General features: G+C 46.6%; 3 protein-coding genes, 2 long non-coding RNA genes, 1 other non-coding gene and 1 pseudogene across 9 annotated transcripts; 3 read left to right on the forward strand and 4 right to left on the reverse strand.

Moving 5' to 3' along the window:
- Positions 1–15,857: 15,857 nt before the first annotated feature.
- On the forward strand, positions 15,858–17,289 carry C4H16orf90 (chromosome 4 C16orf90 homolog). Its single transcript, XM_066278316.1, has 3 exons — positions 15,858–15,903; positions 16,343–16,688; positions 17,044–17,289. The coding sequence occupies exons 1-3, from the start codon at positions 15,858–15,860 to the stop codon at positions 17,207–17,209; spliced, it is 558 nt and encodes a 185-aa protein (XP_066134413.1). The 3' UTR covers positions 17,210–17,289.
- Positions 17,290–22,255: 4,966 nt separating this feature from the next.
- On the reverse strand, positions 22,256–51,118 carry NAA60 (N-alpha-acetyltransferase 60, NatF catalytic subunit). Its single transcript, XM_066275096.1, has 6 exons — positions 50,960–51,118; positions 29,138–29,253; positions 27,629–27,758; positions 24,523–24,619; positions 23,522–23,756; positions 22,256–22,550 (listed from the first exon to the last, which is right to left on the reverse strand). Exons 2-6 carry the CDS (start codon positions 29,245–29,247, stop codon positions 22,394–22,396), a joined length of 729 nt encoding a protein of 242 aa, XP_066131193.1. The 5' UTR covers positions 29,248–29,253; positions 50,960–51,118; the 3' UTR covers positions 22,256–22,393.
- Positions 51,119–51,712: 594 nt separating this feature from the next.
- On the reverse strand, positions 51,713–78,536 carry LOC136336538 (uncharacterized). 2 transcript variants are annotated; one of them, XR_010731471.1, is made up of 4 exons: positions 78,396–78,536; positions 77,855–78,002; positions 57,456–57,509; positions 51,713–52,786 (listed from the first exon to the last, which is right to left on the reverse strand). It is a non-coding gene; the product is annotated as an uncharacterized lncRNA (long non-coding RNA). The 2 variants fall into 2 exon arrangements; XR_010731470.1 differs by lacking the exon at positions 77,855–78,002.
- A 140-nt stretch (positions 78,537–78,676) lies between these two features.
- On the forward strand, positions 78,677–85,807 carry LOC136336539 (uncharacterized). Of its 2 annotated transcripts, none has more exons than XR_010731473.1 (3): positions 78,677–78,847; positions 79,024–79,153; positions 84,052–85,807. It is a non-coding gene; the product is annotated as an uncharacterized lncRNA (long non-coding RNA). The 2 variants fall into 2 exon arrangements; XR_010731472.1 differs by having other exon boundaries at positions 78,678–78,847; positions 79,024–79,076.
- A 40-nt stretch (positions 85,808–85,847) lies between these two features.
- On the reverse strand, positions 85,848–99,301 carry LOC136334635 (zinc finger protein 174-like). Of its 2 annotated transcripts, XR_010731198.1 has the most exons (5): positions 99,178–99,301; positions 98,025–98,694; positions 96,125–96,347; positions 90,982–92,676; positions 85,848–88,070 (listed from the first exon to the last, which is right to left on the reverse strand). XR_010731198.1 is itself a non-coding variant. In XM_066275116.1 (4 exons), the coding sequence occupies exons 1-3, from the start codon at positions 98,430–98,432 to the stop codon at positions 92,060–92,062; spliced, it is 1,248 nt and encodes a 415-aa protein (XP_066131213.1). In that variant the 5' UTR covers positions 98,433–99,171; the 3' UTR covers positions 90,965–91,048; positions 92,026–92,059. The 2 variants fall into 2 exon arrangements, 1 of the variants encoding a protein (XP_066131213.1); XM_066275116.1 differs by lacking the exons at positions 85,848–88,070; positions 99,178–99,301 and having other exon boundaries at positions 90,965–91,048; positions 92,026–92,676; positions 98,025–99,171.
- Positions 88,064–90,980, forward strand: LOC136334643 (tubulin alpha-1C chain-like; annotated as a pseudogene).
- A 1,273-nt stretch (positions 99,302–100,574) lies between the features above and the next one.
- TRNAV-CAC (transfer RNA valine (anticodon CAC)) lies at positions 100,575–100,650 on the reverse strand. The gene has a single exon. It is a non-coding gene; the product is annotated as a tRNA-Val (tRNA).
- Positions 100,651–108,192: the final 7,542 nt, after the last annotated feature.

Here is a 108,192-nt window from a genome sequence, read left to right on the forward strand (position 1 = left end):
CTCTCTCTCTAAAATCAATAAATAAAATCTTGAAAGGAAGAAAGAAAGAAAGAAAACTTAGAGGAAAAGCTTTATGACTGGGTTAAGCAAGATTTCTTAGATACACCAAAAGTGGCAATCTTTTTTTTTATTTCTTATTTTTCTTAAGTGAGAAGTAGGGAGGCAGACAGACAGACTACCACATGTGCCCTAACAGGATCTACCTGGCATGCTTACTAGGGGGCGATGCTCTGCCCATCTGGGGCCTTGCTTCATTGCAACCGGAGCCATTCTAGTGCCTGAGGTAGAGCCCATGGAGCCATCCTCAGCACCCAGGCCAACTTTGCTCCAGTGGTGCCTTGGCTATAGAAGGGGAAGAGAGAGATAGAGAGAAAAGAGAGGGGAAGAGTGGAGAAGCAGATGGGTGCTTCGGTATGCCCTGGCCAGAAATCGAACCTGGGACGTCCATGCACCAGGCCAACACTCTACCACTGAACCAACTGGTCAGGGCCTAAATTTTTTTTTTTAAAGATTTTATTTATTGATTTTACCTGGGTAGGGGGAAGAGCGAGAAGTATCAACTTAATAGTTTCTTCACTTTAATTGTGCATTGGATGCTTGTCCTCTGTACCTTGACCAGGCAAGCCCGGGGTTTGGAATTGGTGACCTCAGCATTCGAGATCAACAATCTATCCACTGTGCCACCACAGGCCAGGTCTAAAAGTATAAATCTTAAAAAATGTTTTTTAATAAACTGGACTTCATCAAAAATTTAAACTTCTCTTCAAGATGCTTTTAAGGAAAGAAAAGATAATCCACAATCTAGAAGAAAATATTCACAAAACACATCTGATGAAAAGACATCTCCAGGACTCTCAAACCGTAATTCAATTAGTGGACAAAAATTTAAAGATACTGTCCAGTTTTCCCAGCACCATTTGTTGAAGCTGGGAAATAGTAAGCAAAAAGTTGCTCAAGGTTATTGGTCATTAGGAAAATACATATTAAACCACAATGAGGTATCACTCGGCAGCTATTAAGATGGCTAAAACAACAAACAACAAAAAACCTGACAGTGCAAAGAGCTCAAAAGGATGTGTATAAGCTTGAACTTTCATACATTGGCTCCACCGTTTTACATTCCAACCAGCATTGTAGGAGGGTTCCAGTTACTCCACCTCATTAACATTTGTCAATTTTTAAAAATTTTAATTATATCCATTCTCATGGCTGTGAAGTAGTATCACATTGTGGTTTAAAATTACATTCCCCTAATGACTAATGATGTTGAGCACCTTTTCTTGTGCTTGGTGACAGTTTGTATATCTTCTCTGGAGAAATGTCTATTCAACTTCTTTGCCATTGTAAAATTGGGTTGTCTTTTTGTTGTTGAGTTGTAAAAATTCTTTATAGTATATTCTGGATACTAATCAAATATAAGATTTGCAAATATTTACACATCAAAATGTGTAGACTGTCTTTAACTTTTTTTTTTCTTGTGTGAGAGACAGAGTCAGAGAGAGGGACAGATAGGGACAGACAGGAAGGGAGAGAGATGGGAGACATCAATTCTTCGTTGCGGTTCCTTAGTTGTTCATTGATTGATTTCTCATGTGCCTTGACTGTCGGGAGCTGATCCACTAATGCTGGCTAACTAGGTCACAGCAGGAGAAGATCCACAACTGCTGGTTGACAAAGTCACAGCAAAAGAAGATCGATGGCTACTGGTTGATAGAGTCACCGCAGTGAAGACCAACAGCTGCGGGTTGACAAAGTCACTGCAAAGGAAAGGCACAACGATACTTCCCCCTTTAATCTTTTGAATTAATCTGGCCTTATATTCCCCCCTTTTCTGGGTGTGTGCTATTATTTATGGCACAGGGATAACAGTACCGTGCTTTCCCTGTAGATTTGTAGTAATTTCTTTGGAAATGAGACAGAAGGTGTAAGTTCCACAGAAAAGCCTGTAAGCCCCTTGAACTGGGCTCATAAACATAAGAGGCTGGCCATGATATCCCTCATAAAGGGTTAAGTTTGTAGGAGAATTTCTTCTTATTAATCATGTTAGAAAGAATAAAGTTAGAACTTAACTAGTGTATGAATATAGTAAATAAATAAAGTTTAACTAGACATTAGAATCTTAGGTAAGGTGTAGTAGAGTGGCCTGTTGCGTGGCCTTGGATAGGAGTGCAGCTGGCTAGTAAAGAATGTTTTGTTAAAAGACTTGTTTTGGCCTGACCTGTGGTGGCGCAGTGGATAAAGCGTCGACCTGGAAATGCTGAGGTTGCCGGTTCGAAACCCTGGGTTTGCCTGGTCAAGGCACATATGGGAGTTGATGCTTCCAGCTCCTCCCCCTCTTCTCTCTCTCTTTGTCTCTCCTCTTTCTCTCTCTATCTCTCCCTCTCCTCTCTAAAAAAATGAATAAATAAATAAATAATTAAAAAAAAAGACTTGTTTTGTCACTGAAGGCAGTTGCTGGGCTTTTCTCAGTAAAACATTCTCATGAGATTTTTGTACTTTCCAAGAATAAGGAGAGGAATGTGGTGGGATTCATAGCAGCAATAGCAATTAATGCCTTCTGATATTATGTTGCTACTAGTTATCTTGTAGGTGCACTCTGTGTATTTTTAAGTAAAAGTTACTCTTAATGCTATGTTAGTTTCTTAAATAGCAAGCCTTTTGTAGTCTTGTAAAAAAAGAATTAGGATGCTACATGAACTCAAGGCTATTTGCCTGAGCAAGCGTGGTCCTTTGCTAGTCCTTGATGATTTTGTCTGCTATCTCTTTCTGCGCCCTTGACTCACAACAAAGTAAAATAGAGTTATTAATTAGTACTAATCTTTTAGAAGTTTGTACCGATATTGTTATTACTATTTAAGTTATTGTATAACTGTACTTTGAATAACTTACCACCTGACTTGTAGCTTATAGATATGAATTAACTGTTATCTGGAAATATGTAACCATAGTGAAACTAAAACAATGATGTATTCAAAATACCATGTGATTGTAACTTAGTGTGTGTGCATAAAAAGTAATGTTAGACCAGCCAGTGGCAGAGATGCCTGGCAGTAAATGCTAACCAGAGAATAAAGAAAAAGAAAAGAATTCGGCTCTCTCACTTGATTTCGCCGACGCCATCTCCTCCTGTGGGACCCCTGGATTCTCCCCCCCGGGGCTGGACCCCGGCACTTGACAGGGGGGCTACAGTAGACCGAGTGACCCCCTGCTCAAGCCAGCGACCTTGGGTTCAAGCTGGTGAGCTTTGCTCAAACCGAATGAGCTCGCGCTCAAGCTGGCGACCTCGGGGTCTCGAACCTGGGTCCTTCACATCCCAGTCCGATGCTCTATCCACTGCGCCACCACCTGGTCAGGCTTTCTTTTACTTTTTTTGTGTGTGTGTGACAGAGACAGAGAGACAGAGAGAGGGACAGATAAGGATAGACAGAGAGGAAGAGAAAGAGATGAGAAGCATCAGTTATTCGTTGTGGCACCTTAGTTGTTCATTGATTGCTTTCTCATATGTACCTTGACCAGGGGGCTCCAGCCGAGCAAGTGACCCCTTGCTCAAGCCAGTAATCTTGGGTTCAAGCCAGCAACCTTGGACTTCAAGCCAGCGACCTTTGTGCTTAAGCCAGCAACCATGGGGTCATGTCTATGATATCATGCTCAAGCCAGTGACCCCATGCTCAAGCTGGTGAGCCCGTGCTCAAGCCGGATGAACCCACACTCAAGCTGGTAACCTCAGGGTTTTGAGCCTGGGTCAGGTCCTCTGCATTCTAGTCTGATGCTCTATCCACTGTGCCACCACCTGGTCAGGCCTTTTACTTCTTTTTTTTTATGATTTTATTTATTGATTTCAAGGTGAGGAGAGAGAGACAAAGTTGAGGGGGGGTAAACAATTCATAGTAATTGTTTCTTTTATGTACCTTGACAGGACAAGCCTGGGGCTTCGAACTGGCAACATCTACATTTCAGGTCCATTCTTTACCCATTGTGCCACCACAGGTTAGGCTGTCTTGTACTTTTTGATAGAGTCTTTTACAGCAGAAAAGTTTTTTTTATTTTTTTATTTTTCTGAAGCTGGAAACGGGGAGAGACAGTCAGACAGACTCTCGCGTACGCCCGACCGGGATCCACCTGGCACGCCCACCAGGGGGCGATGCTCTGCCCCTCCGGGGAGTCGCTCTGCTGAGACCAGAGCCACTCTAGCGCCTGGGGCAGAGGCCAAGGAGCCATCCCCAGCGCCCGGGTCATCTTTGCTTCAATGGAGCCTTGGCTGTGGGAGGGGAAGAAAGAGACAGAGAGGAAGGAAGGGGAGGTGGAGAAGCAAATGGGCTCTTCTCCTATGTGCCCTGGCCGGGAATCGAACCCGGGTCTCCCGCACGCCAGGCCGACACTCTACCGCTGAGCCAACCGGCCAGGGCCTACAGCAGAAAAGTTTTAAATTTTGATGAAGTTCTATTTATTTTTTCTTTTGTTACTTGTGGTATTGTTGTCATATCTAATAATTTATTGTCAAATCTAAGATCATAAAGATTTACTTTATTTATTTATTGGCAGATTGATTGATTTTAGAGAGGGGAAGGGAGAGAAACATTGATTTGTTTGTTCCACTTATTTATGCATCCATTGGTTGTTCTTGTATATGCCCTGACCAGAGAAATTGCAACTGTGGCATATTGGGACAATGCTCTAACCAACTGAGCTACCTGGCCAGGGCATAAAGATTTACTCTTATGCTTTCTTCTAAGAGTTTTATAATTTTAGCTCTTACATTTAGGTCTTTGATGAATTTTGAGTTAATGGTGTGAGGTAGGGGTCAAACTTCATTCTTTTGCATGTGGCTATTCAGTTGCCCCAGGATCATTTGTTGAAGAAATTCTTTCCTCAATTGAATTATCTTGGCACTCTTGTTGAAAATCAATTGACCATAGATATATAGGTTTATTTATGGTCTATTTTATTGGTTGAGGTGTCTATCATTATGCTAGTTTCACACTGTTTTGTGTAAATTAAAATTTTTCTTTTTTTGCCTGACTTATGGTGGCTTGGTGGATAGAGCATTGACCTAGAATGCTGAGGTCACCAGTTTGAAAGCCTGGGCTTGCTCAGTCAAGGCACATATGAGAAGTAATGACAAGTTGATGCATCCTGCTCCTTCAACCCACCCTGCTCCTGACTTTCTCTCTCTCTCTCTCTAAAAATCAATAAATAAAATCTTTTTTTTTTTTTTGACAGAGACAGGGAGAGGAACAGATAGTGACAGACAGGAAGGGAGAGAGATTAGAAGCAGCAATTCTTCATTGCAGCACCTTAGATGTTCACTGATTTTTTTCTCATATGTGCCTTGATGGGGGGGGGCAGACCAAATGATCCCCTTGCTCAAGCCAGTAACCTTGGGTTCAAGCTGGTGAGCTGTGCTCAAACAAGATGAACCCACACTCAAGCTGGTGACCTCAGGGTTTTGAACCTGGGTCCTCTGCATCCCAGTCCAACGCTCTATCCACTGTGCCACCACCCTAGTCAGGCAATAAATAAAATCTTACAAAATAAAATCACATTTTCCAGGGGAAAAAATTTTTTTTAAGTGTTTTTTTTTTTGTTGTTATTTGGACTCCCTTGAAATATCACATGAAGTTTAGCATCAGATTTTCTATTTCTGCATAAAAGGCCATTGGAATTTTCAAAGTATTTGTAGATCATCTACAGGGAGTACTAAGACAGCAGGGAGTACTGCTGTCTTAACAATATTAAGCCTTCAACCCATGAAAAGGAGTATTTTTCCATTTAGTTGTCTTTTTTATTGCTGTCTTTTACAGCAATGTTTTTTTTTGTTTGTTTGTTTTTTTGTATTTTTCCGAAGCTGGAAACGGGGAGAGACAGCCAGACAGACTCCCGCATGTGCCCGACCGGGATCCACCCGGCACGCCCACCAGGGGCGACGCTCTGCCCACCAGGGGGCGATGCTCTGCCCCTCCGGGGCGTCGCTCTGCTGTGACCAGAGCCACTCTAGTGCCTGGGGCAGAGGCCAAGGAGCCATCCCCAGCGCCCAGGCCATCTCCGCTCCAATGGAGCCCTGGCTGCGGGAGGGGAAGAGAGAGACAGAGAGGAAGGAGGGGGTGGGGGTGGAGAAGCAAATGGGCGCTTCTCCTATGTGCCCTGGCCGGGAATCGAACCCGGGTCCCCCGCACGCCAGGCCGACGCTCTACCGCTGAGCCAACCGGCCAGGGCCTACAGCAATGTTTTAAAGTTAGGGTTTTTTGGTTGTTTTTTTTTTACAGAGACAGAGAGCGAGTCAGAGAAAGGGATAGATAGGGACAGACAGACAGGAACGGAGAGAGATGAGAAACATCAATCATTAGTTTTTCGTTGCGACACCTTAGTTGTTCATTGATTGCTTTCTCATATGTGCCTTGACCACGGGCCTTCAGCAGACCGAGTAAAACCTTGCTCAAGCCAGCAACTTTGGGTCCAAGCTGTAAGCTTTTGCTCAAACTAGATAAGCCCGTCCTCAAGCTGGAGACCTCGGGGTCTCAAACCTGGGTCCTTCTGCATCCCAGTCCGATGCTCTATCCACTGTGCCACTGCCTGGTCAGGCTGTTTTGTAGTTTTCAGTGTTGTCTTATAGCTCCTTGGTGAAATTTATTCCTGTTTTATTATTTTTGTTCTTTTGCCAGTATATAAAAATACAATTAATTTTTTTTAGAAATACAATTAATTTTTATGCCGATCTTATATCTAGCAACTTTACTGAACTTTATTAGCTCTGATAGTTTTATTAACTCAAACAATTGAGTGTGAACTAATTTTTTCTCCATATATGATCATGTCATCTGTGAATAGAGAGAATTGCAAATTTAACTTAAAAATTTTTTTCAATTACAGTTGACATTCAATATTATGTTTCAGGTGTACAGAATAGTAATTAGAGATTTATTTAACTTATAAATAATGTCTCCTATCTGCCTGACATTATCACAGATGTTACAATATCACTGACTATGCTGCACATTACATTCCAATGACTATTTTGTATCTGCCAATTTATACTTAGCCCTTAACCTTTTTACTTAGTCTTCCAACTCCCTATCTGGCAACTACCAGTTTGTTTTCTGTATAAGTTTTGTTCATTCATTTATTTTGTGTTTTAGATCCCATATATAAATAAAATCATATGGTTTTTGTCTTTCCTTGTCTGACTTAATTTACTTAGCACAATATCCTCTAGGTCCATCCATGTTTTTGCAATTGGTAAGAATTTACTCCTTCTTATGGCCAAGTAATATTCCATTATATATATGTACCACATCTTTATCCAATAGTCTATCACTAGACAGTTAGGTTGCTCCCATATCTTGGCTATTGTAAATAATGCTGCAGTAAATGTAGACATACATGTATCTTTTAAAATTAGTGTTTTGGGTGTCTTTGGATAAATATGCAGAAGTGGAATTGCTGGGCCTTATGATAGTTCTGTTTTTAATTTTTTGAGGACTTCATACTGTTTCCATAGTGGCTGCATTAATTTGTAATCCCAACAGTGCACAAAGGTTCCCTTTTCTGAACATCTTTGCCAATACCGGTTGATTTGATAATAGCCATTTTGACAGTTGTGAGGTGATATCCCATTATAGTTTAATTTGCATTTTCCTGATGATTAGTGACGTTGAACATCTTTTCTTACAACTATCGGCCAGATGGAGAAATGTCTATTCAGGTCCTCTGGCCATTTTTAAAAACAGATTGTTTGGCCTGACCTGTGGTGGCACAGTGGATAAAGTGTCAACCTGGAACACTGAGGTTTGAAACCCCAGGCTTGCCTGGTCAAGGCACATATGGGAGTTGATGCTTCCTGCTCCTCCCCCACTTCTATCTCTCATTCTTTCTCTGTCCTCTCTCAAAATGAATAAATTAAAAAAATTTAAACATTGTCATTTTGGTGCTAAGTTGTATGGGTTTCTTATTTATATATATATGGATATTAAACCTTTATCAACATAACATTGGTGAATAGCTTCTTCCACTCGGTAAGCTGTCTTCTTTTTGATGGTTTACTTTGCTGTGCAAAAAGATTTTAGTTTGATGTAGACCCATTTGTTTCTCTTGCCCAAGGAGACATATTCTATTACCTCTAATAGTTTTATTATCTCAAACAATTGAGTGTGAACTAATTGCTAAGAGCAATGTCAGAGTTTACTGACTATATTTTCTTCTAGAAGTTTTATGGTTTCAAGTCTTACACTTAAGCCTTTAATCCGTTTTGAATTCATTCTTGTATATAGTGTAAGAAAATGGTCTAGCTTTTTTTTGTATGTTTCTGTCTAGTTTCCCCAACACAATTTATTGAAGTGACTCTCTCTACTCCATTGTATATTCTTGCCTCCTTTGTCATTAATTGACCATATAGGTATGGGTTTATTTCTAGGTTTTCTATTCTGTTCCATTGATCTATGTGTCTGTTTTTTTTATGCCAGTACCATGTTGTTTTGATTACTATAGCCTTGTAGTATAGTTTGACATCAGGTAGCATGATACCTCCAACTTTATTTATTTATTTTAACAAACAAAAGGTTATTTAGAGTTACAGAGGTAGAAAAACTGACCCAGTTGGGCTGCACGGACTCAGGAAACAAGTTACAGAGTCAAAAGAAGGACCCTTGGAGCTCAGGAGAAAGACAAAAGTATTAGGCCTGGGAGAAGGGGGAAAGACACAGCATAGTCCAGAGAAAGGAGAGAGAGGAGAGAGAGGAGAGAGAGGGAGAGAGGGAGAGAGGAAGAGAGAGGGAGAGAGAGAGAGAGAGAGAGAGAGAGACATTGTCTTTTTCTTAAGATTGCTTTGTCTATTTGGAGTCTTTTGTGGTTCCACATAAATTTTAGGATTATTTGTGTAGTTCTGTGAAAAATGCCATTGGTATTTTGATAGAGATTGCATTGAAACTCTAGATTGATTTCGGCAGTATGGACATTTTAACTACATTAAATTCTTCCTATCCATGAGCACAGTATATGCTCCCATTTATTTGTATCTTCTTTAATTTCTTTATTAAAATTTCTTATAATTTTCCTAGTACAGTTCTTTTACCTCCTTGGTTAAATTTATTCCTAAATATTTTATATTTTTTGATGTAATTGTAAACGGTATTGTTTCCTTAATTTTTTTTTTTTTCGTATTTTTCTGAAGCTGAAAATGGGGAGGCAGACAGACTCCCTCATGTGCCCGACCGGGATCCACCCGGCACGCCCACCAGGGGGTGATGCTCTGCCCATCTGGGTCGTTGCTCTGTTGCAACCAGAGGCATTCTAGCACCTGAGGCAGAGGCCACAGAGCCATCCTCAGCACCTGGGCCAACTTTGCTCCAATGGAGCCTTGGCTGCGGGAGGGGAAGAGAGAGACAGAGAGGAAGGAGAGGGGGAGGGGTGGAGAAGCAGGTGGGCGCTTCTCCTGTGTGCCCTGGCCGGGAATCGAACCCGGGATTCCTGCACGCCAGGCCGACGCTCTACCACTGAGCCAACCGGCCAGGGCCCCTTAATTTCTATTTCTGACATTTAATTATTGGTATATAAAAGTGCAACTGATTTCTGAATATTAATTTTTTATCCTACTTTATTGAAGTCATTTATCAGTTCTAATATCTTTTCCTTGGACTCCTTTTTTTAGAGAGAGAGAGAGAGAGAGAGAGAGAGAGAGAGAGAAAGACGAGAAGCATCAACTCATATTTGCAGCATCTTAGTTGTTCATTGATTACTTCTCATATGTGCCTTGACTGGGGGGCTCCAACTGAGCCAGTGACCCCTTGCTCAAGTCAGCAACCTTGGGATCAAGCCAGCAACCATGGGATCATGTCTATGATCCCAAGCTCAAGCAGCCAAGCCTGTGCTAAAGCTGGATGAGTCATGCTTAAGCGGCAACCTTGGAGTTTTGAACCTGGGCCTTCAGCATCTCAGGTTGACACTCTATCCACTGCACCACCACCAGTCAAACTAGAGTTCTCTCTATATAGTTAGTATGTCATATGAAAATAATGAAAGTTTTACTTCTTTTCCAATCTGGATGCCTTTTATTTGAAAGTTTTAACTTTCTTTTAAAATTAATTTTAATGGAGTGACATTGATAAATAGGGTACATATGTTCAGAGAAAACATCTCTAGGTTATTTTGACATTTGATTATGCTGCATTCCCATCACCCAAAGTCCAATTGTCTTCCGTCACCTTCTAACTGGTTTTCTTTGTGCCCCTCCCTTCCCCCAACCCCTTCCCTCTCCTACCCCCCACCCCGTCACCCCCACACTCTTGTCCATGTCTCTAAGTCTCATTTTTATGTCCCACCTATGTATGGAATCATATAGTTCTCAGTTTTTTCTGATTTATTTTGCTCAGTATAATGTTATCAAGGTCCATCTATGTTGTTGTAAATGATCCAATGTCATCATTTCTTATGGCCGAGTAGTATTCCATTATATATATAAGCTTTTTAATCCACTCGTCCACTGACGGACACTTGGGCTGTTTCCAGATCTTCGCTATTGTGAACAATGCTGCCATAAACATGGGGGTGCATTTCTTCTTTTCAAACAGTGCTATGGGGTTCTTGGGGTATATTCCTAAAAGTGGTATAGCTGAGTCAAAAGGCAGTTCGATTTTTAATTTCTTGAGGAATCTCCATACTGTTTTCCACAGTGGCTGCACCAGTCTGCGTTCCCACCAGCAGTGCAGGAGGGTTCCCTTTTCTCCACATCCTCGCCAGCACTTATTCTGTGTTGTTTTGTGGATGAGCGCCATTCTGACTGGTGTGAGGTGATATCTTATTGTGGTTTTAATTTGCATTTCTCTAATGATTAGTGATGTTGAGCATTTTTTCATTTGCCTATTGGCCATCTGTATGTCCTCATTGGAGAAGTGTCTATTCATTTCTTTCGCCCATTTTTTGATTGGGTTGTTTGTCTTCCTGGTATTGAGTTTTACAAGTCCTTTATAAATTTTGGTTATTAACCCCTTATCAGAAGTATTGTCAACTATATTCTCCCATTGTGTAGTTTGTCTTTTTATTCTGTTATGTCTTTAGCTGTGCAAAAGCTTTTTAGTTTGATATAGTCCCATATGTTTATCCTGTCTTTTATTTCACTTGCCCGTGGAGATAAATCGGCAAATATATTGCTGCGAGAGATGTCAGAGAGCTTACTGCCTATGTTTTCTTCTAAGATGCATATGGTTTCACAGCTTACATTTAAGTCTTTTATCTATTTTGAGTTTATTTTTGTGAATGGTGTAAGTTGGTGGTCTAGTTTCTTTTTTTGCAGGTAGCTGTCCAATTTTCCCAACACCATTTATTAAAGAGGCTGTCTTTACTCCATTGTATGCTCTTACCGCCTTTGTCAAGTATCAGTTGTCCATAGAGCTGTGGGTTTGTTTCTGGGTTCTCTGTTCTGTTCCATTGATCTATATGCCTGTTCTTATGCCAGTACCAGGCTGTTTTGAGTACAATGGCCTTGTAGTATAACTTGATAACTGGAAGTGTGATACTTCCTACTTTATTCTTCCTTTTCAAGATTGCTAAGGCTATTCGTGTTCTCTTTTGGTTCCATATAAAGTTTTGGAATATGTGTTCTATATCTTTGAAGTAAGTCATTGGTATTTTAATTGGTATTGCATTGAATTTATAAATTGCTTTGGGTAATATAGACATTTTAATGATGTTTATTCTTCCTAACCATGAGCACGGTATATGCTTCCATTTGTTTGTATCTTCCCTGATTTCTTTTATCAATGTTTTATAATTTTCTGAGTACAATCTCCCGGGTTAAATTTATTCCTAGGTACTTTATTTTTTTGGCTGCAATGGTGAAGAGGATTGCTTCCTTAATTTCTCTTTCTGACAGTTCATTGCTAGTGTATAAAAATGCCTCTGATTTCTGAGTATTAATTTTATATCCTACCACCTTGCTGAATTCATTTATCAGGTCCAGTAGCTTTTTGACTGAGACTTTAGGGTTTTCTATATACAATATCATGTCATCTGCAAATAATGATAGTTTTACTTCTTCTTTTCCAATTTGGATGCCTTTTATTTCTTTTTCTTGTCTGATTGCTGTGGCTAGGACTTCCAGAACTATGTTGAATAAGAGTGGTGAAAGGGGGCACCCCTGCCTTGTTCCTAATCTTAAGGAGATTGCTTTTAATTTTTGCCCATTGAGTATGATGTTGGCTGTGGGTTTGTCATAGATGGCCTTTATCATGTTGAGGTATATTCCCTGTATTCCCACTTTACTGAGAGTTTTGATCATGAATGGGTGCTGAATTTTATCAAATGCTTTTTCTGCATCTATTGAAATTATCATGTGGTTTTTCTCCTTCCTTTTGTTTGTGATGAATCACATTGATTGTTTTTGTGAATATTGTACCAGCCTTGCCTCCCAAGAATAAATCCCACTTGATCATGGTATATGATTTTTTTCATATATTGCTGGATCTGGTTTGCTAATATTTTGTTGAGGATTTTAGCATCTAAATTCATCAGGGATATTGGCCTATAATTTTCTTTCTTTGTGTTGTCTTTGCCTGGTTTTGGAATCAGAATTATACTCGCCTCATAAAAGGAGCTTGGAAGTCTTCCTTCCTCTTGAATTTTTTGAAATAGCTTGAGAAGGATAGGAGTTAGTTCTTCTTTGAATATTTGGTAGAATTCACTTGTGAGGCCATCAGACCCAAGACTTTTCTTTTTCTTTCTTTCTTTATTTCTTTTTTTTTTTTTTTTTTTGTATTTTTCTGAAGTTGAAAACGGGAGGCAGTCAAACAGACTCCCATATGCGCCCGACCGGGATCCACCCGGCATGCCCACCAGGGGGCGATGCTCTGCCCATCTGGGCGTTGCTCTGTTGCATCCAGAGCCATTCTAGCACCTGAGGCAGAGGCCATAGAGCCATCCCCAGCACCCGGTCCAACTTTGCTCCAATGGAGCCTCGGCTGCAGGAAGGGAAGAGAGAGGCAGAGAGGAAGGAGAGGGGGAGGGGTGGAGAAGTAGATGAGCACTTCTCCTGTGTGTCCTGGCTGGGAATCAAACCCGGGACTCCTGCACGCCAGGCCAACACTCTACCACTGAGCCAACCAGCCAGGGCTTTTGGGAGTTTTTTGATAACTGTTTCAATCTCATTTGTTGTAATTGGTCTGTTTAGGTTTTCTGATTCTTCTAGATTAATTTTTGGAAGATTATATGTTTCAAGGAATTTGTCCATTTCATCTAGGTTGTCTAGTTTTTTGGCGTACAATTTTTATTTTTATTTATTTTTTATTCATTTTAGAGAGAGAGAGTCAGAGAGAGAGAGGAGAGAGAGACAGGGGGGAGGAGCTGGAAGCATCAACTCCCATATGTGCCTTGACCAGGTAAGCCCAGGGTTTTGAACCGGCAACCTCACCATTTCCAGGTCGACGCTTTATCCACTGCGCCACCACAGGTCAGGCGGGCGTACAATTCTTCATAGTATTTTCTTACAATATTTTGTATTTCTGTTGTGTCAGTTGTTATTTCTCCACTCTCATTTCTAATTTTATTTATTTGAGTCCTCTCTCTTTTTTTCTTGGTGAGTCTGGTTAAAGGTTCATCATCTTGTTTACCTTTTCAAAGAACCAGCTCATGGTTTCATTGATCCTCTGTATTGTTTCTTTAGCTTCTATGTCATTTATTTCTGCGCTGATCTTTATTATTTCCTTCCTTCTACTAGCTCTGGGCTTTACTTGCTGTTCTTTTTCTAGTTCTTTTAGATGCAGGCTCAAGTTACTTATTTGAGCTTTTTCTAGCTTCTTGAGGTATGCCTGTAATGCTATGAACTTCCCTCTCAGGACTGCTTTTGCTGTGTCCCATAAATTTTGAGTTAATGTATACTCGTTATCATTCATTTCTAGGAATTTTTAAATTTCTTCTTTGATCTCATTGTTAACCCATTCATTATTTAATAACATGCTATTTAGTTTCCAAGTGTTTGAGTATTTTTCAGTTTTTCTGTTGTGGTTGATTTCTAGTTTCATGCCATTCTGATCAGAGAAAGTGCTCGATATGATTTCAATCTTCTTAAATTTGTTGAGACCGCTTTTGTGCCCTAACATGTGGTCTATCCTAGAGAATGTACCATGAGCACTTGAAAAGAATGTATATTCTGCTGCTTTAGGGTGAAAGGTTCTGAAGATACCTATGAAATCAAGTTGATCTAGTATGTCCTTTAAGTCTGCTGTTTCTTTGTTAATTTTCTTTCTTGAGGATCTATCTAGTGATGTTAGTGGGGTATTGAAATCCCCTAGGTATTATAGTATTGCTGTGGATCTCACCCTTTAAATCCATCAAAGTCTGCTTTATATATTTAGGTGCTCCTATATTAGGTGTGTAGATATTTATAACAGTTATATCTTCCTGTTGGATTGCTCCTTTTATCATTATGTAGTGACCTTCTTTATCTCTTACTATAGTCTTTGTTTTAAAGTCCATTTTGTCTGATATAAGTATTGCTACCCCAGCTTTTTTCATTTCCATTTACATGAAATATTTTTTCCATCCTTTTATCTCCAGTCTATGTGCATCTTTTGTTTAAGTTATGTCTCTTGTAGACAGCATATCTAAGGGTCCTGTTTTCTTATCCACGCAGCTACCCTATGTCTTTTGATTAGATCATTTAATCCATTTACATTTAAGGTTATTATTGATATGTAATTGTTTATTGCCATTTTATTCTTTAAAACTGTATCCCTCTTTTGCTATATTCTTTTTCTCCTTTGATCTGTTTACAACAGGCCCCTTAGCATTTCTTGCAGCCTTGGTTTATTTGTAGTGAATTCCTTGAGGTTTTTTTTTTTTGTCTGGAAAGCTTTTTATTTCTCCTTCAATTTTAAACGATAGCCTTGCTGGATAAAGTAGTCTTGGTTGTAGGCTCTTGTTCTGAATTACTTTGAATATTTCTTGCCATTCCCTTCTGGCCTCAAGTGTTTCTGTTGAAAGTCGGAAGTCATCCTTATGGGAGCACCTTTATAGGTGATAGTCTTTTTTTCTCTAGCAGTTTTTAATATTTTCTCTTTATCATTTAGCTTTAGTATTTTAATTATGATGTGTCTTGGTATAGATTTCTTTGGGTTTCTCAATAATGGAGTTCTCTGTGCTTCTGGAACTTGTGAGATGTTTTCCTGCCTTAATTGAGGGAAGTTTTCAGCTATTATATGTTTGAACAAAGTCTCTATCCCTTGTTCTTTCTCTTCTTCTTCAGGAACTCCTATGATGCAGATGTTATTTCTCTTCATGTTGTCACAGAGCTCTCTTAGAGTTTCCTCAGACTTTTTGAAAAATTGTTTTCCAAGGTAGTAGCACCATTTAACATTCCCACCAGCAGTATATGAGAGCTCTAGTTCCTTCACATCTTTGGTACAAGACACACAATACTCTGCCATTTATTTATGGGAAATTAAACAGTTAAAAACACTGTGATTTACCCAGTCACCTCGATGCTCAAAGCACTGACCCAGGTTTCACTAAGTCTGTACTCCTAAACTTCATTTTCTACTCACAGATGAGGAAGCTGTGATCCCAAAAGGTCACTTCTGGAAGCGACTCCTCAGCCTGCAAGAGCTGTCTGTTTTGTGTGGCCTGTTCTAATCCAGAGGGACCAGGGATCTGCCTCCCCTAAGGTTCTACCCCTTTTGCTGTTCTCTTCTACCCTGTCCCTGTCCTGGGATTCATCCTCCATCAAACACAGAGGGTCCAGGAAGGCTGGAAGTCTTCACTGTGACATCACATAGCTGGTTGCCAAGGGAGACCTGCAGACTACCCTCAGGCAGAGGAGAGGAGAGCCCTGCTGCACAGAAGGCTGGGCCACTCCTCCCCCACTGCACTGGCCCTCCATGGAAGCCTTGGTCTATGCGTTTTCTGAGCTGCGTCTAAGAGAAGGTGTGGGACTGTAAGGGGAGTGACAGGAAGAGAAATGTCCTCCTGCCCTGACCTGGGCCCAAAGTCCCCAGGGTGGCCTCAGAGACATGCATGCTTGGGAGAGAGGAATGGTCACTGATCCACAGTGTGTGACCTGGACTGTGATTCCGGACCCACTGTGCATTTCTACACTAGCACCAAGATGCTTTTTCTAGAGCAGGGGGCCACAAGGTGGTGAGGCTCAGGCTTCTCAGACCTCCCTGTTAGCTAGGAGAGGAAACAAGGAGTAACATGTTGGGTCAGGGGAGGCTGACGGCAGGGGATTTAGTCAATTTGACAGACAGGTAAGCTGAAAATCAGCAGGTCAGCATGGAGTCCATCATATGAGCGTGTGACTGCATTCTCCCTGCATGGTTGCTGGGGCCCACTGGCCACATATTTTCTACTTTCCCCTCCACAGATGCAGTGAGCTGGGCCCAAAGACTCCCCAGTCACCCTGACACACCATCCAACATCTACGAGGGAGGGCTGGGGGCCCAGCAGCAGCAGTGCCCCAGTGCCCAGGGAAGCAAGCCCAAGAACTTCCGGCTGCGCCACCTCCAAGGCCTGGCACTCTATTTGCCAGGCCACATGTGGCCCACTGGCCAGTGTGAGAGCCACTGGCTGGGCCGGCTCATGACTGGGGGCTGCCTCCCATGGCCAGAGGGCATGGCCTGGCCCCTGGACCTGCCACAGGGGGCTTTGAACCCAGGTAACAGCTACTGTTCCGCCCTTCTGGAAGCTCAACTGCCCAGGGACAGCCTGGGAAGTGAGCACCTGTCTAGATGAAGCAGGAGGTAAAGACCCAGGACAAGGTTGGGTTGGAGACCCAGATGGTCCTTTTCCTACTCCCAAACCTAAAAGGTTTCTGTCCCATGTCTGCAGTTGACAAGCTCCCCACTGCTAGGCCGGGCCTCAGTTTCCCCATGTGTAAAATGAAGGGTTTGGGATAGATGAGGGTCCTTCCAAACTTGAACAATGTTTCCCTCTTCCTCCTTCCTGGATTATCTAGAGACACACCCCTCCACTCCAGGCTAGGACCCCAGGTTGTGTGTGGAGGGCACAGGATAAGATAGGCTGCTAGCCTCCCTTGGGTCCCTCTGAGTGACTCCTCTCCCCTCTTTCCTCAGCTTCCAGTTCCACCATGGGTCCAGCCAAGGGTGCCCCCTCCCAGCCTGGTACCTCTGCAGGCTTGGGGTTCAGGCCCAAGAGGTCCTGGGAAGCCTCAGAGGAGTCCATCTGTCCTTTGTGCAAGAGAACCCGCTCTGGAGCTCTGGAGAGGTTGTAGGGATCTAAGTGGGAGGGCTGGTTCTCACAGTTCAGGACAAGAGGGCAAAGATGACCCAGGAGGTGGTACAGTCAAGAGCAGAAGGGCTCAGCCCCACCAGCAGCGCTTCCAGACTGAGACACCCACAGCTGCCGAGCACCAGAGCCTGGGCCAACCTCAGGAAAACTCGAGGGGAGGGAGGAGGTCCTGAGGGAGGCATAGAAAAAAAAAGTCTGAGTATGTATGCCCTTGCAGCCTGGTCCAACTCAAGTCAACTGCTGGTACCTGGGAGGCCAGGCTAAGCAGAGTGGGGCTGACTACAGGCTGGGGAGCCTACAGGTCTAATCTCAATAAAAGCCAAAGCCTGCATGCACCTTTGTCCTCAGTCTGTCATCAGGCCAGTTCAGTTAGAGAAACAGCCCCTTGGCATCTGTTTCTGAGAGCAAGTTCCTATGTCCTTGGCCCTGTTGATATTTGGGACCAGATCATTTTTTGTGGTGGGGGCCATCATGTCTGCCGCCTCTACCCACTAGATTCAGCTAGCTCCCTTCTCCTACTTGTGACAATCAAAAGTGTCTCTAGTGTCCAATGTCACCTAGGCACAGAACCATTCCTGGTCTGTCACCGGGCCTCACTCACTGTCTGATTTCACTCCTGGCAGCCCAGGTGGGGCTAGCGCTGAGCTGCCTCTTTTGGGTGCTCCTGCGAGACCCACGTGATAATGTCAGTAACACTCTGGACACTAGGACAGCTCGGTTCCTCCAGACTCAGGGGAATACTCCCTTAGGCTCCTCCCCTGCACCTGTACATAGGTCCCTGGGACAGCAGATTCTGGAGACTTCCATCCCTGGGCCATTTGCACGTTGTTAGTATTGATGTGGCCCTGTGCAGTGGGGGAGTGAGGTTGCAGTAGGTAGACAGCAGCCTCAGAAGGACTATTGAGAGAGCAGGTGGGGAACACTGCCGGCCAACTGGTCCACAAGGTGAGTCCCATGGGGTGTCAGAAAGGGCAGGTGCCTTCTCCACTCACTCCCCCCAGAAGGTTAGGGGGACCTGAGGGACCACTGCTCAAGACAGACATTAGGGAGCTACCCCACATACCAGGCAGGCACCAGGCAGAAGTGAGACCATGACAGAAGCTGTAATACTCGGTCCTTGAAGATGGCCATACTCCCCTTCCCATTTTTTTTTTTTTTTTTTTTTGATGGAGACAAGAGAGAGGGACAGATAGGGACAGACAGGCAGGAAGGGAGAGAGGTGAGAAGCACCAATTCTTCATTGCGATACCTTAGTTGTTCACTGATTGCTTTCTCATATGTGCCTTGACTGGAGGGCTACAGCAGACCGAGTGACCCCTTGCGCGAGCCAGTGACTTTGGGCTTCAAGCCAGTGACCTTTGGGCTCAAGCTAGCGACCATGGGGTCATGTCTATGATCCCATGCTCAAGCTGGATGAGTCTGCGCTCAAGCTGGCAACCTCGGGGTCTTGAACCTGGGTCGTCCCAGTCCGACACTCAATCCACTGTGCCATCACTGGGTCAGGCCCCTTCCCACTCTTTGATGAAAAATGGAGGTTTAGAGAAGACCAGACTGCCCAGGGTTAAGATCTCAGAACACCCAGGTTGTGATGGCCTCTGCTGGGCCATATCCTGGCAGTATGGCCTGGTGTAGAGCCCTGGCCTTGACATGGGACTGGCGCTGGGCCTCCCTTTACCAATAGAATGTGATGGAAATGACATGGCATCACTTCTGCCATGAAGGAGGCCTGGAAGCTTCTAGGGTGTGTGTGTGTGTGTGTGTGTGTGTGTGTGGTGCTGGGGGGGGGGTCAGTGTCCACATGAGGAGCCCCCACATGGTAGGAAACCAACCCACCCCAGGGAAGGCCACCTCTTAGCTCCAGGCCACCTCGGGAGTGGATCCTTCAGGCAACTGAGCCCCCCTCCACGAAGCATGGAGGGCAAAGGAACCACAGCCCTGATCTTTCCTTGACGAAGGCTATCTGCTAGAGCAGCGGTTCTCAACCTGTGGGTCACGACCCCGGCGGAGTCGCCTAAAGCCATCGGAAAATACATAATGCATATCAGGTATTTACATTCCGAATCATAACTGTAGCAAAATTACAGTTATGAAGTAGCCACCAAAATTATTTTTTGGTTTGGGGTCACCTCAACATGAGGAACTGTATTGCGGGGTCATGGCATTAGAAAGGTTGAGAACCACTGTGCTAGAGCAACACGTCAGCCCCAAAGGCTACTGGCTGAGTTAGCCCCTAAACCTCCCAAAGCTTCCTTGAAAAGCACTCCATAAAGGATGAGAAGCAGAAAAGCATGGCCATGGCTTGCCGGGACAGGGAGCTAGCTGTGCAGCTCCTGGCCCCTGAACCAGCTTTCTTCACCTGTCCAATAGGGTGGCATGCACGACCCTATGTCCCCAGGGTGACCAGAAGCTCAAGAGGTTAGTGGAGCATGCAGTCCTGGGCTTGGCCAAGCCTCAGGCTCCCATGATAGGGTACCCTGGCCCAGGGTCCCTGCCTGACCACTGCATTGTCACCTACCGAGTCTTCTCTAAGCCAGAGCAGTGTCCCCAGAGGACCAGACCCAAGGCCTAGAGCTGGCCAAGGAGACTCCTGAACAAATGGGGCAGCTGCTGAGGACCTGCTGAGTTTAGAAGAACCCTGTTGTGCTTCTCAGCTCTAGAACCTCTTCCCCAGAACCGCACTACTTGGAAGGATAAATTACACAAAACGATCAGTCCTTTTAGCAGAAGCCATCTTCCAGACTTGTCAGTGACGAGCAACAAGCAGTTCTTAGACCATCCAAAGCCACTGCCCCAAGAAGGGGACAAATCCCCATAGAAATGGCCCCAGTGCAAGACAGGATGTGACCAATTACAGTGTATTTATTTGTAATGAGACACTACAATCTGTTCAACACTGGGCTGGACACTACCGTGATGAGGGGCAAGAAGGATGGGGCACGGCAAGGTCTTAGCTCAATTATAAATGTCCAAGGCAGAACCTTTTGGAAGACTCTTCCCTTATCCCAAGGGGCGGAAATAAAAATCACAGGATAACCGTTGATTCAGATTAGAGAGGACACTGAGCTGGGCCTCAGCTCAAAGCCAGCGTCAGCACAGAGTGGGGACCCGTCAGCAAGTGTGAAGTGGCCGAGGAAGGAGTGCCTTCATCTCAGGAAACCCCTCTCCCGCCACAAGGCCAGAGGGGCGGGAGATTCTGAGGGAGGGAAGGACAGCAGTCCCCGCGGCCCCCTTGCCTGGTATCCCCTCTGCCCCTCCCACTCAGGCTGGTGCACCGTGGTGATGGCCCCATGACACAGCAGCAGTGCTGGGTGCAACTCCGCCACCCTCCTTCCCTCTGGAGAGCAGTGCAGGGAGCAAGCAGCTTTGGGACACAGGGTGGAGGGGACGTCAGCAGCAAGTGATGTCCACATGCACGCTTCCTGGCACTGACACAGCCTCTCCTGCCTCTGCCCCCAGAGGCTGAGGGACCACAAGGCACATGACTGCCCCCAGCCCCAAGGCCAGGCCCTACTTGATCAACTCCATGCTCTGTCTTGGAACTGCATCTCACGGGACTGGGGGGCTGGAGGGGAGACCCCCTGGGACCCTCCCGAGTACCTGTCCTGAGCCCGGCTCCCTGTGGCAGTTCAACTAAATGGTGCATTCAGCATGTGAGGAGTAGTTCCTTGGTCTCTGGGACAGCAGGACTGCCAGCAGAGGAGTGGGGACCTTCCCATGATCTGACCACCATGTCAGAGCTCTGTGCCTGGGTGGGAGAGCTCTGTGCCTCCCCCACTCTGCCCACCACTCGCCAGCCCCTCGCAGGGACGCAGGGGCTGCGCCCCGCCTGAGGCTCTGTGGGCTGGTTCTGGACAAGGGTCTGGCATCCCCTTTATCTCACCACCCCCACTGTTCTGAGGCTCCCGTCTTTAAGGTCAAATCTATGTAGAACACTTGGGTTCCTCCCTCCCAGAAGTTCATTCTGGCTTTCGAGGAAGGAGCTAGAAGGAATGGGTAGTACAGGGGAAAGAGGCTGGTGAAGAGGTGTAGGGAAGGAGGTCCCCTCCAGTCCCCTTACTCCCAAGCAGCAGAAGAAACAGACTCCAGCGAACACTGCAGCCGGCTGGCGGCGCATGGGGCCAGGCCAGGGCAAGGGGCAGAGGTGTCCAGAGCAGGAAGGAGGGCTGGAAGAACCTGCAGGAGAGAGAAGAGGGGAGCAGGGGTGAAGGCCTTGCAGAAACATTAAGTCCTACCCTATGTCTGGCCTAGGAACCCACAGCTGGCCCAGGTCCCCCTAAGTGTGAGCCCTTTTCCAGGCCTACAGTCCCAGTCCCTTCCAGGGACCCCTGGGCTCCTCAGTCCTAGCACAAGTGAAGGCACTGAGCGTGCCAGGCCAGGTAGCCTTGGAGCATTGTGTGAGCTTGGCTCAAGCCACCAGTCTGCTCTAGGCCATGACCATGCACAAGCGGGAAAACCTGGAGTCCCCAGAACCCTTGCCCGCTCTGATGTTCTCTGAGCTCTGCGAGACCGGCCCCGGCAGCGCTCAGGATGTTCGGAAGTGGCCATGCTGGAGCAGAGCCCTCCTCGACCAGGTGCCAGCTCAGGAAGCTTGGCCATGAGCTGACACCGCCATTGGTGTTAAAGCCAACACCTGAGCAGGACCCGCGGAAGCACGCCTGAGACAGCAGAGGGGATGAGTGGCTACGGTCGGGCAGAAAGGCCTTGGTCTTTGGTACCTATCCCATTTTCGAAAGATGTGAATGCACTATTTTTAAAAAAGTCATTCAGGAAGTGAAAAGATCAAGTTCTGCCCAAGGGCTCAAGGACTCTCTGCTTTCCTCCCTCAAGTTTCTGAGAGTTGGTTAGGAACTACCTTAGCACTTAGCAAGTGCCCATCCAGAGCCCGCTGCTTTTCTTGTTGAAAGCGCCAGGCCCCCCATTTCTCAGGACCATCCTCCCACTCAGTTCTGCTCCCCTTTCCCCTCCCGCCTGCTCTGGCATACCTGGTGGAGACCGAGCACACCCGCCCCACGACGCTCCGCTTCCGAGCCCACATAGCACCGGGCCTGCAGCTGGGGCAGGCGGGCGGGCAGCTCCTCTGCAGAGCACAGCTGAGGTCAGATGGCCAGGAAGGTGGGCTCCGCAGGGCGCCGAGGGGTGGGACCTGTTGAAGGGTGCCCGGCTGGCATCACATGGTCCGGCTGTACTCAATGCCGCCCTTGGTGGAGATGCTCGACCATGGCAGAAAGCTGCAGAGCAGGCTGTGGGCCTGGCGGTAAATCCTGTGCGGGATGGAGCAGGGGCTCAGGTTTGCTAGTGCAGAGCCCAGGTGCTGGATGTAGTCCGTGGGGCTCTGTTAAGGAAGACTCCAACTCGCCTCGCCAGCCTGCACCCCTGGGGAGGCACTGTCAGCAAAGAACCGAACAGCAACCTGCAGGACTGCGTCCAGACAGCATGCCATTCTCAAGGGAGGCCAAGAGTACGCTCAGACTAAGGCTGCGGACAGGAACTAGGTGCTGTGGGGGGACCACAGCAGAAGAGCATGTGTTCTTGATCCTCCCCTAGTCTCTAGCTTCAGAGCGGCAGGGCCTCATCCCTGTGACCCAGGGGGTGGGGTGGGGGTGTCAACAATGCTAAACACAGCAGAGACCCAACTTCACACAAGCTTGGAGGCCTGTGGGCTCCTGTACCACCTTTCTCTTTCCCATTTATCTCCCTATGAAATGGATAAATCCTAGACTAATTTATTTCATCTCTCTCACACACACCCTGTAACTACTAAGAACTCTTCCAGACTCCCTCCTATCCATGACCAGAAAGAGTTGAAGAGGAGGGAGCAGAAAAGGGACACACCTCTGGGTCATGTACCCCACACTTGTTTTCTCCTCTGCCAGCTCACAGGCCCCGTGAAGGCAGGGGCTTCTGTCTGGTTTGTTCACTGTTGTAGCCCCTGCATACCAGGAACAGGAGGCTCTCAACCAATACTTACTGTATGAATGGATGGACGAATGGACAGGCAGATCTCGGGCCAGGAGGGTTAGAAATCTTCAATTACATTTTCTACTCTTAATCCTCAAACCAGACTGAAGTCTGGGGAACACTGAGTGTCAGAGCACATCTGCTTTCCCAATATCTGCAACCGGCCATCATTTTCTAATACATGCAAACCAGATCTACCCACACCATCATCTCACTGGGGAAAAATGCATCCTGTGAGCATGGCCTCGTGAATGTCATCTGAAGGCGACCATAGCTCCAACTGGTACACAGGCCCTGCTAGAAAGCCAACAGTCTCTCACCCTTCAGAAAAGGATATAGAATGGTCCAGGGAGGGTGGCCGCCATTGATATAGAGGACATAAGTGAAGCCATCTTTAAGAACCCCACGGATGGAGTAATAATAAGGGAGATAGTGGTGTTGCTTAAAGTCTCTGTTTTCATAGAAGTTTATTGCTGTGTTGTTGGTGGTGAGGACGTGCAGGTAGATGGCTTTGCAGTGGTCCTGGGCGGTGGTGGATATGTGATCCTTTAAACTCTCAAGTAAAAGAGAACCTGCAGACAAAGAGGCGACAGTCAAGCATGGCAGGCCAGGGGAGGAGGAAGCATGAGACAGATGAGGAGGTGACCTTCGCAGAGACATCTGCAGATCTCTCTGCCATTGTATCAAAGACTGGCTTCCCGTAAGCACCTGCTGACAAAGTCCTTAAATGCCACAGCCGGATGAGACCTGCTCGCTGCAGACCACTGGGTGTGCAGGACCACGGGTCCGGGCTGTGCAGTTCCCTCCCAGGGGCTGTACCCACAAGCAGAGACACACTAACCATTCAGACAACAAAAAGTGTAAACCTAAGCCCAGGGAACTGTGGAACGGGCAGATGTGGGTTACAGGGAAGACTGTTGTTCACTGGCTGTGTGGCTGGGTGGGATGAGAATCTGGAGAGATGTGGGTGGCGCAGCACCTCGGATGTGGTAAGCATCGAACGCATGGCAGCTAGGACTGTTTCTTCAATTACAGTTTCTACTCTTAATCAAAATACCTTGTGTTTTGATTGCAGCAGATGTATAAGAAGGGCCCACTGTGTACTGAGGACCTCTGGGAACTGTTAGTAAGCTGACCTTGTCAGATTTGGGAGCGAGGCCATAGCAGAAAAGACCTGGTAATGTGTGGAAAGAGCATGAGCTCAACTGAAGGTCAGTGGAGGGGGTGGGGACGAGACAGAGGGAGACTGGTGAGCAAGAGTCATCAGGCTGCAGGAAGTGATTGGACATGGGTGGGTGGGGTATGTGTGCCAAAATGCATGAGCTCAGCCGCCCTTACCTATGCCGTGCTTTCTGAATTCCTTCACTACTCCCAGGCTTAGGATGTATGCAACCTGTGTGTCAACAGAGAAGTTGGAGGCTAGAATATCTCCATCCTAAAGAAAAAGTCAGAAATAAAGTCAGGTTCACAGCTGAAGCACTGGTCCCCTGTAGACACATCTCACGTGCTGACTCTTTAGGCCACAGCACCTGAGGGCACTCCGGGGCAGGGACAGAACAGAGATAATGGAGAGTCACCCCTGCCCCTGGAAACAAGAGGGTGTGGGCCTTTCTGCTAAAAACTGCGAAAATAAGAACACTCACAAAAAGTCACTTCTCTTTGGAATGGATGGTAGACCACACAAGGAAGGACACTGAGGCCAGACCAGTGAAGCTGTGACGGCAGAAAGGAACGACTATGCTGTGTGGGCACTAAGTGGTACCCACTTACTGACACACCAAGAGATCAAACAGCCAGACAAACACAAAATCTGAACATTTTAACTAAAGGATCCAGCACTGCCCCCAGTGGTCTTGGGAGTAAAGAGGATGGGGAGTTTGGGTGGCCCTTCTGCTGTCCACACCAGGCAGAGGGACACGCCACGGCCCGCACCCCTTGTGTCTCTTGGTTCCAGAGATGGAATTCTGAACTGAGAGAGTCGTGAATTTGACCACCATGAGGTTCTGATAGTCTTCCAACTGAAAAGAAGGATATTTGATGGATTCTTTCCCAGGGGAAGGACGCCTGGTGACTTGCCCTCTCTGGTCCCCATCCACTTTCACTGAGTAGTAGCTCCTGTGTGCCTGGCATAGGTTGGCACGTCCCTGTCCCTGCGCCCACTCTCCTGGCCCGGCCCCAGCACTCCACACCAGTCTCAGGAGGTAAGGCAGGCACTTTGTTCGCCAGCTAATGTCTTCTACGGGCCCTGCTTTCTTTCCCCACTGTTGCATTCATTCAGCTTAAGAGCAGGATCTGAGACAGTGCCAGAGTGCAAAGGCTCCCCCCTCCTGATCCCCAGAAAGTAGAAGGAAACAGTCCCAATCTCTGCCCTCAAGGGAAAACCCACACATTCAAATGAGCACAGAGATCCTGGCCAGTGGTTCAGTGGACAGAGTGTTGGCTGGGCATATGGACATCCTGGGTTCAATTCCTGGTTAGGGCACACAAGAGAAGCGACCATCTGCTTCTCTTCCCGTCCCTCTCCCCCTTCTCTCTCTCTTCCCCTCCTGTAGCCAGGGGCTCAAGGGTCGGTCCCAGCACTGAGGATGGCTCTGTTGGTCCGAGCATCAGCTTTTGGTGCTAAAAAATAGCTCGACTGATTTGAGCATCAGCCCCAGACGGGGTTGCCGGATGGATCCTGGTCAGGGTGCATGTGGGAGTCTGTCTCACTATCTCCCCTCCTCTTAAAAACAAACAAAAAAACAAAGGAGCACAGAGATCTAATAATTGTGTGTGGGGCTGGACAGTTGCCAGGAGTACACAGGAAGAGCTTCACAGAGTGGGCTTTAGGGAACAAGTCAGGGGAGAGGAGGGTGGGCAGTTTGTCCCAAGAAAGAGGAAAAAAATATATTGATGCTTGCTGAAAACACTGCTGTTTCTTTGTTGTTTTGCTGTATTTTGGCACTGAAAAATGGAAGAAAAAAACTCAGAAGAAATCTAGGATAGAAAAGTTACTCTTAAAAGAAACCAACTTTGCCAGAATCTAACTACAGATAAAATAGGGTGGACTTGAGTGGGTTGGATCTTTAAAAAAGAGAAAGATCCTTCTCACACTTTTAAAGGAAGAGCCTCAAACCAAACAGCTAGAAGCAGCTGCCAGTAATTGGTAGGTTTTCCCCCTCACTGGAGTCAATACCCACATGGTAAACGCTCCTTAGTTGCTAAGATGACCAAAAATCATTAGGCAGAATCTTGACCCACCTCAACCACATTTTGTGGTTGTGACCATGACCTCACATTTTATGTTTAGAGCAGGACTTGCTAACCTGGGGTCCACAGGCTCTTCAGGATTCTTAGATAGATCTTGGAGGGGGTCTATGAAGCTGAACAAAAAAAAAAGTTATATTTTTGCCTGACCAGGCAGTGGTGCAGTGAATAGAGAATCGGCCTGAGACGCTGAAAACCCAGGTTCAAAACCCCAAGGTCATGGCTTGAGTATGGGCTCACCAGCTTGAGTATCGGGTTGCCAGCTTGAGCACGGGGTCACTGGCTTGAGTGTGGGATCATACACATGACCCCATGGTTGCTGGCTTGAAGCCCAAGGTCACTGGCTTGAGCCCAAGATCACTGGCTTGAGCAAGAGGTCACTGGTTTGTCTGGAGTCCCCTAGTCAAGGCACATATCAGAAAGCAATTAATGAACAACTAAGGTGCCGCAATGAAGAATTGATGCTTCTCATCTCTCTCCCTTCCTATCTGTCCTGTCTGTTGATCTCTAAAAAAAAAAGAGAAAAGCCTGACCAGGTGGTGGCGCAGTGGATAGAGCATTGAACTGGGATGCGGAAGGACCCAGGTTCGAGACCCCGGGGTGCCAGCTTGAGCAAAAAGCTCACCAGCTTGGACCCAAGGTCACTGGCTCGAGCGGGGGGTTACTAGGTCTGCTGAAGGCCCATGGTCAAGGCACATATGAGAAAGCAATCAATGAACAACTAAGGTGTCGCAACGAAAAACTGATGATTGATGTTTCTCATCTCTCTCCATTCCTGTCTGTCTGTCCCTATCTATCCCTCTATCTGACTCTCTCTCTGTCCCTGTTAAAAAAAAAAAAGTATCTATCTCTTTATTTTCACTAATCTCTAACTGAAACAGCATTTCCCTCAAGAGAGCATAGCAGTATCAGCAGTTTCTGTGACACTGCCTCCAAGACAAATCAGTCTCTAATAACTCTGCAGATTATCGGTGGACCATTTATGCCCCTCCCAAATTCAAAACGACAGTCATTAGAAAGAAGCCTGTGGTTAGAACTTGTTCCTTAATGCACATATGACTGTATCCATACACACAGAAAGAAACCAGCTGGGTACTAGTCTCCATGTGGTCGGGGCTCCTAAGAGCAAGGGCCAGACAGCAGGCAGCATGACTCTGTCCCCAGGCCCCGCAGCCCCGCCATCACCGCACATACTTACCTCCTTGTGTATCTTGGTCCTACTTTTTATTTCGGCTACTATCATTCCTACAATGGTACCCCTGTAGGTTGCGGCAAGGGAAAAGAACTTCTTGTTGGAGGTGATCTCACGATACCATGAGTCTGGGTACCTGAGGAGAACAAACTCAGGTGAAACTGCAAAAGGCCAAGTTCAAGCAACACTGTGCTCCAGACAGTGGACCCACAGGGGACTCAAGGCTACTCTGTCTACTGCTCCAGGTTGACAGGGAGCCTGCCCAGCACTCAGTCTCCATCAAAGTGTATCACTCTCAGGGAATCATCTTCTTAAAGCAGCGATCTGTCCAGACAGGATGGGGTATTTCTGATGGGAAAATTTCACAAGATGTAGAAGTAAGAGGGGGAAAACTTCCCATGACATGATCTCCATGAGAGCAGTGCCTGCAGGGGCAGTTAGAACAGTTCAGATTCAAAGCCCTTGGGGGCCCCACGGGAACAAGGAAGAGAACATTTTATGCTAAACCCTATGATGCAGGTGACTCAGCCCCAGATGAGACTCACATGAGGGGGACAGGGCACTCGGGACTTTTAGGTCACCTGGGGAATAACCAGGGAGCTTAGACGCCTTTCTTGAGACTAAGAGCTGGAAGAGGCTGTCAGACCCTGCACTGTGTGCAGACAGTGATGAGGGGCTCTGCTCGGGTTGGCCTGCAGAGGTCACTAATCACCACCAGAGGGCTCTATGGGGCCTGGATGGCCGGAGCTCCCCTCCTGGTCACAGTGAAACCTGAGGTTAAGACTCCTAGAAATATGACTGTTTAGCAGGATCTTGTTTATTTTTATTTTTTTAAAGTTTGCACCTCTTTTTCCCACAACAAGTAATATATACTATGTGCATATTACAAAAAAAATGTAGGGAATATAGACAAGCAAATTGAGAAAAGCTACTAATAGTCAACCCCCCAAACTACCAAAAACACTGCTAAATAAATGGTATATATCTTACAGGCTTCTCCCCTGTGCATGCTTTAAATAAAAGTGGAACTGTGCTACATACCATTTCCTAATCTGTTTTTTCATTTAATATCTCACTAAAACAAACAAACAAACTCTCCTCGTCAAGTAGAGTTCTAGGAGTTTTCCCTGACTGAATAATACTGCATTTTTGCATGCACATACCCTAATATGTGTCACTAATTCCTTAGTGTTAAAATACTTAAGTTGCTTCTCAATTTCCTGATTTATAAGTAGCAATGAATCAAACATGTCTGTACTTCAGGGTTCTCAGCAAAGCCCTTTTGGGGAGCTCTTCACATCAGGCACACAGTGAGGCAGAAAAGGGTCCGATGGTCACCAGAGAGCAGGGCATCTGACAAGCAGAGTAACTCGTGGTCACTAGCACCATGGCCCCTGCAGGTCATCCTCATGTCTGCATACGCTGCCAGCTTCAGCCGCTCCGTGGGCATCTCCCCACCTGCTCCCCTACCCTTTCACTCTGCAGCAGGGGGGCAGAGGACGCCAGTGCACTTACTCGATGGGGAACCAGTCTCCGCACAGATGCTTCACGGTGTCTATGTCATCGTGGCAGAGGAGGCGCAGGCTGACCTCGCTGAGGGCACTGGATGGCACCACCTCTGTCATTCACACCTGCAGAGAGGGAGGTGGCATCAGGAAGGCAGCCGACCGCCCCTGCCCAAACCTCTCCACCAGCTCCGACACCGCCAGGGCACATTTACTTCCCACTGGCCTGGGAGGCAGGGAAGATTGGGTGGCAGTCCCCTCGGAAACCGCAGGGAGGGTTTCTATCCCTACAATAACCCCCTGCAACAGGCGTCACCGTCACCCCCCACACTGCAGACGAAGAAACAAGGCTTCAGAAGGGCTGGCAGGATGGGGACCTCGGGTCCCCTCACTGTTCACGTGGGACATTCCTGAGCCCCAGAGAGCAGCCTGCCTTTGGTCGGTTTCTCTCTCTTCTCTGCGCCTCTGGGCATCACTCCTGCTCGGCCGGTCTCCTGTCTGCCTCACATCGCCGTTTCCCCATCACACAGAGCACACGGCTGCCTCAGCCCTTCTCCGGACATGGGCCCTGGCTGCCAGCCCCTTTAGAGCAACCTGGGCAGGGCCGACGACTCGCTGGATTTCCAGGTGGCGCTTGCTGGGTGAGTCATTTCTCCTCCCTTATCCAGCAGAGAAAGACTCGTGAGCAAAAACGGAGACTGTGAGACACCAGATGTTCAAATCAGGGGTCAGGAGCTGCTGAAGACTATGTTAAATCAGGAAGATACACTTAGTCCAGGCTGCTGATGGAGCAGCTGCCCTTGGTCGAGTTACGGTACCTCAAGAAGGCAGGAAGGAAGGCCAAGTATTGGACTGTGACAAAGGGAACACAAGAGTCTGTTTTCTTTATGTTGAAAGCTGGTAAGAAAAGGCAAAGGATTGTGTATTTACGACATCTTTTTAGGAGGAACTGCGCAGTTAGTTCATCCTTGATGGCTGAAGAAAAAGTCTTTCTACAAAAGAATGACTGCCAATAAAAGCAGAAATAATGATAGAATTGGAATGTCATCACTTTGCAACTGTGAATGAAAATAACTGAGACAAAGTGAGATTCATAAAAGGCCTTTTTTAACCACTCAGTCGAGGGTGTTGGGAGCAGGTCTGAGACAGGGAGGCAAAGCACCTGTACTCCCAGACTTACTGATCAGGGAAAAGCCTTTCAACCTCGAGATCCCCAGTCACAATTCCCACAGCGACGCGGTCATCTTCTCTGACCAGCGCCAAGTGCGCGAAATCCACAAAGCCCTCAGGCCGCCACCTAAACTGCTGGGCCGGAAGCCAATCATGCCTCCAGACCTAACTTCACAACTATAGATAATACCTGGCACACAGCTGGAAATTCAACAGCACCATGACATCCCACAAACACAGAATGGTAAAATTCTATAAGATGACTGGCCTGGCCTCTTCAAAAAGTCAATGTGAATAAAATAACAAAAGCAGATTAAAAGAGACAAGGAGGCTTTTACAACCAAATGTAATGTGTAAAACCCCTACTAGAAAATATAAAAGTAGAAACATTTTGTGGAAATTTAATTTCGAGCTAGACAGCAGATAAAATTGTTAACTGTCTCAGATGAGAAAGGGTATAATGGTTATGGAGGAAGTCTCAGGAGAGGCACGAAACATTTGGAATGAAGCATTTCGAGGTCTAGAACTAACTTTAAATGGTCCCCCCTCCTCCAAGCCCAGCTACTTAGGAAGCAAATACGACAGTTAACTATTGAATCTAGGTGGCAGATAAGATATGATATAGGAAGTTATTGTCCATACATTCACAATTTTATTTCAATGTATTTGAAACTTTTTAAACACTGGGGTTAGGGACGCCCTGAAAGAGACTCTATAACTTGCCTAAACTTACTCTAGAAACCACAGTTCTGCAAGTGGGTACCAGGATAGTCCAGTTGATGCCCAAAGGTCAAAGGGACCAGATTTTCTGCTCTTATAGCTCTGGAAGCACAAGTAACATGCCCGTGGAGATCCTTCAAGGTCACCTGCTCCCGACCCTGGCTTGTACCTGGTTCTCACAGGATTTCAGGCATTCTGGTGATGTGCAGGAAGTCTGTGTCTTAAACTGCCACAAGCCAGGGGTTGAAATCCACCTTGAGGCTTGACCACAGGGCCAGTAATCAGCTTCTGAGCCCTGGGACAGCCCCAGCTTACTGTGCCCAGCAAAAATGGCTCCTTTGGCCCTGGCAGGTTGGCTCAGTGGTAGAGCGTCAGCCTGGTGTGCAGGAGTCCTGGGTTCGATTCCCAGCCAGGGCACACAGGAGAAGCGCCCATCTGCTTCTCCATCCCTCCCCCTCTCCGTCTCTCTCTTCCCCTCCCACAGCCAAGGCTCCATTGGAGCAAAGTTGGCCTGGGCACTGAGGATGGCTCTATGGCCTCTGCCTCAGGCGCTAGAACGGCTCTGGCTGCAACAGAGCAACGCCCCAGATGGGCAGAGCATCGCCCCCTGGTGGGCATGCCGGGTGGATCCCAGTCGGGTGCATGCGGGAGTCTGACTGCCTCCCCATTTCCAATCTCAGAAAAATACAAAAAAAAAAAAGAATGGCTCCTTTGAGGGCTGGCCACGGGCTGGCAGCCCCCAAGGAACAGGTGCTGCTGGGCAGTTAGGCCGAGGGCAGGAGTCCCTCAGCCTTGGTAATGACAGGTCCTCTGTTGTGCCCCTGCCCCTTCCTGGTGCCAGCCTACCTGAGGGGGACCATCTGCAGCCAGGGCTTTAGAAGCTACGACTGCAGGGCTAGAAACTTTGGTAACTTTGAAGTATACCTACGGGGTGGGAAGGAGGGAGAAAGAGAAGGAGGTACTCCAGGATCTCCAGGGCTCTGGGCCACCTTAGATTTGGTCTTTCTAGAATACACGGGACTCCAAGGGGTAAGCGCTGTACCATCCTGACATGTACCCCTACAGAGAATGACTCAAAGGGTTGAAATGAGAAGCAATCTGCTTTCTTCTCCTTTCTCTGTTTTCAGATAGTGCCTGTACACTGCCTACGTCATGTCTGCAAGGCAGGGTGAGGCAGATTAGTAAGAAGCTAGGAAAATCCCTTGGCAAGTGGAATGGGGAAACTGAGACAGACACCTGAACACACTGGTCAAGCAATTCACAGCCAGATACAGAAGGTCACCAGGATGGAAAGCCCCAGGGGCTTAGCAACAGGCAAACTGCGACCTTGCCCCCAGAACGGCCTGCCCTCCACCCACTCACATATTGCTGGTCATGTGGTTTAGACGCTGGCACTGACTAATCAGTGGAGACGATGATCATGAAAGGGAATACCTGAAAAAGCTGGTGAATATTCTATTGATATCCTTCCCTAAGACTTCCCCTAAACTCCTAGCTATTAAAACCATCAAGACCAAGGGCCCAAGGCAGCTGTCTCCCCCAGGAGCATGCCCACACCTTTCCCTTCCTCCCTTCTCCCCCCACACGCATCCATCTCCTAAACTCTTCGGGACCACAAAAGACTTGCAACCCTTAACTTGTCCCCAAGGCCCCTTTTCTCTGACTCTCCACCGAGCTGACAGCAGCCCACCTTGGCTCACTTCTTTCCTATAGCACTTTTAGGGAGCCAAAGTCGCCCTGCCTGTCTCTCCCGGTTGCTTTTTTTTTTGACAGTCAGAGAGAGGGATAGACAGACAGGAAGGGAAATGAGAAGCATCAGTCCTTTCGTTGCTGCTCCTTAGTTGTTCATTGATTGCTTTCTCATATGTGCCTTGACCAGGGGGCTACAACAGAGCAAGTGACCCCTTGCTCAAGCCAGCGACCTTGGGCTTCAAGCCAGTGACCTTTGGGCTCAAGCCAGCGACCCAGCACTCGAGCGGGATGAGCCTGTACTCGAGCCAGTGACCTCAGGGTTTCAAACCTGGGTCCTCCGCATCCCAGTTCGATGCTCTATCCACTGTGCCACCGCCTGGTCAGGCCATTGCTTATTTTATCCTAAGCTCTTCCTTGTTTTACTGTCCCCAGCTTTAGTAAATGTACTCTCAAAATCATCTGGACTTGTGTGTGAAATCTTTGCTGCACAAAATCAAGGCCCCATGCACTACCAGCAGGCCTTAGGCAGAATACACTGGACTCCAAGGGGACCTGCTCTGGCCTGGTCCCCTTTCCAGGAATAGATGGACTGCTCCCGTGACTCGGTTGGCAGCTCTGGGTGCCCTCACCTGGCCTGCATGCTGAGGGGCTCTGAGTGGTATGGAATAGAAGCTCAGCAGGACAATAAATGGGGGTGTTCCTGCCTGAGGCCTGGTGGATTCCCACAGGTGTTAGGTCAGGAAGAAGCTGAGGGACCACCTGCACCTTAGAAAGGAGCAGCGTCACCAGTAGATGCCCTAGTCACTCAGAAGGGGACACAGCTGGTCTCTGGATACATGATCTTTTTTTTTTTTTTTTTTTTTTTTTAACAGGGACAGAGAGAGAGTCAGAGAGAGGGATAGATAGGGACAGACAGACAGGAACAGAGAGAGATGAGAAGCATCAATCATCAGTTTTTCATTGCAACACCTCAGTTGTTCATTGATTGCTTTCTCATATGTGCCTTGACCGGGGGGCTAGAGCAGACCGAGTAACCCCTTGCTCGAGCCAGTGACCTTGGGTCCAAGCTGGCGAGCTTTTTGCTCAAGCCAGATGAGCCCGCACTCATGCTGGCAACCTCAGGGACTTGAACCTGGGTCTTCCGCATCCCAGTCCGACGCTCTATCCACTGCGCCAAGCTGACCCAGACAAGTCTCTCCTCGCAGAGATGACAAAACGAGGGACAGGGCCATCACAAAAGTAATGGCAAGGCCTGTTGAAAAAGGACAGGCTCGATTCCGGCCAGGGCACACAGGAGAAGCGCCCATTTGCTTCTCCACCCCTCCGCCGCGCTTTCCTCTCTGTCTCTCTCTTCCCCTTCCGCAGCCAAGGCTCCATTGGAGCAAAGATGGCCCGGGCGCTGGGGATGGCTCTGTGGCCTCTGCCCCAGGCGCTAGAGTGGCTCTGGTCGCAACATGGCGACACCAAGGATGGGCAGAGCATCGCCCCCTGGTGGGCAGAGCGTCGCCCATCCCGGTCGGGCGCATGCGGGAGTCTGTCTGACTGTCTCTCCCTGTTTCCAGCTTCAGAAAAATGAAAAAAAAAAAAAAAGAAAAAGGACAGGCCACAGCTGCTGGGCAGTGCTTATTTGAGTTCATAGTTCCAAACAATACAAATCCAAAACACAACCAAACAGAAACACACACACACCCCCGACTTGGCAAATCTGAACTTTCCATGTCGCCCGCTTTTTCTTTTTACTGGACACACCTTCAGAAACCAAGACACTGTCTGCACCAATGCCTTGTAAATAGCTTGCTGTCTGGTTCCTACCTAGTAGGACCATTCTGGTGCTCAGCACCCCTTCCCATGCCCACTGCTCCAGCCCCCCATCCCTGATAGCACCCAGGAGGTTCTGGTGAGTGTGGCCTCAGGGACCTCACACTGCCTAAGTGGTTAGCTACCTCTTCAAAAATGAACTAGTTGACCAAAAATGGCAAATCCTGAATTTTTGAGTCATCACTGTCCAAAATACATCCCAGCAGTCCCTGGCTAGGAGGTGACTCCCTTGTCATCCTGGGTAAATGGCTATTTTGCTCCACAGAACACAATTGTATGGGTTCACTGGGTCCACACACCAAAAGCAGGACAGAGCCCACACATCCCATTCCCCAGGGGCACCACTTCTCTGGAGGCTTCTGCACAGCCCTCCCTGGACAGGCCACTTCCCTTCCCCCACAGAAGGAGCAGGCTAGACACACACACACACACACACACACACACACAAATCCTCTAATGCTGAAATGTTGTTAATCTTGTTAGGTATGAGACTAGCATGTGGTTATGTAGAAAATGTTTATAATCCTTAAGAGATACCTACTGGTTATGGACGGGTGAAATGACAGAATGTTCTGGAAGTTAATTCAGTTGGAGCAAAAGTGGCAAAATGTTAGTAACTATTGAATTTGATGATGGGTATGCCAAGTGGTTGTTTGAAAATGTTCCTAATTAACATTAACCGATGACCCACCAAACTTCCCCACAAAGACCACATTTCAGATATGGACAGCAGGCTTCCCAGGGGACTGATTTCAACACCTCCTCGAGAGCTCGGGAAGCAGCGCCACAGCCTCTGCACGCCTCCTCATTGGGAACAGTGAATTCCCAGCAAATCATGGTTGGTTCACTGTGGAGCACTCTGGATCCCAGATGGACAGATGCCCGGTTCAGTGTTATGGGGGCAGGGAACACTGCTTGGGGCCCATGCTAACCAACCCTGAAACCCCACTGGGGTTTTTTTTGTTTGTTTGTTTTGTTTTTCCTTTTTGTATTTTTCTGAAGCTGGAAACGGGGAGAGACAGCCAGACAGACTCCCGCATGCACCCGACCGGGATCCACCCGGCACGCCCACCAGGGGCGACGCTCTGCCCACCAGGGGGCGATGCTCTGCCCCTCCAGGGCGCCGCTCTGCCGCGACCAGAGCCACTCTAGCGCCTGGGGCAGAGGCCAAGGAGCCATCCCCAGCGCCCGGGCCATCCTTGCTCCAATGGAGCCTCGGCTGCGGGAGGGGAAGAGAGAGACAGAGAGGAAGGAGGGGAGGGGGGTGGAGAAGCAAATGGGTGCCTCTCCTATGTGCCCTGGCTGGGAATTGAACCCGGGTACCCCGCACATCAGGCCGATGCTCCACTGCTGAGCCAACCGGCCAGGGCCCCCAACTGGGGTTTTAAAGTGATGGTGTAGATACTCATGGGTAGTCCAAAGACACAGGGCATTGTTTTAGGAACCATGCTTGAAGCAGCCCAAGATGCTAGGTTATCAACCACAAGGCCACTTTAGGGCAATGCCCTTCCCTTTCCGTTAGAGCCAAGATAACTGGGGGGAGGCAGAAAGTCCTGTCAAAACTTTGACCCTTTGAGGAGTAAAGAGGGATAAATATACTGTGATGGAAAGTGATTTGATTTTGGGTGATGGGAACACAACACAATCAACAGTTCAAATGTTATAGAAATGCTTACCTGAAACCTATGTACCCTTATTGACCAGTGTCACCCCATTAAATTTAATTTTCTAAACAAATTTATTTAAAAAACAAACAAAAAAACCTTCGACCCTTCAGAACAAAGTCAACACCCCTACATCAGTCCAGATCAAGGCCTATCAATGCAGTCTTTCCAGCTCCTGATACAAGGGTCTTCCTTTCCCTGCTCAACAACCTCTAGGGAAAACCCTGGCAGACAAAGCCCAAATACCTCACCACCTGCCTACTCCAAGTGGCCAAACAGGATGATCTATAAAATTCTGCTCAACACCCTAGTGAGAACACAATCATTACTCTAAATTGAGCAATAAAGTGTGAAGTCAGCCCTCAGGTGGAAGCAACCTAACTGCCTGTCAGCTGACTGCACCCATAAAATGCGGTCTATCCATACAGTGGCTATTTAGTACTGACACCTGCATAATGCTGAGAAAAGCCAGCCACAAAAGGTCACATGGCTTATGATTCCATTTACATGAAATGTCTAGAATAGCCAACTCCATAGGGATAGATGGTAGACTAAGGGTAGACTGATTAATGGTAGATCAGTGGAGGATGATGGCTGAGGGACGCACAGCTCTGTGAATACACTAAAAATGTTGAATGATATACTTTGAATGGGAGAACTGTATGGCATGTGGATTATATCCTCAGCTGTTAATAAAGAAACAAAAAACAGCCCTAATCCTGAGAGTGAATGATTCTTTTGTGAGCAAATGGATTAAAAAAGATTCTTTTGAAGGAAGTCATAATGAATTCCAGAAAGAATCACAAGCTTCCCACCCTGCAAGTCAAACTGCAGGGACTCATACTGTTGCCCCGTGGTGGGGCTCCTTCAATGGGGGCTGGCCCAGACCCCACCTCCCGGATGCCCACCACTGTGTCAGATCTGCTACGGTGGACGTGGGGGTGCTCTGGGGAAGATGACGCTGATGATCAGGGACCTGGCAGAAAGCACAGACTTGCAGAGATGAGGAAAGAGTTGCCAACCCATGAACACCAACCTGGGAGCCACCTCCAGATCGGGGCCAATTTTAATACTTCATATTCAAAGAAAAAAAGTCTGTCACTGACTTGATTGTCATAAGAAGTGACCAAAGTTATCAAGTCTCAACTAAGCACATGTGTTGTCCACGAATTTTCATGGGGCAGCTGTTTAGATGACTGAAAAGGAAAAGATCACTCTCAGATCTCCCCTGGCTAGGCAATCAACACAACCACACACCACTGGATGAATCTCCAATCAGCTTTCAGCCCCAACCTGTGACCTGTGCCGGGAAACCCTGTATCACCCTCTTCCCTGGAAAACCGATTCCAGTGGTGTGTCTGGGGCCTGCCAGGCTTGAGCTGGCCCCAGAAATGAGATGACCGGATTGCCCTCACTCATGGGCAGCATGCCAGGCGTCCCAATGGCGATGCCCCCCCCCCCCCCAGTTTTCTCCATCAGCAAATATGCTGAGGTTCCCTTACAAAAAGGAGCTGCAGGACAGGACGCTGTCAGCTTGCTCGCAGCAGCCACTCCCCCAGAGCTGGCAGGACGAGTGCAGGCAACTGGTAAAACCAGCCGGCAGAGTCGGGTCTGGATGGCCACAGGTAGACCTGGGGTGCCCGAGGAACCGGAGTCGCTGCCCGGTCCGTCAGTGCTAACCAGCAAGGCCGGACTTCTCTGGCTGCCTGGGGCGGAGGACTGACATCCGAGAGGCTGGGTGGGGGAAACTTCCTGAGGTGCTCGCGCTGTTCATCTTGGTGGTGGTTACACACACAAACATAGACGCACCATGTTCAAACTCACTGGGTACATTTTCTTGTAGGTATATTAAACTTCAACAAAGTTGATTTTAAAAGATTTAAAAACCCCTCTCCACTGAGGTTTGAAAGATCCATAATAAACAAGCATCTCTCACCTCTAATGCCCTGGGATTTATCCCCTTTCCCCCTAGTATCCTTGGGATAAAGCTCTTGACCAAAGGGGCAGGATTTGTTCCCTGTTCAACTTTCAAAAAAACCCACTGGGCTCCAATACACCCAGCTATTTGTGGATTTTCACATCCCTATTAAAAATACTTTTCATGTATTCAAAGGCCAGTTCTTTAGATGCCTTGACTTAAAAATAGAAACAGGTTACATTTAACTAAAGGAGAAAGCAGATATTACAGTGCCTAATCTGTCCCAGCCCAACTGACAGCAGGTGGAGGAGGCGGGAAGGCAAGGGAGACGTAGAAACTGGCACCTTTGTGCCAGTGAAAGGAGGGCATGCAGTCAGAAAGGGCGAATTTAGAGGCCCTGGCCGGTTGGCTCAGTGGTAGAGCGTCAGCCTGGTGTGCAGGAATCCTGGGTTTGATTCCTGGTCAGGGCACACAGGAGAAGCGCCCATCTGCTTCTCCACCCCTCCCTCTCCTTCCTCTCTGTCTCTCTCTTCCCCTCCCGCAGCCAAGGCTCCATTGGAGCAAAGTTGGCCAGGGCACTGAGGATAGCTCCGTGGCCTCTGCCTCAGGCGCTAGAATGGCTCTGGTTGCAACAGAGCAACGCCCCAGATGGTCAGAGCATCGCCCCCTGGTGGGCATGCTGGGTGGATCCTGGTTGGGCGCATGCGGAGTCTGTCTGATTGCCTCCCCATTTCCAACTTCAGAAGGATACAAAAAGAAAAAAAAATGGGGTGAATTTAGAGATGGAGGCAGTGCAGGTGGGAGGCTGGTGTGGCAAGTGGCTAGTTACTGCTGGCGGAACAAGTCAGGGAACCCGCATGTGGCACCTGTGGCGACCCCATTTGTCCATCCAGAACCTTCCACAGAGTACTCATCTCTTATTCTATGGGCTCCCTTCAGGGCTCAAGAGCCAAGGATTTGGAGACCTGCTAGAAACAGCTGACAGTGGGCAAAGCCAGAGCAGAGGCCCTGTGTTAGGCCCCCTGTTCCATGCTGAGCCCTGGGTGCTTTCGGGACGGGCACTGAAGCTGTAGATGTACATGCCATCTCTTGGTATACATTTCCCTAAAAAGACACTGACGTGTCCACATCCCAACAGGGACAATACTGTACAGGAGAACTCAAAGTTCACTTGAATTTTTTAAGTGAAACGTGAAGTTGCAAAGGTCAGGCTTGCGGTGACAATTCTTCCTGGGGTTTCCTGGGTCTGCATCATGTCCTCAGCCTTTAGACGTTGGGTGAGTGGAGTAATTCAGGAGGGGCAGAAACTGGATTCTCCAAGACCCAAAGGAAGGGCCTGCGGCTCACCACTCCGTCCACCTTCTCTCCTTCCCCAAACCTCATCCCTGAGGCTGTCTGTGAGCCTTGTTTTCCTTCTGTGCTGGAATGACCTTTCTGGTCCCTGTACCCTCGGCCGCTTTTCCCTGAGGACTTAGTGGCGGATGTAAGGGGGTAGTGTCTGCATATCTGAACATTCCTTCCCCCACAATGCTTCCCGAGTACCTGTGTGCTCAGTCAGAGGCTCAGAGTGAAAATGGAGGAATGGCTGCCAAGATGTCCCCAGTGTCCACAGAAGAATTTTCCATTTCCCTGTCAAGTTCTGGGATTCAGAATCTGGGGGGCTCAAAATGGAATTGTTCCAGATTCTGGAAGGGTTTCCTGGTGTTGTCATGATGCCCACAAGGTCCTCTGCTCCCATCGTAAATAATAAAGCCAGAAACAATCCTATTTGCCGGAGACCCTTCTCCTTTGGAGACTATGTCCTGATGTCCCAGGCCCATAGGGCCTTTGCCCTGCTCAAAGGCAATGCTTCAGGGTCCCAGACAAGCCACACTTAACTGCTAAAAACCGCCCTTTTCTCTTAATGCCTTAAGAAGCGCTCTGGCCCTGGCCGGTTGGCTCAGCGGTAGAGCATCGGCCTGGCGTGCAGGGGATCCGGGTTCGATTCCCGGCCAGGGCACATAGGAGAAGCGCCCATTTGCTTCTCCACCCCCCACCCCCTCCTTCCTCTCTGTCTCTCTCTTCCCCTCCCGCAGCCAAGGCTCCATTGGAGCAAAGATGGCCCGGGTGCTGGGGATGGCTCCTTGGCCTCTGCCCCAGGCGCTAGAGTGGCTCTAGTCGCAAAAGAGCGACCCCCCGGAGGGGCAGAGCATGGCCCCTGGTGGGCGTGCCGGGTGGATCCCGGTCGGGTGCATGCGGGAGTCTGTCTGGCTGTCTCTCCCCGTTTCCAGCTTCAGAAAAATACAAAAAAAAAAAAAAAAAAGGAAGAAAAAAGGGGGGGAAAAAAAAAAAGAAGTGCTCTGGACTCTACCCTTGATGTCAGCAGACTTCCGTTATTCAGGCCAGGCATGACCACACCGCACCCTCCATCACTCATAAAACCTTCCCTTCCTTCTCTTCTTTTACTTCCATTGGTTCCAAAGTGCCCTTCCTCCTTGTCAAGTCTAGGTCAACCTCCACTTATGCTCCGGATGCTGTACCTGCCATGTGCTCCCAGACCCTGCAGGTATGCTGGAGTCACAATGACTCAGGGTGACCCAGGTCAAATCCCAGCTCTGATGTCCACTGAGACCTCTGTCCTGCTTCATGCTTCAGCTTTCTTATCCACCTCTGGGAAGACAAATGAGATGGCCACTTCCAAAGGGCTGCCCCAATCCCTGGCTCAAGCATCCCCTTCTCCAACACCTTCAACCTTCTCTTTTCATAAATTCCCCTCCAACGAGTTGTAAACACACCACATACACCCTTTTAGACAAGCCTCCTGCCTTCTTTCTCTTCAATGTAACCACCTACAATACTACCTCTGCTGCCACATTCTTGCTTTATTCCTGCCCCACCTTCTGCTCCAGCACACCAGTGAGGACAACCAGCCGCTTCCTCTCTCTGAAATCCAGCAGCTCTTCCTGGGGAACTGACTCTCTACAGCTCCCACCTCGGCTGACCCCTTCTTGAGCCCTACTCCCTTCACCCTATGACAAAGCACCACCCTGGCGCACTACAGAATTCTTCCCCAGCGAAGTACAAAGGAAGATGAGCACTCTTCTGCGGCACAAGTATTCAAACCATCAAACCACCAGGCCCTCGGAAATGTGCAATTCTGCGGACGCAGGCTTATTGGCTTAGAAAATCCAACACTAAACTCGAAGTTCTTGCGTTTAGGATAGAGTGGGGAGACTAGGACAGTGCCTTGCTCATCGGTAAAATGGGTCATAGGCTAAAAGGAGAGAGTGAAGGAGCAGCGTTCATGGCTAGTCTGCTCAGAGGAGCAGCTGCTGGTGAGGGCGGCGAGCCATTGCCAGGGAAGCCTGGGCTCCTTCCAAAACTGCAGTGTGGGAGGAACGTGATTAATTTACAGGGTGACAAGAAACAAACACCACTGCTCCACTGCCAGACAGCCGCCCTCCTGAGCCCAACCTATCATGCTCTGAGGGGAGCCTGGATATCTGTGACATACAATTCAGGACATGTCTCTTCAAGCAAGAATTGATGATATTAGAGAATTTCACTTGCATGAAATTCTGAGACTGGCTAAGGGAACGGATGGTGACAGACATCAGAAAGTGGTTGGGAGGGGACACTGAGAGGGATACAAGGCAACTTGCTGGCGCAAGGATGACGCTCTGTTTCTCCCTTCGTGGTTGTCAAACGGAGGTATCTACTCACTTAACATCTGAACACTTGGCTGAACGTTAACTATGCCTCAACTTTAAAATAAGACCACAGGAGGTTCTAGTGTGGCAGCAGGTCCAGATTACTCTTTCCTTTGGGTCAAAGACTCTTATCATCCCCTAAATTTCATGCTGAGAATCCATTTAGCTTTTATTTACCACAGCGTGTGGAAACCCCCCGGCGCTGCTCTCGGGCCTGTGGCTGCAGCAATGGCAGTCGGAAATCTCTGAGGAGATGCTGGAGTGGGTATATGAGGGCCAGGGTGCGCACTCTCCTGCACCGCGCCAAGACCCTCCCAGAAACCACTTCTTCTGCTCAAGGAATTCCACGGCAAACAGCACACTAGTGAACATGAAAAGTGTTGTCAACCAGGCTGCGCAAGGAGGGGTCAATACAACCGTGTGGGAGGGATGCTCTTCTCTGAGCCACCAGGGAAGAGGCAGGGGGTCAATCCCTTGCATCTTCCCCAAACTGCACCTAAGACCCAAGGGGTCCTACTGAGAAAAAGAAAAATGTCTTCATGTTGCAACATTCTTTCTTTTATCTTTTTTTAAAAGTGTGGTAAAGCATACATAAGTTTTTATCATTTTAGCCATTTTTTAAGTGTACAGGTCAGTGGCATTAAATACATTCACACTGCTGTGCAACTACCACCAGTGATGGTCACCAATGACGAACTTCTGCACGTTCCCAAACTAACACTGTTCTCATCAAACACTAACTCCCTACCCCTCCTATTCTAGTAGTCTCCAGCAACCACACTTCACTTTCTGTCTCTACAAGTGATGCAACTTTTTTCTGTGTGTAACAGACAGAGAGAGACAGACAGAGACAGGAACAGACAGGGTCAGACAGACAGGAGGGGAGAAAGATAAGAAGCATCAATTCTTCATTGCGGCACCTTAGTTGTTCATTGATTGCTTTCTCATATGTGCCTTGATGGGTAGGGGGGGCGCTACAGCAGAGTGAATGACCCCTTGCTCAAGCCAGCAACCTTGGGCTCAAGCCAGCGACCTTGGGCTTCAAGTCAGCAATCTTTGGGCTCAACCCAGTGACCATGGGGTCATATCTATAATCCCATGCTCAAGCTGGCAACCTCGGGGTTTCAAACCAGAGTCCTCTGTGTCCCAGGTCGATGCTCTATCCACTGCGCCACTGCTTGATCTGGCAACTTTTTATGCTTAGTGGTACCTCTTTACTCAAAATGTCACCTTGGAAGGGAGCCTTCAACTTCACTTAAGCAGAGACTTCTACCAGTCTCCCACAGATGTGTCTATACCCAGTATGGTTCCTTTGATTTCTCAGGAAGGTGCCAGACCTGAGCACCATTTCAGCATGACAGAGGCCTTCATGCAGCTCAGAGCTGTGCTTTCCATTGTGTCCAAGATGAGACAGATCTTATTTTGTTTGAAATTTTATTTGACCATTGTGGTTTTTTACTTCATGTCCACGGTAAAATGACCCAATGTGAAGGGCAGGTTCTCAGTTTACTGTGCATGTGTGCCACTTGCAAACTCTGATGCTCCTTCAGAAGCATTTGGGGCCCTAGCTGGGATGGCTTGGTGGACAGAGCCTGTCCCAGGGCACTGAGGTCGCAGGTTTGATCCTTGGTCTGGGTACATAAGAGAAGCAACCAATGAGTGCACAACTAAATGGAACAACTAAGTGGAATAAGTTAATGCTTCTCTTTCTCTCTTCCCTTTCCTTTCTCTCTCTCAAATCAATGGAAAAATAAAAATAAAAAAGGCATTCGGGCTAACCTCGGTCATGGGAGCCTGGGAGACTCCCTTCCTTGATCTAAGGACCTATACCAGAGCAGCTGATGAGTTTCCAAAGGAAGGACTGGAGGGTAGTACACTGCCCACGGACTGTTTGCCGTTTGTGGTCCCATTAGGTCAAGGGTCGGGAACCTTTCTGGCTGAGAGAGCCATGAACACCACATATTTTAAAATGTAATTCCCTGAGAGCCATACAACAACCCGTGTATGTTAGGCATTATCCAATAAAAATTTGGTGTTGTCCCGGAGGAAAGCTGTGATTGGCTCCAGCCACCCGCAACCATGAACATGAGCGTTAGGAAATGAATAGATTGTGATACATGAGAATGTTTATATTTTTAACGTTATTATATTTTTATTAAAGATTTGTCTGCGAGCCAGATGCAGCCATCAAAAGAGCCACATCTGGCTCATGAGCCATAGGTTACCGACCCCTGTATTAGGTCAATGTCAGAATTGGAAAAGGACAGCCCAGTCTGAGAAAGAGACAAGGACAAAGAGGAAGAACAGAGGTAAGAACAAACCCCGGAAGGATCTGAACCAGGGGCCAGAGAGACCCCACTGTTCCCTCACCTGAAAGCTCAGAAGAGTCCTCTTCCTGGAATAGAAAATGAGAGTGCAGACAAGCCCGTGCTGCTGGCTCGCACAGTCACATGGAAAGATGCAGCCAGAGCTCAAAGCAGAAGACAGGTGGGGCGCGGGCTGGATGAACCGTAAGGATGGCCTGGTCAAGAAGTACCTTTGCCTGGTGGCTTTTTGAGCTGGGATCTTGGTAGGAGGCCATTTGACATGGCATGCCCAGAACACAATTCCCAGTTCAGATGGAGTGAGCCAGCTGGTCTAGTTTAAAAACAAAACAAATCAAACAATAAAACCACCCATAATGACTATATTTTTGCAGGGTGGGAATCAAAAGGGTAGGAAAATACCCAAGACTAGGCTCGGGCCTGACCGGGCGGTGGTGGAGTGGATAGAGTGTCAGACTGGGATGCTGAGGACCCAGGTTCGAGGCCCAGAGGTCGCCAGCTTGAGCGAGGGCTCATCTGGTTTGAGCAAAAGCTCACCAGCTTGAGCCCAAGGTCACTGGCTCGAGCAAGGGGTTACTCGGTCTGCTGAAGGCCCGTGGTCAAGGCATGTATGAGAAGGCAATCAATGAACAACTAAGATGCTGTGATGCGCAACGAAAAACTAATGATTGATGCTTCTCATCTCTCTGTTCCTGTCTGTCTGGCCCTGTCTATCCCTCTCTCTGACTCTCTCTCTGTCTCTAAAAAAAAAAAAAAAAAAGACTAGACTCGGCCTGGGGCTCAAAACCGAGAGCAAATTGGTTCTTCCAGAGACCTTCAATGGCTATAAGCAACTCTAACACTGCTTCGGGGGAAGAGTGGGTGAAACGGATAAGCAGCTACCCAGTTTGAAAGGGGAAAGTACAGCAACAGGGGAATCGGGTTTCAGAAACCTGCCCACTCCCTGGCTACTGCCCCTCCGCCACCCATCTCACTCTTCCGGGTTTTGTTATGATTTTTAATCTCAGCTTCTCTGGGTTTGCATTTAGGATCCTTCAGAGTTAAACAGAAGTTAAATATAGAAAAATGGGTCAAATTTGGTATAAATTAACACTTGATCATGAGGTAAACTTTTATACCAAAATGATTTTCAAAAGTAATTCAACCTCCTGTCGCATCTGCCTCTGGATGTTCTATGCCACTTAATTTTTGAATCATTTGAGATTTTTATTTATTTTATATGGACATGTTTTTATATTAAAATAATCTCATTGGCTGTGTTTGATTAGTAGTAATTTGGAAAATTCACAATGTCTCTTCAAATTATAAGTAGAATGATTACTCATTTTATCCCAAAATAGACTCTCTTAGTGCCAACTTTTAAACCTCATACCACTGGAACAACATAACATCTGTCCACTGATGCCGGAAAGAAAGAGATTCAAAGTTGTAACGAAGCCAAGAGGAGATGGCTGAATAAGGACCCAAAAAGACTAGTAAACTATTTTAAAGGGTTCCTGTATAAACATTAAGAAGCAATTTTAGCATACTCTCCCTCCTGGGAGCATGTCCCGCCTTTCTTCCCCCACAAGACTGCATCCCTTAAACTAAGGAACCCCATTAGAAGTACAGCCAGGGGAAGCAATGGCCAGCGGCAGCTCATCCTGGGCTAGCCCCCTGTACCTATCTCTAAGACCCCCTTTTCTCTGACTTGCCAGAGAGCCAAAACAGCCCACCTAGGCTCTCCTGTTGCTTCTTCTGTCCTAAGTCCTTCCTTATTTCACAGTACCCAGCTTTCATAAACGCACACTCAAAATTAAAAAAAAAAAAAAAATTGGCCCTGGCTGGTTGGCTCAGCAGTAGAGTGTATGCCCAGCGTGTGAAAGTCCCAGGTTCAATTCCTGGCCAGGGCACACAGGAGAAACGTCCATCTGCTTCTCCACCCTTCCCCCTCTCCTACCTCTCTATCTCTCTCTTCCCCTCCCACAGCCAAGGCTCCATTGGAGCAAAGTTGACCCAGGCACTAAGGATGGCTCCATGGCCTTCGCCTCAGGTGTAAGAATGGCTCCTGTTACCATGAAGCAATGGCCCAGATGGGCAGAGCATTGCCCCCTGGTGGGCATGCCAGGTGCATCCGGTCAGGCACATGTGGGAGTCTGTCTCTCTGCTTCCCGGCTTCTCACTTCAGAAAAAATACACACAAAAAAAGCAATTTTAGTGGCTATATAAAATCCAATTAAAAAAAATATTTCTAAGTTTTAAGATAACCACTTACAAAAAAGGTTTAAAAAGAATGTAAGAATTCACATGCAATATAAAGCAAAAATTATGAATCCCCTAACCACCCCATTTCCCCTAAAATGACTGTTACTGGTTTCTGCTGTTCTCTACAAGAAAATCAGTATTTTAAATGGAGAGGGCTTGTCTGGTAAGGAGCCCAAGGGATCTTTTGGGGGGGTGGTTGTACAGGTAGTTCATGCCATGAGCATTCATCAAGCAGTATACTTTTCTACATGTATATTTCAATGAAAATGTTACAAATGAGAAGCCAGAGAAGGAAAGTAATTTGAAACTAAGTATAAAGAGCAACAAAATAGCTGACCAACAAGACCTTCTGAACAGTTTACAACTAGAGTTAGGAGTCACCCTTTAAAAAGAAACAAGTTTGCCCTGGCTGGGTAGTTTACCTGGTTAATACATGCAACAGAGAGCCAAGGTTGTGGGTTCAATCCTGATCAGGGCACATATAACAATCAACCTCCACAGCAGGGTACTCAGGCTCCATCAAGCACTAGCTGTACTGCTGACATGAACCCCAAATAACCTTTTTTTTTTTTTTAGATTTTATTTATTCATTTTTAGAGAGATAGGAGAGAGGGAATGAAAGGGGAGGAGTAGAAGCATCAACTCCCATAGCGTGCCTTGACCGGGCAAGCTCAGGGCTTTGAACCAGCGACCTCAGCATTCCAGGTCAACACTTTATCCACTGCGCCACCACAGGTCAGGCCCAAATAACTTCTTGTAGAAAGCCCTGGCTTCCTGTTCAGATCCCTTTCTTACTTCACAAGAACTGAGCAAACGCCTTACAGTTCATAGCAGAATATGAACCGTACTATATGCACATTGGGTTTTCAAACACATAGCTCTCTTGTTAATGAGCAATGTTAGATGAATGGGCCTCAGGTAATTCTGAGCTGGTCTGCCAGCCCATTCTTATCAGCGGTCATGCTAAAAAAAAAAAAAAAAAAAAAAAAATGACATTTAGGGGAAAAAATCTGATCCCGGAGTTATTAAAGATACTTACAAATATTTGCTGAACCAAATTTAGCATTTGAACTCAGCCAAAAAAGACCCAGAAGTTCCAGCATCATTTTGCAGGTCAACATTTTACTTGACAGCACTGCCCATGAACACAAGCAGGACCAGCTTCAATGCAGAGTCAAGTCAAGTTTGCTTTCTATAAACTAGGAACTGAGATGGAAAAACCAGGAGGACTCTGTGGATTCCTTCCAGGAAGAGATGGTGAAGGGAGGTAACAGATTAAGACAAAGGAGCCACCATTCAAGGGGAGACACTGCCTGATAAGCCTTAGCTTTCTGTTCAGGTAGGAGAGCTGTCACCAAAAAAGTGAGACCCTGTGGGCTATTTCAGCAGACAAAAGACATGCACTGCCCTGAACGGAGGAGTCTTCTCTACAGTGTTCCCTGTGCCTGCTGCAATGTGAGGATGCCCCGTCTACCTGGTCAAAACACCTCAGGCTGTGAGAGGCCAAACTGTTGGTAAGAGGTACACTTGAGGCTCCCAATGGGGACAGAGCCCCCAGGACAGCATCATCCTGCTCAGTCCAGGTGTATTTTTTTATCTCTTCAATCTCCTACCATCTGGGAATTTTCTTCCATCCAGGGCAGAGCATGCTGTTGCTTAGTAACTTCAACAAGTCATATTCCAAATCTGGAATAGGTGTGGTTAAAATAAACACAGTGATAAAAATCACTGCAAATTACATCTGGGAGAGGCTAAAGATAGGAAACACACAGAGACCTTTTCAAAAAGTGTCTACGTTTTTTTATTCTGACCTATAAACACCACACCATGTCCTGACTGTTTCTTATGGTTTTTAACTGTCTTCCTAGAAACCCAGCATATCTGCAAGCTCAGTGAGATGGAACTCCAACAAACCACAGTCCAGAGGAGAAAGAACCTTGTGAGCACTGCATTTTCAAGGGCCAATCTGCACATTAATTCTGATGGGTCCGAAATCCTAGAATGGAGGAGATGAAGACCTATGTGCACTGCCATGACTGATTTGTCCATTTGGAAAGATGACTAACTTATCGTGTTTCCCCAAAATAAGACAGTCTCTTATATTAATTTTTGCTCCTAAAGACACGCTAGGTCTTATTTTCAGGGGATGTCTTATTTTTCCATGAACAAGAATTCACATTTATTGTTGAACAAAAATTAACATTTATTAATATATTGTACTCATGTCATCACAAACAGCATAACCATCAAGAATTTCTTGTGACTCTAGTTCCATGTACAATAATATACCCTGTTTCTCTGAAAATAAGACAGTGTCATATTAATTTTTGCTCCTAAAGATGCGCTAGGTCTTATTTTCAGGGGAGGTCTTATATTTCTAAGCTTGAAAAAAATTTCACTAGGTCTTGTTTCTGGGGGATATCTTATTTTTGGGAAAATGGTATATTTCAGTTGACCCTTGAGTTTTTTTCTAGTCTTTAATTCCATTTTCTCTAACTTAGCTTAAAATTGAAACTGGAAAAATCAGTTTGTGCTGCCTGTGACCATTTCAGCCACATAAGAAGAAATAGGGATTGACTCTTTATGGGAGCTTTATTCAGATAGCCAGGGATATGAAGAGACAGAGGTTATGTTCCCAAAGCCATCTCTCCCCCATCTTGAACCAATCTTTTTATAAGGGGAACAAAAGGGAGGTAAGAGCTTTGGAATTTCAAGGGAGAGTTAATCAGATCATAGACAAAGTTAATTGGATCACAGTCAGCGGTTGGGTCCTTGGAGCACAAAGACTTTGCTTGCAGACCCCTGGGGCACAAAAGTAGACAGTTGGCAGATCTCCTGTGGCACAAAAGCAAACTATCTGTGGATCTCTTTAAGTCATGCAGGCCCGCCCAGTCATCCCAGCTCCTGGAACAAAGCCTCCACCTGCACTCACCCTGAAGCCCACTGACCAGAACCAAAGCCACCATTACTCAAGCTAATATTTTAATTATTTTTTTTATTTTTTATTTTGTGTGTGTGTGTGTGTATGTGGTGACTGAGACAGAGAGAGTCAGAGAAAGGGACAGACAGACAGACAGGAAGGGAGAGAAATGAGAAACATCAATTCTTCGTTGCGACACCTTAGTTGTTCATTGATTGATTTCTCATATGTGCCTTAACTGGGGGGGCTACAGCAGACCGAGTGACCCCTTGCTTGAGTCAGCGACCTTGGTTGGGCTCAAACTGGTGAGCTTTGCTCAAACCAGATGAGCTCATGCTCAAGCTGGTGATCTCGGTCGGGGTCTCAAACCTGGGTCCTCTGTGTCCCAGTTTGATGCTTCTATGCACTGCGGCACCACCTGGTCAGGCTAAAATTTTAATTCTTGAGTTTCTGCTATCAAAACAATTGAGGGTATGTGTGTGTGTGCATGTGTGAGAGAGTGTGTGTGTGTATGAGATAGAGACTATGAATTCAGTCTCTTTCAAATTCAATGATGCTCAACTCCCCTTCTTCCCTGGCACCACTAGCCAAAGGACTTCTATCACTCACCTCTACATCACAAAGTGGTAGGAGGATTGTAGTATTTCTGTGGAAGACCTGGGGCAACCATCCCCATTCAGTCGGTTAAGCATTAACTAGGAGTTTTCTGTCTTTAGTTTTCTGGTAAAATATCTGCAACTCGCAATGTTCTTTCCAGTCTGACACTCCAATTAACAACCACGCAGGTACCCAGGGACTACTGTATGGGGCTGTTATCTTTTTCTTCAGGACAAATGAGTAACAAAATCGCACGGTTTGAGGAGTTGGCAGAGTGAAAAGAGATAAATAAAGCAGTCAATGTCTAAGTTAACTCCTTGCCCTATCTCAGGTCCTGGGCTCTGTCACCAGCTGGGCAGGCACACAGATATTCATTATTAGTGGTCCAGAGAAGGCCCACAGCTTCCCTCAAAATAATCCTATTCCTTAGGAAGTGCCCGATTCGGCAGAGGAGGGCAAAGTAGGGTCTGTATGTAAACCACCAGAAACGTAAGGAACTGAGATGTCTTACTACAAAAAGGTGCAATTGAGGGAGTACGACGCCAAGACGACCAAGACAGAGCCCCAGGCTTTCAGGAGTTCACAGGAGAGCAAAGAAGCCGGCACAAGGACTACAGACCGTGCAACAAGAACCAAAACCAAGCGAGAAGGCGGCAAACCGCTCAACTGTGAAAAGGCCAAGCACTTCATTTCGCGCGAGGCGCGGGGAGCGAGGGGCAGGCTGCACTCTGGCTCCAAACGTCCCGAACAACTCGTCCTGGGGCCCGACATCCAGGCGCCCTAGGCAAAGGGGCCGGCTCGCCACCTATGGCTGGGAACCGCGCCCCTCGGGTCTTCCCTCCGCACCTCGCAGCCCCGGCCGCCCCACTACCTGGCGCGTGGTCCCTGGCGACGCCGAAACCCCGCGGAGAGATCTGGGCTCCGACTGGCGTGCCCTCCTCCGGCGGGGTTGTCCCACACACCTCCAGGGTCGCCCGTGTCCCCTACGCCCCAACTCGAGCTTCTACTGCTCCCCATTCACGACCCCCGAGCCGGGCCGGCGGCTCCACTATCAGCCTGAGCCCAGGGGACCTCACCTTGGGCGGGAGCCGGCGGCAGCAGTCGGCGCCGTCGGGGCTCAGCGCATCCTGGGGTCGCAGGGAGCCGGAAGTGGAGCAGCACCGAGCCCGCAACGAGTTATGTAACCGGCAGGGGCCGCAGCCGGGACCGAGGCGGCGGCCCGCGGCACTTCCGCCTTCTGCGCCGAGCCTACGGCGCAGGCCGGAAGCCCATTGGCTACTGGCGCCTACGTAGGGCGCCGCCTCCCCGAGGCCGAGGTCGCCATCTTAGGAGCGGGCAGACCTCTTCTGAAACTGGGTGACAGAAAACTTGGGACTCTGGTGGGGAGTGTCTGCAGGGGCCAGGTGATGTTCTGCGAGCCCACGGGGCCGCCCAGACGACGTGGGCCGGAGCCTGAGAGCCCCACACGCAGACCGGGAGATTGCTCGCAGCCCTCCAGGTCTCGGCTAACAGTTCCCTTGTTTGGGTTTGGGACTTGTCCATCCCCAGCCACTACAGGTGTGGAACCAGGGAGCTTGACTGTGTGACCCACCACGGCTGGCAGGCAGCCCCACCCCGCCTAGCGCGGGACATCCGACCCACAGCCAGAGATCAGTCTTCGCAGAGTTTAGGTCTGTCGCTGGGTAAATAGGCAGGTGTCAGTTGCCCTTAGGTTGCATTGAACCCTAGTGAGCAAATTCTGGTATTAACTTTCAGGCAGGACTTTATTCTTTGCCTTCCAATAACTTAAACAATGGTTCACATAGCCAAAGAATAGAATAGAAAAGAACTGCTTTAAAAGATTTAATTCATATTCTGGAGAATAAACGTTATCACACATTTAAAGTCTAAATAAGAAAAACAGTATGTTACATTAGAAATGTTAAAAGCACATTCTTTTAATACTTTGACGAGGAAATGGCACCTAAAGAGATTACAGTTATAAAGGTAACTGGTATAAATGTTGTAAAGTACTGCAATCCATGGGTTACACAGAGACACCAGGCAGGTTACAGAAGGGATTTGAGGAGTTTATTCATTAACCAGCTAGCTACACGGGGCACGATCCCAAATCATGTAGGCCCTTTTACTGTTCTAGACCTTTTATACAAAATCAAGTACTGGTTGGGGTGGGTAAGGAGGGAGCATGGTACAATATTCAATTACTAACAAGCTTACATGTATTTATAGGATCTATTAAAAGGAAAAAGCATTCCTACACTGTTGGAATCCATGGTAGTCTGAAAAGACCAGAGTAACAGGCTTTATTGAAAGGAAGAGAGGAACCCTGCCAGGCACTTCTCCGGGGAGAAGGGCACCAGTTACAGACTATGAGGGGAATTTTATAGGGCTTGGGAGAGCCTGAGGGGGTACTGAGTCAAAAGTCCTGGTATGTTCCCTTTTACGGTTTTAGGATTTCAGCTTTCTGGAATGCTCCTCTTTGGGCGGTTGATCAGCTTTCTGGAACTTTTCTGCCTCGGGGCGATTATCCAGTAAGTAAGGGTGAGGTCAGGCAGCCAGGTGGGACAAACAAAAGGGCAGTTGGAAGTTCTGGTAAATTCATATATCATTTCTCAACTCTGTGGTATGATAAAAAAGGAAAAAAGGGGGGGGGGAGGAGAGGGTATGGGGTTCAGGAAGGAGCTTGTCTCAGACCAGCCACCTTCTGGAGCTACTTTCTGCTGTTATCCCTATTGGGGGCCTCCTTTGTGAACCTCTCCCTGGGGCAGTTGGAGTAGGAGTGTATTTATAGGGTTCCAGATTCTTCTGTTTCGCGAGGGCAGGTTTCAGGGTTGGTGTGTAGGGTTAGGTAGATTTTTCCACTTTTCTGATTGGCAAAGGTCTGCATTCAGTTCTGTAAGAAACTAGTGAACAAATGTAAGAGGCAGGGTCCAAAAGTAAGAAAAATAAATAGTAGAGTGAGTGGTCCAATGAAAGGCAATAGTCAAGACACCCAGTTTGTGTGAAATCACTGATTCCATGTTTACGAATTCGCTGGGCTTCAGAGAGAGAGGGAGTAGGAATACGATAGGGAAGTGGCCAGTCCCCCTGCCCCTAGACCTATTTTTATAGAAATTTTTAAAGCAACAAGAAGAGGGATTACCTGTATAGCTCATTTGGTCCTAAGATTGACGGGTAGTATACTAGGAATTGGAAGAGGCTCATGGGGGTGGGATTAGATTGATATTTGGGGTGAGATAGATTAGGGTACAGGTTTCTGTCCAATTAGTAGGGAGACACATATAGGTGTTGGTTCCACACAAATAGAAAGCCTTTGATTGGGTGAGGCAGGTTGAGAGGTGAGTGGAGAATAGAAGGACAAAGGGTCAGTTTCGTTTCTCTGTTTCTGAGCTCCAGATGGTCAGAGTGGAGGAAAGAGCTGCCCCAATAAGTGGGGAGAGTAGAGGATTGTTAGGTAGGGTGACTAATCAAACATTCTTCGAAAACCAGTTTTCTGACTGTTCAAATTCTTTTTTCTCTGTACAAACTTCCTACAACCTGCACAAACCTTCTACAATTTACATAAACCTTCAGTTTTCATGCACTTTCTTATCCAGAAATAACTGGCCTTCATAACAACTTGCTTTTCCTTTTTCTTTCAAAAGTATTTCCATACCTTATACCAGGGGTCCCCAAACTACGGCCCGCAGGGCCACATGCGGCCCCCTGAGGCCATTTATCCAGCCCCGCTGCACTTCCAGAAGGGGCACCTCTTTCATTGGTGGTCAGTGAGAGGAGCATAGTTCCCATTGAAATACTGGTCAGTTTGTTGATTTAAATTTACTTGTTCTTTATTTTAAATATTGTATTTGTTCCCGTTTTGTTTTTTTTACTTTAAAATAAGATATGTGCAGTATGCATAGGGATTTGTTCATAGTTTTTTTTTATAGTCTGGCCCTCCAATGGTCTGAGGGACAGTGAACTGGCCCCCTGTGTAAAAAGTTTGGGGACCCCTGCCTTATAACTTCTATTATCAAAACCATATAATTCCTTTCTAGTCAGAACTCTTGATTTAAAAATCTTTAACTTTTAGTGACAATTAAGTTGACTTTTTTTTTACCCTAGTTTCCATTTTCCCTAATTCTGATTAAAAGAGTCCTTTGTTTCTTCATATATTTGCCATATGTAGACCAACCAACTTCCAGTTTGTGGTTGGAGTAAGGCATGCCATTTTTCTACTTTTGCAGCAGTGGGAGTTATCAGGATCACAGTGTGTGGACCTGTCCATGTGAAAGTCAGTCCTTGGGTGATGTAATGCTGGAAGGGCCTCTTGGACAATCTTTGAACAGTTTGCTGAGTAACCTGTAAATCCTGCAAGTACTTAGGGAAAGGGTGGTTATATTTCTACACTTTGTACCTAGAGTTTAAGTCCTAGTGACCACTGCTTCTAGCCTGAATTAGCAGCAAGTCCCAGCCTACAGTAGGCATGGGGCATTGAGACAAGAGGAATAAAGGAGATACTATACATTAAATAAAGCAACAAAATTAGACTGTCAATAACCACAGTCTTTGAGGGATCTTTGAGGGATAAATAAAACTCAAATATTCAGGCAAGGCATAGTAGATGGCCCTTGTGTTTCCAAGAAATGAGATCAGCTTATCTGCTACCTGGAAGAAATACCTTAGGCTCATGAACAATGTTCTTGGGCAATTCCCAGCATGCTGGACAAGATCAGGTCACAGGTAGCTGGAGCAGGGCTAGAAGAGACTGAATCTTCCTCCATGGAGCAAGGAGGCAGCTTACCTTCTCGTGTCCCTTTTCCACAGCACAGATGTGTCAACTGGTGGGGCTGGGAAGCCTGGCAGGCTTCAGTTCAATGACCTTTCTTTCCACTCTTGATCAGGGCCCTGATGGAATTCTATGAAGCCTTTTAGGGCATTGGAGCCTTTAAGAGAATATGCCAAAATCTGGTATTTCCTGACATTTGGGGGGCCTTATTTGTCTTTTCTGTTACTTCCTTGGCCATTAAAGACCTTAAAAGCCATGCTCAGAAGATCTCACTGAGGGGCTTGACTAAGAGAGCAAAATTGGGAATCCAGTGTCTAACGAAACTTATTAGACCAAGGAAAGAAAGGATTTGATCTGTGGTGGTAGGTGGTTGGAGACTGTGTAGGGTCTGAGTTTGATCTAGGGTGAGACCTCAGGTGGTGGGGGTTAAGGTGATGCCCAGATAGACTACAGACTAAGAGTGAAGTTGAGCCTTAGCAGAGAAGACATAACATCCCTTCATAGTGAGGAAGTTAAGAAGGGTGGAGGTGTGTCTCCTTGAGTCAGGCAGGGAGGGGCTGCAGAGGAGTAGGTCATCTACATATTGTAAGAGAGTACTAGTTTTGAGATTGCATGCTACTAAATCCTGAGTTAGTTCCTGCCCAAACAGGTGTGGGCTGTTTTTGATCCCCTGGGGTAAGACAGTCTATGTAAGTTGCCAGGCTACATTAGTGTCCAGGTTAGTCCAGGTGAATGCAAACAAAAAGAGTCAGGGTAAAAAAAAAAAAAAAGAGTCAGGGTGTAGAGGAATGGTAAAGAAGGCATTCTTGAGGTCTAGGACCATGAAATGAGTGGTGTTTGAGGGAATGTGTTACAGTAATGTGTAGGGATTAGGGACTACTGGATGGAGGGGAACTACTGCCTCATTGATTAGGCATAAGGCTTGTACGAGGTGATAAGCCCCTGAAGGTTTTTTGTTTTGTTCTGTTTTGTTTTTTACAGAGACAGAGACTCAGAGAGAGGGATAGATAGGGACAGGCAGACAGGAACAGAGATAGATGAAAAGCATCAATCATCAGTTTTTTGTTGCAACACCTTAGTTGTTCATTGATTACTTTCTCATATGTGCCTTGACTGTGGGCCTTCAGCAGACCGAGTAACCCCTTGCTCAAGCCAGCGACCTTGGATCCAAGATGGTGAGCTTTTGCTCAAACCAGATGAGCCCGCGCTCAAGCTGGTGACCTTGGGGTCTCGAACCTGGGTTCACTACGTCCCATTCCAATGCTCTATCCACTGCGCCACCACCTGGTTAGGCCCCTGAAGGTTTTTGAACAGGAAGGATGGGGGTATTGTAGGGAGAGTCCATGGGGATGAGTAAGCCTGATTTAAGAGGCAGGTAATTATTGGTTTAAGGCCTTAGAAACAGACACAGTTACACATTAAACAGACTTTACATACAAATTATACATTAAGAAATTTAAGTGCTTTACTTGTTTCAATTAAAATTATACTAGAGATATTTTATGACAAACAAAGAAACAAAACATTACTCACACTGCTCAATAGACAACTCTGCTTTTTTAAGGTTTTTGAGATGGCAGGGAGTTGTCAGCATAGAGGGGAGGAAGAGAGAAAGCAGACAGATGGACTGTGTGAACAGCTGGATGGAAAGGACAGTCAGAATCTGCAGGAGGAGGAGGAGGAGATTAAAGTGTTGGTCGTGGTGCCATGTGGTCAGAGGAGTCAAAAAGATTAGAGCTCTGAGGAGGGGGGAGAAGACGAGGGGTAGTGGGAGGCACAGTCAGTCTCTGAGGAGGGGTAAGGGTGGGTCGAAGAAGAAAAAGAGACAGAGCCACCCATCTGTAAGGAGGAAGGAGGGGTTTAAGAACACAGTGGAGAAGGGAGGGGCCCCTGGCCAACAGGGGAGGAGAAAGAGAATGTTATTTGTAGGCGAATGAAAAAGAGGATTCAGTGAAGAGAGGGGAGGGAGCTTTCTGGAGGGAAGAGACTCGAATGGAAGAGATTTGCAGAAGGACCAGAGAGGGGTCCTGAGAGAGGGTGCCCCCAGGGGTCAGGCAGGAGGTGGAGAGAGTTGGGAGTCAGGCGAAGGAAAGATTAGGAGTGGAGGTTTTAGGTGAGGTTTCTTTGGCCAAAAATGGCCTGTGTGTAGAACAAGTGGCACAGAAATTAAGGACAGGAGCAAAGGGAGAAGAAAGCCTGCATGTAAGGAATCTCTGATGCCCTCCCCGTCCGGTGGCAGAAATTGTCAAGATCTCTTAGGATATTGTAATGGTAGTAGAAAGCAACCTGGCTAGGTACCTAGACTTTCGAGAAAGTCCGTAGAAGCAGGCTGCTCGAAGTAGAAACCTCCCAAACTGTGAACCTCAGAGAGTAGAGTGAGTCCCGAAGGAGTAGAGGAGTCCTGAAGGAGTAGTCCCGAAGGAGTAGAGGAGTAGTCTCTGAGGTCTGAGATTGGGAGGAGCCCACATTCCAAGGGGAGCCTAGCTGGACGGTTTGGACTGAGGGAGCCCACAGTAGAGACTGGTGAGAGAAGGGGGCGTCCGCTTCAGTCATAGTTCCGAGAGGAGAAAATCTCCGTAAAAGGGAGTCTCAGACAGGAGTTTCTCACTCCAGGGCTGAGATCCTGGAACGTAGGAGAGGGGTCTGGCTAGGCGCGCCTAGACTTTCGTAGAAGTCCATAAAGGAGTAGAGGCAGACCACTCATAGATATGGGGTCCGAAGTCAAAACCGTCTTACCAGGAAGGGGTGTTTTTAGAGAGAAATTTGGAGGCCAACCGGGGAAGGGGAAGGGAGAAACTCCTTACCTTTCTCTGGTCCGGCAGGGGTTTGGGACAGGGACAGATCACCGGCCAATCAACCTACAATTACACATCCAAACAGAATCAGGGAGTAAGCCTGGGACGAGCTGCCACTGCCCATTGCTTCCCTGGTTGTAAGTTTGGACGGCAAAGAGGGATCGTCCAGGCAGTTAGTACCCTGTCCCGGGTTTCAGCACCAAATGTTGGAATCCATGGGAGTCCGAAAAGACCAGAGTAACAGGCTTTATTGAAAGGAAGAGAGGAACCCTGCCAGGCACTTCTCTGGGGAGAAGGGCACCAGTTACAGACTGAGGCAAATTTTATAGGGCTTGGGAGAGCCTGAGGGGGTACTGAGTCAAAAGTTCTGGTATGTTCCCTTTTACGGTTTTAGGATTTCAGCTTTCTGGAATGCTCCTCCTTGGGCGGTTGATCAACTTTCTGGAACTTTTCTGCCTCAGGGGCGATTATCCAGTAAGTAAGGGTGAGGTGAGGCAGCCAGGTGGGACAACAAAAGGGCAGTTGGAAGTTCTGGTAAATTCATATATCTATCATACACCATGAGATAACACAGTAGTGATAATTGTTTTACATACCTGGCAAAGACATCCCCAAATCTTCTAGTATCTACCCCCCATCCCTGTCACCACAACGAAATGGTTAGCTTAGGATAAGGAGAGAGGCCAAATGAAAATACCTTAGGTAAAAGTGTTGGGGCTAGGTTTCCTAATAAGCTAGTCCCCGCTTGTTTAGTTTCCAAGTTTTTATACATATAAAGGATTTCAAGAGGGATGATTGTTAGAAAGAATATAAAATGTTACAGAATGCAGGTTTTTCAAGCAAGGGGAGTGGTCTCGTGGTCCCTTTGTCTAGAGGTATACGTCACTCTCAGGACTCCAGGAGGGAAGAGTTAGAATCAGTGTAGGAATTTTTAATTAAGATACGTAAACATTGTCTTCTAAAGGATCTTAAGGAAGGGGAAGAGGGAGTTTCCAGATAAGTCCCATCTTCTCTGTTGTTTAGCAAGTAGTGACCTCAGTCCTTCCAGAGAACTATAGTTAAATTATAACTAGATGATCCAATTGCCCTTGTAAGCCAGGAAGCTCCCACATTCTTCTCCCTCCATTCTCCACAGGAAGGAGGGGGCAAGAAACCTGACTTTTCCTCTTTAAAATGGCATTGCCAATACTAAGTTTTACAGTTCTTTGATACCTTATCACATAAATAGGTCGAGTACTATAACAAGATGATGTAAAACAATAAATCATTTATTGTTATCTACATATATGTAGTGGCTGGTAGAATGCTGATTTACTTGTAGCTGTTTCTGTAAGTTCCTACTTTAAAAATAAAAAATGTTAAAAATCACTTGGGCCCTGGCCGGTTGGCTCAGCGGTAGAGCGTCGGCCTAGCGTGTGGAGGACCCGGGTTCGATTCCCAGCCAGGGCACATAGGAGAAGCGCCCATTTGCTTCTCCACCCCTCCGCCGCGCCTTCCTCTCTGTCTCTCTCTTCCCCTCCCGCAGCCAAGGCTCCATTGGAGCAAAGATGGCCCGGGCGCTGGGGATGGCTCTGTGGCCTCTGCCCCAGGCGCTAGAGTGGCTCTGGTCGCAACATGGCGACGCCCAGGATGGGCAGAGCATCGCCCCCTGGTGGGCAGAGCATCGCCCCCTGGTGGGCGTGCCGGGTGGATCCCGGTCGGGCGCATGCGGGAGTCTGTCTGACTGTCTCTCCCTGTTTCCAGCTTCAGAAAAATGAAAAAAAAAAAAAAAAAAAAAAAAATCACTTGGGACGGCCCTGGCCGGTTGGCTCAGTGGTAGAGCGTTGGCCTGGCGTGCAGAAGTCCTGGGTTTGATTCCTGGCCAGGGCACACAGGAGAAGCGCCCATCTGCTTCTCCACCCCTCCCCCTCTCCTTTCTCTCTGTCTCTCTCTTCCCCTCCCGCAGCGAGGCTCCATTGGAGCAAAGATGACCCGGGCGCTGGGGATGGCTCCTTGGCCTCTGCCCCAGGCGCTGGAGTGGCTCTGGTCGCAACAGAGCGACGCCCCTGAGAGCCAGAGCCTCGCCCCCTGGTGGGCGTGCCGGATGGATCCCGGTCGGGCGCACGCGGGAGTCTGTCTGACTGTCTCTCCCTGTTTCCAGCTTCAGAAAAATAAAAAAATAAAAAAATCACTTGGACAAAATGAAAATTAATACAATACAATTTACAGCCCTATAGGGTTATAGGTTTCAATACCACAAATCAGCTACTGTAAGCAAAAATGCTATGGTAAACTGTGTTTTGGCCCATTCAGAAAACATTGAGCACTCTACACAATTATACTTAGTGTGTTGTAAAGCCAGTAACCAAGGCCACCATCACAGCAGCCTGGCCAGTGCAGGTTCGCATTGGATTCAAACAGATGGTAATGAAACAATGGAGCCAAGAACTGGTGGGCCATTAGCTTTAATCCTAGCTTGCACCCAGCGGGCAAGAAATACACACAGTGGGAAAATACTTCCCTTTCCTTTCAGGGCTCCCAAAGCCACTGATTTACCTGAGTTTTCTAGAATCAAAGGTTTCTAGCTCACCAGCCTATTCACCTCTGCTCCCAATCTCCTTCTCTCTGCACAAACTCTGCGCAAATTGGCTTCTCCTTCAGCACTCCACCATCTTGGCTGCTTCTCCTAGCCTCCTCCACGTGGCCTTTTTCTGCTCTCCTCTCTGCTCTCTCCTCTAATGCTAATCCTAGGAACCGGTCTGCCCCACTTTATAGTGTAGATTCAAACCTTTAATCCAATATACAAATAAGGAAGTCTCTGATACAAAGTTACTTATCTGAGGCATAATGGGATTCGTCATGAGATTGCACCACCCCACATCAAAAAGGGTGGGAAAGTCTTAGTCCTAAACCCAAGCCCCAGGATACAAGGATCCTGCCTGCCCACAGCCCGTCCCCAACACACATTAATATAATCATGCCCATCCCAAGCAAGAAGGGCAACTAATATCATCACCTGGGCAACGGGCTTCCACGTGAGCAGCACCATCTTTAACAAAGTGAGCATAATATATTTTATCTGCCCAACATGTGTCATTATTAAATTATTTACAATTAAACTTGTTGCAAAAAAAATTAAGAGTAATTAGAAAAGTCCACACAATACAGCAAGATAAATAACAGAAGGACACTTAAAAGTGAGGTGAGTGTGTAAAATGCAGACTTGGAAGCCCTATATGCTTTCTAGAGATGGGCTGCAAATTTAGATTCGATCTTTTTCAGAATCCACTTTGTTGAAAACAGCTGGTTACAAGATTTGGTGAGTTAGTGTGTTAGAGCTGGCTAATTGTCCCCTAGTGTCCAATGTGCCACTCTTCTTCCTCCTTCCTTTTCTTCTTCTATTCATTTATTTGTTTATTTATTTATTAGAGAGAGAATGAGAGAAAGACAGGAAGGGAGGGGGAGGAGAGAGATGAGAAGTATCAACTTTTAGTTGTGTCACTTTAGTTGTTCACTGATTGCTTCTCATATGTGCTTTGATGGGGGGATGGGGAGGGGCTCAAGTCAAGCCAGTGACCCCCTTACTCAAGCCAGTGACCTTGGGATCATGTTGATGATCCTGCGCTCTAGCCAGCGACCCCATACTCAAGCTGGCAAGCCTGCACTAAAGCTGGCTCACCTTGGGGTTTTGAACCTGGGACCTCAGGTCAGCACTCTATCCACTGTGCCACCACTGGACAGGCTTCTTTATTTCTTTTCTTTAGATAACTGCTTTATAATATCTTCTCATAGTAATAGAACTTTACCCTGCATAGCAGATAAAGAGCTGTCAAGCTAGGTTTATATTTCTTGGCCTCTCTTGGGGCAAAGGTGAAAGTATGTGCCAGAGTTTTTACAATGGGCAAGAGGGAAAGGGATGTAGGCCACTTCTGTGTCATATCCTCAAAAGGAAATTGCTTAAAAGTTAACAGTTGGTGAAGCTAGGTGAAAGTTACATAGGTGTTTACAGCACTGTTCTTTCAAATAATCCCATTTGGAAAATTTTAAATAAAAAGATAGGGTTAAAAGAAAAAAGAAATTGATCACTTTCCTTGTCCTCTTTCTCCCCTTTCCCCATGTTGCTGTCCATGGAACTTGGATGCAGTGGTAACCCCTTCAATCACACAAGAGAGGCAAAACCCTATATAGGTCCTTGCTACTCAAAATGTGGTCTGTGGTCCAGGAGCATGGGCATAACCTGGGAGCTTGATAAAAATACAAGACTTCCAGCCTCACCCAAATCAACTGAATTACAATTTGCATTTAACTAATACTCTGCATGTAAGAGGATTCCTAAGTGATTTATATGCACATTCAAGTGAGAAACACTCCTTAGCTGATGACAGGTTAACAACATTCTGTTTTTTCTAGGGTCCATTGGACAGCTGAGCTTAAAACGGGTTTAAGATGAACTGTCAAAACTGAGAAGGGCATATATATTTATTCAAACTTTAACGTTTTAAATTTGATTTGAGAGAGAGAGAGAAACATTGATTTGTTTTTCCACTTATTTAGGCATTTACTGGTTGATTCTTGTATGTGCCCTGATCAAGGATCAAACCTGAAACCTTGGTGTATTGGGATGATGCTCTAGACCAGGAGTAGTCAACCTTTTTATACCTACCGCCCACTTTTGTAGCTCTGTTAGTAGTAACATTTTCTAACCGCCCACCGGTTCCACAGTAATGGTGATTTATAAAGTAGCAAAGTAACTTTACTTTATAAAATTTATAAAGCAGAGTTACAGCAAGTTAAAGCATATAATAATAATTACTTACCAAGTACTTTATGTTGGATTTTCGCTAAGTTTGGCAGAATAAATCTTTATAAAACAACTTACTATAGTTAAATCTATCTTTTTATTTATATTTATACTTTGGTTGCTCCACTACCACCCACCATGAAAGCTGGAATGCCCACTAGTGGGCAGTAGGGACCAGGTTGACTACCACTGCTTGAGATACCCAGCCAGGCTTTCAAACTTTATAAACACTGACAAATGAGAAAATAATAATGATAGCTCTTTCCCAGGGCTTACTATGTGCCATGCACTATGTTAAGCATCTTATTCAGGATCTCATTTATCTTCAGGACAGCTGTTTCACTTCAGTGCCACCTGTTGCTGCAGGGATATTCAAGATGGTTGTCCTGGCCCTGGCCGGTTGGCTCAGCGGTAGAGCGTCGGCCTGGCGTGCGGGGGACCCGGGTTCGATTCCCAGCCAGGGCACATAGGAGAAGCGCCCATTTGCTTCTCCACCCCCCCTCCTTCCTCTCTGTCTCTCTCTTTCCCTCCCGCAGCCAAGGCTCCATTGGAGCAAAGATGGCCCGGGCGCTGGGGATGGCTCCTTGGCCTCTGCCCCAGGCACTAGAGTGGCTCTGGTCGTGGCAGAGCGACACCCCGGAGGGGCAGAGCATCGCCCCTGGTGGGCATGCCAGGTGGATCCCGGTCGGGCGCATGCGGGAGTCTGTCTGACTGTCTCTCCCTGTTTCCAGCTTCAGAAAAATACCAAAAAAAAAAGAAAAGAAAAAAAAGAAAAATGGTTGTCCTCACTGGAAAGGACAACACAAAAAAGAAAACTACATCTATCTCTATATAGTTTTCTCTGTATGTAGTTTTATATGTATCTCTAATGAATATAGATGCAAAAATCCTAAATAAAATACTAACAAATCAAATACAACAATACATTAAAAAAAATAATATGGCCCGCCCAGGCGGTGGTGCAGTGGATAGAGCGTTGGACTGGGATGCGAAGGACCCTGGTTCGAGACCTTGAGGTCGCCAACTTGAGTTCGGGTTCATCTGGTTAGAGCAAAAGCTCACCAGCTTGGACCCAACGTCACTGGCTCGAGCAAGCGGTTACTCAGTCTGCTGAAGGCCTGCAGTCAAGGCACATATGAGAAAGCAATCAATGAACAATTAAAGTGTTGCAATGCACAATGAAAAACTAATGATTGATGCTTCTCATCTCTCCGTTCCTGTCTGTCTGTCCCTGTCTATCCCTCTCTCTGTCTGTAAAAAAACAAACAAAAAAACTTAAAATAATATATATGCTTGACCAGTGGTGGTGCAGTAGATAGAGCATCAACCTGGGATGCCAAGACCCCAGGTTAAAGACCCCAAGGTTGCCGGCTTGAGCGTAGGCTCATCCAGCTTGAGTGTGGGATTGCCAGCTTGAGTATGGCACAAGTGACATGATCCCATGGTCGATGGCTTGAGCCCAAGGTTGTTGGCTTGAGCAAGGGGTCAATGACTTGGCTGGAGCCTCCAATGCACAGCACATATGAGAAACAATCAATGAACAACTAAACCAACACAACTACAGTTAATGCTTCTCTTTCCCTTCCTCTCTCTCTCTCTCTCTCACTAAACAAACAAGCAAACAAACAAAACCATCACAATCAAGTGGGATTCATTCCAGGAGCACAAGAGTGGTTCAACATACATAAATTGATCAATGTAATACACCACATCAACAAAACAAAGGACAAAAATCATATTGTTCTATCAATAAATGCAGAAAAGGCATTTGATAAGATACAACATCCACTTATGTTTAAAACACTCAATAAGATGGGTATAGAAGGAAAGTACCTCAACATAATAAAGGCCACATATGACAAACTATTAACCAATATCATACTAAATGGTGAAAAACTGAAGGCTTTTCCTCTAAAATCAGGAACAAGACAAGGCTGCCCACTCTCTCCACTCTTATTCAACATAGTACTGGAAATCTTAGCTAGAGCAATCAGGCAAGAGAAAGAAACAAAAGGCATTCATATTAGGAAAGAAGTAGTAAAGGTGTCCCTTTTTGCAGATGACATGATCCTGTACATAAAAAACCCCAAAGACTCCACCAAAACCTATTAAAAACAATAAACAAATACAGTCAAGTCAGAGGATACAAAATTAATATTCCAAATTCTACTGCTTTTCTATACACCAACAATGAAACTTCAGAAAATGAACTGAAAAAAAATTCCTTTTACAATTGCAACAACAACAATCAAATACCTAGGAATAAACTTAACAAAGGATATGAAAGACCTATCAACTAAAAACTACAAAGCATTATTCAAAGAAACTGAAAGAGACACAATGAAATGAAAAAATAGTCCATGTTCATGGATTAGAAGAACCAACATAGTTAAAATGGCCATATTACCCAAAACAATATACAAATGTAATTCAATCCCCATTAAAATCCCAATGTCACCTGAAAAAGCAGGTGGCACAGTGGATAAAGCATTGGAATGGGATGCAGAGGACCCAGGTTCAAAACCTCGAGGTCACCAGCTTGAGCATGGGCTCACCATCTTGAGCACAGTGTCACTGGCTTGAGTATGGGATCATAGACATGACCCCATGATCACTGGCTTGAGCGCAAACATCACTGGCTTGACATCTTTGAAAAGGAGTTAATATCCTAAATATTTAAAGAACTCACAAAGCTCAGCAACAAACAAGCAAACAATCCAATTAAAAAATGAGGAAGGAAGCCCTGGCCGGTTGGCTCAGCGGTAGAGCGTCGACCTGGCGTGCGGAAGTCCCAGGTTTGATTCCCGGCCAGGGCACACAGGAGAGGCGCCCATCTGCTTTTCCACCCCTCCCCCTCTCCTTCTTCTCTGTCTCTCTCTTCCCCTCCTGCAGCCGAGGCTCCATTGGAGCAAAAGATGGCCCAGGCGCTGGGGATGGCTCCTTGGCTTCTGCCCCAGGCACTAGAGTGGCTCTGGTCGAGACAGAGCGATGCCCCGATGGGCAGAGCATCGCCCCCTGGTGGGTGTGCCGGGTGGGTCCCTGTTGGGCACATGCGGGAGTCTGTCTGCCTGCCTCCCCGTTGCCAGCTTCAGAAAAATACAAAAAAAAAAAATGAGGAAGGAGCCTGACTAGGCGGTGGCGCAGTGGATAGAGTGTCAGACTGGGATGTGGAGGACCCAGGTTCGAGACCCCGAGGTCGCCAGCTTGAGCATGGGCTCATCTGGTTTGAGCAAAGCTCACCAGCTTGGACCCAAGGTTGCTGGCTTGAGCAAGGGGTTACTCGGTCTGCTGAAGGCCCGTGGTCAAGGTACATATGAGAAAGCAATCAATGAACAACTAAGGTGTCGCAACGAAAAACTAATGATTCATGCTTCTCATCTCTCTCCATTCCTGTCTGTCTGTCCCTATCTATCCTTCTCTCTCTCTCTGCCTCTGGGAAAAAAAAATGAGGAAGGACTAGAAGTGGATTAAGGTCAGTTGAAGCCCCAGGTACAGAAGAAAATATTGGGCCCCTTACATTAGAAAAAAGTGTAAAGTTGGGGTTTTGTGGGGCCCTTCAGAAGTCAGGGCCCAGGGTGCGCACCTGGTGTGCCCACTGTTAAATCCACCTCTGGGAAGGACCTGAACAGACACTTCTCTCAAGAAGACATATAAATGGCCCACAGATATATGAAAAGATGCTCATCTTCACTAGCTATTAAAGAAATGCAAATCAAAATTACAATGAGCCTGACCTGTGGTGGCACAGTGGATAAAGCATCGACCTGGAAATGCTGAGGTTGCCAGTTCAAAACCCTGGGCTTGCCTGGTCAAGGCACATATGGGAGTTGATGCTTCCAGCTCCTCCCCCCTTCTCTCTCTGTCTCTCTCCTCTCTAAATATGAATAAAATAAAAAAATTTAAAAAAACTACAATGAGATATCACCTCACACCTATTAGACTGACTGTTATCAACAAGACAGGTAATAACAAGTGTTGGAGAGGCTGTGGAGAAAAAGGAACCCTCATTCACTACTGGTGAGAATGTAAACTGGTACAGCCATTAGAGAAGACAGTATGGCAATTCCTCAAAACATTAAGAATAGCCTAGGCCCTGGCCGATTGGCTCAGTGGTAGAGCGTCGGCCCGGCGTGCGGAGTCCCGGGTTCGATTTCCGGCCAGGGCACACAGAAGAAGCACCCATCTGCTTCTCCACCCCTCCCCCTCTCCTTCCTCTCTATCTCTCTCTTCCCCTCCCGCAGCCAAGGCTCCATTGGAGCCCGGGCGCTGAGGATGGCTCCATGGCCTCTGCCTCAGGTGCTAGAATGGCTCTGGTTGCAACAGAGCAACGCCCCAGATGGGCAGAGCATCGCCCCCTGGTGGGCATGCCGGGTGGATCCCGGTCGGGTGCATGCGGGAGTCTGTCTGACTGCCTCCCCGTTTCTACAGGGACAGAGAGAGAGAGTCAGAGGAGGGATAGATAGGGACAGACAGGAACGGAGAGAGATGAGAAGCATCAATCATCAGTTTTTCGTTGCGACACCTTAGTTGTTCACTGATTGCTTTCTCATACGTGCCTTGACCTGGGGCCTTCAGCAGACCGAGTAACCCCTTGCTCAAGCCAGTGACCTTGGGTCCAAGCTGGTGAGCTTTGCTCAAACCAGATGAGCCCGGGCTCAAGCTGGCAACCTCAGGGTCTCAAACCTGGGTCCTTATGCATCCCAGTCTGTCACTCTATACACTGTGCCACTGCCTGGTCAGGCTCCATTGGTTTTTATAGTCAGAAGTTATGGGGACTTTTCCTGGCACTGACACCCTGGGCTGAGGGGCCTGGCTAGGGGAACCTCTGCAGCTGAGATATTCCCTCCTGATTTTTATCTGCCACATGTGGGTGTGGGACCAGCCTGTTCCCTGTCTCTGCCCCTCCCACCAGTCTTGATATGGCTTCTTCTTTAATTCCACAGTTGTAGGGTTTGCATTCAGCTTGATTTCAGGTGGTTCTGAATGATGGCTGTTCCATAGTTAGCTGTAATTTTGATGTGGTTGTGGGACAAAGTGGGTACAGCATTTCCCAATGCTGTCATCTTGCCCAAATGTCCCAACATGATAATTTTACTTTTATTTAATTTGGGGGAATTTTTTGACATAAACATTTATTTTAGAAGCATGCATCCCACGGTAAATTTTTAAAAGCAGAACAAAATTATATATGGAAAAGTAAGTTTCCCTCCGATTACCAGATTCCTCCAGGTAACCACTGCTGCCAGAGTCTAGTATCCTCTCAGAGATCTTATTTACACAGATAAGCAGTACGACATTTTCATAGATAAAAAGCTAGCATGAGTGAGATGAGGGCCATGTTTGCATATCGAATTTTCTTCTTTTCCTCTTTCCTCACTTACAGAGAGCTGGGCACTGTGCCAGGAGCTGCGGGTACAAATGGTGACTGAGATACATTCTCTACCTTTGAGAAGATGTGTGATTATAAGATAGTTTGATGAGTATTTCAATAGAGGTACTTACACAGGACAATGTAATAGTGAACAGACATTTGCCAAGTGTCTGCTAGTTGCGACTCAATTGTTTTACAGTGCTTCCTAAATGTCCTTTCCCAACAGCCTTGAAAGGTAGGTATTGCTGTTTCATTTTTCAGGTGATGAAAGACATCCACCCCAGCCAGGTCTTTATAGCATGCAGAATGAATCTTTTTTCCCTAGCAATACCATGAAGGATGAAAGCCAAGGAACAAAGAAATTGGTTCATCATTTAAAGCCATGATGCTTTCTCTTGGATCATAACTTTCCCGACTCACCCAGGAGGACAGCTAGGTTTCCAAAAACAGCCTTTCCAGGAAGACCCTAAAAACAGGGTCCCAGAAATACATCATGAACAAGCCATTTCATGGTAAGAGCTGGGGACAGTCAGCTTGTTGGCCAGCATCTGTTCTGTCTGAGAGGACCCTGGACCACCTGATAGCACTCCCAAGAAAGGAGAGAACTCCCTGAGACTGGCTTGAGGTGGAATAGATTATGACTCACAGTTCTGAAGGGTTTGTTAACATTTGCATGGATCAAAGCCAATACAACCAGGAACCAAATATTTTGTTTTCAAAGAGATTCCATTTTTGGTGTAAAACAATGCAAGTGTATAAGGCAGGGGTCGGAAACTTTTTGGCTGAGAGAGCCATGAATACCACATATTTTAAGATGTAATTCTTTGAGAGCCATACAACGACCTGTGTACGATATGCATTATCCAATAAAAATTTGGTGTTGTCCCAGAGGACAGCTGTGATTGGCTCCAGCCACCTGCAACCATGAACATGAGCATTAGGAAATGAATGGATTGTAATACATGAGATTATTTTATATTTTTAATGTTATTATTTTTTTAAATTAAAGATTTGTCTGCGAGCCAGATGCAGCCATCAAAACAGCCACATCTGGCTCGTGAGCCATAGGTTCCCGACCCCTGGTATAAGGGATCACAAAGGATAATACTGCTTGCTGCAATTAGAACCAACACAGAGGTGGCAGAGATACTGACAGTTATTATCTCTATTTTGCAGACCATGTGGTCACTTAGCCTGGACTCAGAGAGTCAGGCCAGTATATTCGGAGGGTCTGGTTCTCCACTTATACTCTCAGTGTACCCTGAGACTGGGCTTACCAGTCAGACTCATAAAACTGAGGCTTAAACCAAATGATGCCAAATGCTGGTTTACTTGTTTTATAGTTGTTATTCAAATACTTGTATCCCTTTTCCAGACACTTCTTCTATAGTGTTTCTGGGAAACTAGACTGACTACCAACCAGAAAGTTCTTGAGAACAGAGTATAAGAGGAAAGAAGACAGAGTCTTCTACTCAGTCTGCAAAGGACTCAACAGACCCTTCTCTAGTGTCGGAATGCTGGTCCCACAATTCCCAGTGTTCCTCGTATCTGAGCAGTGCTAAAAGGCTTGCCAGATTCTTGCTGACTCTTCTTTCTTTTGGATCCCTTCAAATTGGGCCCCTCTGAACACATCTTTTACAGATCTATAAGTCATGTGTTGATTAACTTTCAAGGCTTTGGTTAAGATTACTTATTTTTACAGAAACATGATTTTATTTCCATTTCTCCAGTTTAATTTTCAAAATTCAGCTTTATTCCTTTTTGTTTTTTGAAAACACCTTATTACAGGAAGTGATATGTGGACTACACTAATGTATCTGATTGCTAAAACACCAACATATAATAATTGTATTTGAAAACTTCTTTATTATATGTGGCTTAAGTGTCTGTTTGTCGCCGATAACTTATTGGTTGCTTGCGTAACTGTACTAGCCAATGGGGTGAAGTTGCTACGACATTCAAATAGTCCCGCCTTCTGGCATGCCACCTCACAAATTGAGGTTAAAGATTGGAGCAATTATTATGCTGTTAAGAAATCTTAACACCAGAAGGGGTCTTTGCAATGGTACAAGACTAGAGGTTCTCCAATTGAAAAATAATGTCATAATAGCTAAGTCTTTGACTGGCTCCTCTAAAGGTGAAATACATGTCATTCCAAGAATTGATTTGGCTCCATCTCAAACAGGGTTGCTGTTTCAATTGAGATGTAGACAATTTCCTGTAAAACTTGCCTTTGCTATGACCATCAATAAGTCTCAGGGCCAGACGCTTAAGCGTGTTGGCATTTTTTTACCTGAGCCTGCATTTGGACACGGTCAACTTTATGTTGCCTGTTCAAGAGTTCGTGAAAGAATGGACGTAAAATTAAAATTAATTGATGGTAGGCCCTGGCCGGTTGGCTCAGTGGTAGAGCGTGCGGCGGACCCGGGTTCGATTCCCGGCCAGGACACACAGGAGAAGCGCCCATTTGCTTCTCCACCCCTCCGCCGTGCTTTCCTCTCTGTCTCTCTCTTCCCCTCCCGCAGCCAAGGCTCCATTGGAGCAAAGATGGCCCGGGCGCTGGGGATGGCTCTGTGGCCTCTGCCCCAGGCGCTAGAGTGGCTCTGGTCGCAACATGGCGACGCCCAGGATGGGCAGAGCATCGCCCCCTGGTGGGCAGAGCGTTGCCCCTGGTGGGCGTGCCGGGTGGATCCCAGTCGGGCGCATGCGGGAGTCTGTCTGACTGTCTCTCCCCGTTTCCAGCTTCACAAAAAAAAAAAAAAAAAAAAAAAAAATTGGTCCTCTGCAAGGCGAGCTTAAAAATGATGGAAAGATCTACACAAGAAATGTGTACAAAGAGATCTTTGACATGTGAATTAACATTTTATTATTTAAATCACCTTTATTTATTGAGCTAGCGGTGGCTCTTAAGAAATGTACCGCCAGTGGTTTCCTTCATTGCATTCTACTTTAAGCAATTAAGCAAGTAGAAGGGGGAAACCTCGTGGGACAGTAAGCAAAGGGGCGTCCTCGCCGCCTGCCCTGGGTAATTCAGTTTGAATTAGCAGACACCTTTGCACAAATCATTTTAATTACAATTTATAATATCTAGAACAGCGGTCATTTCGTATGACCGCCAGGCTTTCTAGTTTCAATATAAAGCTTATACTTTTTGAGCACTTTTTTTTTTTTTTTTTTGTATTTTTCTGAAGCTGGAAACGGGGAGAGACAGTCAGACAGACTCCCGCATGCGCCCAACTGGGATCCACCGGGCATGCCCACCAGGGGGCGATGCTCTGCCCACCAGGGGGCGGTGCTCCGCCCCTCGGGGGGGGGGTCGCTCTGCTGCGACCAGAGCCACTCTAGCACCTGGGGCAGAGGCCAAGGAGCCAGCCCCAGTGCCCGGGCCATCTTTGCTCCAATGGAGCCTCGCTGTGGGAGGGGAAGAGAGAGACAGAGAGGAAGGAGAGGGGGAGGGGTGGAGAAGCAGATGGGCGCTTCTCCTGTATGCCCTGGCCGGGAATCAAACCCGGGACTTCTGCACGCCAGGCCAACGCTCTACCACTGAGCCAACCGGCCAGGGCCTTTGAGCACTTTTTTTATGCTAAGTGCTTTTATGCTATACTTTTGTGCTCATTTAACCATCCCAACAATCATATGAGGTAGTTACAATCATTATTCCCATTCTGTAGATATGGAAACAGAGGCTTAAAGAGTTTATATGATTGACCCAAGATGTTAGGGCTGTTGGGAGAAATTTTAACCCAGGATATCTAAATCCAATGCCCTGACAATTATTCTGCTAGTTATAAAAGAACTATATACCCACTTTAACAAGTAAGAAAAATACAGAAAAGTATAAAGAAGAAAAAAATTACCCTTTACTCATCATCCAGAGATGATCAATAAACATTACTGTGTCTTCTTACTGCTGTTTTCAGTACATTTTAAAATAAATATGGCATTTTGTGTACAATTTTGCACCCCATTTTTAAACTTATAATGGAAGCCTTTCACCATGTTATTAAAAACTCCTTATAAACATCATCTTAATTGGCTTAACTCTTTCCTCCTATGTAGACGTTAGGTCATTTTCAATATTTCTCTACTATAAATAATTCTGTGATTATCATCTTCATGTTTTCCCAATATATTTCCATTTTAAACTTATTTCTTTAGGATAACATGGCACTTATTGCCAGTTGCCCTTGATGTCTACTTTTTCTTTCCTTGTAATTATAATAGAACTTGTGCTTTTTACCTGAACACAGGCTACCCAGAATAAATACATACCATGCTCCCAAGCCTCCCTTGATCTAGGTGTAGTGATGTGACCACATAAGTTCTAGCTAATAGGATGTGAACGGAAGTGACAGGTGCCACCTCCAAGTTCTGCCCTGTAAAGGAAGAGGCATGCCCTCCCTTTTCCCTTGATGCTGGCAGCAATTCAGATGTGATAGTGAGCCATACTGGACTAGGGTCATGAGAGAAAACACCCTAAGGACAGCAAAGCACAAAGCAGGAGTCTGGGTGCCTAACAACTTCCCAGAGCACAGCTAACATACTAGCTTGGATTCTATGTGGGAGAGAAATATATTTCTATTTGTTTAAGCCAATGTTATTTTGGGTTTCCTTGTATAATTAATGAAATCAGATGCCCAATTGATACTGATAGGTTTTACAAATTAGATTTACAGGGACAAATGGTATGACTAGTTTCAAACCTCACAATGCCTCCAGTATGAACACATTACTAAAGTACTCATTTACCTACTCACCAGCCAAGTAAAAGCATGTTTCACTAAACCTTTTATATCGCTCAATATTAATAATTTAAAATATTGACTAATGGCCTGACCTTCGGGGACACAGTAGATAAAGCGCCGACCTGGAATGCTGAGGTCGCTAGACTGAGGCCCAGGCTTGCCTGGTCAAGGCACATACGAGAAGTAACTATATACAATGAGTTGACGCTCCTGCTCCTCTCCCTTCTTTTCTCTCTCTCTCTATGCTCTCTCTAAAGTTAATAAAATCTTTAAAAATAAATAAAATATTGACTAATAAAGTGGATTCCCTTTGAGTAGGTTTCCTCTGGCTCTGAAAGCATCACACACAGCAGGAGACAGCAGGCTTTCACTCACCCCCTGGAACCCTTCTCCCCACTCTGGCTGGCTCAGTGCCTCATTGCTTTAGGCACTGCCCTTCTGGATGCTGCAGGGGAGAAAGGGGCAAGGCCATCACTTCACCCCTGGCCATGCTGTCTCTATAACTCCTAGGCCAGTTGTCTCAGATAATTAAACTGATTTCAACTCTCTCAATCTGATGGTCCCTTTGGGAAGAAATTATCTAAGCATATATTCTACTAACATACTATCCAACCCAATGTTTCTTCTCCAGCTTCACTGTCTAACCTGCATTCTCTATAGGTTTCACTGTTCTCCAGAACTTCCTGGTGGCAGCTTCTGTTCTATTCTATAATCAGTATCAGTTGGTCCAGAATCTTCCTTTGGAAGCAACTCAGACCATAATAACTAAAAAAAGAATCCTGCTAGAGTTGACATGGAGCAAAGCCACTTTCTGGTAATGGGATTAATGTATTGGAGGTACCATTTTAGAGCCCTGGGCCTGTTTCTGATGAAGGAACTCCTGCCTGGCTAGAGGTGATCCTAGTGTCAAAATAATGAGAGCCTCTTGTTTTTGGTGAATGTAAAAACTGCAGGCATGCACTGCAGCCATCATTCCCTCAATGAGAGACTGGATACTAGTAAATGTAGTTTTTAAATTTATTTTGTTTTTGAGTGAGTGAGAGAGAGACAGGAAGGGAGAGAGATGAGAAGCATCAACTCGTAGCTGCATCACTTTAGGTGTTCATTGATTGCTTCTCATATGTGCCTTGACCAGGGAGCTCAAGCTGAATCAGTGACCCCTTGCTCAAGCTAGAGACCTTGGACTCAAGCCAGTGACCTTGGAATCATGTTATGATCCCATGCTCAAGCTAGCAAGCCCTCACTCAAGCCAGGGACCTTGGAGTTTCAAACCTGGGACCTCAGTGTCTCAGGTCAACGCTCTATCCACTGTACCACCACCAGTCAGACTGAACCTAGTTTCTTAACTGCTCACTCAGGCATTCTGGATAGCTGTGAGAAAAGCCTCTTGCTGAAGTTGAGAAAAAAAAGATAACCGTTCTTAAACTTCTTCCATGCACTGTGAGAAGGTTCTGCCAATTTTCCATCAGTAACATATTCTAAAGGCTGTAAAATAGCTTACCTATTTTTAAATAATGTACCCTAAAAAGTATACCATCCTGGAGTGTTTAAAACACCAAACTTAGTAAACAATTAATGCTGAAAATCATGTTTAAAATTACCAAGGAAAATACATATACTGAGGAGTAAACAATGATAATATCTGAGTGATAAAATTTTGGTGCTTTAATTTTCTAATTTTTTCTTAGCTGCATTTACTAACTTTCTAAAATGAACATAAACTACTTTTTAAATTATAAAAGGTTATCTTTAATTAAAAAAAGATGATGTGGTCTTCAGAGAGAAAGCAGATGTTTGGTTATGGGAAGAATCTTAATATATACAATTATTATGGTAAAGGCTGAAATAAAGAAACTTGTCAAGGCCCTGGCCGGTTGGCTCAGCGGTGGAGCGTCGGCCTGGCATGCGGGGGACCCCGGTTCGATTCCCGGCCAGGGCATGTGGGAGAAGCGCCCATTTGCTTCTCCGCCCCCACCCCTCTCCTTCCTCTCTGTCTCTCTCTTCCCCTCCCGCAGCCGGGGCTCCATTGGAGCGAGGATGGCCCGGGCGCTGGGGATGGCTCCTTGGCCTCTGCCCCGAGCGCTGGAGTGGCTCTGGTCGCCGCGGAGCGACGCCCCAGAGGGGCAGAGCATTGCCCCCTGGTGGGCAGAGCATCGCCCCTGGTGGGCGTGCCGGGTGAATCCCAGTCGGGCACATGCGGAAGTCTGTCTGACTGTCTCTCCCCGTTTCCAGCTTCAGAAAAATACAAAAATGAAAATTTAAAAAAAAGAAAAAAAGAAACTGTACCTTCACCAAACACGTTCAATAAATTTCTACATGCTTCTGTAGCATTTCTTTCAAAAAAAAAAAAGAAAGAAACTTGTCAAAAGGTTGTGGCAGAAGACTTCTTAAAGCTTTTATGATTAAAATATTTCACTTGAACATTTATGGATATATAGTCAAGCATCTCTGATTTAAAAAAGAAATCACATTAGGCATATAACTCTTATTCTTTCAATCTTGGTCTTAGACTTCATGTGTCATCTCTTTACTTTCAGCAAGATCAAGCTTTGCAGCTTCTTTCTTGCTTTTCCTGCTTGGTTTTCGTAGTTAGAAGGCCTAGGGAAGACACTGTTTCATATTTTTAGAGATATGGGTTATCCATTGAGTTAACACCACAAGCTTCATTTTCAGCATTGGAAACTGTGTTTATCTGTTTGTAATAATGAGAATACAGTTTAAAAGAAGGGGCCATGAGAGCCTCTTGCTCTTGGTGAAAGGGCCAAACATCAGAATCAAGAGAATCTAAGTTCAAAACAAGACACAAGACATGCCTGAAATAAGAATACCATTAAACCAAAAAAAAAAAAAAAAAAAAAAAGAATACCATTAAATATAAGAACAAAGGAGGAGGCTAAAGAGGACTATTTGAGCAGCACTCTGACTATGATGAACATGCTTTTGGTTTAGACCAATATATACCAGGCTATTAGTTCTTCTTAACCATTTATTTTATTTTTTTACAGAGACAGAGAGAGAGTCAGAGAGAGGGTTAGACAGGGACAGACAGACAGGAACGGAGAGATGAGAAGCATCAATCATTAGTTTTTCATTGCGCATTGGGACACCTTAGTTGTTCATTGATTGCTTTCTCATATATGCATTGACCGCAGGCCTTCAACAGACCAAGTAACCCCTTGCTCAAGCCAGCGACCTTGGGTCCAAGCTGGTGAGCTTTTGCTCAAACCAAATGAGCCTGCGCTCAAGCTGGCAACCTCGGGGTCTCAAACCTGGGTCCTCGGCATCCCAGTCTGACGCTGTATCCACTGCGCCACCGCCCGGTCAGGCTCATCTAATCATTTATGTTTTAGATTGGTTTAGCCCGTAGGAAAGTTTGTTTTTATCATTCTTACACCTGTCCTTTCAACATCTCTTTCCTTCCTCCTGGAATAATCAGATACATTTTTAAAAAAATTATTACTGATTTTAGGGGGGAGGAGATGGGGAGGGAGGGAAGAAGAGAGAGAGAGAGAGAGAAGAGAAACATCAATTTTTTGTTTCCTTTATTTATGCATACACTTGTTAATTCTTGTATATGCCCTGACTGGGAATTGAACCTGCAACCTTGGAGCATCAGGACACTTAGCTAACTGGCCAGGGCCCAGATACATTTTTTGTGAACCATTCCCACAAGGTCTAGCTCTTAAGCAAGCTGTCAACAGATGCCACTTGTTGCATACTGTTAGTTACCTACTTTATTTCCTTCTTTTTCTTTTCCAAGAGAGACCTAATTTTGTACAAATATATTGTCAGGGGATGCTGGGTCCTTCTCAGTGCCAGGTAATCCTTTTTTAAAAATATTTTTATTCTTGAGAATGACTGGTTTAGGATAGGTACATGACACAATGCATTGGCGCCTTCACCAACATGCTAAGAATGGAAGAGAAGAAATATGCAAAGATTGGGACTTTGATGGTATAACTAAACCACTGAATTAATTAACCTGCAACTGGGAACTTTGAACATGATTTTGTTGGGTTTTCTGTTACTTGCAGCTGAAAATATCCTGATATTCCATCAAATCCAAATACTTATTCTGTGAATTTGGGCAATATTGTTTCAATAACCATGTGACCTTTGAGTATCCTCTTAATTATCTCTCTGGCATTAGCACACAAACATATGTTGCTACTCAAAATTTTCTTTTTTTTTTTTTTTTTTTGTATTTTTCTGAAGCTGGAAACGGGGAGAGACAGTCAGACAGACTCCCGCATGAGCCCGACCGGGATCCACCCGGCACGCCCACCAGGGGCAACGCTCTGCCCACCAGGGGGCGATGCTTTGCCCCTCTGGGGCGTCGCTCAGCCGCGACCAGAGCCACTCTAGCGCCTGGGGCAGAGGCCAAGGAGCCATCCCCAGCGCCCGGGCCATCTTTGCTCCAATGGAGCCTTGGCTGCGGGAGGGGAAGAGAGAGACAGAGAGGAAGGAGGGGGGGATGGAGAAGCAAATGGGCGCTTCTATGTGCCCTGGCCGGGGATCGAACCCGGGTCCCCCGCACTCCAGGCCGACACTCTACCGCTGAGCCAACCGGCCAGGGCTTACTCAGAATTTTCTATTAGGGTATCTGTTGTAGAAATATGGTATGAAAAAATATGCAGAGTTAAGTAAACTACCAGAGACAGAGAGGCTAACCTAGGGTGAAAGCCCTGAATGGACGAGAGTTCAGGGGCCTGACCGTTACTGGAATCAGCAAAACAGCAGGATAAGATTCAGCAATACAGAAATGTTTAGGCTCTCAGAACAGAGATTAAAAGTCAGTATGTTCCTTGCCCTTTACTTCACCCCCGAAGACTTCTTTTATCTGTTTCCTTGAGTTATTTTTACTGGCTAATAAATATCTGAGTAAGGGCTGGGGCTGGGGATTCAGTCCTTCAATCTGCTGACCACGGCCTTTGCCTCCCCGCGGCCCCCTGGAGCATGTCATCTAGCTTCCAGGTAGTTAGCTGTCGCTCTAACATGTTGTCCTTGTTTTTTCAAACAACAACAGGAACAAAAAAAAAACCTTTGTAAACTGACTTCTTTGAAAATACACTCTGAAGAGAGGAATTCTGAGTTCTTTGCAGCTGAAGTAAGTAGAGTTGTACACTGGCCAAGAAGATTCAAACAAATAGTGGGAGAGCTTGGGGACGGAGCTCAATTTTTAAATTCCAAATGCCTACACCACAGCACCCTGTCATTAAAGTGGAAAGTACGTGGCAGTGCGGCAGGTCCAATGTGAGGTATCATTAGGCACACAAAATTCAGAGAAGAGTATGGACAGCTCTACTCCCTGCCTTAGGTTCTGAGCCTGATCTCAGCTGGGCTGCAGCCTGGGGGACACAATCGCCCTAGACCAGCGATTTTCAACTGGTGGTCCACAAGGAGTACACTGGTGTGCCACAAGGATTTTTAAAACACGCAATACCTATTTAGACAGGGGCACTGCCCTCTTTTCCTTTAGAATGTCAAATTAAAAAATGAGAACAAGCCTGACCTGTGGTGGCGCAGTGGGAAAAAGTGTCGACCTGGAAGTGCTGAGGTCGCCGGTTCGAAACCCTGGGCTTGCCTGGTCAAGACACATATGGGAGCTGATGCTTCCAGCTCCTTCCCCCCTTCTCTCTCTCTGTCTCTCCCTCTCCTCTCTAAAATAATGAAAAAAAAAAAAAAATGAGAACAGCCAACATAATAGCCCTCAGGTTTGAATGATAAAAAGTCATATCTATTTTTTCCTGTCAGATCGGCAAAAAAATTATTTTTTGGTGTGCAGCAGATTTTCAGTAGTTTATGTGTGCCATAAGATGAAAAAGGTTGAAAATTCACTGCCCTAGGTTACAGTGACTCTGAGACTAGCAACCCAGTCTAAGCTGATCTGAACTTTTTCCACTTGGAAGACTCCTTTCCACTTACCCCCAGTTAGCCCAAAACACAGCAGAATGCTCAGGCCTAAACTAGTACCGGTACTCCTCAACACTCTTTCACATGGTCCAAGCGGGACCTACGTTTTCGGCCCACATGATATTGCTGACCGTACTCACTTTCGATACCGATAATCTTTCGGGTCCCAGAGTCTTCCAGTCCTCTTGCTTTCTCCTTCCCCTGGAACATTACGTCCCTTTGTAGTCACCCTAATAATACACCTCAAGGTGTGATCCGGAAAGGAGCTCACGAGGGAGACCCAGGCAGCGGAACCGGAAATGCCGACTTTGGAAACCGGAAATAAACTACATCTCCCAGCATGCCCGGTGAGCCTTCGGTCTGGCGTTAAGGATCAACACAGGATAACTGGCCCTCACGATTCCGCTGGCCAATCACAGGGCAGAGTTGAGTAAATACACGGGGGTTGACACTTTCATGGCTTTTCCTGCAGCTCCTCTGTTGGGGAGAATGGGGGCGTGGGACTTGTGCTGTTAGGTTTTGATTGGAGGTCGCTGTCTGCCGCTTCTGCTTGGGTTGCGGGAGGTTTTCGAAAATCGTCAGTTCTGGAGTGGTAAGTAGGACACGGCCGGCCCGGGGTTAAGTCCTTCCGAGGCTGGCCTTGGGCTCAGGTCTTAAAGGGAAATGTGGGAGACTGGGGGAGCATGCGGAGCTTTGCAGCGGAATGGACCTTTAAGGACTATTATCATTTTCCGAGTTCTGATCCATATTTCCTGTCGTGTCTTCAAGAAGGCAGTCCCGCACGCGAGTTGGCGTCCACGCTCTCGACAACTGCGGCCCAGGTGAGACCAGGTCCCTTCTCCTGATCCAAGTTCCAGTAGCTGCTTTCTGTGCTCTGCCTGCCCTCTTTTAGAAGAAGGTAGGCACTACATAATGGGATGGCCCCTGATCTCAAAATAGCCCCCTTTTTATTTATTTTATTTTATTTTATTTTTTGCATTTTTCCGAAGCTGGAAACGGGGAGGCAGTCAGACAGACTCCCGCATGTGCCCGACCGGGATCCACCGGCATGCCCACCAGGGGGCGATGCTCTGCCTCTCTGGGGCATCGCTCTGTTGCATCCAGAGCCATTCTAGCGCCTGAGGCAGAGGCCACAGAGCCATCCTTAGTGCCCGGGCCAACTTTGCTCCAATGGAGCCTTGGCTGCGGGAGGGGAAGAGAGAGACAGAGAGGAAGGAGAGGGGGAGGGGTGGAGAAGCAGATGGGCGCTTCTCCTGTGTGCCCTGGCCGGGAATCGAACCCAGACTCCTGCACGCCAGGCCGATACTCTACCACTGAGCCAACTGGCCAGGGCCTTTTTATTTTTTATTAAGTGATACGAGGAGGCAAGGAGGCATCCAAATAGCCCTTTAACCAAGTTGTATTCCCTCCTAGTCCAGGCACATAGAAGAAATGGCTTACCAAATTCTGGTTTGTTTTTTATTTTAATTCAGTGAGAGGAGAGGAGGCAGAGACAACCTCCTCCCCCGCATGTGCCCTGACCGGACCATAAGCCCACTAGGGGGCGATGCTCAGCACATCTGGGGAAATAGTTCATTGGTCAGCAACTGAGCTCTAATTAGCACCTGAGGCAGAGGTCATGGAGCCATCCTCAACGCCGGGGCCAACTTTGCTCCAATGGAGCTTTGGCTGTGGGAGGGGAAGAGAGAGACAGAGAAGAAGGAGAGGGAGAAGGGTGGAGAAGCAGATAGGCGCTTCTCCTGTGTGCCTGGCTGGGAATCGAACCCGGGACTTCCAAACACTGGGCCGACGCTCTACCACTGAGCCAACCAGCCACGACCAGCCCTCACATCTTGTCCTCCCCAAGAAGAACCAGGAGGACGACTGTGAACACTGCAGAAATTGTGGGGAAATTTTGCTTTTGTTCTTACAATTCAAACTCTTAAAATGTTCTGATGTGCAATGAGCTTTCTTCATATCTTGGAGCTTATTTCTCTTCAGAGCATGTATAAAAAAGAAAAGTCCCATAAATGCCAAACATGTGCAAAACATTTTATTTTGGACTCAGAGCTTGCATATCACTAGAGGAGCCACATAGGAAAGGAATGTTTTAAATGTACCACATGTGGGGAAACTTTCAGGTTGAATATGCATCTTGTTATGCATCATCAAACCCATAAGAAAAATGTCATGTTAAATATAGCAAATTTTCATTAATGCTTGTGCTTTTCAGTATCTATACTAAAACTTGGGGAACAATTACCCTTTATGTGCCAGACATTGTGGCTAAGCACTTTATACACATTCCCATGCAATGTCATTTAATTTTCACTACAACCTTGACTGAGGCACTATGATTTTTATAATAAAGGAAGCATAAACAATGTCACAGTTAGTGAATGAAGTCAGGATTCTAACTCAATATCTCAATTATTGTTTAAATTCCATTTGTATGAGCTGGAGAACAACAGACTTTTTAATTCAGTTTTCATTAAAATGAAGGTTATTGCTAGGGTTCTTTTAATTTTGTTTATATGGTTTCTAAGGAAGTTTTAGAAGGAGGAAGATTTATTTTTTGCTAGTTCTGCAGATATAGCATCTAACAAAGCAAATACTTTTATATCTGTGTTATACTTTTTTTTGCTATAATTATCTGAATGTACTATTTACATGAGATTATTATTGTTTTATACATGAATTTCTGGAAAGTTTTAGAAGGTTTTTTCCCCCCTGTGTGAAAAGTTTCCAAGTGGGTGGGGACTAGTTAGTGTCATGATGACTATTAATATCTTTGGAGTTCCCATTCTCAGATCTGATGCTATTGGCCTTTGTGATTCAAGTGTTTACAAGGAATTTTGGACATCTGAAAATAGCCCTTTCTGGTACCTGGACTTGATCAAGGGAAAGATAATTGCTTCTCTTTAATATGAGTTACCTCCAGTCTCTAGGAAGCACATTGTTACCAGTCTTGCTTTGAAAAATAGTAACTACTTCTTGATGAGCGTGCTAGATACTTTATGTGTGTTACGTAATTCCATCTTCAGAATAAATCTATGATAAATAAAGGACTATCCTCATTTCATAAATAGGAAGCTGAAGCCCTATTTCTAAATAAAGGGGAAAGTCAGTACCTTGCCCAAAGCACAAAAATAGCAATTTGCTGAAATGCATTTAGCCTTGAGTCCCTGCCACCAAAGGCTGTGCATTCTGCAACACAGCACTATGTATTGGCATTTGTATCACATGTTGTTAGCACCTCAAGCCTCTGGGGAGGTTAGACAGATGGGTAAGGATGGTATCCATGGAGGCTATGCTGTACATGCCTATCCTGGAGTCCCTTCACTCTCCTTTAGTGCTTTATCCCATACCTGATTTACATGTATGGTTATAAAGCAACAGGAAGACTCAAGAACAGGGGCCCCCAAACTATGGCCCATGGGCCACATGCGGCCCCCGCTGCACTTCCGGAAGGGGCACCTCTTTCATTGGTGGTCAGTGAAAAGAGCACAGGATGCAGATGCAAAGCATGGCGTTGCCCATGTACTGTACTACTTCCTGTGACACAGGACGTGCATGCGTCAGGGCTCCGGAAGCGCGTCATATCACTTGTTACGGCTAGTAGTGACAAATATGGAACCAGACATTGACCATCTCATTAGCCAAAAGCAGGCCCATAGCTCCCATTGAAATACTGGTCAGTTTTTTAATTTAAATTTACTTGTTCTTTATTTTAAATATTGTATTTGTTCCCGTATTTTTTTTTTTTTACTTTAAAATAAGATACGTGCAGTGTGCATAGGGATTTGTTCATAGTTTTTTTTTATAGTCCGGCCCTCCAACAGTCTGAGGGACAGTGAACTGGCCCCCTGTGTAAAAAGTTTGGGGACCCCTGCTCTAGGGCTTTAAGTTCAAACTCCCATCCCTGTGATCGCCCAGTAGGGGGCTTGCAGAGTGGATCCGTTGGGGTGCCTACCGGAGTCTATCTCTCTGCTTTCCTTCCTCTCACTTAATAAAATTATAATAATAATTGAGGTAAAGTCGTTTGCTCCAGGGAACGCAGAAGAAACTTCCAGTGATGCTCTGGGAGACAGCACTAGACTTCCAGTTCCCCTCTCTTGCCCTACCGCAGTGTTACAGAACCAGGTACCTGCTGCAGCCATGCAGGATTGCCCTTGGGCGCTCCCTGGAGTGGGAGGTGGGGCTGCACTGGCTGGGGCTCCCAGAAATCTTTGTGCGGCCTTGGTGAATCCCTACGACTTGTTCTCAGCTACCATCCACGGAGGCTGGCGGAAATGCTAATGAGCCCAGACATGCTGGAGTTGCCAGCAAGGCTGGGAACCGAAATTCTGGTGCCCTTTTTGGGTGGTGCGGCTGAACACTCCTGGAACACCTGGGGTTCAGTGGAAGTTGGGGTCCCGGTGGGAGAGCTCAGACGGGGTCCCACCTCCAGCACCCGCCCAAGGCGGACTCTGCAGAATCATGGGAACTGGGGCGAGAGTGATTGCCTAGGCTCCTCGGACCTCTGCTCCCACACCAGCGGGAGGGTAACACCAGTCTGTCTGGGGCCAGCCTGAATTTGTCCCGGGACTCTAAGCACTGACCCCGCTGGTGACAGGAGAAGGAGCACTGAGCTACCGCGCTGGCCCTACCGCATTTTTGGAAGTGAGAAGCCCTGACTGGGTGTCCCGGGTGAGTCAAAAGGCTAGTTGCTTTGTGCTTCTCACTTGCCCAGGGCAGAGAATCCTTCTAGAACCAGGGCCAGTCTCTTCAGTCTCCTCGACAGCTTTCTCTGCACCCTACAGCCGAATTCTAACATGCTTCTACTTGCTTAGAATGTATTCTCGGTTCACCTAAGTACTCATCACCTCTGCCTCCAAGCGAGCTTAGCCACTCTCGTGATTGCAAAGACCTCACTATAGCCCGTATTTCTCCTTTCCCCTGCACTCTAGATCCTGGGGTTCAGGTGCCTATGAGGGCTGTTCCCACTGGTGTCTCTGAGGGGTAAAAACATGCCCCAAAATGAATTCATGCTTTTGATCCTTGATCTGTTTACCTCCAATGTAGTGCTACGTCCACACAATTGCTCATGCTACAACACACCATCTACCTCCAATCCTCATTTATTTAATGAAGTCTCATGGATTCATTCTACCGCAAATATACTATATCTGTCAAACCTGACTGCGTATGCCTCTGCATCCAATGTCTCTACCCTTTTCCGTTGTACTTGCCCTGGGATGGCTGAAATAGTCCTTTGTCCTCTCTCCCATCACTCTTGTTTTCTGCCAGTACAGCCTGCACATGCCCATCCTCTGATTCACCATAGCATTCTCCAGCACCTAAAGGTGCCTGACGTAGAAGTAGGCATTCAATAACTATTTGTCACAAGGGTGAACGAGTTTGATGAATGAAATTCCAGGACAACATTTTAGCTTCAGGCTAACTGTTCCAAACAAGCACCTGTGCAATGCCTCCTTACTCAAGCTGGATGCAGATCTGGCTAGAACTACATTTCTTAGAGGGCTCTACAATAGCCTGGTCCCCTTCACCCTAACTATGTAAAGCAATAAGAAACAGGGCTTCTGCCCTAGCTGGATAAATCAGTTGGTAAGACCATCGTCCTCATATGGCAAGGTTGCCAGTTCAATCCCTGTCAACAAGAATCACCCATGAGTCCTGGCTGGTTGGCTGAGCAGAGCATCAGCCGGTGTGTGGAAGTCCCAGGTACGATTCTGGGTCAGAGCACACAGGAAAAATGACCATCTGCTTCTCCACCCCTTCCCCTTCTCTCTCTCACTCTCTCTTCCTCTCCCACAGCCATGGCTGAAATGATTCGAGCAATTGACCCTGGGCACTGAGGACAGCTCCATGGCCTGGCTCAAGTGCTGAAATGTCTCTGTTCTGCTGGGAACAATGGAGCAGCAGCCCCAGATGGGCAGAGTATCGCCCCCTAGTGGGTCTGCTGGGTGTATTGGGGTTGGGGCGCATGCGGGAGTCTGTCTCTCTGCCTCCCTGCCTCTCACTTAATAAAAGTTAAAAAGAAAGGAAAAGAAAAGAACCTGACCAGGCAGTGGCACAGTGGATAGAGTATCGGATGGGGACGCAGAGGACCCAGGTTCAAAACCCTGAGGTCACCAGCTTGAGCACTGGCTCATCCTGCTTAAGCATGGGATCATAGATGTGACCCCATGGTTGTTGGCTTGAGCCCAAAGGTCGCTGGCTTGAAGCCCAAGGTCGCTGGCTTGAGCAAGGGGTCACTTGCTCTGCTGTAGCCCCTGGTCAAGACATATATGAGAAAGCAATGAACAATGAAGGTGCTGCAAAGAATTGATGCTTCTCATCTTTCTCCTTTCCTGTCTATCTGTCCCTATCTGTCCCTCTCTGTCTCTGTCTCTGTGTGTGTGTGTGTCTCTCTTTCTCTCTCTCTCTCTCTCTCTCTCTCTCTCTCTCACACACACACACACACACACACACACACACACACACACACATCTTCCTCAGGTTGAGTGCCAGACAGCCCAATCAGAGGGAACACAGTGTATAGGCACCAGTGCCTATGCCCCATCTGCCAATCAAGTCCCAAGGGAGTCGACAGTGTGCTTGGCTCCCTATGGCCAGTTTGGCGGCCAGCTGCCCACACACCACCCCCGGGTGAAGAACACACGCTGCGGTGGGACAAGGACAGGAAGGCAGGGACAGGGTTTTTGACGTGGCATGCATTGTGGGGATAACTGCAGCCAAATGCTGTAGATTGGGGTCAGCCCGGAGACAACAGACACTCAGGAGACCGCTGTAATAGAGCAAGGGAGAGAGGAGAGTCTATAGCAGGGTCCTGGGAATGAGGGAAAAGGGTTGACTTAGAGAATGGATTTAAGAAGCAAAAGTAATGATTTGGTGGAGTGGAAAGCAGAGTCAGCTATGACTTGGAAGTTTCTGGTTTGGGTGACAATGGTTGGTAGCTTTGTGGGAAGAAGATCTCTTGCCTCCTCATGAGTTTCCAGTTTTTCTAAACTTTCTAGGGAGATGCTTTAATCACAAGTCAGTGTGACACTGCAGCTGTGGTTGTGTTATAGAGAAGAGGCACATTGTTCTGAGAGGAAATTTCACTTGGTCAGGAATGTCAGAGAACGCATTTTCTTTTTAGGAGAACTGGGAACTACACGATGACTTGGAGTTTATTGATTGGAAACTTCTGGAAAGGGCACAGGGAAGTGGCCTGATCTTTCTAATGGAGAACTTGTAAGGGGGTGGGGGGAAGAAGAGAGACTTAAACAAAATATAGGGTGACAGAAGATGATTTGACTTTGGGTGATGGGTATGCAGCATAATCAATTGGACCAATGATGTGGAGATGTTTTCTCTAAATCTATGTACTCTGGTTGACCAATGTCACCCTGTTAAATTTAATTGTCTAAATAAATTTTTAAGAAAATTTTTAAAAAAAGAGTCTCAGCTAATGTATAGTAAGCTCTTCCTGTTCAATCTGTACTATCTCTGTTTTTAGGGAAAAACAGCCAGAAAATGGAGAACTCAGGTGTCCAACCACATCCTACAGACAGAATGTGTGGGAGTCTATCTCTCCTCCTCTCACTTCAAAAAAAAAAAAAAGTGAGAGAGAGAGAGAGAGATGTATTGCCATTGTACAAGAAAGTATATTATAGCAGAATGCGAGAAAATATTAGCAAGTCATATATCTGATAAGGACTTTATTCTAGAACGTATAAAGGACTCTTACAATTCAACAAAAAGACAATAAAAGGGTATAAATATTTTATATCCATTTCTCCAGAGATGATACACAAATGGCCAGTAAGCACATGAAAAGATACCCCAAATCATCAGCCATTAGGGAAATGTAATTCAAAACCACAATGAGATACCACTTCTTATCCACTAGCCTGGCTATAATAAAAAAGACAGATAATAAATGTTGACAGGAATATGGAGAAATGAGAATCCTCACACTCTGCTAGAGGGGATGTAAAACAGAGCAGACCCTGTGGAAAACAGTCTGTCAGTTCTTCAAATGGTTAAACACTGAGTTACCATATGACCTTCCTAAATATGTATATCCAATAAAATGGAAACATGTTCACACAGAAACCTGCACACAAATGTTCGTAGCAGCATTACTCATAATGACAAAAAAGTGGAAACCCAAATGTACATCAACTGATGAATGGATAAACAAACATGATCTATCCACAAGACATTAGGCATAAAAAGCCTCTAGTACTGATAATCTCTACAACATGATGGACCTCAAATACTGTGCTAAGTAAAAGGGGTGAGGGCTCACGGGGCACAGGGTCGAGAAGTGACTGCTAATGATGATTGGGTTTCATTTTAGGCTACTGAAAATGTTCTAAAATTAGATGGTGGTAATAAATGCAGAACTCTGTCAATAATTATTAAACTGTATTGAATTTTATGTTATGTAAAATACATCTCAATAAAGCTTTAAGAAACAGAATTTTTGTTTTAGAAATATCTGGGGAAAATTTCAACACTTCCATTAAGTCGGCCTCCACCCCAAACTGTCTATTGGATAGAATTAGTGAGTTAGTGTTAATTTTGTTGGGAGTGATAATGGTATCATGGGGCAGGTTTTACAAATCCTTATCTGCTATAGATGGAAACACGCTTTACGGAGAAATCTGTGAGGTCCAGCCCCTAGCTGTGCACAGATGCTCCCCCTCTCCATGTCCCCTGAGGGTAACCAGAGGACCAAATTACCTGAGTAGAAATCATCCCACTCTGACATGGGTAAGTCCAGGGCAAACCCAGGAAAGATGGTGAATCTTACAGGCTGCCCCATGGGAGAGGGCTGCACATGAGAGGGGAAAGAACATTTTCTTACATGGGGTAGCTGATTGCAAGCCAGCAAGTCAGTGCTTTGTGTTAAGACCCTCTAGTGGAACCACATGTGGGGGAGGGCACAGGGAGCACCTACATCTGACGAACAGCATACAAGCCTGCAAATGTGGCTGGACGCCCAGGAGCTTCTTCCAAACCTTCAGACCCTCACGGGCACTCACCACCTTGTCTGCTAAAGGCAAACTAGGCTGGAGGAGGTGAGGCAGCATCCCCTCTTGGGAATGAGTGATAGAGTGGTCATTTTGTCACCTTTATTCAAGGTTCACATACGAACAGGTACCCAGACATTAAGATTCAACAATTATTGATTTTGTAATGAGAAAACAAAACACATGTACAGGTTCTTCAAAATATACCAAAGAAACAAAGCTTTAAAATTTTTTTTTATTGATTTTAGAGAGGGGGAAGAGAGAGGGAGAGAAACATCAATTAAATTTGTTCCACTTAGTTGTACATTGATTGGTTGCTTCTTGTATGTGCTTTGACCAGGAATCGAACTTGCAACCTTGGTGTATTGGGATGATGCTCTAACTGAGCTACCTGGCTAGGGCAGAAACAAAGCTCTTATTTAAGTTAGAGTTCCTGTCCCAACTCTTAAATAAGAAAAGTGGAGGCCCTGGCCGGTAGGCTCAGTGGTAGAGCGTCGGCCTGGCATGCAGAAGTCCCAGGTTCGATTCCCGGCCAGGGCACACAGGAGAAGTGCCCATTTGCTTTTCCACCCCTCCCTCTCTCCTTCCTCTCTGTCTCTCTCTTCCCCTCCCGCAGCGAGGCTCCATTGGAGCAAAGATGGCCCGGGCGCTGGGGATGTCTCCTTGGCCTCTGCCCCAGGCGCTAGAGTGGCTCTGGTCGCAACAGAGTGACACCCCGGAAGGGCAGAGCGTCGCCCCCTGGTGGGCGTGCCGGGTGGATCCCGTTCGGGCAATGTGGGAGTCTGTCTGACTGTCTCTCCCCGTTTCCAGCTTCAGAAAAAGAAAAACAAAACAAAACAAAAAAAAAGTGGAAATCTATGTTCCTTCACATTTAGAAGAGATTTTTGAGTAATCAAGTTGACTCAATGGATGGGTGTGGTCAAATGAATCATGGCCCCCCAAAGGTGACCACATTCTAATCCCTGGAACCCATGAATGCTATTTTATATGCAAAAGAGATTTTGCAGATGTGATTAATGATCTTAAGATGGGGAGATTATCTTGGTTTATCTAAGTGAGCCCAATAACCATAATGTTCCTTGCAAAAGGGAGCCCAGAGGGTCAGAGTCAGAGAAGGTGATGTGTTCAGAGACTGGAGGGTTGCACTTTGAAGATGGAGAAGGGGCCACAGGCCAGGGAATACAAGCAGCCACCAGAAGCTGGAAAATGCAAGGGAACAGATTCACCCGAGAGCCTCTGGAAGGAACCAGGCCTGCTTGCACCTTGATTTCAGCTCAACAAATCTGATTTTGAATTTCTGACCTCTAGAATTATATGAGATGTTTGTGTTGTTTTGAAGCCACTAAGTTTGTGGTCATCTCTTACAGCACCAACAAGGAAACTAATAGAGGTAAATAGGATTAGTCAAGTTATTAAGAAACAACAGTGAAACTGGCATGGACAAAGGAGGTGGGGCAAGGTAGGAACAAAATGAGGAATCAAGGCCCTGACCAGTGAGAGACAGCAGATAGGAATGAGGTGAGGTTCAGGCCTAATAATGAAGATAAACTCTTCTAATATCAAACATAATAACTGGGAAGAGGACAATGGATTCGAGTCTAAAGGGCCACCAAAAATTATGAGGGAGGCCACTGGTCTACCATTAAGTCCATCTCCACCCCCAAAACAAGAGGCTTCATCCACTGCATTCAGTAGGTTATCACCACGATCTTTGATTCAAGCAGAAATGGGCCCTCAGCTCTTCCAATTGTTGACACCTATTCCTCCATCTCTCTTGGCTGCATATGGGCTAAGTCCAACAGCTAAAATGGTGATAAAAACAAGGTTGTTGTTCTTAAAGACCTTTAATTGTATATGGTATGGTTTCCCAACCTTAGCACTATTGACACTTTGGATCAGGTCATTCTAGTGGTGGCCTTCCTGTGTACTGTTGGATGTTCAGCTGTACTCCTGGTCTACCCACTAAAGGCCAGGAGCTATATCCTTCATTCCAAGTCATAACCAACGTTTACAGACATTGCCAAATGTCCTCTGGGGGGCAAAATGTGCTCCCAGTTTGAGCATCACTGGTGTAGAGAATAGCAGGGTGTGACAGGCCTTTAAGTCTAGTATGCCTAGAACTTGTCAGAGAAGGCTCTGCAGAGCAGGCAACACTTCAGGGATGAGAGGGAATGGGGGGGCGGGTCCTAAGGGCAAAGGAAACAATGTGTGCAAAGATCTGGAAGGCAGGGACAGACGTGTGTGCACTTGATCCTCTACTTAAGAAACATGATATTCTGGGGGGTGGGGGGGCAACAACAGCACAGGCTACAGCCCTGAGGTTACTGGTAGTGACTTTAGGCTATTGCCCAAAGTGACTAAAAATTACTGACTGGGTTTTCATTTCCACTTTGAGAGAATAACGGGATGGGATTAGATAGATGGATGATCACTCAGGCCTAGTTCCAGGATTTTAACATTTTATATAAGTATACTTTGTCATTTTAGAAATGTCATTTTGGTTTAAAATACATATTAATCCATTTCAATAATTTGTTAGTAAATGTACTGAAATGTTTTAGAACATTTTCAGTACCCTAATCATTTTGTTATTCTTTAATTATTTTTAAAAATGTATTTATTTTTAAAGAGAAAAACATTGATTTGTTGTTCTACTTATTATGCATTCACTGGTTGATTCTTGTATGTGTCCTGACCAGGGATCATACGGCAACATTCGCATATTAAGACAACACTCTAACCAACTGAGCTACCCGGCCAGGACCAATAGCTTTAATAACAACATGAGCCCTGGCTGGATAGCTCAGTTGGTTGGAGCATCATCCTGATGCACCAAGGGTACGGGTTTGATCCCTGGTTAGGGCACATACAAGAACCAACCGAGGTGCACCTTAAATAAGTGGAACAACAAACTGATGTTTCTCTCTCCCTCCTCTCTTTCTAAAATCAATAATAACAAAAACTACTGGCCTAAGTGAGAGAGTAGTAAAGATCCCCTTTGACGCCTCCGTAGCAGTCTACATCCATTACTTGCTTTTGGTTGTAGCTTTTCCCTATCACTTGGGCAGGGTTGCAGCAGCTGTGTAGATTTTCTTTTCCTAAATCAAGGGTGCTTTGATATAAAAAGATTCCCCAATATGTGAGTGTTACCTGGTGCCCTATTCCCACATCCACTTCCCTCTGGCCACATATGCCTGTCCTCTCTGCTGAGAAAGCCTACCACGAACAGCTTACTGTAGCAGACATCACCAATGTGTGCTTTGAGCCAGCCAACCAGATGGTGAAATATGACCCTCGCTATGGTAGATACATAGCTTGCTGCCTGTTATACTGTGGTGATGTGGGTTCCAAAGATGTCAGTGCAGCCATTGCCACCATCAAGACCAAGTGTACCATCCAGTTTGTGGACTGGTGTCCCACTGGCTTCAAAGTTGGCATTAGTTACCAGCCTCCCACTGTGGTACCTGGTGGAGACCTAGCCAAAGTGCAGCGAGCTGTGTGCATGCTGAACAACACCACAGCCATTGCTGAGGACAGGCTCACCTGGACAAGTGTGACCTGATGTGTGCCAAGCATACCTTTGTGCACTGGAATGTGGGTGAGGGCATGGAGGAAGGAGAGTTCTTTGAGGCACACGAGGACATGGCTGCCCTTGAAAAGGATTATGAGGCGGTTGGAGCAGATGGTGCTGAGGGAGATGATGAGGGTGAAGAGTACTAACCTGTCTGCTGTAATGTACACTGTGTTCTCTTGGAATTGTTTTTCTGTTCTGCGAAGTCCGTTTTACCCTAAAATTTGTCAATAAAGGTGATTATACTTTAAATGCAAAAAATATATATATATATATTTATTTTGGTAAAAGTACTGTAACTACCTGGAAATCCTCTACTCACACAAACACATTCATATTCTCCCTTCATGACCCTTTGTTATGAAAAGCCAGGAATTACAAAGAATATGAGGGGATTTATATGCCAATGAACTTTTGCCTTGAAATTCTTGTGGATCACCCATCTTTTTTTCATTTAGCTGTATACTCATAGATTTTCTCCTACATGCCTTGACTGGGGATCAAACCCGTGATCTCAGTACGACAGGACAAATGCTTTCCCCACTGAGCCATCTGGCCAGGGTCATGGATCACCCATCTTTGTTTTTTGTTTTTTGTTTTTTTTTTTTTTTAATTTAAATTTTTTATTTTTTATTTATTCATTTTAGAGAGGAAACAGAGAGACAGAGAGAATGAGAGAGACAGGGGGGAGGAGCTGGAAGCATCAACTCCCATATGTGCCCTGACCAGGCAAACCCAGGGTTTCGAATCGGCGACCTCAGCATTTCCAGGTCGACGCTTTATCCACTGCGCCACCAAAGGCCAGGCCACCCATCTTTGTTAAAGAAGTGTGTGCATGATCAAGATTATCTGGTATACCAGTAAATGTATAACTATATATAGAATATACCCTTGAGGATAAATAAAGCCGTGCAGGAAAGATTTAACATGGGGCAAGGACACTTGTATGATCATCTTGACTTTCCCTCGGTTACACCCTGCTCTCCAGAACAGACCCCAGTTTCCTTTCAACTAATGCTCAGAGCTGCCATTTCCTCACCCTGTCACCATGCATGGTCATGTCCCCAGCAGCTTCTTCTGGGATCTCTCACCAACGAAATGGGCACCATCATTCCTTAGGGTCCTCCTGCTTTCCTTGTAAGTCACTCAGACTCTTTGTGATTTATATGCAAGAGGAAGAAGGAACACCAATACCTTCCTTCTGAACAGAAGGCCCAAAGGTCTGCTTTCACTCCCCATGGTGTAGTCTGTGATGCTGGTGAAGGTGTGAGCTCTGGCGAAAGCTTTTCCCACACTGGCTGCACTGGTACGGCTTCTCCCCAGTGTGGATCCGCTGGTGCAGTTTCAGAGTTGACTGTCGCCCAAAGCAGTTTCCACATTCTCCACACGTGTAGGGTCTCTCCCCTGTGTGGACGCGTTTGTGTCTTTTCAGCTCTGAATTCCATGTGAAGCTTTTCCCACAGTCATCGCATTTGTAAGGTTTCTTCACTGAGTGGGTGGGCTGGTGACTAAGACGCTGCAAACGATTGCTCAGGCTTCTTCTACTTCCTTTGCTTTTCTTCAGCTCTCTCAGTGGATGGCTTTTTAGGGGGCTGCTGATGTATTCCAGTTCCCTGCTGAGAATATTCATCTGATGTCTCTGGAAGTGAGTGAATGGCTTTTGAGCAACTGGGGGGCTGACCTGCCTCCGTGACAATCGGGATTCACTCATAGTCATCCCTCTCGGTTCAGGACTCTGCAGACCATTCCCTTTGGATCTGCCAGGTGACATGGCATGTGGCTTTGCTCCTTTAGACCCCTCCTGTTGCGGATTCTCCTTGTTTTCACTTTTCATTCTGGGGGCCTCTATAATTAGAAAGAATGTTTCATTTTCTAGGCTTCAAAGAAAACTCAGCAAAGGAGTTATGAAATATGTTGTAAGGTTTCTCAAAGTGTGGTCCTCCACTAGCAACGTACATTAGACTCCTCTGCGGCACTTGCCCGCAAGCAGGCTGCCCCTGCATCCCCACAGCTGTCAAGTCAGAATCTGGGGGTGGAGGACCTGGAAATTGGCACAGTTAACAAGCTCCTGATATCATTCTGATTTATATTAAAGTTAGGAACCAAGTTCTCCAACCCTCTCCTTCCTCCTAACTTTACGAAAGTTTTATGAAAGGAGAAATAGGGAAAAGCAAACCCATAAGGCCTAAGAATCAACTAAGGAATGAAAAGATGAAAGAGAGTTGGAATTTCAACACTGCAAATATACTCTTTTCATGGACACTGAATGGCTACCACTGTCTCTTCAAATAATGGTAAATCCAGTAAATGTGTAATTTTCTTTCCTTATAAAATTGAGATAATTTGTGTTTGGAAACTGGAATATGGGTTAGATATGCATCGTATTTACCACAGGATTGAGAATTAAGATGGATATATGTTGGAATGGCCTGTGGGCAAGTTGGAGGATCTAGAGCTGTGCTACCCCAAAGAATTCCTTACATGTAAACAATGTGTGTGTGTGTGTGTGTGTGTGCGCGCGCGCGCGCGCATACTAGCTCATCACTATGCAATATGCTGGCCATGCATATCAGCCACATGCAGATATTGAGTACTTGAAATGTGACTAGTGTGACCAAGAAACTGGGTTTTAAACTTTTAATTAATTTAAATAAGCACCCCATACAATTAAGGTCAGCTGCTTTTCAACAAAGTTGTCAAGACAATTCAATACGGAAAGAATAGCTTTTTCAATAAACGATACTGGGATAACTAGATTTCCAGTTGTAAAATGAACTTGGACTGGACTCTTACATCACAACATATACAAAAATTAACTCAAAATGGATCAAAGACTTAAGTGTAAGAATTAACCTAATGTGTCTTTAAACAAAACATAAGTGTAAACCTTACTGACTTTAAGTTAGGCAATGGTAATTCTGATATGTAATCAAAAACAAAAGCAAACAAGGAAAAAATAAACTGGACTTCATTAAAATTAAAAACACTTGTGCATCAAAGAATACTATCAAGAAAATAAAAAGGCAACCCATAGAATAGGAGAAAATACTTGCAAACTGTGTAAGGGTCTAGTATTCAGAATATGTAAAGAACTCTTTCAATAATATCAATAAAAGGATTGACCCACTTTTAAAATGAGCAAAATATTTGAACAGACATTTCTCCAAATAATAAATATAACTGATTATAAATATACATGAAAAGATGCTCAAAGATATAAGGAAAACAACTCAAAACCTCCATGAGATACCACTTCATACCTAACAGGATGGCTGTAATAAAAAACACCAGCAATAACCAGTGTTAGCAAGGATGTAAAGAGAGTGGAATACCCACAGACGGGTGGTAAGAATGTAAAATTGCACTGCTGCTTTGGAAACCCGCCTGGCCTTTCCTCAAAAGGTTAAACGTAGTTACCGTTTCACTCTGCTATTCTACTCCATACCCAAAAGAAATGGAAACATGTTTACAGAAATACCTATAAACAAATATTCACAGCAGTATTATTTATAATAGCCCCGAAGTGGAAACAACTCAAATGTCCATCAACTAATAAAGAAAATGTTCATTAATATATATAATATTGTTTAGCCAGAAAAATGAACGAAGTATTGACACATGCTACAACATGGATGAACCTTGAAAACATTATGTTAAGTGAGGGAAGCCAGTCACAAAAGAGCACATATTGTATGATTCTGGACAGTGAAATGTTCCGAATAGTCAAATCCAGAGAGCGAAAGTAGATGGTGGTTGCCAGGGGCTAGAGAGGGAGGGAGAGTGACTGCTAACAGGTATCGGTTGCTTTCAGAGGTCATGAAAATATTCAGAAATTAGTCATGATGGTTGTACAACTGTGTAATTATATATACTAAAAACCACTGTAATTATACTAAAATTCATGCTTTAAATGGGTGGATTTTGTAGTATTTGAATTCCATCTCAATAAACAAAATTTAAATAGTTGCATGTGACTAGCTGCAATTGTATTGGACAGTGAAGCTCTGAAGGAATGCACTGTTGGATATTATGGATGAAAAGGATGAAAATCTACTCTCTTGCGAATCAAATGAAAGGAGATAGAGACTGGCCCTGGCCGGTTGGCTCAGTGGTAGAGCATCGGCCTATGCAGAAGTCCTGGGTTCGATTCCCAGCCAGGGCACACAGGAGAAGCATTCATTGGCTTCTCCACCCTTCCCCCTCTCTTTCCTCTCTGTCTCTCTCTTCCCCTCTGGCAGTGAAGGCTACACTAGAGCAAAGTTGGCCCGGGCACTGAGGATGGCTTCGTGGCCCACCTCAGGAGCTAGAATGGCTCTGGTTGCAATGGAGCAAAGGCCCAGATGGGCCGAGTATCACCCCCTGATGAGCATGCCAGGTGGATCCTGGTCAGGTGCATGTGGGAGTCTGTCTGCCTCCCCCTGCTTCTCAGTTCGGAAAAATACAAAAAAGAAAGGAGATAGAGACTGCACACACACCTGGTTGCCTCTACTGTGTGTGTTCCACTTTACTCAGGACCAGAAGGCCATAGATAAGGGGGCAGGACTGCAGCCAGGATCACAATGCTTTTCTACTGGATGACCCAGTTCTCCAACCTTAAGTTCTGAGGCTAGTCAAACTAAAGTGTTTCACTGAATGTAACAAATCTGAACGGATCAAGGCTCCAGTCTTATCCCCAACTCTCTTCTCTAACCTACTGACTGTATCCTATATTCACATCACCAAAACTGGCCAAAGGGTCACTGTCTCTCAGTTTTGGCAATCACAGGGAGCTGGGCTGACAGTTATATGGTATTGTACATGAGAAAAGTAGGAAAGTGGACACAAAAGTTTTAAGCACAGGAAATGTCACAGGAGGAGAAAGAGGCAGAAACTAATACGGACTGGGCTTTTTTTCTAATGAAAAGAACATTCTTTAGGCCCTTTCTAAATATGAGACCATTTTAAGTGATGAAACTCAGCTACAGCTTGCATGGAAGTTCATCAGCAGTCATATTTGGATCTGTCTTCAATATAGGAAGCTTTGAAAGGGATAAAAAAAATTGGAACTAGAATAGTTCTGTTGTGTACTGCATTGTCAAATAGTCATTTAAGATAATGTTTAAAGGAAATTAAAACATTATCTTAAGTATAGTATCACTACCATTCTAATCAGTAAAATTTGGGAATAAAGATCTACTATTACATACAACATTTTTTAAAAAACCAAAACCTCGTCTATGCGTTTTCAGAACGATGAATGCTTTGATGAGATAAAGGACTGTTGAGAGGGAGAGAGGAAGCACAGAGTAGTTACCTGTCCAAGCCCATTTGGTAGCTGGTTCCATAAGGAGTGGGAATTTCTCCCAAAGATGAGGGCTAAACTGGTCCTGAGGTCCTGTCTGGGAAGGCTCCTCCGGACAGCTCTCCCTAGGATATCTCCTAGGAGTTTGCAGCTGAAAGTCTGGCAGTTCCTGTTCTCCAAGCTGAGATCCAGTTTTCTCCAAAAGCACCTTCTGCCCCTGCGTACAAACGGCCACCTAGGAACAAGGCCTATGCATTAGAGCATAGCCAGAAGACTGACTGAAGGCAGCTTGACCTTTCATTGCTCCGTAATGACCCTTTCCCCTGGCAATTCCAGGTAATGGCCTGGAGGTCACCTTGGACAGAGACTGCTGAAAACATTATGTTAAGTGAGGGAAGCCAGTCACAAAAGAGCACATATTGTATGATTCTGGACAGTGAAATGTTCAGAATAGTCAAATCCAGAGAGAGAAAGTAGATGGTGGTTGCCAGGGGCTAGAGAGGGAGGGAGAGTGACTGCTAACAGGTATCGGTTGCTTTCAGAGGTCATGAAAATATTCAGAAATTAGTCATGATGGTTGTACAACTGTGTAATTATATATACTAAAAACCACTGTAATTATACTAAAATTCATGCACAGGAGAAGCAAAGGAAGCACGGAAAGGACAGGGGAATGACCAGAATGAGGCTGCTTCAAATCAGCCAATACCTCTTTTTCTAAATTTATTTATTGACTTTAGAGAGAGAAAGGGAGAGGGAGTGAAAGGGAGAGAGAGGGAGAGAGAGATAAGAGAGAGAGACATCGATTTATTGCTCCACTTAGTTGTACATTCATTGGCTGATTCTTGTATGTGCCCTGATTGTGAACCAAATCTGCAACCCTGGCCTATCAGGACGACACACTAACCAACTGAGCTACCTACCTTACTCAGGCCCAGCCATTACTTCCTGAGTGGATACTCGTAAAGCCTGGATTTTGCTCAAGGTCTGGAATCAGTCATCAGAGAGAAGATATAAATAGTCACGATCAGTCTTGAAACTGGCTCAGCAGATTCCCACTTTATGCCCACCTGTTTCCCTACTTGTAAAAACAGGCTCTGTAGGACTGGGAAGCAGTATAGTGGAAATCATATAAAACCATCTTTATCTAAAATTGTTCTGACCATAAACCGTCGACCTGGAAATGCTGAGGTCGCCGGTTCGAAACCCTGGGCTTGCCTGGTCAAGGCACATATGGGAGTTGGTGCTTCCAGCTCCTCCCCCTGTCTTTCTCTCCTCTCTGTCTCTCTCTCTCTCCTCTAAATGAATAAAAATTAAAAAAAAATAAAAATAAAAATAAAAATAAAATTGTTCTGACCAGGCTTTCCAGGTAAGGAGATCCCAGTAGTAGCAAGGCTCTAAGAGGACTGCCCAACTAACTGCTTCCAGGAAGCACACGGTTGGCTGCTTCCTGCTTACGACTGACTTTGGTCTGACTTGGGAGGTCAGGGTTGGAAGGAATACTAGTCAACTGAGCTGTGACTTCCTGATCCAAACGCAATATGCAAGACACTTCACTGGAACAAAGTCCAGTGAAGTTCCCACCAAATCAAATTGCTATCCAACAGTATGACGTTGTCTGCTAAGAATCGGATTGAAGGAAAACTTTAAGAGAAATGGATGGGGGAGATGTCAGTAAATACTCAATAACCTCTCTTAATCTTCTGCTTCCTCATTGGAGTGTCAGTGGCTGGGTTTTCTGAAAACCTGGTACAGCTGAGGGTAGGGGCAATATTCCCCAAAATAGAGGCCAGAAGACATGTTTGAAGCCACGGGTCCATTTCTGGGCTCTAATTAGGGAAAGATCCAGAGAACAAACACTATCCAGATTAAAAAAGAAATCCTGGGGACCATTAGAGAAGACCCTCCTTACCCACTGCTTTGGCCTCTTGGCTGCTCTCTGAAAGTCTTCTATCAGAGTCACCATCTCCTTGCTGCTCATTGGACATCGATGCCTGACCCGTGCCTGGATATCTGGGGGCAGGCTGTTCAGAAATTGCTCCAGCACCAGCAGCTCCAAAATCTGTTCCTTGGTGTGTACCTCGGGCTGCAGCCACTGCCAGCAGAGCTGTCGGAGCCGTAGGAGTGCCTCTTGGGGTCCAGATACCTCTTGATAACAGAACCGTCTAAAGCTCTGGCGGGAGACCTCAGGATCGGGACAGTCTTTTTGCAGAGCCGGCCCCTGCTTCTCTTCTAGCTTTGTTATGATGTGTCTCTCTTGCTTGGAGGAAGCCTGAATGTAGGACTGAGAGCTCAAAGTTATCTCCACCTTAGTCGCCATTTTGGGGCTCCGGAGACAGCTTCTCCTTGTCAACAGCTCAAGCCTGAGGAACCATGGCCCGGAGAAGTCTTTCCGAATACTAGAAACGCAGCTCCTCTGAGGATGTTGAGGACAGGATGCAGACAGGACCTTCTCATTCGCTGGCCTTGACCCCACATTCAGGAAGACGACATAGTCCCCATGAGTGAATAAGAGTCTGTCTTTCCGCTAGTTTTCAGAACTGTCTTGTGAAGGAGAAAAGTCATAACGTCCTAAAAGGAAACTGGAGACAATGATTTGTTTATTTCAGCCATAAGTGCACGAAGTCTCAGAAGAAATGCGCAATAAGACTTAAGGGGCTAACAGGAATCCCTAAGGAAAGTTCAAGTTGTCAGAAAGGTGGCCTGCACCAACTGTCCCTCGTTCTGGTTAGGTAGACCTCCGCCATCTCGCCGGGTGCCACAGGGTGATCCCAGGCAGGCCGCGGCGCACGCCGGGGGCTGGGAGTTAGCGAAAGCCCCCTGCTCGTTCGCAGGGCAGTCGGAGACACGGTAGCGGCTCGTTCCAGAGGCAAGGAAGGCCCAGCCGTTCCAGCCACCAAGAACTCCCGGCTCGGGCCCCGCGCCACAGCTGACCCCGAGCTTGGCGAAGCTTCCGCACTCCGGCGCTTGGCTCTCTTTTGTGGCCGGGTGCAAGCCCGGAGAGCCCCCGGGAAGGCACCGTCGCCGACAGCACCGCACCCCGCGCCCACCGGCAGTGGACTCACCTCTCTGGGGACTGGGAAACCAGAACCTAGGAGCCAGAGTTGGGGGCGGGGCAGAAGCCTCTTGTCGCAAACCCTCCCACTGGCTGCGGAGGAACTACACCACGTCCGAACCCGCCTTCTCTCCAGGACGATTGGCTCTTCGAGAGCAGTTTCTTCTGTCTATTGGCTGCTGTAGCTGTCGATGCAGCAGAAGAACGGCGCCCAGCCGTCACAGTGCACCGCGGGAGTTGTAGTGCGGCGGCACCACCTGCGAGCATTTGCGAAGTGCTGACCAGTGCAGGGGTTCGTGCGCTGACTTCCCGCCCGGAGGCTGAACGAGTTTGTAAAGCCGCTAGTGCGTGCATCTGGTGAGTGCTCTGCTTGCTCCAGGCGGTGGGCTCGCAGCTGGGCTCCAAGCCAGCCTGATGCCCTTGTCACCGGCGTTTTTTCAGAGCAGTCGGGCCAGGCCCGGGCGCCTCTCGGATGCTCCGCGGTCACCTTCCTGCGTCCTGGTGCCCTCGTCCACCCCAGCTGACCAGGCCGGGTTCCGATCTTCGATCTCTGAGGTTGAGCCCGGACTCTCTCTGGCCAGTGACCCTGAACGGCTAATGCCCGTCAGGGTGCAACGAAGCCTGCGGATGTTTTCCTACGCCACACCAGCCACAGTACCGAACCCTAGTACCGAGTGCACTGCCAGTACTCAGTGCATCCTTGCCAAGTAAAGTGAATCAGTCCGGCACGAATTCTCATCCTGCTTTCCGCTGAGTAGACCGTTGTCAGAGGGAAACACGTTTTTGACTAACTAGAATTTTAAAATTAGGTATGAATGGGATGTCCGGGGGTCAAGAGGAGTGCCTGCCCCCCCCTTCTCCATGAAACCTGGATAGCATTTATTATTCCAGATAAAGTGTGGGATGTACGGAAACGTGTAAGTCAAGGAGGAGTACAGGTTCTAGGCCTGGCCTTGCTGCTGAGAAGCTATGCTATGTGACGGTTCTTTTTTTGTTAAAAAGGACTTCAACAACAATTCCTTTGATTCCTCTATCTTTACTGCCTGTCACACTGAAATGTAAAGAGAACATAAATGAAGGCAGTTCAAATTCTTTGGAAGAAAAGCAACCTAAATCCATTTTGGGGGGTTATTTTTCTGAAGTTGGAAACGGGGAGGCAGTCAGACATACTCCTGCATGCGCCTGACCGGGATCCACCCGGCATGCCCACCAGGCGGCGATGCTCTGCCCATCTGGGGCGTTGCTCCATTGAACCAGAGCCATTCTAGCGCCTGAGGCAGAGGCCATGGAGCCATCCTCAGCGCCCAGGCCAACCTAGCTCCAATGGAGCTTTGGCTGCGGGAGGGGAAGAGAGAGAGAGGAAGGAGAGGGGGAGGGGTGGAGAAGCAGATGGGTGCTTCTCCTGTGTGCCCTGGCCGGGAATCGAACCCGGGACTCCTGTACGTGAGGCCAATGCTCTACCACTGAGCCAACCAGCCAGGGCCTAAATCCATTTTTTTAAAGTAATTTTTTTTTACTCCTATATACAGGCTCACCCCTTTGGTGGAGGAGATGTGGAATGTTGAGTGGGACATAATTGCAGACAGCTCCCATTTTACATCCTTCCAATTTAGCAATTCCCAGGAAATTCAGAACTTTCCCACCCGACATGTATGTAAAACCTCAAGAGAAGAATTTTGATAGGTCCAGCCTTTTTCAGATGCCCACTCCTGGGGTAGGGAGAAGGGTACTGTAATGATGAACAGCCCTACCAGAGACAATGGGATAGAGAGGGGTTCTTTCAAAAAGGGAGATGCTGCTGCTATTAGAAGTGTGGAAGGATTGCTGGGGCTGGGGGGGGGGGTGGCAACATACAGCAAACTCGAAGATTCATTTATCATCCACATTGTGTGGTGGTGGTGGGGAGGATGATGTCAACAGTTAATTGAGAGGCACTCACATACTATTTTCTCCTTAAGAGAAGCTGACAATTGGGAAGATGGGTGCAGGTTTCTTAAGGGTGAGGAAGGGCAGGGACAAGACCCAGAAGGAACAGCTGGACTACACTATGAGTAGTTTGAGGAATTCGTTAGCAGAGAGAAATCTCTGGTAGAAAACTATGTTATTGGGGTTTTTTTGTGTTTTTTTTTGGGGGGGGTGGTGTTTTTTTTTTTTTTTCAGAAAGAGAGAGGGATAGACAGGGACAGACAGGAATGGAGAGAGATGAGAAGCATCAATCATTAGTTTTTCATTGCACGTTGCAACACCTTAGTTGTTCATTGATTGCTTTCTCATATGTGCCTTGACCGTGGGCCTTCAGTAGACCGAGGAACCCCTTGCTGGAGCCAGCAACCTTGGGTTCAAGCTGGTGGGCTTTTTTTGCTCAAACCAGATGAGCCCGTGCTCAATCTGGCGACTTCGGGGTCTCAAACCTGGGTCCTCTGCATCCCAGCCCAACGCTCTATCCACTGCGCCACCACCTGGTCAGGTTGTTTTTTGGGTGTTTTTTTGTTGTTGTTATTGTTTTTTTGAGGAAGGGAGCGAGTGTGAGAAGCACCAACTCATAGTTCCTTTCACTTTAGTTGTGCTCTGATTACTTCTAAGAGAAGGAGAAGAGAGTGAGAAGCATCAATTCGTAGTTGCTTTTACTTTAGTTGTACATTGAGCTTTTTTTTTTTTTTTTTTTTTACAGAGCAGAGAGAGAGTCAGAGAGAGGGATAGACAGGGACAAACAGACAGGAACAGAGAAAGATGAGAAGCATCAATCATCAGTTTTTTGTTCTGACACCTTAGTTATTCATTGATTGCTTTCTCATATGTGCCTTGACTGCGGGCCTTCAGCAGACTGAGTAAACACTTGCTCGAGTCAGCGACCTTGGGTCCAAGCTGTTGAGCTTTTTGTTCAAGCCAGATGAGCCCTTGCTCAAGCTGGCGACCTCGGGGTGTCGAATCTGGGTCCTCTGCATCCCAGTCCGACGCTCCATCCACTACGCCATCAGCTGGTCAGGCTACATTGAGCTTCTTATACATATCTTGACCTGGGCGTGTCAGTAGCCTGGTGCTCAAGCCAGCTACCTTGGGCTTTTCATGCCAACCACCTCATGCTGATGAGCTTGTGCTCAGAGTCAGTGACCTCAACCTTGGGGTTTCAAAGTGGTGACTTCCGCATTCCGGGTTGAGACTTGATCCATTGTGCCACCACCAGTCAGGTGAAAACTTTTTTATATTACTAGTGCTTTGGGTCGTGGTTTGGATTGTGGAGGGAGTAAAAGAAAAGGATAAAATCACAAGAAGCCGAAAGAAGAAATATAGGAGAGTCTTATGCTGTATTTTTCTACTCACCCTTCAAAGTTGAGCCCTTTTCAACTGTGATTCTTCACATCTATGTCCCTCTCATGTCTCTGACTCCTTTCATTGGCATCCAGGAGAACCGCTCCCAGTGATATGAAAAGAGATGGAGTCTGGGCCCTGGCCAGTTGGCTCCGTGGTAGAGCGTCAGCCTGGCGTGCAGAGGTCCCTAGTTCGATTCCCGGCCAGGGCACACAGGAGAAGCGCCCATCTGCTTCTCCACCCCTCCCCCTCTCCTTCCTCTCTGTCTCTCTCTTCCCCTCCCGCAGCCGAGGCTCCATTGGAGCAAAGATGGCCTGGGCCCTGGGGATGGCTCCTTGGCCTCTGCCCCAGGCGCTAGAATGGCTCTGGTCGTAACAGAGCGATGCCCCGGAGGGGTAGAGCATCGCCCCCTGGTGGGCAGAGCATCGCCACTGGTGGGCGTGCCTGGTGGATCCCGGTCGGGTGCATGCAGGAGTCTGTCTGACTGTCTCTCCCCGTTTCTAGCTTCGGGGGGGAAAAAAAAAAGAGATGGAGTCTGATCCCCAGCGCGGAAGTGGCAACCAGTGAGCCAGTGTGTGAAGTGAATGATGGCTGCCACAAGGCATCCCCAGGCACATCATCCCCAAGCAAGGACTCCACACAGGGACGGAAATCAGCCCTTCAGAGCAACAACCTTGACTGCGAAGCGTTCCGCCAGCGCTTCAGACAGTTCTGCCGTCAGGAGGCAGCTGGCCCCCCTGTAGCTTTCAGCACACTCTGAGAACTCTGTTGTCAGTGTCTGAGGCCTAAGACACACTCAAAAGAGCAAACCCTGGAGCTGCTGGTTTTGGAACAGTTCCTCACCATGTTGCCCGAGGAGATCCAGGCCTGGGTGAAGAAGTGGTGTCCAGAAAATGGGGAGGAAGCTGTGGCTCTGGTTGAGGATGTACAGAGATCACCTGGGCAACAGGTGAGAAAAGGAAGTCAGAATCTTGTGGTTTTGATTATAAGAAGTTGGGGCGAGTACGTGATCTGTGGTGGCACAGTGAATACAATGTCAACCTGGTAATGCCAAAGTTGCCAGTTTGGAACCCCAGGCTTTCCCCATCAAGACACACAAAGGAAGCAGCTACTAGAAATGGATGTTTCCTACTCGGCCCCCCCAGTCTCTCTCTCTCTCTTTCAAATCAATAAAATCTTAAAAAAAAAAAAAGAAGTGGGGTAAGGAACACAGGAATCTAGTTACTGGAGAGGTGCTTAGTTGAGAAATGCACACTAGCCCTCTGTCAACCACCAAAGTACCAACTAGCTTCCGTTGATCCTGTGCCCTTAGTCTATGGGAAGAATTTCATACTTGCTGAAATAATATTGGCATTCGTATATTCAGTGAATCTTTAGGGTCTCTAATTAAAGTAGTAAACTACTCGGAACAGTTCTCCAGAACAAGGTCAGGGAAAGGATAACTATCCTTCAATAAGGAGGTCAGGAAAATTAGAGATATTGATGAATTAAAATCTAATCTCTTGCCTGGCTTGTAGTGGCATAGTAGCAACCTGGAATGCTGAGTTTGCCAGTTCGAAACCTTGGACTTGGCCCTGGCCAGTTGGCTCAGCAGTAGAGCATAGGCCCGGCTGGTGGAAGTCCCAGGTTCGATTCCTGGCCAGGGCACACAGGACAAGTGCCCATCTGCTTGTCCACCCTTCCCCCTCTTTTTTCTATCTTTCTCTTCCCCTCCCACAGCCAAGGCTCTATTGATGCAAAGTTAGCCCGGGCACTGAGGACGGCTCCATGGCCTCTGCCTCAGGTGCTGGAATGGCTCCTGTCACAACAGAGCAATGGCCCAGATGTGCAGAGATCGCCCCCTACTGGGCATGCTGGGTGGATCCTGGGCTCATGTGGGAGTCTGTCTGTCTGCCTCCCCACTTCTCACTTCAGAAAAATATAAAAAAACAACAAACAGACAAAAACCTTGGGCTTGCCCGGTCAAGGCACATACAACAAGCAGGGAATGAACTATAGTGAAACAACTGTGAGTTGACACTTTTTGCTCCTCAACCCCTCTCTGTAAAATCTTTTTTTTTTTTTTTTTGTATTTTTCTGAAGTTGGAAAAGGGGAGGCAGTCAGACAGACTCCCGAATGTGCCCGACCGGGATCCACCCAGCATGGCCACCAGGGGGCAATGCTCTGCCCATCGGGGGCGTCGCTCTGTTGCAACCAGAGCCATTCTAGCGCCTGAGGCAGAGGCCACAGAGCCATCCTCAGCGCCCGGGCCAACTTTGCTCCAATGGAGCCTTGGCTGCGGGAGGAAAAGTGAGAGACAGAGAGGAAGGAGGGGGGGTGTGGAGAAGCAGATGGGTGCTTCTCCTGTGTGCCCTGGCCGGGAATCGAACCTGGGACTCCTGCATGCCAGGCCAACGCTCTACCAGTGAGCAACCGGCCAGGGCCTCATAGTTTTTTTTTATAGTCAGGCCCTCCAACGATCTGCGGGACAGTGAACTGGCCCCCTGTGTAAAAAGTTTGGGGACCCCTGCTCTAGGACTTTTAAGTTCAAACTCCCATCCCTGTGATCGCCCAGTAGGGGGCTTGCAGAGTGGATCTGGTTGGGGTGCATACCGGGTCTATCTCTCTACCTTCCTTCCTCACTTAATAAAATTATAATAATAATCGAGGTAAAGTCGTTTGCTCCAGGGAACGCAGAAGAAAGTTCCAGTGCTACTCTGGGAGACAGCACTAGACTTCCAGTTCCCCTCTCTTTGCCCTACCACAGTGTTACAGAACCAGGTACCTGCTGCAGCCATGCAGGATTGCCCTTGGGCGCTCCCTGGAGTGGGAGGTGGGGGTGCACTGGCTGGGGCTCCCAGAAATCTTTGCGCGGCCCTGGTGAACCTCCGCGACTTGTTCTTAGCTACCAGCCACAGAAGCAGGCTGAAGTGCCAATGAGCCCAGACATGCTGGAGTTGCCAGCAAGGCTGGGAACCGAAATTCTGGTGCCCTTTTTGGGTGGTGCGGTGAACACTCCTGGAATACCTGGGGTTCAGTGGAAGTTGGGGTCCCGGCGGGAGAGCTCAGACGGGGTCCCACCTCCAGCACCTGCCCAAGGCGGACTCTGCAGAATCATGGGAACTGGGGCGAGAGTGATTGCCTAGGCTCCTCGGACCTCTGCTCCCACACCAGCGGGAGGGTAACACCAGTCTGTCTGGGGCCAGCCTGAATTTGTCCCGGGACTCTAAGCACTGACCCCGCTGGTGACAGGAGAAGGAGCACTGAGCTACCGCGCTGGCCTACCGCATTTTTGGAAGTGAGAAGCCCTGACTGGGTGTCCCGGGTGAGTCAAAAGGCTAGTTGCTTTGTGCTTCTCACTTGCCCAGGGCAGAGAATCCTTCTAGAACCAGCGCCAGTCTCTTCAGTCTCCTCGTCAGCTTTCTCTGCGCCCTACAGCCGAATTCTAACATGCTTCTGCTTGCTTAGAGTGCATTCACAGTTCACCTAAGTACTCGTCACCTCTGCCTCCAAGGGAGCTTAGCCACTCCCGTGATTGCAAAGACCTCACTGTAGCCCATATTTCTCCTCTCCCCTGCACTCTAGATCCTGGGGTTCAAGTGCCTATGTGGGCTCTTCCCACTGGTGTCTCTGAGGGGTAAAAACATGCCCCCAAATCAATTCATGCTTTTGATCCCTGATATGTTTACCTCCAAATGTAGTGTTACGTCCACACAATTGCTCATGCTACAACACACCATCTACCTTCAATCCTTGTTTAATCAATGAAGTCTCATGGATTCATTCTACCTCAAATATATCTGTCAAACCCTACTGCATATGCTTCTGCATCCAATGTCTCTACCCTTTTCCGTTGTCCTTGCCCTGGGATGGCTGAAATAATCCTTTGTCCTCTCTCCCATCACTCTTGTTTTCTGCCAGTACAGCCTGCACATGCCCATCCTCTGATTCACCATAGCATTCTCCAGCACCTAAAGGTGCCTGACGTAGAAGTAGGCATTCAATAACTATTTGTCACAAGGGTGAATGAGTTTGATGAATGAAATTCCAGGACATTTTAGCTTCAGGCTAACTGTCCCAAACAAGCAACTGTGCAATGCCTCCTTACTCAAGCTGGATGCAGATCTGGCTAGAACTACATTTCTTAGAGGGCTCTACAATAGCCTGGTCCCCTTCACCCTAACTATGTAAAGCAATAAGAAACAGGGCTTCTGCCCTAGCAGGATAAATCAGTTGGTAAGACCATCGTCCTTATATGGTAAGGTTGCCAGTTCAATCCCTGTCAACAAGAATCAACCATGAGCCCTGGCTGTTTGGCTTAGCGGCAGAACGTCAGCCTGGTGTGTGGAAGTCCTAGGTTCGATTCTGGGTCAAGGCACACAGGAAAAATGACCATCTGCTTCTCCACCCTTTCCCCTTCTCTCTCTCTCTCTTCCTCTTCCATAGCCATGGCTCAAATGATTCAAGCAATTGGCCCTGAGGACAGCTCCATGGCCTGCCTCAGGCGCTGAAACATCTCCGTTCTGCTCCGAGCAACGGAGCAGCAGCCCCAGATGGGCAGAGTATCGCCCCCTAGTGGGTCTGCTGGGTGTATTGGGGTTGGGGCGCATGCAGGAGTGTATCTCTCTGGCTCCCTGCCTCCCTGCTTCCCTGCCTCTCACTTAATAAAAGTTTAAAAAAAAGAAAAAAGAAAAGAACCTGACAAGGCAGTAGCACAGTGGATAGAGTATTGGACGGGGACGCAGAGGACCCAGGTTCAAAACCCCGAGGTTGCCAGCTTGAGCACTGGCTCATCCTGCTTGAGCATGGGATCATAGACATGACCCCATGGTCGTTGGCTTGAGCCCAAAGGTCGCTGGCTTGAAGCCCAAGGTCGCTGGTTTGAGCAAGGGGTCAATTGCTCTGCTGTAGCCCCTGGTCAAGACATATATGAGAAAGCATCAATGAACAATGAAGGTGTTGCAAAGAATTATTGATGCTTCTCATCTCTCTCCCATCCTGTCTGTCCCTCTACCTCTGTCACACACACACACACACACACACACACACACCTTCCTCAGGTTGAGTGCCAGACAGCCCAATCAGAGGGAACACAGTGTATAGGCACCAGTGCCTATGCCCCATCTGCCAATCAAGTCCCAAGGGAGTAGACAGTGTGCTTGGCTCCCTATGGCCAGTTTGGCGGCCAGCTGCCCACACGCCACCCCCGAGTGAAGAACACACACTGCGGTGGGACAAGGACAGGAAGGCAGGGACAGGGTTTTTGACGTGGCATGCATTGTGGGGATAACTGCAGCCAAATGCTGTAGATTGGGGTCAGCCCGGAGACAACAGACACTCAGGAGACCGCTGGATAGAGCAAGGGAGAGAGGAGAGTCTATAGCAGGGTCCTGGGAATGAGGGAAAAGGGTTGACTTAGAGAATGGATTTAAGAAGCAAAAGTAATGATTTGGTGGAGTGGAAAGCAGAGTCAGCTATGACTTGGAAGTTTCTGGTTTGGGTGACAATGGTTGGTAGCTTTGTGGGAAGAAGATCTCTTGCCTCCTCATGAGTTTCCAGTTTTTCTAAACTTTCTAGGGAGATGCTTTAATCACAAGTCAGTGTGACACTGCAGCTGTGGTTGTGTTATAGAGAAGAGGCACATTGTTCTGAGAGGAAATTTCACTTGGTCAGGAATGTCAGAGAACGCATTTTCTTTTTAGGAGAACTGGGAACTACACGATGACTTGGAGTTTA

This window comes from Saccopteryx bilineata, chromosome 4 (genome assembly GCF_036850765.1).
Source record: "Saccopteryx bilineata isolate mSacBil1 chromosome 4, mSacBil1_pri_phased_curated, whole genome shotgun sequence".
Taxonomy (NCBI): Eukaryota; Metazoa; Chordata; class Mammalia; order Chiroptera; family Emballonuridae; genus Saccopteryx; species Saccopteryx bilineata.

Excerpts from the sequence above, each read along its gene's own strand:
- C4H16orf90 (XM_066278316.1), top strand. The coding sequence starts at position 15,858 with ATGGAAGCCTTGGTCTATGCGTTTTCTGAGCTGCGTCTAAGAGAAG. Across the intron at positions 15,904-16,342 it reads TGAGCTGCGTCTAAGAGAAG|ATGCAGTGAGCTGGGCCCAA; the intron begins GTGTGGGACTGT and ends TCCCCTCCACAG. Across the intron at positions 16,689-17,043 it reads CTGCCCAGGGACAGCCTGGG|TTCCTCAGCTTCCAGTTCCA; the intron begins AAGTGAGCACCT and ends CCTCTCCCCTCT.
- LOC136334635 (XM_066275116.1), bottom strand. The coding sequence starts at position 98,432 with ATGGCGACTAAGGTGGAGATAACTTTGAGCTCTCAGTCCTACATTCAG. Across the intron at positions 96,348-98,024 it reads CCAAGAGGCCAAAGCAGTGG|GTGGCCGTTTGTACGCAGGG; the intron begins GTAAGGAGGGTC and ends CCTTGTTCCTAG. Across the intron at positions 92,677-96,124 it reads TACCAAATGGGCTTGGACAG|AGGCCCCCAGAATGAAAAGT; the intron begins GTAACTACTCTG and ends TTCTAATTATAG.
- NAA60 (XM_066275096.1), bottom strand. The coding sequence starts at position 29,247 with ATGACAGAGGTGGTGCCATCCAGTGCCCTCAGCGAGGTCAGCCTGCGC. Across the intron at positions 27,759-29,137 it reads GGAGACTGGTTCCCCATCGA|GTACCCAGACTCATGGTATC; the intron begins GTAAGTGCACTG and ends TGTTCTCCTCAG. Across the intron at positions 22,551-23,521 it reads CACCCTCCCTGGACCATTCT|GGACTACATCCAGCACCTGG; the intron begins ATATCCTTTTCT and ends ACAGAGCCCCAC.